At 37.9% G+C, this 116,853-nt stretch overlaps 1 protein-coding gene across 4 annotated transcripts; it reads left to right on the forward strand.

Moving 5' to 3' along the window:
* Positions 1-14,972: 14,972 nt before the first annotated feature.
* Positions 14,973-87,590, forward strand: AP4E1 (adaptor related protein complex 4 subunit epsilon 1). Of its 4 annotated transcripts, XM_060096835.1 has the most exons (21): positions 14,973-15,207; positions 16,971-17,042; positions 20,013-20,136; positions 23,832-23,905; positions 26,736-26,857; positions 29,451-29,610; positions 31,175-31,341; positions 34,764-34,837; positions 41,254-41,376; positions 41,479-41,588; positions 45,356-45,495; positions 46,540-46,652; positions 46,760-46,878; positions 53,051-53,353; positions 55,519-55,633; positions 64,920-65,043; positions 69,153-69,411; positions 79,645-80,202; positions 81,332-81,522; positions 83,291-83,448; positions 84,479-87,590. In XM_060096835.1, the coding sequence occupies exons 1-21, from the start codon at positions 15,058-15,060 to the stop codon at positions 84,637-84,639; spliced, it is 3,417 nt and encodes a 1,138-aa protein (XP_059952818.1). In that variant the 5' UTR covers positions 14,973-15,057; the 3' UTR covers positions 84,640-87,590. The 4 variants fall into 4 exon arrangements, with proteins under 4 accessions (XP_059952818.1, XP_059952821.1, XP_059952820.1 ...); XM_060096838.1 differs by lacking the exon at positions 79,645-80,202; XM_060096836.1 differs by lacking the exon at positions 14,973-15,207 and having other exon boundaries at positions 16,968-17,042; positions 19,997-20,136.
* The last annotated feature ends 29,263 nt before the right edge of the window (positions 87,591-116,853 follow it).

The raw sequence follows: 116,853 nt of genomic DNA on the forward strand, positions 1-116,853 counted from the left end.
GCAGTTTGATTCTAGCTGTGCCCTCCATAGAGAGATGCAGTCAACCCGAGGAGAAGCAGCAGGGAGGAGACCAGGGGAGTCTAATCCAAGCAGCTGAATAGCCCCCTCTCCAGTCTCTTCTGTTGCTCCTCATTGATGAAACTCAACCAGCAGCCAAAAGACAAGGGAACCCATTGATGCAATTCAGAAAGTTCAGCCTCTAGGATACAGATGAAAATGGAGAGTGGATCTGGAAGATCAAATGGAAAATACCAGCACTTCCACCCCAAAATATCTTCAAGTACCTTGTCCTCACTATTTTTTTCATGCTGCCTTATATTTCTAACATGCTTTCCAGGGTACATGAACATTCACATACACGACATAATGTATTTCTGAAAGTAACCCTACAGGGTAGGTGGGAATGATATTTATGCTCATTACAAATGTGGATACTGAGGCTCAAAATAGTAAAGGCTGCACATTTGATAAGAGCTGGGACTTCAACACAAGTTTTCTGGGTCCCAGTTCATGACTCTTGCCACCACTTCACACCTCAGACATGAGGGGATCGCAGTGACATCAGTCTCCCCTCTTCTGGCTCCTCGGAAGCTGTCTCTGCCTCCTCACTGTCCCATGTGCAAGTCCTTCATGCTGCATCCTCTTCTGGAAGAGGTGGCTCCCTTCCTGACTGAGAAGCTCAGCTCTTGCTCAAGGGCATATGGTGAATTTAGTCTCCTGCTAGTCATTTCTTTGGGTTATTCGCTGGTTTTTAAACTCTTCAGTGGCAGGGCTCCTTAAAGTCTTAATATGGGGGCTTTGAAGGGCCAATAAACTGCAGCTCTTAGCCCCTCTGCGTTCAGAACCTTATGAAAAACAGACATGGAGATAGAAGCATTAGCTTTGATAGGGTAAGGTCACAGTGCAAGAGCCCCACAGGTCAGGGCTTACAACCAGACTTCCTGACACTTGCCCCCTAGACCTTCTGGGGAGGCAGGGATGGATGCATGTGTGCGGGGGCTCAGGGCTGGAGGCACCTGTCTGGCGGGCAGGCTAGTCCCAGGAGAAGACGAAGAAGGGGCCGAGTGTGCTCAGTTCCTTCCCCAGTGGCCCAGTCAGCTGAGTCCCTGCTGCCCTGGGGAGAACTGAGAGGGAACTATCAGGAAGGCAAAAGTCTTTGACAATTTTGAAGAAGTGGAGATTCTATTTTATGGACCTGGGAGAGGGAGAGAATGACCTCCCTCCACAATAATGCCCTTTGAGGAATATCTTGCTCTTAGCAGTAGGAACAATTGATGTAATTAATTCTCTCATATGATCTAGGTACTGTATTTTTAAAGATTTGACTCTCATTAGTTTATTAGTATAGCCTCAGGCCTCTTTAGGTGATTAATACCACTTCAGGTGATAGTATATTATCACCTCTTTGGATTGCTACTTTTGTTTCCTTCACCTTGATTCATTTCTGATCTCTTGATCATTTTTTACAGTGCTTTGGATTAGAGCCTCCTTGAAGATTGAAGACGTTCCCATGGTTTCCTTCTGAGAAGATCCTGCTTATTGAATCTAGAGTCTATCTCTTTTTCTTGTCCAGGATCTGGTAGACTATTGGGAAAAGTTCTTACAAGGGTTTTCTGGGAACTCGATTTTTAAAACAAGTTATCTGTGGGAAAATACTCTCCAAGTACGAAGGGGCTCTGTTTTTGCCTCTACTTATTTCTCAAGCTCCTTGGGGAAAAGAAAGTACTACAGGTCAAATCTTTTACAAGTAAGCTCCATTGGACTGTCCAAATACATGGTATGGATTAGAATTTTGTTTCATTGACTGTGGCTTGAATTAGGTTAGGCATAAGCTGTGCTGTGGAGGACTCTTGGTTAAATAAAGATTTTCATTGCAAATTTATTTGTTTTAGAGGAATTTACCTGGTAAACACAGATCTCTTCCAGCTAATGTTTTCACCAGGCTGATTCAGACTGGGGAACAGGAGTGGGAAAACACTGTGGACACGGTCTGCTGGCTAGCAGTCAAGGCAGAGGAAAGAAAACATAGGCAAAGGTCTGTGTGAAATATGAATCTGAGTCACAGAGGGAGAGGAAGAAAATAGTATGTGTCATTCTGAAAAAGCTCCTCTAAGGGCAGTTTCTTTTGGCCATAACGGTTGCCTCTCTCCTGGAGAGAGTCACAGGGCCTCAGCTGGATCTTCCTGCCCCATTTTCAGACTTAAAAGGAAGCCACCTTCAGGCAAATTCCCCCTTCCTCCCAAGAAAGAAAATAAAAGGAAATTGAGAGTACTGGTCTCTGAAGAACCTGGGTGGGGTTTTGAATGAACCCAAGAGAGTGCCCTCCCTCAGCTGAGAATGTCTGCAGTCACAACTGGGACTTGCTCTTCTGGTGCCCCCTTGGGCATGAGGGTGTTCTTTAAAGTTGCCTAATCCCGACTATTGCAGTCACCAGAACTCTACCCATCATGTCTCCTTTTCTAGGCCTTGCCTCTCAGTGTGGAGCGTTTCCTGACTAACTTTTGGCCGTTCCCAAGGCTGCTCTCTTGAACTTTTTCTCTGGCCACTCCCTATAGGCCCTCCTCAATATATTCATTTTTCTAACAAATTCTTTCTTTTCATTTGACATGCATCTCTGGTCACTAAGTCCCAGAAAGATCCTGCAGCAAACTGTGAATCAATAATAAATGAGCATTTCTAAAATTCATTTAAATATTTTACACTTTTATTGGGATATAACTTACATACCATAAAATTCACCCATTATTCACTTATAATAGTGTACAGTCAATGATTTTTAGTAAATTTATAGTGCTGTGCAACCACTATTACAACCTAGATTTAGAACATTTCCAAAACCCCATAAAGCTCCCTCATGAGTATTTGCAGTCAATTTCACCTCCAGTTTCAGGCAACTGCTGATCTGATTTCTGTCTCTACAGATTTGCCTTTTCTGATCATATCATATAAATGGAATCATACAATATATAGTGTTTTGTAACTGGCTTCTTTTACTGAGCACAATATATTAGAGACTTATCCATACAGCATGTGCTTCATTTCTTCTTTCTTTTTAAAATATTATTTATTTATTTTAAAATATTTGTTTATTTATTTGTGCATTTATGGCTGCGCCAGGTCTTAGTTGTGGCACAAGGGATCTTCATTGCAGCATGTGGACTTCTTAGTTGTGGTATGTGGGCTTCTTTAGTTGCAGCATGTGAACTCTTGTTTCGGCATGTATGCAGGATCTAATTCCCTGACCAGGGATTGAACCTGGGCCCCCAGCATTGGGAGCGCGGAGTCTTACCCACTGGACCACCAGGGAAGTCCCTTCATTTCTTTTCATGGATGAAAAATGGTCCATTGTATAGATATATTACATTTTGTTTATCATCAGTTTATGGACATTTGGGTTGCTTCCAGCTTTTGGCTATTATGAATAATGCCGCTATGAACATTTATGTACAAGTCTTTGTGTGAACATATATTTTCATTTCTCTTGGGTAGATACCTAGTAGTAGAATTTCTGGGCAATTTGTTTAGGTTATTAAAAAAAAACTATTAATCTGTTTTACAATGTGGCTCTTCCATTTTACTTTCCTACCAACAAATACATGAAGATTTTCCCACATCTTGTCTACCACTTGGTATTGTCTGTCCTTTTGATTATAGCTCTAATGGGTATGTAATGCTATTGTATTGTGGTTTTAATTTGCATTTATCTAATGACTAATAGTGTTGAGCATCTTTTTTTTTTTTTTTTTTTTTTTGCGGTACGTGGGCCTCTCACTGCTGTGGCCTCTCCCGTTGTGGAGCACAGGCTCCGGACGCACAGGCTCAGCAGCCATGGCTCACAGGCCCAGCCGCTCCACGGCATGTGGGATCTTCCCAGACTGGGGCACGAACCTGTGTCCCCTGCATCGGCAGGCGGACTCTCAACCACTGCGCCACCAGGGAAGCCCTTGAGCATCTTTTTTTAAGTGCCTTTTACCCATTCATATATCCTCTTTGGTGAAATGTGCATTCTAATATTTCCCCTATTTTTAAATTGGATTGTTAGTCTTCTTATTACTAAGTTATAAGAGTTCTTTGTATATTTTAGATAAAAGTCCTTTATCAGATATACAATTTGTAATACTTTCTCTCAGCCTGTATCTTGTTTTTTCAACTTATTAATATTATCTTTTGAAGCACACAACTTTTCATTTTGGTAAGGTCCAATTTATCAAATTTTTCTTTTGTGAATTGTGCTTTTGATGTCATATTTAGGAACTCTGGGACTTCCCTGGTGGTGCAGTGGTTAAGAATCTGCGTGCCAATGCAGGGGCCATGGGTTCGAGCCCTGGTCCGGGAAGGTCCCACATGCCACAGAGCAACTAAGCCCGTACGCCACAACTACTGAGCCTGCGCTCTGGAGCCTGAAAGCCACAATTACTGGGCCTGCGCCCCTAGAGCCCGCGCTCTGCAACAAGAGAAGCCACTGCAATGAGAAGCCCGCGCACCGCAACAAAGAGTAGCCCCCACTTGCCCCAACTAGAGAAAGGCCGTGCGCAGCAACGAAGACCCAACACAGCCAAAAATAAATAAATTAACAAACAAACAAACAAACAAAAACTCTGCCTAGCCTAAGTTCATGAAGCTTTTATCTTATGTTTTCTTCTAGAACTTTTATAGTTTTACTTTTACATTTAGGTGTAAGATCCATTTTGAATTAATTTTTTTGTGTATAGTGTGAGATAAAGGTCTAAGTTAACTTTTTTTTCCATATGGATATCAAATTGTCCCAGCATCATTTGCTGAAAAGATTGTCCCTTCTCTATTGAACTGTTTTGGCAACTTCATTGAAAAATCAATTGAAGGGGACTTCCCTGGTGCAGCAGTGGTTAAGAAGCTGCCTGCCAATGCAGCGGACACAGCTTCGATCCCTGGTCTGGGAAGATACCACATGCCGTGGAGCAACTAAGCCCGTGTGCCACAACTACTGAGCCTGCGCTCTAGAGCCTGCGAGCCACAACTACTGAGCCAGTGTGCCAGAACTACTGAAGCCCGTGCACCTAGAGCCTGTGCTCTGCAACAAGAGAAGCCACTGCAATGAGAAGCCTGTGCAACACAATGAAAAGTAGCCCCCACTCGCTGCAACTAGTGAAAGCCTGAGCAGCAACAAAGACCAATGCAGCCAAAAATAAATAAATAAAGAAAATCAATTGACCACAAATGTAAGAATTTATTCCTGACTCTCAATACTGTTCCATTAATATATATGTCTATCTTTATGCCAATACCACACTGTCTTGATTGCTGTAGGTTTACAGTAAGTTTTGAAACTGGATATTGTAAGTCATCCAGCTTTGTTCTTCTTTTTCAAAATTGTTTTGGATATTCTATATAAAATTTAGGATCAGCTTGTCTGCTTGTGCCAGAAAGGCTGCTAAGGTTTTGCATACAGTCTATAGATCAATTTGGGGAGAATTGCAATTGTAACAATATTGATTCTTTCCAATCCATGAACATGGAATATCTATCCATTCATTTATATTTCCTACCTATCAACAGAAAGAAAAACTGACAAAATTGAAAAGAGAAATACAGTGCTACAATAATAGATGGAGACTCCAATATCCACTTTCAGTAGTACATAAAAAAACAGACAGAAGATTTATAATGAAATATAGGCCTTGAACAACCCTATATACCAATTAGAACTAATAGACATATATAGAACACTGTACCCAACAACAGCAGAATACACATTCTTCTCAAGTGCAGATGGACTAGTCTCTAGGATAAAGTATATGTTAGGTTACAACACAAATCTTAATACATTTTAAAAGACTGAAATCATAAATAAATGCAAGGTATCTTTTCTAACCACAGTGGAATGAAAGTATAAATCAAAAACAGAAGGAAAACTGGAAAAGTATGGAAATTAAACAACATACTCTTAACCAATAGGTCAAAGAAGAAAATACAAGGAAATTAAAAAATACCTTGAGATGAATGGAAACAAAAACACAACATACAAAACTTATGGGATGCAGAAAAATAGTGCTAAAAGGGAAACTGTAAACATATACATTAAAAAAGAAAAAGAATTTCAAGTCAATAACATAACTGTACACATTAAGTGACTAAAAAAGAAGAAATATCTAAACCCAAAGCTAATGGAAGGAAACAATAAAGATTTGAGCAGAGATAAATGCAATGGAGAACAGATAAACAACAGAAAAATCAATGAAACCAAATTTAGTCTTTCAAATGATCAACAAAACTGACAAATAACTAAAATCAGAAATGAAAGAGGGGACATTACAACTGATACCACAGAAATGGAAAGGCTTATAAGAGAATACTATGAACTGTTGTGAGCCGACAATTTGGATAACCCAGAAGAAATGAATAAATTCCTAGCAACACACAACCTACAAAGACTGAATCATGAAGAAACAAAAAATCTGAACACTCATAATTAGTAAGGAGATTGAATCAGTAATCAAAAACCTCCCAACAAAGAAAAGCCCAGGACCAGATGGTTTCATTGGTAAATCTACTAAACACTTAAAGAAGAATGAATACCAATCCTCTTCAAATTCCTCCCTGATACCTAAGTCAGAGAAAGACACTACAAGAAAAAAAAAGTATATATCAATATCCCTTATGAATACTGATGTAAACACCTTCAACAAAATACTAGCTAACAGAGTTCAATAGCACATTAAAAAGACTATACACTATGACCAAGAGGGATTTCTTTTTGGAATGTAAGAATGATTCAACATACAAAAATCAGTCAATGTACTATACCACATTAACAGAATGAGGAAGTAGCTCATTCAGATTCAATATAATTATGCATATGGCTGGATTCATGTCTTCCATTTTGCTATTTGTTCTCTATGTACCACATGTTTTTCTGTTCCTCTTTTATTGTCTTTTGTTACGTTTAATAAATATTTTTTGTGTCCCATTTTAATTCCTGTGTTAATTTTTTACTATATTTTTGGTGTTATATCAATGTACCATGAATATCTTTCCATGACGATAGATACAGATTCTGTTCTAGAACTGAGAATAATAAAAACTTGCTCTCTATCCCTGAGGGTTCAGTTCTAATAGGGGAGAGAGACATAAAAATAGATCATTTCAATTCAATTTTAGTAGAGGTTGCATAAGGTACAAACATGGGGCAGGGAAGGCTTCATAGAGGAAGTGATGCCTGAGTTCTGTTTTAAAGGATAAATAGCAATTTTCCAGTTAAGTAAAGAGTAGAAGGATATTCCAAACAGTCAGCATGTGCAAAAACATGAGGAGTTAAAAGTGCGGCATGTTCATGGAACTATCGACAGCTCAATATCCCTAAAACAACAACAAAAAATGCTAACCTAAGCCTTGCAGGAAAAGAGGCTAGAGAGGTGGGCAATGGGAAAGTTATCGAGGTTTAGATCCCCCGATAAGGAGTTTGCAATTTATCCATCAGACTAGTTTGAACTGAGAATAATATGATCAGATTCTGAAATAGAACGCTCTCTCTGAAGGATTAGCTGAAAAGAGAAGAAATTGGTGGTGGTGGGTGACTAATTAGAAGACTTTTATAATAATCCAGGACAAAGATGAGATAGTAAAGCAAGATGGCAGGGGAAGTGGAGCAATGCGGATGTTTTAAGCATGTTTTCAGGGGGTAAATGGAGGCAATTTAGCTTGAGTGGGAAATCAGAATTATTGGTGAGAGCTGACAAGGGCTTTGCAGGGAAAACACTGCCAAATGTTAAATGCAAAGAGCAAGGGGATGAAGAAAGCTAAATGGAGTTTAGAAGTTGAGGGGGTTGGGAATGGGATGGATGACTTAGAGCCTAGGTGAGAGTCTGGCCAAGGATAGAGGGTGAGAACTGGGGCCGTAGGTATGTGTGTGTCCTGTAATTCCTCTGTCAGGTGGTTCCCATGCACACTCCTGGGACAGCATGGAAACCTTTGAGTAAGAGAGCATGAACAACTGTTGTCTGTCTTCAACAGTCCCATCAACTGAGGGCAAGAATTTTTGGAAAAATGTTAGATGAAGGAATGATTCCCTAGAGATAAACTCTGAAAATAAGTGGGTTGAATTCTCTGTGGGCACAGGGGTGGAATCTAAGGCTTTCAAAGTGAAAGCTAATGTTTATGTATAAAATATTTCTGAAGAAATAGATCATAGCAGTTGTTTCTACTGAAGGGAAGTGGATGGCTGGGGAATGGGAAGGGAGGAAGACTTTTCTGAGGATAACTTTTTGTACATTTTGAATTTTGAATAAACTGAATTTAATATCTATTAAAAATAAAAGTTTGAAAAAAGGAAGCTGAGGAAATGTACTGGAGAAAAATACTTATCACCCCTTCACACATCTGTATGTACTTTCAGGTGAGACACCCCTGCTTAGACAGCCCTGTTTGTTCCTGTAGGGGAATAAACTAGTTTGCCCTCTACTGTCCTAGGACCACTGCACTTTCTTAAAATGTACTGAGTCACTTCTCTGCCCTATTTTCAGCTCAGTGAGAGCCACCTTCCTCCCTGACTGGAAGAAGAGACAGAAGAAATCCAGTTCTTGAGGGTTTAATTTAATAGGTTCAATCCCTGTGACAGTATGTCATTCTGAGTGAAATTACCTGGGACAGAGGTAGAGACAGGAAAAGGAGAAAGAAGAGCCCATATTTACAGAAAAAATATACAGTCTAAATTTACAAGCTTAAAAAAGAACATCCATATCCCCTACATTTTAGGGTAGGACTTGGAGCCAGAGTCTCAGAACAGGAAGCCACAGACAACCTCTTTACTGTCAATACTATGAAAGTACAGGTGAAATGTTCCAGGCTCAGAATCTAGATTTAGGGCTGTAATTTCAGTTCTACTCCTAAGGACCTTGATCAAGTGGCTTCCAAAATCTAAGTATCAGTATTCTTTTCTACAAAATTAGCTGATTGGATGTATAGATGAACTCCAAATATTCTTTCAGTTTCCACATCTTATAATTCTAAATCTTAGCAGGGCCTGCCATATAGTTCTGTAGCTTCTCCTAATAGCCATTTCACTTCTGGGCTTTCAACATTTGTTTCTTAGCTCTACTTTCAATTTTTAGTTTCGGGAGGTGAAAGCTAGAGGAGGAAGAGTAGGAATTGGTGGGTATTCAATCTTTGTGCCTGGGCCACAGGGTAGGAAGCTCTGGTTGTCGTTTCAGCAATTATTCCTTCATAACCTGGTCAACTGGAGATAATTTTGTCTTTTTTTCCCCCACAATTTCTTTTTCTGAGAACTCTTTTGTCTTCTTCCCTTGCAACCATCACCCTACCCCTAAACTCTTGCTGTTCACTGGCCTATACTCATATATTGATTGTTGTGACTGAATTATATATATAATGATTATTTCAACAAATAATTGAGCACCTACTATGTACTAGATAAGCAGTTTTCAAACATTTTGGTATCAGGACCCTTCTATATGCTTAAAAATTATTGAGGGCCGCCCCCAAAGCTTTTGTTTACATGGATTATATCTATAGATATTTACTGAATTAAAGTAAAACTGAGAAAAACCTAAGCTACTGATTTTAAAAGAGCAACAGTAAACCTATTACATGTTAACAACATAAAAAAATAAAACACAACTATATATTCAAAATGAAAAAAGTGAGAGAAGTAGCACTGTTTTACAAATCTGCAAATCTCTTTATGTTAGGCTTAATATAAGATAGCTGGAATCTTGCATGCTTGGTTCTGCATTTAATCTATCACTTTGGGGTTTGCAATAGTTTCCTGGGGCTGCTGTAACAAATTACCTTAGTGGCTCAAAACAACAGAAATGTAATCCCTTATAGTTTTGGAGGCCAGAAGTTCAACATCGGTCTCACTGAGCAGAAATCAAGGTGTGCTCAGGGAAGCACTCCCTCTGGAAGCTCGAGAGGAAAATTCATTCCTGCCTCTTCCAGCTTCTGGTGGCTGCTGGCATTATTTGTGACTACTTGTTCCAATCTCTGCCTCTGTCTTTACATCAATTTCTCCTCTTTTGTGTGTGGTGGCTAATCTCCCTCTACCTCTCTTTTTATCTTTTTCTATAAATTTATTTATTTATTTATTTTTGGGCTGCGTTGGGTCTTTGTTGCTGCACGCAGGCTTTCTCTAGTTGCGGTGAGTGGGGGATACTCTTTGTTGTGGTGCAGGGGCTTCTCATTGTGCTGGCTTCTCTCGTTGTGGAGCATGGACTCTAGGCGCACAGGCTTCAGTAGTTGTGACACGTGGGCTCAGTAGTTGCGGCTTGCGGGCTCTAGAGCTCAGGTTCAGCAGTTGTGGTGCATGGGCTTAGTTGCTCCGCGGCATGTGGGATCTTCCCGGGCCAGGGCTTGAACCCGTGTCCCTTGTGTTGGCAGGCAGACTCTCAACCACTGCGCCACCAGGGAAGCCCTGCCTCTTTCTTATAACAACATTTATCATGGCACTTAGGGCCCTCTGGGATAATCCAGGATAACTTCTTTATTGCAAGATCCTTAATTTAATCACATCTGTGCAAGTTTTACTATATAAGAAAACATTCACAAAGTCCAAAGATTAGGATATGACCATATCCTTGGGAGACAGTATCAGCCTACCACAGGTTGGTATGTTGTTTAAGTTTATGAAGAAAACCTGGTCTCACACAGATATGTAGTTCAGGAAAAAAGAGTATTTTAATAGCCTTTTCAAATAATTGTGGATATTCTTCATTGATACCATACCAAAACTCAACAAGCAGTAGTTTCTTAAAGGTTTGTTGCAATTTTAAAATATATCAGTGAACTTTTTGTATAGGGTTACATTAAAATCATTGGTCTATATTCATTTTAAATAGATCTTCAGTCCATGCATAATTTTATAACATCATGCATTGATCATTTGGGAAATATTGTTTCATTGAGTTATACAGATCTTCTGAATACTGACACTTTTAATTATACACTATCAAAAAATAACATTCATTAATATCACCACTGATCTTGTCAGAACAGTTCTTACATATTAAGATTACCAGACTCCTGGTAGCAGATACACATTTTTCAAAATTCCAATTTACTCTTGAAAGTTTGAATTTTATTAGTGGTAATGAATACTGTCAGTTATTTTTCTTGAGGCGACAGACTCACTGCTCATTTTCAAGAAAGCCATTGTTTGTTAATCATTATTTCAATTAAAATTGTATTCCATGAAGAAAAGTGGCTGGTTCAGCTTTCAAGTCAAACCGCACCAGTGCTTTTCCTTGAGAAACCTTGGTTACGTGTCAGAACTGCTTTAAGTGTACTCCCCATTTTGTCACACACAGTATTTAAAAGAAATGTACTCAAGGGTTGATATTTAATAAAATTAAAAATTCTTACTGCTTCATTAAAGATATTCTTTTGTGAAACTGGCTTTTTTTTTTTTTTTAATGTGAGTGTCAGTGGTGAAGAGTACAGTTGGGAGCCTCTGCCTTGATTTGTGCCAAGGTGCCAGCAGTTTTGCCCAGTATTGCTTTTATACAATTAGTGCAAATATCAGCACAGTTGTTCCAGAATAAACTATGAGATAAAAAAATTGTACAATGTTTTATTTCAGCATCACTTTAGTTTATTGCCAGGCATTTATATAGATCTTCAAGTATTAGCTGGTGCTGCCACCTGACAGATACAAGCAAAGCAACAAGACTAGCTACACCTATAATTATATAATTTTTGTCCATCTTAAAGACAGTATAATTCTGCAGATAGGATATTCACTCAGTCTTTATGTTTGCAACGGAATTTCTAATTGGGTGAGTTACTGCATCTTTGGAAAACAGCACTGCCATGATTTCTTTGACTGATTTTTCATCTAGCAGACATTCACTCAGTAATGTACAGGCTTTATTAGTCTTTCAGCTATCATATGTCCTTCTCCAGCCAGTGCAATACAATAATTTAACCTGTAAAATGCTTCAGTTGGTTTTTCATTTCTACTTTGAAAAGTGGTAAAAAAAAAAAAAAAGCTTTGGCTTTTAAAGAGGTTATAATTTTTATTATTTATTTATTATTTTTTTAGGTTATCATTTTTTAAATATTCAATTCCCTTTTCTTTAAACTCTGAATGATTGGTCTCAAAATGATGCCTCAACCTACCTGGCACCATAATAGTGCTTGAAAATATTCTGTTGAATAAGACAAAATAAGGTAAATCATTAACATCTCTAACGTCAGGGAAAAGAAATAAGCTTTTGTCACATTTTCCTTTCTTATTTACAGTTTCACCTAGATTATTCCCTTTACCTGAGTCAGAATCCTCTGATATTGATGTCAATATCATATTTTTCAGCATCTTTAGATATGGGAGATTGAGAAAGCAGGTCTTCTAATCTCCCTCTTGTGAATCAATGAAAGAATCTAAAATTTAAAAAAATTATAAAAATTTTATTTTAGAATAAAAGATTAAATTCTAAAAAATAACAGTTTTAGATAAAGTTGAAATATTTAGAAAAGTTTTCAATAAATTAAAAATATTCTTGCAAAACAAGTAAACAAAATGAACTTTTTTCTTGTGTTTCTACATAGGCACAAGGAGAATTTAGGGATTTCAAAATACCATTTATTAGATGATTAAATGAGGAGAGATAAGTATAAATGAATGTAGACAAAATTCTTTCTTAGGGAGAAATGGAAACTTTTATTCGAGCCAACTGAGGATTACAACCTGGGAGACAGTCTCTCAGAGAGCTCTGAGAACTGTTCTGAAGAGGTAGGGGGGAGGCCAGTAGTATATGTGACTTTGGTGTAGGGGTATGTGCAATCAAGCATTCATTCACCTTGGTAGAAGGTTACTGCTATTTGTGAGGAATAGATATATTAGTTAATGGTTTTAGTGCTTTTCTAAGTATAAGAAGATGCTGGGTTCATAAAATTTTCTCCTAAAAATATCTAACTATCTGAGGGCCAGTTCTGTCAGTTTTCCAGAGCACAAAGTGCCTCATGCTGAATTCTTTTCAGGGTATATTGTAGGTCAGCAACTACAGTGGCTAATGACTTGATTTTTGTGTAACTGAATGATAGGTAACATTCTTTATTTTACAATCCCTTCCCTTTTGGTCTTACTTTTGACTAAGGTTTAGGAGTCATTTCATGACCATTTGTCCCATGGTGCTAGGAATGCTCATTCCCAGGTCAGGCAAGGATTTCATTGATATGTCCCTCACTGTGCTATTACTGGACTAGACCCTGTTAACAGTAATCAAAAGCTTCTGTACTGCCTGTCTTACTAGTCTGTTACGGTCCAGGAAACGGTTCCCTCTTGTTGCTTCTTCCCATATTTGGAGTTACACTGTTAAGGTCATTGATCTTATAGGACTATATATTTGACCAATAGTTTCAAATCACCTAATCATCATTAATTTTATCTGAGGCTCAGCCACACATTTGGTGATGCAAAAAAACAATAATCTTATAAAATACGTGGAATACAAGTAATGTTCTAAGTAAATATTTAAGGTAAGAACTTCCACTAGGTGTGGCCCAGTATCTCCCCAGGTTATATGACCAGCCTGTTGTGTACCACCCGCTATCTTTAAGGGAAATGATATACTGGCATTGTACATAAAGTTCACCAAGGTTGTCTGCACATACAAGGTGAGTGGTGGAGCATCGTGACCCCTTAGAGGATTGAGAAAGGAATGTTATCTTCTAAGAGTTACATGGCTGGTGCCAGAAGAAGAAAAACTGATCTTTACGGCTGAGCAGATACTTCTGCCATGGGGGAAGTCTGGTTAATGCATGATGCAGATGCACAATGAACACTAGAGGGGAGACAGGAGGCCCAAATGGGCGGAGAAAAATTTTATGTCTAAATTTCTCATCTTGCCTTAAAATATGAATTTTTATTTCATCATGAAGATAGCTTGTAAGAACACACTAGAAGTACTGAGGACAAACTGAGTTAATCTCTGAAAACGCACTTACACCCTAAACCTTAGATGGATCTATAAAATACAAGAGTAGTACTCAAGCACACACTTCATCAGTCAGTTGAGAGGTTCTAAGTCCTCTATCCTCTTGAAAACTTCTCTATACGCTCTGGAGAGGATGAGAGTGAAAACAACAAATAACATTTAAGTAATATTATGAATATAATTTTGACTTCCTGGATCCTTTGTTAGGGTCTCCTTCAGAACTCACCAGACTACATTCTCAAAAGTACTACACTAGATTCTGTTCTAGATGGAAGCTGAGGTACAGCAATGAATAAGACAGGGAGATACATATTTATGTAGTGGCAACTGCCATCAGTTCTACAATGGAAAAGAACAGAGCGTTGTGAGAGGATAGGACTGCGACCTGCTGGGCAGGAGCAGGGGATCTGGGGGGCGCGGGGGTGGCCAACCGACCACTTCCCCTTGCTGGCTGCCTCCCCAAACCCCAGGAGAAGGGGGGCGGAGGGGAAGGGACAGTGGCCAAGAGTCCCCCGTACGCGGCGGGCGCTGAACCCAGAAGGATGAATCCACAGGACAGCCACGCCGTCATTCAACACCACCAGGGTCCCCGGCACCGCCAGGGCCAGGGCCGTGCGTGGCGCCGGGGCCCAGCATCGATTCTGCCCCTCCGAGTGCGGCCGAGGGAGGTGGGCGGATTGCCGGTGGTCCCCCAGTCAGTGAGAGGCCGCCGAGAGAGGGCCAGGAATGGCCACCTCCCGCGTGCGGTCTCGGGCAGCGCGTAGGCGGCCAAAGGGAAAGGGAGACTTTTGCGGCCGAAGTATAAGAGGGACGGACGGCAGCGGCTACCTCAGGAGGACCCAGAGAAGCTCGGAACGCAGGGGTTGCCATCGAAACCGGGAGCCTCCCGCCCTTCTGCTCCTCCACAGGAGGACCACGTCCACGCAGGCTTGGCGCGCGGTCTTTCGCTTGCGGACTCTCGCGCCCTCCCGCGGCGTCTCTCTAGAACGACACTGTGCTTGTCCGCGCAGAACGCGAATAAAGATTTCTTTTTCAGACAAACAGGAAGTGCCTACGGAGGCCGGGGAGGCGGCGGGGCAGGGCCTGGGCATGAGGCCGGGCGGCGACCGGAGCGCGGGTGGCGGCGGCGGCGATGAGCGACATCGTGGAGAAGACGCTGACGGCGCTGCCGGGACTATTCTTGCAGAACCAGTCGGCTAGCGGGCCCGCGGCCGCCAAGGCGTCCTTCTCCTCCCGACTGGGCGGCCTGGTCCGCGGCATCACCGCGCTCACCTCCAAGCACGTAGGTGTTCTCCGGACCGGGAGGTCAGGGGCGCCTCGGGGAGGCCCCCTCGCTGGGAGGCTCCGGTCCGGCGGCGAGCCTCCGGGGCTGGCCGTGAGGCGTGTGTGTCTGTCGGTCCTGGCGTCTGTCCGGAAGCGTCACTTTGCTGCCCGGACTGACAGCTGGGAGGCCGGGTTTCCACGGTTGGCCCTGACACTGACTCATTATCTGGGACAGATATCTTTAATATTTGAGCCTCCGTGTGTTTCTTGAACGTTGACATAACAGAGTACCAATACATATTTCATAGGTTGTTTCGAGAGTTAGGTGAGACATCGAGCGTGTGAAACTACCAGGTGCCATGGAAATGTCAGCATTATTCTTCTAAAGTTTCTTTCGCACTCGCGTTCTTTCTGGCTCCCGGTTCTTTCAACTGCTAGATGTCCTACACTAGAACAGACCCTGCCATTTGAACCTGTTGTTCAGTATGTTTGGGGAGCTTGAGGTTCTTAGGTTAGACCTACGGGTTGGGCAAAGAAAAAGCATAATTCTCCGCAAATGCAGTATTTGCTGAGTAAGTCTCTGCCTCAGATGGGCTTTGAAAACGAGCAGTTATAATGGAAGTTTTTAAGTTCCCACAGACTTTCAAAGCTTCAAGGGTTTTGTATCTTAAAAAAAGATCATGTGGTAGGTCAAAATCTGTTCAAAAGATATTTGTGGAAGAGACTGTGTGTTAGACCCTAAAGAAACAGTGTAAAACACATTTCCTTTTCCCAAGGAATTGGTCCTTCATCTTAGGCTTAAGACAGCTGTAAGCAGTATACAGTGAAATATGTGTCAGGAGAGAAGAAAAGACAAAGAGAGAAGGTTTTTCTTCAAAGTGCTCTGAGGGTTTAAAAAACTTCCTTTTTAAACTGAAATAAGATTATGTTGTACTGGGGAGGATCTGCTTCACATTCAAAAATCACAAAAAACAATTATTTGTAGACTTGATATCGCTTGTCTTAAAATTTTGTCCTTTGCTAGTTTTTATGAGGTGGCTGAATGAAATAAAATACTTTTGGTTTTAAACTGCAGTTTGAAACTGTACATAAGGTATCTAAATGTAGCAGTACTTCACTAGCATTGTTAGTTCTTGGTTAGTCACCTAATGGGCACCTGCTAATTCAATGTGTAATTTAAAGATAGCATGATATTCGTCAAAATTGGGGCCAATTTTCAAGTGCTTAAGGAGGTGAAATACAATACAGACAGTAGAAGTAACCATATCAGTGTATTTATTCTGTGTGTGAGAGAGAGAGATGGGAAGTGAGGGAAAGGATGCAAACAATAAGGAAAAAAGGATAGGGAAGAAGAATATAGTTTAAGGGAAAAAGAACAGTTTCTGTTTCTGCCTTCTTACCCTGTTTCTGTAGTCCATGAAGAAGGAGAAGGTGTGAGAACCTTATTCTGGGTCACTACATAAAGAATTGCTTTTCTACTTTCTCCCCACTGTTAACTTGTTAAAAAAACCATTTTCTGCTAACCCGTCCTTAAGGGGACAGTAACTGAGTGAAGAAAAGAGGAATGGTGAGTTAGCATGAAAATACTTATTCTTTCCAGGAATGATTCTGAGGGTTGGAGAAATGCCCGTAGGCAATCTTAGGTGCAAAATTTTTGTAACTCTCCTTTAAAATAATGTTTCTTTTTTATTGAAAATATTATGTTATATTTTTCCCTTTAAAAATACTGTTACAGTTTAAAAAGATGGTTATTCATGCATTCAAATATTTTCATTTTTTCAGGAGGAAGAGAAATTAATCCAGCAGGAACTGAATAATCTGAAAGCAACTGTTTCTGCTCCTGCTACAACTCTGGTAAGTTTGCATAGTCAGTGCCAGCACATTTTGAATTTGAAATCTGGTCCACTGTGGACTCAATAGGGGCATTAATTGATCAGTTGCTAAAATCTAATTTATCACAGTCGAGATCAGTTATGGATGGTAACAAGTCAGACATTAACTTTAGCCTTTTATTGTTGACTGGCTACACCAGAGCAAGACTTGCTTGACTGTTGTCAGTTCAGTGCCAACATGATGATAGTTACATAAATGTGGGACTCCTGGGACCCCAAGGCTGATCTTATTGTTTTAATGTTGTGCACTGGGAGAAGGTTAGGACACATCATTTAAAATAATATTTTCAGGGAACTTCACAGGTGGCTCAGTGGTTGGGAGTCCACCTGCTAACGCAGGGGACATGGGTTCCATCCCTGGTCCGGGAGGATCCCACATGCCATGGAGCAGCTAAGACCATGTGCCACAACTACTGAGCCTACGCTCTAGAGCCCGTGAGCCACAACTACTGAGCCCGTGCGCCTCAGCTACTGAGGCCCGCATGCCTTAGAGCCTGCACACTGCAACTACTGAGCCCACGTGCTCTAGGGCCCACGTGTTGCAACTACTGAGCCCGCGTGCTGCAGCTACTAAAGCCTGCGCACCTAGAGCCTGTGCTCTGCAACAAGAGAAGCCACTGCAATGAGAAGCCTGCGAACTGCAACGAAGAGTAGCCCCCGCTCACTGCAACTAGAGAAAGCCCACGCACAGCAACAAAGACCCAACGCAGCCAAAAAAAAAGAGTAAAAAATAAAATAGTATTTTCAGACCCGAATTGGTATATTGTAAATCTCTCATTTTACTGTTATATCTTGGAATATAGGTTGGCTGACAAGGTAGAAAAGTGATTTTCTTGCTGTAAAACTGAGTATATTGCACAATAGCTAAATCAGGATCTAGTTTTTTAAAAACTTGGTTCCATATAATTTGATTTTCAAACAGCATTCATTCAGCAACTATTTAAGCTGTGACCACCATATGCAGACCACTGTGGGACTGTGGGACTGTCCCTACAAAGTTAGATTAAGGCCTACTTTTTTTTTCTTTCAATTTTTATGTGGTTTCAGATAATGAGATTTTTCCAAGCAACGTTTTTTCAGCAGATATTTTGTGAGTGCCTTCTTTGTGTAAGTTGCTGTGGAATACACTTCTAATAAAAATATTGCGGTGATCATTTTGCATGAATACATGATTATGTATGTGAATAACACTTGTAAAGACTGAGAGGATATATATATTTCCTTTTATGGTCATAATAATATGTGGACAAATGAAACTCAAAACATAGTTAATGTGATCTATGTGTGTATGTGTGTATATGTATGTGTATGTATAGATATATATATGTTTTTATGTGTATGTATAAAATCATTGTGTGTTATGATACTTAATAGAAATGTTACAGAGAAATGGCTTCTCTCGTTTCATTTAGTTTGATTTCCATTTTCTATAATTGGCACCAGTAAATACAGTTTTCATGTTACCAGGCATAAACCTGGTGTTGACAGAATTTAGATAAGTAGGTAGAAGTTAGGGAGCCAGAGTTCGAAGGAAGATTTTATAATATTTATGGCCATCCAACTCTGGGCATACTTTACAGAATAGTCTGTCCCTGAGGTGGTCATGTAGAAGTTGGATTATAATTTGTTAAAGAAATTTTCTAGAGTGAATTCCTACATTGGGAAAAGCATTTTCTACTTCTCCAAAAATAAGAGAATAATAATGTATGCAGTAGGATTTTACTTAAACAAAGTCCATAATGACTTTTGAAAAACTATGAGATAAAATGTTACAAAATCAGGTTTGATACATAATGGCTTAAATGAACACTTTCACTCCTCATTGATGTAGAAGCCTTTGAAGAGGCTTCCAGTATACTTTAAGCTTGTTTTCTCAGTGTTTAATAGTTTTAATTAATGTGCTGATGGATTAACTTTTATTAAACACAAGTGACCTAAATTAAATCATTAAACATTATTCCTTAAGATTTTCCTATGGTTTATTTTTAAACTCTTCATATTTACATGTACGTGTGTGTGTGTATATATATATATAATCTACTCTCTGTATATAATATATATGAAATATTAAATGTTATTCTTTAAAACATTTTATTTTACTGTTTCTTAAGCATTTTTTGATTCAGTAATCCTGTAATATATTAACCCTAATTAATTTTTAGATATTAAAATAGTCTGAGCTTTTCTTATTTTGAAACACATTTATATTTTAAATTTTTGATTAAAATTTGCTATAAATATTGATGCAGATATTCTCATACTAAGAAAACAGACTTGTAGAATCTCTTAAAACAAGTTATTAGCTCGTGTTGTAAATATTGAAAGATCCAGTTAAGTTAAATATTGGAATGATTATACCATTAATGAAATCATAATAGTTGTGAGAATTGTTGAAAAAGTAATGCTTATAAAACAAACTATCGCCTATTATAATATATAGCGCAGTAATTCTGAAGAAACTCCAGGTGCAATTTAGTCTTTAAATGTGAAAAATATTTTCATTACAGAAATTATTACCAACTTGTGGGAGCTCTATGTATGCTTTCATTTGACAAAGTATATTAAAATGATGTGCTGCATTCTAGAAGCCACATTAGAGTACCATGAGTGAAATTTTGTCTGAGGACCATGTGTCTCACATTATAACCAAATTTTGTGCAAGGGACACCTAGAATTAGAAATAGCTACATTTGATTTATTTTGTATTGTTGCCAGTAACAAAATATTGAGATAATTTTACTAAAATTTGTACTGTTGGTAGTTAAATTTGGGAGAAACTCTTTATAAAGTCTGACTTTGGGTGATTAATTTATATATGTTATTTCTTCAGTGCCAGGATTAAAGAAGTCTCTTATTAAACGATTACAACATACTAAAAAAAAGTCAAAGCATTCTATTTATTTATACTGTTACTAGATATTTTGTTTTTCAGAAAATGATGAAGGAATGTATGGTGAGACTTATATATTGTGAAATGCTTGGATATGATGCTTCCTTTGGTTACATACATGCAATCAAGTTGGCACAACAAGGAAACCTTTTAGAAAAAAGAGTAGGTATGTATGTGTTTAAGACTTTTGCACTTAATGTTGTCCTTAAAGTTCTGGCTGTTATATAAAGTGAATGATGGCAGGTGTGTAGTATGTTTTTAGAATACTGCCTTGTGATTTCCAAAGCTTTAAAAGATAACACTTCAAAAACTCACAGCCTAAAATGGAATCAATTTTCCTGATTCATAGCATTTTGGAGTTATAGAAAAGATGAAAAATTGCCTGTTCTTGTGATGGTAGTTAGATGACTTTGTCAAAACTCATTGAACTATATACTTAAAAGGGTGAATTTTCTTACATGTAAATTATACCTCAGTAAAGCTGATTTTAAAAAGGCTGTCTTAACCTCATCAGTTTAATGATAAGGGATGATTTTTTTTATAGACAAAAACTGAAATTGACTTGAAAAATTTTCGGTATCCTGCTCCTAGTTTCACAATTGTTAACTGTGAGGATTTGAGGTATCTTTTAAAAAATTTTGTTTCTATAATCAACCTTTAAGTCTATTAGGAAAACAAGGACTTATATCTTGTATTCATATACGTACAGCTTTATATCAGAAACTTAAGAAGGAAGCACTTTGGAATAATATAGGAGTAGAACATGCTCTTATTCAAAGAAGTTGATAGTGTCATGTTGTCAGGGACCAACATTCTTCTCAAGTTATATTGACCTGTGCTGTCAGATGATGGGTACGGCATGGGAGATGTCTTGGTAAAGACTCTGAGACTATATGAACACAGTGTTCCACTTGTTGAATCTCACTCCACCGAAAATACTCTTTTGTGTTCTAGATTTGTTACATTCTTCCCTCCAAGTAGAGTGTCCTCTGGCATCCTGTCTCTCCCTTTCTGTATTCCAAACCAAGTTTTAACTCTTCTGTGATCTCTTAGGTGGCTCCTACCATCTGTTGTCTTACGGTGTTTGTCTTTTCATGTCGTTTCCAAACTAATTCTGAGATCCCTAACAACAGGAAATTTAGAAAACAATAGATAGTCTATACTTTGTACATCTGTTGCTATATTTTGCTTTTTAGACTTTCATGTAATTTTTCCATTTTCAATTACAATTTATGTTTATTTTTTTTATTTTATTGGTTTTTTTGGCCATGCCACGCGGCTTGCGGGATCTTAGTTCCCCGACCAGGGATTGAACCCAGGCCATGGCAGTGAAAGCACTGAGTCCTAACCACTGGATGGCCAGGGAATTCCCTAAATTTTATTTTTAAAATATGTAAAAATTACATATGTAATTTGTAATTTATACATGGTCCAAAAGTTAAGACCTGATAAAAAGGTATAGTCAGAGAAATTTCATTTTTATCTCTAACCCCTCTACCAGCTTTGACCCTTACCCCATGGGTAACTATTTTCATTAGTTTCTGATTAATCTTTCCATTGTTTCATTTTGAAAAAACAAGCAAATTCATGGGTACACACTCAAATACTCTCTCTTACGCAGAAGATAGCATGCTACAGAGATTACTCTGCACCTTGTTTTGACATCTTTATACTTTTATACAATTGCATAGTTTTCAGTGGGCAGATGGATGTACTGTAGTATTTTCAACTAGGTCCCTATTGGTGGATATATGGGTAATTTTTGTTTTTTGCTCTAATAAATAATGTTGCAGTGAAGGACCTTGTATGTGGGTTATTTCATAGTTATAGTGACTAAGGAAACCTCACAGTCATTTTTATTGAGATTCATGATCTTCCTTAGGAAAGTATTTTATTGACACCTAGAAAGATGTGTCTGTGGGTATCAGATATTCTTTTTGTGTGCTAATGAGTGGAAGTTTTTTTTAAGATAGCATTTAAGTTTTTATGCCTTTACTCCAGTACCATTGCCTCATCTACTCTCCTGAGATTTCTAAGGCTAGCTTTGGTGCTTTCTCTGATGGATAATGCATTCTTATTTTTCACATGAATACTGTTGGGTAAATAAATCTCAGTACCCACTAAGTCAGGAATTATGTTAGGTGCTTTATCTTGTGAGATGTTATTTCGTTTGACAGAGGAGAAAACTGAAGCTCAGAAAGGTCAAGTCAGTTTCCCAAGGTCATAGAGCTACTAAATGGTGAAGCCAGAATATAAACCCAAGTTTCTATGAGTCAAAGCCTGTATTCCTATCCTGTACCTCACTCTTAGTCATATCAAATGTATTCTATAATCATAGTTGTTATTCTTTGTTTTCCTGAAACCTTTTAAATTTTTGAATCACAGAATATCTTTTTCCCTGTTTCCTGATTATCAAAACAGTTTCCTTGTTTTCCCTGATTGTCAAAACAGGATATTCTTTTTAACAGGTAGAATTAAGATTGCATAAGATTCTGAGGTGGTCTTTGGATTAGTTTGTTGATCTTCTTATATCTTGATATTGGTGACTTGAAAGGGGGTGATATCTTAGCTGAACAGATGTAATCTGATAAGACCTAATTTCTGCTTTAAATGCTGTCTAGGGTTTTTCTGTTTCCTGGTCCTGGTTTGTTCTTTTTTGTCTCTCCTGATTGTGGGAGTGATAGCTCTGCTCCTCTGACCTTCAGTGAAGATGTTGCAGTGGGTCATGCTGCTACTCATTGGTTATGAGAACAGGAAATTTTTAACAGTTTTCCCATCTTCCCCAACAGACACAGTATGGATGCTGGGTAGTAATAGGGATAGTTAACACTAGAATTCCTAATAAAAAGGCTGGAAGAATTGAGAAGAATGAAAAACAATGGGGATGGGAGTCAGGGAATAAGGTCTCAAAGTAGACTGTGTGAGAGACAGAATAGCATAGGGGTTAAAAACATGAACTAACTCCAACTGGCTGGGTTGTAGTCTTGGCTCCACCATGTAGTAGCTGTAGACCTTGGGCAGTTATCCTTTTGGGGCCTCATTATTATATTGGGGATAATAATAATATCTACCTCATAGAGTTGTTGTGAGGATTAAATGAGGTGAGGCTTGTAATGTACCAAACCCATAGTAACTGTCTAACAAATGTTATCGATATTAAGGGTGACAGAAAAATGACATGGAGCATCTAGATTCCATGTACATGGTATTTGTCAGAGTATTAATGTACTTCCTCAATTTTAAGTTATATTTTTTAATGTTTTGATATTATTAAAATAAAAGTACTTAAGTAAATGAGTACGTTTAATGTGGTAGACATTGTTTCTTTCCTCAACAACTTCTATTCATTCAATAGTTTATCATCAAATTGAGAAAATAAGGTATTGTTTATGGCTAATAGATGATTTACATCATATGGATTGGTATCAGGTAGCTCATTCAGTAATACAAATAGCTAGTAACTCACTATTTATTAACTGTAGTAGCTATTAGTTTTTGAATAATTATATTTGGCTACAAGACAGAAAATGTTTTGATTGATTGTGTAGAGATTTGCACAGAAGATAGAAGGCATATATTCCTAATGTCATTTATAGGACTTTAAGTTGGTGCACATAGCCTCTTTTCCATTCAGTTATATCCTGTGAAATACCTAATTGTGAGAGTTCAGGATGAAGAACACCTGAAATCTTCCTTACTGAATTTTTTGAACCTTGTTATTTTACTATTTGTTTTTATATTTACCTGTAACTGGTATCTTTGACACTTAAATTTTGGAATATATTATTGCTTTGTTTAACTTATTGGGAAATGTTAATTTTTGGCAGGTAATTATGAGACTTTTCCTCTCAAATTTTATAGGTTATTTGGCTGTTTCTTTATTTCTACATGAAAGTCATGAACTGTTGCTTCTCCTTGTGAATACAGTTGTAAAGGTATTGTATTGTATGCTGGTTAATATGAAGTCTTAAATTATTCCTTCAGGCATCTGACATTTCTCATCAATCATATTAAATTAAGTATTTTTCAAAGAAGGTAGGCTTATAGAATGGGCTTAGAAAGATCTTTTATATCAGTTTCTGCATCTGTAAAATGAGGATAATAATAGAACTTAACCAAGTTGTTAGGGTTAAATGAAACGCTGTAGAGAATAATAGTTGCTACTGCTGCTGTTATTATTATTTCATTTAAAAAAGCAGAGTTGGGCTTCCCTGGTGGCGCAGTGGTTGAGAGTCCGCCTGCCGATGCAGGGGACACGGGTTCGTGCCCCGATCCCGGAAGATCCCACATGCTGCGGAGCAGCTGGGCCCGCGAGCCATGGCCGCGGACCCTGTGTGTCCGGAGCCTGTGCTCCGCAATGGGAGAGGCCACAGCAGTGAGAGGCCCGCGTACAGCAAAAAAAAAAAAAAAAAAAAAAAAAAGCAGAGTTAACGAAAATATACTCAAAATGGTCTAAAGACCTACATGTAAGACCTGAAACCATAAAACTCCTAGAAGAGAACATAGGTGGAACACTCTTTGACATAAATTGTAGCAATATTTTCTTGGATCAGTCTCCTAAGGCAGAAGAAATAAAAGCAAAAATAAACAAATGGGACCTAATTAAGCTTAGAAGCTTTTGCACAGCAAAGGAAATAATTGACAAAACGAAAAGACAACCTATGAAATGGGAGAAAATATTTGCAAATCATGGGACCGACAAGGGGTTAATATTCAAAATATACAAACAGCTCATGCAACTCAATATCAAAAAAAACCAAACAACCGTATGAAAAAATGGGCAGAAGACCTGAATAGACATTTTTCCAAAGAAGACATGTCGATAGCTAACAGAAAAGATGCTCAACATCACTAATTTGAGAAATGCAAATCAAAACCACAATGAGGTATCACCTCATTGAGAATGGCTATCACAAAAAAGTCTGTGAACAGCAAATGTTAGTGAGGATGTGGAGAAAAGGGAACCCTTGTACACAGTTGGTGGGAATGTAAATTGGTCAGCTACTGTGGAAAACAATATGGAGGTTCTTTAAAAAACTAAAAATAGAACTACCATATGATCCAGCAATTTCACTCCTGGGTATATATCTGGAAAAAATGAAGACACTAATTAAAAAAGATACATAATCCCAGTGTTGATAACAGCACTATTTACAGTAGCTGTAAAGACATGGAAGCAACCCAGGTGCCCATCAGCAGACAATTGGATTAAGAAAATGTGGTATATATACACAATGGAATATTATTCAACCACAAAAAAGAATGAGATACTGCCATTTGCAGCAATGTGGATGGACCTAGAGAATACTATTGAAGTTAAATATTAGTAAATAAGACAGAGAAGGACAAGTACTGTATGATATCACTTATGTATAGAATCTAAAGAATAATACAAATAAATGTATATGCAAAACAGAAACAAACTCACAGACATAGAAAAGAAACTTGTGGTTACCAAAGGGGAGAGAGGGAGGGACAAATTAAGAGTATGGGATTAATAGATAACAAACTACTATATTTAAAATAGATAAACAACAAGGACAGCATAGGGAATTATACCCATTTATCCTATAATAACCTATAGTGGAGTATAATCTGCAAAAATACTAAATCACTTTTCTGTACACCTGAAACTAATACAATATTATAAATAACTATATTTCTGTAAAAGAATACATTAAAGGGCTTCCCTGGTGGCGCAGTGGTTGAGGGTCCGCCTGCCGACGCAGGGGATACGGGTTCGTGCCCCGGTCTGGGAGGATCCCACATGCCGCCGAGCTGGGCCCGTGAGCCATGGCCGCTGAGCCTGCGCGTCCGGAGCCTGTGCTCCGCAACGGGAGAGGCCACAACAGTGAGAGGCCCCCATACCGGAAAAAAAAAAAAAAAAACATTAAAAAAAAGCAGAGGTGGAATTATAACTCAGATCTCCAGGCTCTTAGATGCATCTTCCATGCTGTTGTCTTTTTCTCTAGGATCTGTTTTAAAGGGATGTGATATAAACTGAATAATTGAAGTCTTTTAAATTCTGAAAGTCAGTTTAAAGAAGAACAGTTTAATTGGGTAACTGAAATGTACAGATAATAAAAACACAATTTAATCCATACACAGTATTGTTTCCTGTTAAACGTTTAAACAAAATTGGTAATGAAGTATAATTGAATTGTTGAGCTTTTTCATGTATATCTTGTTTCAGTCTTTTGACATGGGAGAGAGAGAGTGTGTGTGTGGGGGTGTGGTATCGATACTTTCTGAATTGTTAAGTTATATACTCTCTTAAGTTTACTAGTAGCTTAAACTTTTGCAAACTTTCAAAAACGTAGTTTTGGGTTCTATTAGAACGGTTTGTAAACTTTGTGCTTATGTAAGTATATATGAATGCATGCATTTTATCGTATATATTCAAGAATTGTTTCCTTTTAAACTTCCACTCATATTGTTGATTAACAAGAAGAATTCATAAAATTATTCTGTTACTAGTTTAGAAACGTTTTAAAGGCTGTAATAAGGAAGACTACTTTGGTCATTGTCAGGACAGAAATACAGTTTCCTTTAGATCAGTTGCCTTTTGGCTATCTTTATCTATTGACTCTATTAAGGCAAATGAAACAGGGATATTCCTATAAAATATGAGGTAAGCCTAAATGTACAAATTAATTTAAAAAGTTAGTAGAAAACTATTAAGTGTGTAGGACCATTGCAATGTTGAGCTCAATGTCCCTAGATTCAGAATTTGCACTGAATGTTTTCTTTGCTTAATAATGTTAGGACTTGCAGAGCACTAACCTAGTAGAAGTATGTATGGCACTTACTATCGTCAGCCAGATTTTCCCTCGAGAAATGATTCCAGCTGTTCTTCCATTAATAGAAGATAAACTTCAACATTCTAAGTAAGTAAATTCTTTTTGGATAGGTGTCTACACTATGTATTTCATAAGGAAAATTTATACTCAGAAGTTTATTCTAACTTTAACTTAATGCTACCAGGGTAGAGGATATTCTTTGACTGCCAGGTATAATGCAAAAATCCCTGATATTTGTCCTTTATTGTCCTTTATTTTTATGTGGGTTTAGAAAAATGTTAGGCAACTTTCTAAAGTTAAACTGAGAGTCAGTGAGGCTTAGCATCAGGAATCCTTGGCTTTCTTCCCACTTCTTCTGCTAACCATCAGGGGTCCTGTTTTTCTCTTGGCTATATGGGATTGGTTGAAGATCCTTCTCACAGAGTTCTTTTGAGGATACAGTGAAGTAATGGAAAACATATGGAAATGGTTCAAGTGCTGTGAACACAGACCTTCAATGTATTGGGGATGCTTTATATCAAAACTGCAGCTTTCAAATTCTGTTTTATAGAAGAATATATGCAAATGAACCTTAACTTGTAGTATTTTGCTAATCTTGTATGATTCCTTAACTCTCTCCATCTCAACTTGATTACTTTTTCACCACATTTGGAATTATTTTGTTTTTGACCAAGCCCCTTAACTTCATAATCTTTAGAGTTAGGGAAAAGTTTACAGTCACTTGCCATTTTTCCTTTGTGATTGCAGTATTTTAGTTATATATACATTTTTGATAAAGATTTCTTTTGTTACTCATAATATTTCATATGCTTAAGTCAGTATTTTTAGTGTTCTGAGATTTTAAAATGTCGTTTTATGGTTTGTGTTCTTTAAATCTTGGACCATGAATATTTCAGCTAAAAATGATAGCTTTTTCTAAGAATTATGGAATAACTTCAGAGATTTTTCAGACTTGTAATGTTTTGTTTATATCAAATCTGTGTTTAGAACAAATGATGGGTATGGAAAATTAATTACTGGAAATAAAATATTAGCCTTTCTTAGATAATTAGAGGTTGATATGATCATAGAGCATGTTTTTATGAAATTTTTCCATACCACCACTGTTTTGTGGTACCCATACTTATCCTTTGCATGAAATCTTTCAAAGAATTGAATTTTTTCCTTGTTGCTTCCTATTTACCCTTTCAATTTTTTCCTTATTGCTTCCCATCTACTGTCATTTCAAGTCCTGGCCTTTCCTGTCTTCTACCAGTTAGAGTTTAGACTTTCTGAAACTCTGCTTTTGCAATTATGGCCATACCTAACTCCATGCTATGGAGTAAAGACCTAAAGACAGAGCTGTGGGACAGAGCTACAGATAAGCCAGTAGATATCACAACGAAGCTATGAGACAGGGCTTGGACTCGACTTTTGAATCCCTGGTTATATTTCAGCACACCAAACTCACAGCCCGAATCCAGGTTTTTTGATATCTTGTGTTATTGCCACCACTTTGGGCCAGACCTAGGGCTTCCTGAGCCTGTTCAGAGTTTGTATTCTTTTTCCTCACGTCATTTACTTACTCTCTCCCGGAACTCATATTGGTTAATGCCCAATAGCAATACATTGGGATATAGTTTACAGTTACTGTAGTATTAATACTAATGGCAAATCTTTTGTTAATCTGCTTTCCTTTTTATGTGAAAAGAATTTTCCAGCATGACATAGTTTACCTAGGAAGATAGTAGGTTGCTTGTTAATGCAGAGGCTGGGTGACCATGTGTTAGGAATCTTATAAAAAGTATTCTTGAGTGGAACACAGAGGATTGCATTGAATAATCTCTATTTTGAGATTCTATGATTTTAGGTAACAGAAATACATATTAAGGAACCCTGAAAATAAATACTTCTGTACTGCTGTTGTGGGCACTGCCAGCATAGTCTGCAAATATGAACTTTGTGGAAGTAGGTATAAGAGACAAAAACAAAGAATATAATTCCTTGGAAACTACATTATGTTCATAGGATAGCAACTCTTTATTTTTGCTTCTTGTGTGCTAGACATTATCTGTTACAAATGAAGTGCAAGACTTGTGTATACTTTCCTCTTCATTGTATTGAGGTTTTTGAAACATGAGCTGGGCAAGGAGAGGAGTAACATCTTTTAATGTAAGTCCCCCTTATACTCCCCTGCCCCCCCCCAAGTATTTGGAGTATGTTTGCCCATGATATAAAAAAAGAAATATGAAAAGCTAGAATGTTAAGGAGACTTTTAATATTGATGAAGAGACTGTTTAATGTTATTGGCAGAAATTACCTCTCATTTAAACTTACTGTTGATTCTTTTCCCAATTTCTAGAGATATGGCTTTCAAAAATGGAATTAGGGAATTAAGGAATTTATCTTTCCTGGTTTGTTTTGGTTTCAAAAGTAATATATACTTGTTACCAAAAAATTTTATAACTAGAGAAATATATAACATGGACAGTTAAAGTCTCTTGAGGTCTTACCTCCTAGAGATAACCACTTTTTATAGTTTGGTAGATTAGAATAAAAAAGTAATAATAAATGTGTAATTCTTTCTTTTTAGCTTCAGGTAACAGCTGGTATTTTACAATCATCTGGTCCATGATCTTTTCAAACTAATAAATGCCTGATAATTCAGATGGTTTATTTAGATTTTAACTTTTATCTTTAGGGAGATTATACGAAGAAAAGCTGTCCTAGCATTATATAAATTCTATCTCATCGCTCCTAATCAAGTACAGCATATCCATATTAAGTTTCGGAAAGCACTTTGTGACAGAGATGTTGGGGTCATGGCTGCTTCCTTGCACATATACCTTAGGATGATTAAGGTAAGTTGGCATTTTGAGCAGGTACTGAGTAGCTACCATTAGAAAAATTGTAATTATGTAATTAAAAGAAAACTCATATTTTTCAGTAAAATGCTTGTCACATTTAAATTTGTATTATTGACACTTTAATAGTAATTTTTGCATGTTGTTGATCACATGAGTTGTAGACAAATTATAGATTTAGTCTTTTTTTATGCCTAAAATTTTTTCATGTTACGAAAGAAGCATGGAAAAATGGTAGCTCTGGAAAGTGGTTGAAATTTGCAGATTTGCGGTTTTTCAAGCAGTGTCTCCCTTTTATACAACTTCATGGGATACATATAATGGTTTATAGAAATGAGGAGAGCTGGTGCAGAACGTGCAAGGCATAGTCTACAGTGTTGACTCCATACGTTGATACTGCGTTGGAGGAGGAAGGGGGTTGAATAGTATGGTAAAAAATTTTTCTAAATGATGATACAGGTTTATACTAATTCAACCCCAGTGTATTGCCTGAAACCCTTTGTGTCTGAAAGTATGTATTTGTGAGAGATTGCATCATACCTCATAATGAAATGGGATATGCTGTTGAAATCAATTTAAAATTACAGAAACTGAAGGTTGTCTTTACTTTTATGCATTGTGTGCTCCAAAATAGTGTGGTATAAATAGATAACTGATATTAAATCTTATTTTTCCTCTAACATTTATTTAACTCTGAAAGAGCTATTATTTCCCTTCCAAAAATTTGTCCTTGATACATAGTAAAAATTACAATGAAGAGTCTAACATTCATTTTGAGGAATGTGTATTTAATTTCCCCAGTTCAGGCATATGGTTACTAGACCTATAGTGGTGATCAATTGGTAATATACATAAATGCTGAATCACTGTGTCGTACACCTGAAACTAATATAGTATTGTATGTTAACTACACTTCAGTTAAAAAAAATAAGATGAAAAAAAAATTTCCCCAGTCCAGGAGATTAGTCAGATAGATAATCAAGGCATACTCATTCAGAATCACAAATATGTTTAAATACTATAGAGTTAATTAATTTTTGGTAAGCAAGCTTACTGATTTTGGGGGTTTTAAATGCTTGAGTAATTTTAGCTATGCTCTTCCACCTGGAACATATTTAGGTCAATCACATGAGAAGTCTTTTGAAAACAAAATTCAGAGATTGGAAACAGACCTTGGTTTTCGTCAAAAGTAGAGGTGTTACTGCTTTTTTCAGTATGCCAGTTCTTTTCAATTTTTGCTTTAATTGCTGATACTAGCTTTTAAAGGTTCTAAGATGTAATTATAGAACTTTGGAAATGTGATTAAACTGTATAGGAAGTAGGAAGTGGTGGAAGCTTTTTGGGGCATGATTCAGCTCTGGATCTGGTAGCCAGAGGAGTTTCATGGTGGAAGAAATTACAGTTAGAGGACTGTTTCCTTAAATATGAACATGAAACTTCTTAAGTGAGCATGTATTAAGTTAGATTCTATATGGCATTTCAATCAGGTCTATTTTATTTTTAAGACATTATTATTAACAGAAAGTTTTTTGTTTTGTTTTACTTTGTTTTTTGAATGTAGGAGAATTCATCTGCATATAAAGACTTGACTGGGAGTTTTGTAACAATTTTGAAGCAAGTGGTTGGAGGAAAACTCCCTGTAGATTTCAATTACCACAGTGTACCAGCACCATGGTTACAAATTCAGCTGTTGAGAATACTAGGACTTCTAGGAAAAGATGATCAAAGGTAAACTATTCTAGGTAAATTTGATAGGCTTTAGTCATCTAGAGGTTTCATGATAAACCAGCTTCTCCCAATGCTTAATTGACTTAATAGTGATAAATAAGCCACTATAAGAAGTGTAAAAATTCAGGTTGCTGGGATAATCCTGGCTCTCTGCTTATCTCAGTCCTACTCACGGTGCAAGATACCTTTGAAGCTCCATATGTTCCGTGAAACTTTCTTAACCATTCTAGTTTGGGGCTTGGGAAACTTTTTTATAAAGGGCCAGATAAATATTTCAGGCTTTGTGGGCTATATGTTGTCTATTGCAACCGTTTAATTCTGCTGTTGTATACAGCTCAAAAGCAGCCATAGATAATATGTAAATAAATGAGCACAGCTATGTTCCAAAAAAACTCTTTAAGGACATAAAAACTTGAATTTCATATAATCTTTTTGTGTCATGAAATATTATTCTTTTGATTTTTTTTCAACCACTTAAAAATGTAAAAACCATTCTTAGCCTGTAGCCAATAAAAAAACAGGCATCTGGACAGATTAGACATGCAGACTATAGTTTGCTTACCCTGTTGCTCTAATTGGAACAATTCATTTGTTTGAATTACTCTTTTAGGCAATAATTTTATTAAACTTTTTATGGGTGCTTTTCCAGTTACATATATTTTTGTAACTTTTAATTTTGTTGTAGTTTTTCAAGCTTACAGAAAAATTCCAAGAATAGTACAGGGAGCTCTCTCTACCTCTGTTCATCAATTATTTGTATTTGCTTTATCATTCTTTCTCTCTCTGTGTGAGCATGTGTGCACACCTGTTATTTTTATTTAATATTTTTTTAAACTGTTCAAGAGCAACTAGATTTAGTCCCCTTGAGAGCAAGGACCATGGCTTGAGCCCCTGATGTGTTTCTGTCTTGAGAAAATATTATTAATCAGGTTCTGACTTTAGAGATGTGGTTTTGTTTTATACAGTAGGGTACATTTATATGCTAATCCTTTTTTAAAAATTTTATTTATTTTTGGCTGCATTGGGTCTTTGTTGCTGTGTGTGGGCTTTTCTCTAGCTGCCACGAGCCGGGGGCTACTCTTCGTTGCGGTGCACGGGCTTCTCATTGCAGTGGCTTCTCTTGTGGAGCACGGGCTCAGTAGTTGTGGCGCACGGGCTTAGTTGCTCTGCGGCATGTGGGATCTTCCCGGATCAGGGTTCGAACCGTGTCCCCAGCATTGGCAAGCGGATTCTTAACCATTGCGCCACCAGGGAACTCCTATATGCTAATTCTTTAGTCTCACTTTACTAAGGGATTGTCCTCTAGGCTATTATTGCTCCTAGTAATGTCTCCTCAGCGTCATGTCAGCATCCGTCTTTGGTGAGCTCCTGATGAGCGCTAACTGGGCTGTATCACTCTTGGTGTTGCTATTTTACTTTTTTCTATGTTTATGAATCTCAACCTTGATTGAAACCTAGGGTGAAAACCTGTAGTTGATGGAGCAGACACACACATTGGAAATGTTTGTCCTATTGTGGAGCTCTAGTTGGAATTCACTAGAATTCTGTTTCAAAACCATGAATTTCATAGTAATGCATTCAGACCTTACTGGTCCAAAAGGATTTAATGCCATAATATGTTGTCAGGAAGTAACTTTGGAGGCATTTAGTGAATTTACTAAATTCATTAACTCACTGTCTTCCTTCTTTCCTTCATGGATGAATTTGAAGAATATGTACAAAGATGAATATGTTGAATAGAGTTCAGAGAGCTCAGTTGAATAGAAATTAGGCTTAATTAAATGAATAAAGAGTAGAACTCTCATACAATGTTATGGAACATTAGAATGTTCGTTCCCTCCTTTGTTGTTCCAACTCTAATAAGATTTTATTTTAACATATATTTCTTAAGTTATGATTAGCTCAATGTGGCAAAGTAAAAATGTTAAGTTATTTTATAACAGGATTCTAATGTATTTAATTGAAAGAATTAACTTACTGGAAAAATCTCTTATATTTATGGTCTTTTATATCTATTGTTTGAATATTTTCTTGTGTTTTATAGCATTCTGCTTCTTAGGTTATTAACATTTAGCTCAATCATGTCTGCAAATGTTTCCACATTTCATGTGGTTAATTATGACTCTTATGCCAGACATTGGCTTTTAAAATTGGGCAACTGTACCATAATCTAAGTGTAGTATTACCAAATTTGGGGAGGGAAGGATTTGTAATGTCTACTATATGGTTGTTGTCTGTGGAAGAAATGCTTACATAATAAAATGAGGAATTTTAGGATATGGTTCTGGATTCTCACTGGATATTTTATACTTTAGTTAAGATGCAATAGAAGTACATGCATCTCATATTGAGTTTTACAGCTGTATATTTGGAAAAAAAGACATTTTATGAGAAAGTTGTAACATACATGATATGTAATTTTTATAGCCCCAGATTATTTTCATCTTTTTGTTTGTTTTATAGTGTAGTTTCTCTGCAAAAAACAACTGTGTATTCTATGGGTTGGGGTTTTTTTTGTTTGTTTGTTTGTTTACTTTTTTTTTTGCCTATGCCATGTGACCTATGGGGTCTTAGTTCCCCAACCAGGGATTGAAACCACGCCCCCTGCATTGGAAGCGTGGAGTCTTAACCACTGGACTGCCAGGGAAGTCCCTGGGTATTCTGTGTTGATGGTGCTTTTTTTTATTATTGCTTTTTGAGTTTACAAAACATACAAAAATATCAGCTGAGAAGCCATAGTTTTCACATTGGCCTCTTGGAGAGGACATTTCCTTGGAGAAAAGGCTTGGTGGCAGAGTGCTAGGGCTCTATAAAACACTGCATTTTTGTATAGTATCCACCTCAACCCAGTAACTATAACTGTAATCAGTGACCATAAAGATATAGGAATGGTATTAATCTGTTAATTCCATATAATATAATTTCTTTATATTTAACATAAATGAAAGTTAAAATTTTCTTTCTGATGAACCTGGTACTGCTCAAAGAAAGACTAGTATTTGAATATTTTTTAAAAACTAAGTGTTTGAAATACAGATAATATACTGTCTGGAGTAATCTGGTTATGTGAAGTATTAGTGTAGTAACTTTAAACAGGTAGAAATATTATATTACGAAGAAAATTATAAAAGATAGCATGTTCAACCAAACAAAAACTTTATTTGTAAAGTAGGTACAGATTGAGGAAAGAGTTGATTGACTTATCTCTTCATTGACTAGTCAGCTTTGATAAAGCAGGAAGTTAAACTCATGAAAAAGAACAAATGGAATCTTTAAGAAGTGAAATTCCCAATTCATAAAATGAATTTCTTTCACTTCTTTTCTGTAGATCCTCAGTTTTAAAGAGAGAGAAGTTTGAAAAACTATGTTTTATTGGGTTATAATACTATAATTCTGCTGCAAATAAAATATCTTTTAAACAGGACAAGTGAATTAATGTATGATGTTCTCGATGAATCCTTACGAAGAGCTGAGTTAAATCACAATGTCACATATGGTAGGTAACATATGTAAATGCTTCTCTAATGACTAATAATGTTTTCAGTATTATAGCTAAATCTGTGTTAGAATATTCTAAATTTCAATAGAATTTTAAATGTTAATTTTTAAGGTGGTTTTGGGATTATTATTTTTCACTGGAAGCATTGAATAACTAATAGAAATAATTTGAAATTACGCCATTGTTTAAATGTTGACCTAAATTGACTATTATAATTGTCTCTCTTTTTAAGTCTTTATTTTTAAAGAGAAATTGTCTCTGTATTGAAAATGTCCATCAAGCATCTAATTGACTGTGAAGATAACCTAGTAGGTCCATTCCATACTTAAGACAGTTCTTAAATGAAAGAATCAGTCAACTAGTCACCAAACATTTCTTAAGTTTTTGTTATTTATCGGACCCTGTGAAAGATGCTTGGAATACAGTCGTGAATAAAATAATATTATCATTGAGCTTACAGCCTAGATAGATAGATGGAAAGGTACTAGAAATGTTACAGAAATGAATTTACAAGGTACTCTGGAGAAAACAGCAGCTAGTCTTAGATTAGAGGGAGAACAAAGAAGCCTCTTCTGAAAAAGTGATATTTAAGAAGATAACTGACGGTTGAGTACGACATAGATAAGAATATATAGATGTGGAATAATGTACTTTTTAATGAAGAGACAATAGGTATTTATGTTAAATACAATTTTACAAAGTAATTTAGTGATAAGAGACAAGAGTAAAATGGGGGAGGAGGGAGAAGAACTGAGAAAAGTAACCAAAAAACCTTCCAGTCTTAATAGCCAGAGGGAAGAACTCTTAGTTCTTTATTGATCAGCCTGAAAAAGCTCGTTGAAGAAATTGGGATATTTGGAGATATTTAAAGGATAGAAGTAAAACAGTTTGAATCTCACCTGGTATGGAGAAGGGCAGTAGAAGAGGTATTGAGAGGTATAACTCAAATGAGAAGTCATTTCTTAATCTGGTAAAATACCGTGAAGTAGGGGATGGAGAGCGTTACTTGTTCTTTCAGACAATGGTAAACTGTGGAACTTTAAGAACAATGGTTGTAGAAGTGCAGAGTAGACTAGAGGGCAGAAATTGAACTAGTTTAATAAAAGTGCTTGACAAAAATGCAGTAGGAATGAAAAGAAAGGATTGCATGCATAAGACTAGTATGGAAAAAATAATGCATGTGGTAGTGAATTGGGATAGTAAATTTTGAAGGATAGATTTATGTTTTGCGTGTATAAATGGTAATTAAGGTAATAAGTGTGTATGCATTTGTTCAGCCAGTATTTATTGAATGCCTACAAAACAAAAATTTAATTTGTAAACTAGGTACAGATTGAGGAAAGAGTTGATTGACTTAATGTATTCCTCCATGCTAAGTGTGGGAGCTTAAGGGAAGAATAAGGTAGACACAGGCCCTGCCCTTATAAGTGTATAGTAAAATGAATAGTTGACAACATCTAGGATCCTGCTATATAATGAGAAGAATAAGGTGCCAGAGATAAGGATGATCATTATTGAGGCAGGTGGTTTGGCTAGGAGCTGTCAGTGTATCCAGAGTAGTGTCAGAATCTTTGGAGGCAGCTAAAGTAAATTAAAAAGTTTTGCTTGAGATATAATCATGCTCTAGGATAAGGGTTTGAAAGGCTCTCAAGGAATTCTGTTTAAAATCAATTGTCTGCTTTTTTTCCTTGCAGAAAGTTGTTTTTTTCTTTCAGTAACTGACATTTCAGCTTTAATTTTTAAATTTTTTTGAATAGGTAATATATGCACATCGTTCAAAATTCAAAAGGTACAAAAGAGTGTACAGTGAACATTAAGTGTCCCTTTGACCCTTATGACCCACCACCCAGTTCCCGCTCCTGGAGATAACCACTGTTACTACTTTCGATTTAGAGAATACTGTACACCTGAGGAAATATTTTTTAATGTTCTCCGTTAGGACATCCTTCTTTTATTAAGATTGCTGGGACCAATGCCAAAAAGTTATTTCTTTGTAGTCTGTCAGTCCAGTGTTTCACCTTGCCAGAGAAACTTATAGTTTCTGTTGTTTCCCTTTTTTCCTTTATTTATCTTCTGTTTGTTCTACATTTCCCCCCGTATTTGTACTGATACAGTTTATAGCTTACAGTGAGTTTATGAATGGTAGAGTGTTCTCTAGTAAACCTAATATAAATATCTTATTACTTAAAAATGTGAATTTTAAATTATAAACTTCATAAGGGCAGGGACTGTGTCTGTCTTATTGGCCAGCATATCCCAGTATCTGGCACTGGATTAATCAGTGAGTAATATGTTTTAATTGAATTAAAAGAAGAGAAAGTTATTTTACTTTTATCAGTTATCTTATTGGGTTTCAGTCTTAATATTTTTTAAACTGTATTCTTATGAAAGTTTCATTATTATAACTTACCTTAGTGTCAAATCAAGAAATAAATCACATCAGAGGCATTTACTGAGTATCTGCTATGTGCCAGACATTGCATAAAGTGATGTAGAGGATATGAAGAAGTATTAAATATAATCTTTGCCTTCAAAGAATTTACAGTATAATGGAGAAGATAACTTATTTATGAAAGCATAATATCAGTATAAGGCAGAATGCAAAGGGGAGATAAAGTCAATAAATATTACAGGAATCCAGAGGCGATAAAGATCACTCTGGGCTTCAGGGCACATAAAGATTTATCGATGTAATAGGACCTTGAAAGATAGGATTAAGATAGCCAGAAGGGAGGTTAAAAGTGGTTCTAAGGCAGAGGGAACATGAGAGAAGGTGCAGAAATGGGTGTGTTTAAAACAGTTTCAGAGAACAGTGACTTGCCAGCCTGTTTGGACAGTTCATAGTGGAAGCAGTGGGAAGCCCATACTGTGGAGGTCCTCCCATGGCAGCCAAAGGAACTTTATACTGTGTACATCTGGAGGTATGGAATAGTTTTGGGCAGGGTACTGATAAGATGAGAAAGACATTTTTAATAAAATATTTGGTAAATTGGGAGAATTCCATAAAATGGAGTATAAGGGATAGAACCATCAAAAGTAGATAGAAGTACTTTTCCCACTAAGTACACCTAAAAACTCTGGACATTATATGTAAAATAAACATATAAGACTCTGAAAGGTGGATAAATGAAGGTACACTGGTTAGGGACCTTTGCATTCAATGAACAACACCAAGGTGAGTACCCTGGGCTTTCTTTTTGCCTCATATACCCCAGACTGGGTACTGAAGAGCCAGCAGTCTGAAAATGCCAACAGGTGCAGACAAAAATGCCCTGAAAAAAGCCTGCTCTCTAGCCAAAGGACTAAGGGAAAAAGGGCAAACTAGCAAGACAGAAAACTTTTAGACAATAGCTCTTCTATTACCGTCAAGCATCACACAGAAAAAACTGGACCGCCCACAGCGGCAGAGGCTGAATGGAGAGTCAAGATTTCCACCCTCACCAGATACAATGAGGTGCCCCAACCCTCCCATGGGGCTAGTGGTGAAGACCAAGAGGGGCAGCTGCAGTTTCATCCCTGCCACGTATTAAGGGGTACCCTCCCTGGCATTGCCAGTGGAGATGATGTGGGAAGCCTGGATTTCACATTATCCAGGAGTAGGGAATAATGAGGTAGCCCTCCCATCTTTCCTGAAGTGGCATTAGAAGAAGCCTAGTGACGAGTTAGGGCTTTTAAACTGGTCACGTATACCAGGGCCACCCCCTTAATCTCAATGCAGGTCGTATAGGGAGCAGTAACGGGGTACCCCTCCCTCTTCCAGGCAGGGTACTTCCATCCCCCATCCAGAAGGAACCAGCATCCCCTGCCTCTCTAAGTGTTAAAGGAGGCAGAGCGGAGAATCTGGACTGCCACCCTCATTGCATGGTACCCGCATCTCCCTGCCAGAGTGGTGACAGTAGTTATTTAAAATGAAAGTAAAGTCTGAAGGATACAGTGTCAGTAGAACTTCTTCACATTTTGTGCATAATCCTACCCAAAATATCTATGATAAAATCACAGCGTCACAAATGTTAGAATGTTACTAATTTTTAATTTGTTAATTTTTTACTTGATGGTATTTTGATTAGGACCTGGCTTCCTCTGGAAGAGTAAACAAAGCTCCACGATGCATTTTACCTTTAGAAATCCTTAGAGGCTCTACAGCAAGTCCCCTACATACAAACAAGTTCCGTTCCCAGAGCACGTTTGTAAGTCCAATTTGTTCGTAAGTCCGACAAAGTTAACCTAGGTACTCAACCAACACAGTTGGCTATATAGTACTGTACTGTTAATAGGTTTATAACACTTTCACACAAATAATACATAAAAAACAAACACAAAAATAAATAAAGCATTTTTAATCTTACAGTACAGTACCTTGAAAAGTACAGTAGTACAGTACAACCGCTGGCATACAGGGACACATTCATATCTTTGAAAGTTTGCAACTTGAAGGTTCATATGTAGGGGACTTACTGTATTCTTTTAACCACTGCAGTGAGGAGACAGCAGAGTAATTGCTTTTTCATTTATGGACTTAGACTTTTGTAGAGTTGGAGAATAAAGGCTATTAGCCTCTACATTATTTAAAAATAATTTAAAAAACCTATTAAGTTCATTTCAGCTCCTTTATGCCTAGGCTGACTAATAAGTGCAATTTTTGAACTATTAATTTTACCTAAACTAGCTTTTCAGAAATCTTATGAGCATCTAAATATAAAAGTTTAGGTTTTAGATAGGTAATGAGAAGCTTTTGTTGTCAGTAAAACATCTTGATAGGAGAGCTCTAAATGGTAGAAATCCATAAAGGAAAATATGTCAGTTATGATAGAAAATGGAACATCATCATTTTTAATCTTACTTAGGACTAGCACATTTGTTCAGGGTTTGGCAAACTTTTTCTGAAAAGGGGGCTAGATAATAAATATTTTAGGTTTGGTGTCGGTCATAATAGGTTTTTGTCATATATTCTCCTTTGTTTATTTTAAACCTTTAAAAATGTAATTGTATACCTAAAAGTAATAATTTTATATGTCAGTTATATCTCAAAAAATGTAAAAATCATTTTTAGTTCACAGCTTACAAAGATAGGCTGAGGGCTGTGTTTAATTATGTGTTGCCTACTCCTGCCTTAGTTGATTAGTTAAGTTAGTTGACTAAGGCTCTCTCTGTTTATTTCGTGAAGTCATAAAATCAGCTTTTCTCATAGCACAGAGTAAAGACTTTTTACAGCATAACATCTGGATATATAAAGTATCTTTTTAGGTTCAATTGACTTACTTTCTAGGTTTTCCTTTAATTAAAGTCAGTTCCCTTCTTAAAGAGTTGTTTATTTCTTAAAAATCTTTCCTTCTGATTTCTTTTCTTTCTCCTTCTTTAGAAAGTATTTATTTATGTAAAGCTTTTTACCAGAAATTTATATGTGTATCAATTGATAGACAGCTTAGCAGTGTAAAACATAGTTAGTTGAATATTCAGGATCTATCTTATATCCTGTACACAAATGTTTGATTGTTACGTTTTAAGCTTTTGGAAAAAGAGCAGGAGTGATTCTATCAAAGACACAATATGCTTCAACTATATAGTAGAACTGTTTTTAAGTCTGCTGATTCTGTCTCACTTCTCATTCTGTGATTCCACAGGACATGCAGGACTTAGTGGTGCCTAAATGATTCTTCTTTACCATGGCGAAGCTCCAGCTCTTTGACTTATGCTCTTTAAGAGAGTTTGAAAAAATTTTTAGTATCCACTTTGATCATCTATTATAGTTATCAGATCTTTGATGAGACTAGAAAATCAAGTTTGAACACTATTAAGATGTTCAGTAGATTTTCTGTATCCTTGGAGGTTAATTGTTAAAAAGTGGTATGAAGATTTTTGAGTAGCGGCCCTATTTTGAAATAAATGCTAGAGCATCCTGAAATGATTATGTTGACATAAACCACACTGAAATAAACTACATAAACAGTTTCTGTGTAAAAGTGGTAGAAACTGCCTAAGAATAAATTATTTTGAAGCATTTAAGGAGTGTTGGAAGTATCTATTTATATAGGAACAATGAGTGTATTACTTATGTGTCCGTTAGAATGTGATTTCCTTGAGGGCAGGGGTTTTTGTCACCGCTGTATCCATACTAGTAGAACAATGTCTGGCTCATGGGAAGTTTCAGAAAATACTTGTTGCATGACTGAATATATCATTCTTATCTATTAATATATATCATTCTCTTTAAATTGTACTGTGGTAACGTAATCCTAACAACTGTATAAAGCCTGAAAACAGTAAAGTTCTTATCTTTGAAAAATGTCCATAAGTAAGATTTTTGACTAAAACTGACCTTCCAATTAGTTTGTTTTATTAGGAGTTCTACACAGATGTATTGTTTTATTATGCCTTAATATGATCCCTGACATTATAATATTTTATTTCTGTAGCTATTCTGTTTGAATGTGTACATACAGTCTATTCTATTTATCCTAAATCGGAATTACTTGAGAAGGCTGCCAAGTGCATTGGAAAATTTGTTTTGTCACCTAAAATAAATCTCAAATATTTAGGTAAGATGATTGGTTCTTTTGATGGAAATTACCAAGAGAGTTTTTGAAATTTGCTGGGTATTTGTTTTATGTCACTTTCTATAATGTAATCTTTGCTTCTAGGATTGAAGGCTCTTACCTATGTTATCCAACAGGATCCCACTCTGGCTCTTCAGCACCAGATGACAATAATTGAATGCTTAGACCATCCTGATCCCATTATTAAAAGAGAGGTAAACTGGTATTTTGAGTAATGTATATGAAGTGTTACAATTTTTAAACTTTTTGTTGGTATTATGGAGAGAGATTAAAATGGTGGGCAGTTTGTATGTGCACAGTGTGTATTTTAACTTTTGAGTGCATTTTATTCTTTCTATTGAAGTTTAAGGAACTTTTCTAAAAAGCACTTGTGTCAGTAATTACAAGAATGGTTTTATTTTTTTATTTTTTGAAAACATCTTTATTGGAGTATAATTGCTTTACAATGGTGTGTTAGTTTCTGCTTTATAACCAAATGAATCAGCTATACATATACATATATCCCCATTTCTCCTCCATCTTGCCTCTCCCTCCCACCCTCCCTATCCCACTCCTCTAGGTGGTCACAAAGCACTGAGCTGGCCTCCCTGTGCTATGCAGCTGCTTCCCACTAGCTATCTATTTCACATTTGGTAGTGTATATAAGTCCATGCCACTCTATCACTTCGTCCCAGCTTACCCTTCCCCCTCCCTGTGTCCTCAAGTCCATCCTCTATGTCTGTGACAAGAATGGTTTTAAATTATGAGTTGGGCTTCCCTGGTGACGCAGTGGTTAAGAATCCTCCTGCCAATGCAGGGGAGCCCTGGTCCGGGAAGATCCCACATGCTGCAGAGCAACTAAACCCATGCGTCACAACTACTGAGCCTGTGCTCTAGAGCCCACAAGCCACAGCTACTGAGCCCACGTGCTGCATCTACTGAAGCCCATGCACCTAGAGCCCATGCTCCACAACAGGAGAAGCCACCACAATGAGAAGCCTGCGCACCGCAACAAAGAGTGGCCCCTGCTCGCCGCAAGTAGAGAAAGCCCGCACGCAGCAACGAAGACCCAACACAGCCAAAAATAAAAATAAATAAATAAGTTTTAAAAATAAATAAAATAGAAAATGAAACAAAAGCTGTCAAGACAAGAACACTCTTAAAAAATAATAATAAAAAAAATAAATTAAGAGTTGGAGGAGTTAGGTCCAGTTACCTGTATAGGATTCATTAATATCTTTTTGGTCCAAGAATTGTATCAATCGGAGACCTGAATTTTATTCCCAGGTCTTCTTATTAGTACAGTTTTAAGAAGTAATTTATGATGATTAATTTTTTCCATTATTAACATCTATAAACTAGGCTAATGCAGTCCCTATTGAATATGTAGGAATGTTGAAAGAGTTAATAAAGATATCCCTAAAATGTTTTGAACTTTTTGGAAGGAAAGTTGTATAATTTACTTAATTTTTTTCAACTTTTTCCTTTTATAAAATTGCTTCAGTATCTACTTGGGTGTCCATGTAGATATATCTGTTAATTCTCATGTAGAGAATCACTCTATACCTTCATTTAAAATGGTATATGGGGGCTTCCCTGGTGGCACAGTGGTTGAGGGTCCGCCTGCTGATGCAGGGGACACGGGTTCGTGCCCCGGTCCGGGAAGATCCCACATGTCGCGGAGTGGCTGGGCCCGTGAGCCATGGCTGCTGAGCCTGCGCGTCTGGAGCACAGGCCCACGTACTGCAAAAAAAAAAAAAAAAAAAAAAAAATGGTATATGGGACCTAGGTAAGAAGAGCAGATAGTTTTATTTCTGATTTTAAAAATAATAAAGATAAAAAGAATCTACTGGGCCTCCCTGGTGGCGCAAGTGGTTGAGAGTCCGCCTGCCGATGCAGGGGATACGGGTTCGTGCCCCGGTCTGGGAGGATCCCATATGCCGCGGAGCGGCTGGGCCCGTGAGCCATGGCCGCTGAGCCTGCGCATCCGGAGCCTGCGCGTCCGGAGCCTGTGCTCCGCAACGGGGGAGGCCACAACAGTGAGAGGCCCGCATACCGCAAAAAAAAAAAAAAAAAAAAAAAAAAAGAATCTACTAAACATCTAAATTACTTAAAAGCAGTGCATTAAAAGTAGTTTATTGAGAGAACGCTGTATTACATTAAACAACTATAATTTTTAAAATATAAGATTACGAATTTTGAATTTTAGAACTATTTTTGAAATAATATTTTCAAGAAATTGCCATCTGCATATATATACATATGTATTTTTTGCATTCATATTTTTAATCTTCTGAAAATTGTTACCTGCGTTGAATGAATCCAGGAAGTTTACAGATGTGGTAATTTCTATGTGTGGACATTGTAGAAAAATGAGAAGATGCCAAGGGACAGTAACAAATAATTATATTGCTCTTCCACTTTGAATAGACATAGAGCATGCATTTTCTTTGTGTGGTTAAGTACTAAATTGAACACGGTTGACTTAGATACAGTTTTCTTATTGCTGTATTTATTTATTGGGATCTCATTTAAAAATGAGGGTCAAAGGGAAACTAGACAACTTTTAAAATTATGAAGTCTGATCTGTAGTGAGAAAAGTAGCTTGAATTTTTGGGGAAGTGTACTGAGTATCAGTGGTGCCCCAAGAAGGCACTGCAGTACTGTCTCCTCGATGCCACTGTCACTTCTAACCTCCATCAGTAACTATATGGCAAGAACTTTGGTCCTGGGGTATGGAGTGACCTGTTGCTTGGGGCTGGGATTCCCTTTTACCTGATTTTATCACTTTTCTTTCATAGCAGGGAAAAAGAAGGCAAGAAGGAGTTACCAGAAAAGACCTCTAGCCATGCAGTTCATAATACCAGTCCCCATTCAGTCCTGAAATGCTAAATTTCATGGTCTTAGAGTAGGAAGTAAATTTGGTGTAGATTATCTTAAAATACGTGACATATAGAGTCTACAGGAAGCATGTCTGAAGCAGCTTCATAGGTTGAAAGCTATAAATACATGGGGAACCTATGTATTTATAGATTTTAAATGGTGTTAAGGATTAACTGGAACAGTTAAAAAAAATTCAAAATCTGTTGTCCTTTGTACTTGAAGTCCTGGGTATAAGGACTGAAAAATTAGAAAGAACCCTAAAGTAGATGAACAAGTTTGATGAGAAGGATATGTGGAAATTCTCCTGCAGCTAATATTGTTGCTCCTGAAATGCCAGTAAATGATGCTTTCTCATTATTGCCGTTTGTCTCATACTGATTTCTGGGAACTATGATATTTTTAAAACCCTGATGTAGGGCCTCAGAAAGCCAGCCAAATGGGAGCTTACTCTGGTACTGGTCTTCCTTCGTCTTACTTCAGGCAGCAAGAGGTATATGCCTCATCACTGAGAAAGCTGTAAAATGGTTCTTCCTTGATACCGGAGATTCTGAACGTAGGCCTTGCTGGGGTTTGAAGTGCTTGCACTACCTTATCCATCCATTAGAGACCATTTGCCCTTAGCTGACAAATCCATTCAAGTGTGGTTTTCTGTTGTTCGGGTAGTGTGGAAAAAGCATTTTGCAAGACTGGGTTTTTATATGTGTATGCATGTATACACACACACGCGCACATGCATAGCACACAGGCATAAGTAATGTAGGTTTAAGAAGCTGTTACATTTTTAGAAAATAGATTATTAACCTTTTAACTTTTTAATCTTTACATGGCCTGTCATGTAGAGATGTCAGATGATTATTATCTATATCAATAGAAAGCTTTTAGACTTTGGAATTGATTATAATTCTTTTTTTTTTTTTGACAGTAGTCTTACCTGTCTTAAGTTCTGTTCAGTTAAAATGTGCATTTCTTGAGCACCTATTAACTGTCCAGTAGAGCTACATAAAAGTGGAAGAATCAACTGTTATACACCTATATGTTACAGTATTTATTTGTTATGCATAGTTTTATAATACTATTTTTATTTTTCTTTCTTAAATAGACTCTGGAACTTCTTTACAGAATTACTAATGCACAGAATATAACAGTGATTGTCCAGAAAATGCTTGAATATTTACATCAGAGCAAAGAAGAATATATTATTGTCAATTTGGTTGGCAAAATAGCTGAGCTGGCTGAGAAATATCCTTTGTTTGGACCATGAGTCATAAAATACCTTTAGTTACACAGTGACTTTAAAATAATTGGTCTAGACATGGTCACTTGCAGGTTGAGTTCAGAGGCCCAGCAGAATCTTCCATTCCTGATATTCAATCCTCTCTTGTTGTCAAAAGCAAGAATTTGTGTAGACTTTGTAGGGGATGACTTTTTTCCTGGTTCTTTTTATTCCATTGGTCAGTATTATCAGCAGGAGCATACAGGAATCTCTGTCTGATTCCTCTTAGAGTCCCTCCTTGTCGTTGACTTTACTTCCTACTCAGTTTCTTTCCTGAGTAAAAGTTCTTGTTGTTTTCAGTGGATTGTTGAGGGGATCAGGATGCTAAAATTTATCCTTTACACCACTGTTTATACTGGGAATTGTCACAGTAAAGTAGTTGGCAACTCCATTCACATGTTACTTTTCTTCACATTTGTTTTTTAAAAGTCAAAGGAACTTTGCAGGTCACGAGGTTACTCATCATTCTTTTTAAGATGTCTGTTGTTTAAATCTAAGATTGAATGAATGAATAGTGCTGATCAAAGTATCTTGGAAATTGCTTAAGTATAGTTTTGTCCTAACCAGTGCTATAGCTCTGGCCAGCAGAATGATAGAATTTTAGAACTGAAGAGGAACAGATTAGAAAAGAGGGTCAACAACTTGTTCAGATAGACATGTCACAACATTTAGCTTATGAAGTGCATATCATTTTCCATTATGTTTTTGTCCATAGTTAGCTGGAACATTTCTTTCAATTATTGCACAGTTATTTATTGGACACCTGTTATGTGCAATATATGGTGCTAGATAAAGCAACATGAACCGGTTTATTAAGTTTATTCAGTAAGCTTTTACTGAGCACCTATTTTACATAAAACTTGAGTATAGAACAATTTATTGGCAGAAGTTAAAGGTATAAATGCCAAACTAGGATGAATTGAGGGTTATTTTTTTTTAAGATTTATACAGAAAGGATAATTTTAATAAGTGGCATTTGGAAGTGTACTTGTTCTTAACACTGTGGACACATATGCTCCTGATAATGCATGGTTTATTCAGACAATGAATGCTGTATTTTCAGTGGGAGGAGATGTTATGCATCCTGATATTCTCAATAACTTTCTGAGACTGCTAGCAGAAGGTTAGTAAACTATTGCATTCTGCAAAGATTTTAAAATTAAATGTTTTTATTACAGAGTCCTTAGAGAATTTAGTAGAAATTAAAATGGTATATTAATTTCTTTGTAGGTTTTGATGATGAAACAGAAAATCAACAATTAAGGCTCTATGCAGTTCAGTCTTATTTCACTTTACTAGATGTGGAAAATGTGTTCTACCCACAGAGATTTCTTCAAGTTATGAGTTGGGTGAGCAAAGTACATTGAATCATAAATGTTTATAATATTATTTTTTATAAAGTCAAATACTAATAATATATTTCTTCAGAAATAATTCAGTTCTACTCAGTTAACTCCTTCAGCTGTCAATTTTCTTTCCCAGTGGCTACCTTCTATCACTTAACTATTTCCTTATCTATTCATTCTCTCTGCCATCTCACTTGACTAGTCTTTTAAATATGGGTATTTATTTAGATGCCTGTCTGTGTCTACAATGCATTTGTTGTGTTTTCTATGTGAATCTATTTTTGAATATGTGAATACTCATATATCTGTGCTGTGTTAGCTTTCTATTGCTGCATAATAACGTTACCACAAACTTAAAGCAACATACATTTGTTATCTCACAGTTTCTGTGGGTTAGGAGTCCAGGCATGGGTTCTCTGCTTAAGGTCTTTCAGGGTTGCAATCAATGTGTCACTTGGGGCTGCTGTTTCATCTGAAGCTTGATTAGTAAAGGATCTCTTTCCAAGCTCACATGTGGTTGTTGGCAGAAATCAGTTTTTTGCAGGTGTAAGACTGAGGGTTTGAGGTTCAGACTGTTGACTGTTGCCTGCCCTTAGCTCCAAGAGCTGCCCTCAGTTTCTTGCCAGGTGGGCCTCCCAACATGGCTGCTTGCTTCATCAGAGCCAGCAAGGAGATCATCTCTGCAAAACAAGGTCACAGTTTTATGTTATATAAACCTACGTAATCGTATACATCCTGTCACCTTTGTATATTCTTTCTTGTGCATATGAGTGAGCATTTCTTTAGGGGGAGATTTGGAGAAGTGCAGCTCTGGGTCATAGGATATTCACACTTGAATATTTTATGGTTTTGCCAAATGTTAGCATGTTAACCATAATTTTACCCAGACTTTTATTAAAGAATTCTTTTCTAATCTATAGGAAAGTTGAAAAAATGGCATAATAAATACCCCTATACTTTTCACCTAGATTCCCAGTTAATATTTTTAACCACCTTTGCTTTACTGTATCTATTTGGTTCCGTAAGATCCTATGGAAAAACCCGAACGAACTTTTTGGCCAACCCAATACATCTATATCTATAGCTAGGTCTACCTATATACAGTTTGTTTTGTTGAGCCATTTAAAATTGAGTTGCAGACCTCATGACACTTACCCTATAAAAAATTCAGTGTGAATCTTCCAAGAGTGATGTTCTAGATAACCATAAAACCATTATTGCACCTAAGAAATATGACCTTAATTCATTAATATCACCCAATATACAGTCCATATTCAGACTTATCCAGTTGTCCAAAAAATGTCTCTTATGACTATTTTTCTACTCCTCCCAATCCCATATCAGGTTAAGATTCACAAATTGCATTTAGTTATGCCTTTTAGCCTCTCTTATTTTACAGTGATGCTCAGTTTCTTTTTGTTTTCATGACATTGATTTTTTTGGATGAATACTGTTGACTTGCAGAATGTCCAGCATTCTGAAATGGACTATTTCTGATTCAGTTAAACATTTTTAGCAAGAATACTACATTGTCAATATGTATTTCTCACTGCATTGTATCAGGATGCATATAATGCCAGTTCCTCCAATTATTGGTGATAGTAAATTTCTTTGGTTAAGATGGTGACCTTTGTAAAGGTTCTCGCCATTGTAAAGGTGCTGTTTCTCCTTACTAATTTAGAACTATTAATCTGTGAGGTGATTCTGTGAGACTTTGTGAGCATCTGTTCTTCAACTCTCTTTCATCAATGGTTTTAGCATTGATAATCCTTGCCTAAATTGATTGTTGTATTTGGTGGCCATTTATATTTTCCTCCATGAACATGATATGTTCGTATATTTAGAGTGTTTCTCTTTCTACAGCATACAAATCCTGTACCTGTTTTGTTAGATTTATACTTAGGTACAGATGGTCCCTGATTTAAGATGGTTAAGCTTATGATTTTTCAACTTTATGGTGGTGCAAAGTGATACAAATTCAGGAGAAACTTCAAAATCTTTTTTTTTAATTGAAGTATAGCTGATTACAATATTATATTAGTTTCAGGTGTACAGCATGGTGATTCATTATTTTTGCTGATTATATTCCATTATTGATTATTACAAGATAATGGGTATAATTTCCTGTACTATACAGTATATCCTTGTTGCTTATCTATTTTATACATAGTAGTTTGTGTCTCTTAATCCCTTACCCCTGACTTGCCCCTTCCCCTTCCCTCTCTCCACTGGTAACCACTAGTTTGTTTTCTTCTTCTTTTGATTTTATTTTATTTTATTTTATTGAAGTATAGTTGATTTACAGCATGTGTTAGTTTCTGGTGTACAGCAAAGTGATTCAATTATACATATATGTACATACTCTTTTTCATGTTCTTTTCCATTATGGTGTAGTACAAGATTTTGAATATAGTTCCCTGTGCTACACAGTAGGACATTGTTGTTTATCCATTTTATATATAGTAGTTTGTATCTGCTAATCCCAAATTCCTAATTTATCCCTCCCCCAACCCCTTTCTCCTTTGGTAACCATAAGTTTGTTTTCTATGTCTGTGAGTCTGTTTCCCTTTTGTAGATAAGTTCATTTGTATCATATTTTAGATTCCACATATAAGTGATATCATATGGTGTTTGTCTTTCTCTTTGACTTCACTTAGTATGACATTTCTAGGTCCACCCATGTTGCTGCAAATGACATTATTTCATTCTTTTTTATAGGTGAGTAGTATTCTATTGTGTATATATACCACATCTTCTTTATCCATTCAATATGTTGACGGGCATTTTAGGTTGTTTCTTTGTCTTGGCTGTTGTAAATAATGCTGCTATGATCACTAGAGGCATGTACCTTTTCAAATTATAGTTTTCTCCAGGTATATGCTCAGGAGTGAGATTGCTGGATCATATGGCAACTCTACTTTTTATTTTTTTAAGAAACCTCCGTACTGTCTTCCATAGTGGCTACACCAATTTAAATTCCCACCAACCATATAGGAAGGTTCCCTTGTCTCCACACCCTCTCCAGCATTTGTTATTTGTAGACTTTTTGATCATAGTCATTCTCACAGGTGTGAGGTGGTATCTCATTGTGGTTTTGATTTGCTTTTCTCTAATAATCAGTGATGTTGAGCATCTTTTCATGTGCCTGTTAGCCATCTGTATGTCTTCTTTGGAAAAATGTCTGTTCAGGTCTTCTGCCTGTTTTTTCATTGGGCTGTTTGTTCTTTTGATATTGAGTCGTGTGAGCTGTTTGTATATTTTGGAAATTAAGCCCTTGTTGGTTGCATTATTTACAAATATTTTCTAGCATTATGAGGGTTATCTTTCATTTTGTTGATGGTTTCCTTTACTGTGCAAAAAGCTTTTAAGTTTAATTGCATACCATTTGTTTATTTTTGCCTTAGGAGACAGATCCAAGAAAATATTGCTACGATTTATGTCAAAGAGTGTTCTTTTCTAGGAGTTGTATGTCTCATGTCTTACATTTAGGTTGTTAATCCATTTTGAGTTTATTTTTGTATATGTTGTGAGGAAATGTTCTAATCTCATTGTTTTACATGTAGCTGTCCAGTTTTCCCAGCACCACTTATTGAAGAGACTGTTTTTTCTCTGTCCTATACTCTTGCTTCCTTTTTTTGTAGATTAGTGGACATTAGTGTATAGGTTTATTTCTGTATTTTTTCTTATACCCTGCAATCTTGCTGAACTCACTTATGAATCTAGAATTGTTTTTTGTAGATTTCTTGAGACCATGTTAATAATTTTTGCATCTCTGTGCATGAGGGATAGTGGTCTGTAGTTTTCTTGTTTTTTTCTACTCTGTTTGGTTTTGGTATCAAGGTAATACTGGCTTCATAAAATGCTTGGGAGTGTTCTTTCCTCTTTTGTTTCCTGGAAAGAGTGTGTGCAAGGGTGTTGCTTAGTTTTTAAGTGTTTTGAAAATTTCTTGTTATCTTTGCTGTTACTGATTTCTAGTTTGATTCCATTGTTGTCAGAGAAAGTACTCTATAATTTCAGTTCTTTTAAGTTTGTTGAGGTTTATTTTATGGCCTAAGATATGATCTGTCTTATATGTTCTGTGGGTGCTTGAAAAGAGTGGGTATTGTGCTTATTGTTGGGTGGTGTGTTCTATAGATGTGGATTAATTCTTTCAGTGATGGTGTTGAGATGGGGTGTAGATATCTCTAACTATGTGGCCTCCACTGAGCCCGAGTCTCTGCTAGGCTTCCCCTGACACCACTCCAGCAGAGAGGGGGAGGGCTACTTCTTTAAACTTGGGTGGAGGTGAAGTATAGGCTTCGTATGTAGTCTTCACAGACACTGCAAAAGGGTGGGCCTTTCTACAGCTTGGTGGGGATGAAGTTCCTGGTTTTCACTCAGTCTCTCTGTTACCACCCTTGCTGGGGAGTTGGGATGCTTTTTACAACCTGGTAGGGGTTGAAGTCTTGACTCTCCACTCCACCTTTGCTGGTATGGGTGGGGCTACAGTTTTTTCTATTTGGTGCTTGGCTGGAGTAGAAGGATTATTATCTGAAAGTTTTCTGTCTTCCTGGCCCTTTGGGTAGAGGGCAGGCTTTTCTTGGGGCTTTTTTGTCCTTTCCCACTGGCATTTCTAGGTTGCTGGCTCTCAAGTACCCAGTCTGAGGTATATGAGGCAACAGATAACCCACTGTATTGTTCCTTAGGTCCCAAGGTTCTTAGTGATCTGCCTTTTTTTCTCTACCTTTCAGTCTATGTATATGTGTTTTATGTATAACATCAAGGGTTTTTAGGTGTACTTAGCAGGAAGAATAGGGGAAAAATTCACCTACTCTATCTTCCCAGAAGCTTAAGTCCATTGATTTTTTTAAAATTAATTAATTTATTTATTTTTGGCTGCATTGGGTCTTCGTTGCTGCTCACGGGCTTTCTCTAGTTGCAGTGAGTGGGGGCTACTCTTTTTTTTTTTTTAACATCTTTATTGGAGTATAATTGCTTTACAATGATGTGTTAGTTTCTGCTTTATAACAAAGTGAATCAGCTATACATATACATATATCCCCATATCTCCTCCATCTTGCCTCTCCCTCCCACCCTCCCTATCCCACTCCTCTAGGTGGTCACAAAGCACCGAGCTGATCTCCCTGTGCTACGCAGCTGCTTCCCACTGGCTGTCTATTTTACATTTGGTAGTGTATATATGTCCATGCCACTCTCTCACTTCATCCCAGCTTACCCTTCCCCCTCCCTGTGTCCTCAAGTCCACTCTCTACATCTGACAGGCTGATTCTTAACCACTGTGCAACTAGGGAAGCTCAAGTCCATTGATTTTTGAACTGGGATTTAGGTTACCTGTTCTTCTAGAACTTCCTTCCATCTTTTACTAAACCAGTCAAAAAGTTATCTTACTATTTAAGGATTGAATTTATGTAGTCCTATTTCTTTTTTTTTCCTCTTCTTGTTACTAGCCATAAATCTTCCCTTGCCTATCACCTCACCTCACTGTTTTTTCTTGCTGGTCCCAGTATTATACATGAATATACTTCATAAATACTACTTAGGAAAGATCTCACACTCCATGAATTACAAGTTTATTAACGATCCTTAGACCGATAGGATTATATATCACCTGAATAAATTAGATGTAGGAAAGAGTATGTGTAAAATAGATCAGTGTTCGTCAGAGTCTCTTCTGTGGATCATCTACATCAGAATCAGCTGATGCTTTTTCAGAATGTGTATTGTAGTTCCCCACCACAGACATACTAAATCAGATTATCTGGGAGGACAGTATAGAAATGTGTATTTCTATGAAACACCTCAGGTGGCTCTTATGCGTACTAGTATGTGAGAACCACTTGTTTAAATGCTTATTGGAAAAAATAGTAACAGAATGTGAAAGTGCTTTTAAAAACCAACATCCAAACCTGGAAGTTCAGAAGAAAGCTAACTTGTAACGGTATGCTACTTTATATATAGTTAACGATAAAGATGTGGAAAACCTTTTTGTACTCACTTCCAATTCTTGGTGTAATTTTGAACCTAAAATATACAATTGTATCTTTAATAATTTCTTCACCATGAGAATATGTTTAGTATAAATTAAATTCACTCCGGCAGTAGGCACTTGGTTTAGATTTCTGAGTATAGTTGTTATATAACTTGATATTTGTATATATACATTTCTTTGTTTTAGGTTTTAGGGGAGTATTCCTACCTCTTAGATAAGGAAACACCAGAGGAAGTTATAACCAAGCTCTACAAGTTACTTAGGAGTGACTCCATTTCTTCAGAAACAAAAGCCTGGATAATTGCTGCTGTGACCAAGTTGACACCTCAAGCACACTCCTCTATTATAGTTGAGAGATTAATCCAGGAATTTACCACATCTTTGGATACTTGTTTGAGACAGCATGCATTTGAATTAAAACATTTGCATGAGAATGTGGAATTTATGAAGGGCTTGCTTCCAGTTGATAAGAGTTGTGAAGACATGGTGGTAAGATATCTGCATTCCATCTTTTACAAAATTGCATTGTCTTTAAACAGAATAATTCTTGCATTTGTGATATATCTGGAATATGCCAAAATGTAATTTCTGTAGCATTTTAGATGAAGGTTGGCATTTTTCTCACATTAGTGTGAGAGAGCATTTGAGAGCTTCTACTCAGTAGTGATCCTAAATAGTTAGGAAGACTAATCTGTTCTGGAGAACTTCAGTGCAGGGGTTTATAGTCTATGACAATCTCTTTTAACATACAATAATTTGAGAACTTAAAAATTTTATCTCCTTTGAACTTCTCTAATAATGTCATTTTATTATTGCTCTCTTTTCTTGGAGAATGTAAGAAAAAAACAGTTCTCCATTTTGTTTTGTCCATCTACTATCTAAATCTTTACTACTTTGGAACCTGATCAACCACCTTTTCTTCTTCCACCTACTTTCAGCCAGTGCTGCTTTTAATCCAAAGCACTTAGTTACTGCTCACCTCTGAGTGCTCTGTCAGATTGGTGTAAATCTGAAAACTTCCAAAAGGAAGTCAGATTTGTTCAGATTTTTATATTAGATGTCATATAGTTGAAGAAGTGGGGAGGATGGGCAGTATTCCCACTAATTATGACTCAGATGTTCATGGCTTTTATTCATTTTGAACCTTTGTTCATTAATTTTTTTCATTAGCTCCTCATGGGCAGAGGCCTTGGTTTAACATTTGGTAGGCATTCCAGAGACTATATGAATAAATATGCTATACATAGTATTAAACTAGTTAGTTACTCTACTGCCCTTTCTTCCAACAAAAGATGATGATGATGACATGGCTTCATCTCTTAAGAATCTTATCAAGGGACTTCCCTGGTGGTCCAGTGGTTAAGACTTTGCCTTCTAATGCAGGGGGTGTGGGTTCAATCCCTGGTTGGGGAGCTAAGATCCCACATGTCTTGTGGCCAAAAAACGGTAACATGAAACAGAAGCAATATTGTAACAAATTCAATAAAGACTTTAGAAGTGGTCCACATGGAAAAAAAAACTCAAAAAAAATCTTATCAAAACTAAACTTTGCCAAATGCACAGTGTGACATGCCACTTAAATTTTTTGAGAATTACCTGCTGTTCTATATCTGAGCTGTTTGTATACACTTGGCTAAATTAGGAGAGGCAAATCTGTGGTTTCTGAGGTCGTTACTGCTATGTTCTCTTGTGTATCTCATTTTTATTTCTCCCCTAACTGTTTCTTTTCTCCTTTTCCCCTTACTCTTTCTTCATCTCTTTATTTCTTTTCATTTAAGCATTCTCTTGTACCTTTCTATTCTTGTACTTTATTGAAATTAAGTAATTTTCCACAGGTTTGTAACAAAGCATTTTTAGGTAGAATGGAATAGGATAGTTAAATCAAAGGCACTGTGGGAGGCTGGATAATGGGCCTCCCCAAGATATTCACATCTTAATCCCTGGAATCTGTGCATAAGTTACTTTATATGGTAAAAGGGACTTTGTAGGTTTGATTAAGTTAAGGATTTTGTAATGGGAAGATTATCTTGGATTATCTGAGTAGGCATGATATAATCACAAGGGTCCTTATAAAAGTGAGGCAAGAGGTCAGAGAAGAGAAGGCCAAGTAACAATAGAACCAAGATTGGAGTGATATAGCCACAAGCCGAGGAATGCTGGCAGCCTCCAGGAGCTGGAAGAGACAAGAAACCTATTCTCTGCTGGAGCCTCCAGAAGGAACTAGCCTTTGATGGGGGCTTTGTTTTTAGCCCCCAGCAAGAGGAAACTAATGTAGACACTATAGCTCATAGTGTATGTGTCTTCTCCTCTGGTAGGTTACAAGTCTTATGAGGCAGGACTTGTGTCTTACTTTGTCTCAGTTATAGCATCTAACATGATGCCTTAACATGTTGGATGCTCAAAAATGTATTTGCAGTGCAGTGAAATGAATAATAAGTGCACATGACTTATATTGTTATATTCTTAGCTGAGTGTTTTGATTATAGATGTTTCAGAAAGATAGAGAGTTGAGTAGCAATTTTAGAGTTGAAGTTCTGTTTTTTACTTAAAAATTATTTTTAGGAAATATGGGCTGAAATCACTTCTGTGAATGTGCAGTCTACTGTTTAGAGTAAGTTTTTTTAATTCCTAATTTTTGCTTTACTTTAATATAGGTAGATGCTTCCTTATCTTTTCTGGATGGTTTTGTGGCTGAAGAACTAAGTCAGGGGGCAGCACCTTACAAACCTCACCACCAACGGCAGGAGGAAAAGCTTTCTCAGGAAAAAGGTAATTTTTCATGGGTTTATAATAAGCTAGATTGTAGGGACATCACTTTTTAATGCAGTTGATATTATAGTCATGTAAGTAAATAACTGAGGAGATTCATTATCTCTTGTTAAGTCTGCTTGTGACTTGTTCACCCTGACCTTGTTTGGGGTAAACAGGAAAAAAAAGTTAGCCTAGAGGTGTTCCCAAAGTCATAGGTTTCATGTACTTAAGTACCTAAGATATGGCAGCCATCCTGGAATTTTAAAAGAACTTGAAGGTAGAATTACCATGTTGGTCACTGTGCTAAAGGGCTGACATATCAGCGTGAGCATATCTGCAGAAGAGTTTCAGAAGAAAACTCTGGTTACTATGAACTAGTGAGTTTCATTTTATTCTGAACGATCTTGTATAGCTTAAGTGTGTTAAAATGCTTCCTCCAGCGAAATATCTGATCAGTGAATTTAGGAACAGCCTAGAAAGAAAAGAATAACTTTACATTTAAAAAATGTAGGCTGTCAGGGAAAGACTTCTGTCATTATTTTAGTAAAGAGGAGATCACTGAGATATTTGATGGTGGATGGGATATACATATATATATATATATATATATATATATATATGAATAAAGGGAGACCATTGAATATTATCTGTATAGGAATTCAGAATGTTAATACTGAAAAGTTCAATGCTGAAAGGTCTTTTTTTTTTCTCCTATTCATTATTTAATGATTTTGTAGAGTACTTACTATTTTTTAGGTTCTGTGCTAGGCATATGAGTACAACTAAATGGTTGATCCTACAATGAAACCAAAAAGTATAAACACTAATAATGGGCTTGATATTATTTTTTTTGCAGAAATATTTGCTCTTTTAAAGTTTTTGACATTATTTAGCACAATGATACCTAAAGCCCTAGAAAATACAATTTTCTTTCAAAGGGTAATCAGTTTCCTTCCCATTTAACTCCTCATATATTGATAGAATATGTGGGGGGAAATAAAGTTTTGAATTACAGTTGCCCAACCTCTGACTATAGTGCATATAGAGGCCTTATGACATCCAAGGCATGGAGTGAAAATCTGGAGTTCCAGAGTGGGAGACATGGTCCAGTTGTCATATTTCCTTATTTTCAAATGTCTGGGGGCCATCAGTTGCTCTTTTTTTTTTTTTTTTTTTTTTTTTGGCTGTGCTGTGTGGCATGTGGGATCTTAGTTCCCTGACCAGGGATCAAACCCATGCCCCCTGCAGTGAAAGCACAGAGCCCTAACCATTGGACCACCAGGGAATTCCCCATCAGTTGCTCTTATTACTGCAATTCAAGGCTAGGGTAGGCAAGAGGGGGTAGGACAAGGAGCCTAACTTCTGGCACTGCCTTTCTTCTTTCTTAAAATAAGTTAAGTGGCTGATGCAAATATAATAGACCTGGAACTCCCCAAGCTAGTATATTCATTTGCCAAGTACATTTTTGACCATGGAATCATCATTATAAATGGGGTTAAACTGTCAAATTAGGCTCTTCCCCTCTCCTCCCAAACCTATTTTTCAAAAGTTCTCTAAAGCAAAAGTGAAATTTCATGAGCCTAAACTGTCTTTTATATCATGGAAAAGGAAATCAGTTACGAGACAGAACATAGCAAGTGCTTATGCTATGTACTTGAAGAATAAGTTATAAAGTCATGTATCTTATAATTGTGGTTATTATAAGATAATAAAGTGAAGAGTTGGGGAAAAATAGGTATTTTCTGCCTAAAAAGTTGTTAATTCTGGAATCCTTCAATTGGCAATCGGTTCTGATACTGATCTTGTTTGAGATTTTTAAAAACCATTTGCAGAGTAGTAGTCAAATGTCACTTTTATGAAGGATACAGTACTTAGCTCTCTTGGGTAGAAAAATGCCAAGTTCATAACAATAAACTTCAGGAAAATATTGTAAGATAATGAGAATTAGCAAACATAGGTGGGATAGTGGGGAACAAACTTTTATTACCAGTTCCTACCCAAGAAAAGCATTGAGGAATCAGTGTGGATTATTCTGTTAAAATGGTATTTGAATATGTTGTAGCCCCAATGTTAGATAAAACCACAGATAATAAGGGAAAGTAGCAGGATAATCTCCTGTCTACCGAACTATGGATTTTTGAAAACCACATCAAGTTTAGACTGTTAGTCTCTCAAAAAATAAAATTAATAACAGCCGGGGATGGTCAGAGAGGTATAGCCAAATGATCAAGGTATAAAAGAACTGCAGAAAACTTCAAGATGGAGGAGGAGTAAGACATGGAGATCACCTTCCTCCCCACAACTACATCAGAAATACATCTACACGTGGAACAACTCCTACAGAACACCTACTGAATGCTGGCAGAAGTCCTCAGACTTCCCAAAAGATATATATACTTTTTTCCTTTTTCTCTTTTTGTGAGTATGTATGTGTATGCTTCTTTGTGTGATTTTGTCTGTATAGCTTTGCTTTTACCATTTGTCCTAGGGTTCTGTCCTTTTCTTTTCTATTTTTTTTTTTGTATAGTTTTTAGTGCTTGTTATCATTGGTGTATTTGTTTTTTTGGCTTGGTTGCTCTCTTCTTTCTTTCTGTCTTTTTTATTTTTAATTTTTAAAAAAAAATTTAATAATTTTTTTTAGTTTTTATTTTAATAACTTTATTTTATTTTATTATTGTTATTTGTTTCTTTCTTTCTCTTTTTCTCCCTTTTCTTCTGAGCCGTGTGGCTCATAGGGTCTTGATGCTCCAGCCGGGTATCAGGCCTATGCCTCTGAGGTATGAGAGCCGAGTTCAGGACATTGGTCCACCAGAGACCTCCTGGCTCCATGTAATATCAAACTGTGAAAGCTCTCCCAGAGATCTCCATCTCAACTCTAAGACCCAGCTCCACTCAGTGACCAGCAAGCTATAGTGCTGGACACCCTATGCCAAACAACTAGCAAGACATGAACACAACCCCACCCATTAGCAGAGAGGCTGCCTAAAATCATAATAAGGTCACACACATCCCAAAACATACCACTGAACACGGTCCTGCCCACCAGAAAGCCAACATCCAGCCTCATCCACCACAACACAGGCACCAGTCCCCTCCAACAGGAAGCCTACACAACCCACTGAACCAACCTTAGCCACTGGGGGCAGCCATCAATAACAACGGGAACTATGAACCTGCAGCCTGTTAAAAGGAGACCCCAACACAGTAAGATAAGCAAAATGAGAAGAAAGAAACACATAGCAGATGAAGGAGCAAGGTAAAAACCCACCAGACCAAACAAATGAAGAGGAAATAGGCAGTCTACCTGAAAAGAATTCAGAGTAATGATAGTAAAGATGATCCAAAATCTTGGAAATAGAATGGAGAAAATGAAAGAAATGTTTAACAAGGACGTAGAAGAACTAAATTACAAACAAGCAATGATGAACAACACAATAAATGAAATTTAAAACTCCCTAGAAGGGATCAATAGCAGAATAACTGAGGCAGAATAACGGAGAAGTGACCTGGAAGATAAAATAATGGAAATAACTACCACAGAGCAGAATAAAGAAAAAAGAATGAAAAGAAATGAGGACAGTCTCAGAGACCTCTGGGACAACGTAAAACACACCAACATTCGAATTATAGGGGTCCCAGAAGAAGAAGAGAAAAAGAAAGGGACTGAGAAAATATTTGAAGAGATTATAGTTGAAAACTTCCCTAATATGGGAGAGGAAATAGTCAGTCAAGCCCAAGAAGCGCAGAGAGTCCCATACAGGGTAAATCCAAGAACAAACACACCAAGACTCATATTTCAAGCTATCAAAAATTAAATACAAAGAAAGACTATCAAAAGCATCAAGGGAGGGCTTCCCTGGTGGCACAGTGGTTGAGAGTCCGCCTGCCGATGCAGGGGACACGGGTTCGTGCCCCTGTCTGGGAGGATCCCACATGCCGCGGAGCGGCTGGGCCTGTGAGCCATGGCGGCTGAGCGGGCGCGTCCGGAGCCTGTGCTCCACAGCGGGAGAGGCCACAACAGTGAGAGGCCCACATACCACAAAAAAAAAAAAAAAAAAAAAAAAGCGTCAAGGGAAAAACAACAAATAACATACAATGGAATCACCATAAGGTTGACAACTGATCTTTCAGCAGAAACTCTGCAAGCCAGAAAGGAGTGGCAGGACATATTTAAAGTGATGAAAGGGAAAAAGCTACACCCAAGATTACTGGACCAGCAAGGATCTCATTCAGATTTGACAGAGAAATTAAAACCTTTACAGACAAGCAGAAGCTAAGAGAATTCAGCACCAACAAACCAGCTTTACAACAAATGCTAAAGGAACTTCTGTAGGCAGGAAACACAAGAGAAGGAAAAGGCCTACAAAAACAAACGCAAAACAATTAAGAAAATGGTAATAGGAACATACATATAGATAACTACCTTAAATGTAAATGGATTAAATGCTCCAACCAAAAGACATAGACTGGCTGAATGGATACAGAAACAAGACCCGTATATATGCTGTCTACAAGAGACCCACTTCAGACCTAGGGGCACATACAGACTGAAAGTGAGGGGATGGAAAAAAGATATTCCATGCAAATGGAAATCAAAAGAAAGCTTTAGTAGCAATTCTCATATCAGACAAAATAGACTCTAAAATAAAGACTATTACAAGAGACAGAGAAGGACACTACATAATGATCAAGGGATCAACCCAAGAAGACGATATAACAATTGTAAATATTTATGCACCCAACATAGGAGCACCTCAATACATAGGCAAATGCTAAGAGCCATAAAAGGTGAAATTGACAGTAACACAATCATAGTAGGGAACTTTAACACCCCACTTTCACCAATGGATAGATCATCCAAAATGAAAATAAATAAGGAAACACAAGCTTTAAATGATACATTAAGCAAGATGGACTTAATTGATATTTATAAGACATTCCATCCAAAAACAACAGAATATACTTTCTTCTCAAATGCTCATGGAACATTCTCCAGGATAGATCATATCTTGGGTCACAATTCAAGCCTTGGTAAATTTAAGAAAATTGAAATCATATCAAGTATCTTTTCCGACCACAATACTATGAGACGATACCAATTACAGGAGAAAAAAATCTGTAAAAAATACAAATATGTGGAAGCTAAACAATACACTACTAAATAATGAAGTGATCACTGAAGAAATCAAAGAGGAAATCACAAAATACCTAGAAACAAATGACAATGAAAACATGATGACCCAAAACCTATGGGAGGCAGCAAAAGCAGTTTTAAGAGGGAAGTTTATAGAATGCAATCTTACCTCAAGAAACAAGAAACATCTCAAATAAACAATCTAGCCTTACACCTAAAGCAATTAGAGAAAGAAGAACAAACAAAACCCCTAAGTTAGCAGAAGGGAAGAAATCATAAAGATCAGATCAGAAATAAATGAAAAAGAAATGAAGGAAACAATAGGAAAGATCAATAAAACTAAAAGCTGGTTTTTTGAGAAGATAAACAAAATTGATAAAGCATTAGCCAGACTCATCAAGAAAAAAAGGGAGAAGACTCAAATCAATAGAATTAGAAATGAAAAAGAAGTAACAACTGACACTGCAGAAATACAAAAGATCATGAGAGATTACTACAAGCAACTCTATGCCAATAAAATGGACAACCTGGAAGAAATGGACAAATTCTTAGAAAAGCACAAACTTCCGAGACTGAACCAGGAAGAAGTAGAAAATATAAACAGACTAATCACAAGCACTGAAATTGAGACTGTGATTAAAAATCTTCCAACAAACAAAAGCCCAGGACCAGATGGCTTTACAGGCGAAATCTATCAGAACATTTAGAGAAGAGCTAACACCTATCCTTCTCAAACTCTTCCAAAATATAGCAGAGGAAGGAACACTCCCAAACTCATTCTACAAGGCCACCATCACCCTGATACCAAAACCAGACAAAGATGTCACAAAGAAAGAAAACTACAGGCCAATATCACTGATGAACATAGATGCAAAAATCCTCAACAAAATACTAGCAAACAGAATCCAACAGCACATTAAAAGGATCATACAGCATGATCAAGTGGGGTTTATCCCAGGAATGCAAGGATTCTTCAGTATATGCAAATCAACCAATGTGATAAAACATATTAACAAATTGAAGAATAAAAACCATATGATTATCTCAATAGATGCAGAAAAAGCTTTCGACAAATTTCAACACCAATTTATGATAGAAACCCTCCAGAAAGTAGGCCTAGAGGGAACTTACCTCCACATAATAAAGGCCATATATGACAAACCCACAGCCAACATCATCCTCAGTGGTGAAAAACTGAAACCATTTCCACTAAGGTCAGGAGCAAGATAAGGTTGCCCACTCTCACCACTATTATTCAACATAGTTTTGGAAGTTTTAGCCACAGCAATCAGAGAAGAAAAGGAAATAAAAGGAATCCAAATCGGAAAAGAAGTAAAGCTGTCACTGTTTGCAGATGAAATGCTACTATACATAGAGGATCCTAAAGATGCTACCAGAAAACTACTAGAGCTAATCAGTGAATTTGGTAAAGTAGCAGGATACAAAATTAATGCACAGAAATCTCTTGCATTCCTATACACTAATGATGAAAAATCTGAAAGTGAAATTAAGGAAACATTCCCATTGTTCCCATTGCAACAAAAAGAATAAAATAACTAGGAATCAACCTACTTAAGGAGACAAAAGACCTGTGTTCAGAAAACTATAAGACACTCATGAAAGAAATTAAAGATGGTACCAACAGATGGAGAGATATACCATGTTCTTGGATTGGAAGAATCAACATTGTGAAAATGACTATACCACCCAAAGCAATCTGCAGATTCAGTGCAATCCCTATCAGATTACCACTGGCATTTTTCACAGAACTAACACAAAAAAATTCACAATTTGTATGGATACACAAAAGACCCCAAATAGCCAAAGCAATCTTTAGAAAGAAAAACAGAGCTGGAGGAATCAGGGTCCTGGACTTCAGACTATACTACAGAGCTACAGTAATCAAGACAGTATGGTACTGGCACAAAAACAGAAATATAGATCGGTGGAACAGGAGAGAAAGCCCAGAGATAAACCCACACACATATGGTCACCTTATTTTTGATAAAGGAGGCAAGAATATACAATGGAGAAAAGACAACCTCTTCAGTAAGTGGTCTGGGAAAACAGGACAGCTACATGTAAAAAAATAAAATTAGAACATTCCCTAACACCGTACACAGAAATAAACTCAGAGTGGATTAAAGACCTAAATGTAAGGCCAGACACTATAAAACTCTTAGAGGAAAACATAGGCAGAACACTCTATGACATAAATCACAGGCAAGATCCTTTTTGACCCACCTCCTAGAGAAATAGAAATAAAAACAAAAATAAACAAATGGGACCTAATGAAACTTAAAACCTTTTGCACAGCAAAGGAAACCATGAGCAAGATGAAAAGACAACCCTCAGAATGGGAGAAAATATTTGCAAATGAAGCAACTGACAAAGGATTAACCTCAAAAAGATACAAGCATCTCATGCAGCTCAGTATCCAAAAAACAAACAACCCAATCCAAAAATGAACAGAAGACCTAAACTGACATTTCTCCAAAGAAGATATACAGATTGCCAACAAACACGTGAAAGAATTCTCAACATTCAGTGCAGAGGCTGGATGACTTACTGTCACAGATGCTATTTAAAAGAGGCCAATATGGGATAGAAGGTTAAACCAGATGATTGGAAAGCTTAAAATGAGAGGATATTCTATCTGAAAAGGACCTTAGATTTAGACAGGTGGTTTCCAAACATGATTCAGAATCAGAATCACATAGAGAGTTTTAAAAAAATGATACAGATTTTTGAGACCTACTCCTATACCTTCCGTAAGTATATCTCTGAAAGCCTGGTTGTGTGTATAAAAAGACACACGAGAGATTGTGTGAAGTCAGCTTGTTCCTGGTTATCAAATCAGCACTTGGAAACTACTGACCTAGTCTGAACCCTTCACCTGTTTATTAATTAGCCCGTTATTTTTTTATAGTGAACAGTCATTCCTCTTTTATATCATTCATTTAGCTAACAAACAAGCTAATTTATTTAGTTCTCTTTGGATTAGGTGCTGTTTCCTTTGAGGGAGACAGTGTAATATAAAGGTTGAGAGTGCAGTTCTGGAACCAGAGTATCTGATTTCTCATTTGCCTCTTTCATTTCTTGTCTTTGTACTCTTCGGTGACTTTTTGGCAAGCTCTTTGCCACAGATTCCTCATTTGGAAAATGAGGATAATAATTACAGAAGTTCACATTTTATTTTCTAAGATACTTTTTATGATTTAAGAAGGTCCTTTGTATTATAATCCAGACAGTCCAAAGAGATAATGTGCCAGTTAGGATTAAGTTTAACTAAATAGCATATTAGAAAACAGAGAAAGCAGGGCTTTATACAAGGCGGAGGGTTATTGCTCTTTTCCATTAAAGAAATCCGGAAATAGGCAGCCTAGTATTGATGATGGTTTTTTATGAACATAAAAGAGGAAGGGAGAGAGGAAGTTTTTTCTTCCAGGAGGATTCCTCCCAGAAGTTGTACACAAAATGTGTATATAATTTCATTGGTCAGAATTCAGTCACATGGCACAGGAGTCTGGCAATGTCATCTCTTTTCTGGGTGGCCATGTACCTAGCTAAGAATTGAAGGTTCTGTAGCTTAGAAAGAAGAGGAAAGTGGATATCGGTATCTGCTCTACCACAATAACAATATGAATTTTATGGCTCTGATTGAATTCATTTGGGTATACAGATGCAAAGGAATCTGAACCTGGGTAAACCTTGTTCTTTGTCAGTAAGGGGGATTTCACATTAAGGGCTCCATCAGTCCAGTTGGTACAGGAATGTGCCTAAGAGCATTTTGTTAAACAGAAACATGGTCAGCTCTTCATTCATAGTTCATTAAACATTTTTGCATTAGAGCAGCAACTTTTCAGTAGACCTGGCTTATCAGTTGTCTTTCCTAATCGAATTCTTTTTTAGCTTTTAAGGGTGGTAAAAAGAAAAATGAAAGACTGTCTTTGATTAACTAATTGTATGAAGACTGTAGTAGAGATTTTAATAAATCATAGCTGCTTTATTATTATTGCTATAAGTATTTGATTAGATCATTTCCAAAGTCCCTTCCAGTTTAAAAATTGTCACTGGATTCTAGTCTTCAATTATTTTATTTTTTGCTTTTTTTTCGTAATTTTTGCTTTGTTTTAAATATGAACCTCTGTTGTTGTTTTAAAATTCTAGTTCTCAGTTTTGAACCATATGGACTCTCCTTTTCTTCATCTGGCTTCTCTGGACGACAGTCTCCTGCTGGCATTTCTCTTGGTTCAGATATATCTGGGAATAGTACAGAGACCGGGCTAAAAGAGTAAGTTCCTTTCTTATTAAAATTGAGAACACGGGAGTGTTTAAATGTCTTTACATGTTGAAGGATTCCTGAAAGCTAAATTCTGCATGGGTTGTTGTTTCAGCTGTTTCTATTTATTGCTCTCAAGGTATTGATAGTGTATAGCCTGTCCTTGTACTTTAAGAGAGCTTGCTTACTTCCAAGACAGCATAGAATGTATACAAGCTTTACACATAGTAATGATGTGTGTGCTATTACTACATATCATGCATACACACACATATTTTTAAAGAAATGTATCAGAACTCATATACCCAGGTGAGGTGACTGTTCATATCATTCTGCATTCCTCATAATCTACTTCTTATAACCATCTCATTGGAAGATTGATGAATATATAGATGAACATAAAGATGATGGACTTCACTTGAGAAAGCTGTGTACTTTGCTCAGAATACTTTCAGAGCTTCTTTCCAGCCACCTTGAAAATTGGTGATACATCTGTCTAAATGTCTTAACATGGAGTCAAATCTTCATCCTTTTTAGGTAAATTTTGATTTTGGAAATATGAATAAATTACTAGAAATATGATTAAGTTAATAAAATGAGATAATGTATGTAAAGTGCCTCATACAACCCAGTACGTAATAAATGATCGATAAATGGTAGCTACTAAAATTAATAATTGTCATTGCTATCATTATTGTTATTATCCAAAAGCTGAATTTACTACATAAAATTAGTAGTCAAGCTGGATAACTTTGGTCAGTATACCAATGTGACATAAAGTAATGAAAATGGCTTTCTTGTTTGTGAAGGAGCTTCTTCTAAGAGTTCAAAAATGTTTTGAGAAATGACAACATTGTTAGAATAAATGATAAAATCTCAAAGATGGCAACTTTGAAAGATGACATTTGAACAGACGCAGTAACCTTATTTTATGTTCATCTTTGCATTTGTCAGTCTTCCAGTGATATGGTTATAAGAAGTATTTATCAGAAGAATGACACATAGATTATGAGCAATGTAGAATGATATGCTGACTGAAATGGCATAAGTTCAAAATCTCTTTCTTAGCGTTTTTTTCCTGCTCTGTTGACACCCTTTTCTTTCCCAGACATTTAATTTCAGTATTATAAGCATGGGGAGCAGATACGGTTTATGAGCATGTGATGGTGGTGGTGATAGCAATTAAGTGCCTCAAACGGGGAATAGGGGGGCGAGGGAAGGAGAGACAGAACCCCTCCAAACCCAGGGAGGAAACATAGTCCCTTTTGCCTGCACAACAGATGATGGCATCTGCTTTTTTAGTATTGAACTAGGATCTGGGGGACTTGTCAGGGCCTTGTAAATCCTGTATGTATACATGTACTACCCTCAGAGAAATGACATTTGGCAAAGCTGCTCAGGAATTATACATATGCTGTGTTATCATGAAATGCAACATGAGGGATGAATTTAAAATTTCTTTCCAAAGAGGACCTCAGCTCACACATTATTTCAGATTAGGAACCTAAGTGGTAATTGGCAAGGTGAATCAGCTTTAGAGAGGAGATGATCATTCTTCTGCAGTCCCTGGCAAGCTGAGAATAGAGTGGGGCAAGCCCAATTTAGCATTTCTTACCTTAAGCCTTATTACGGAGCAGCACCCTACCGCAAATGGGGATTTCTAGATTTCAAAGTACATTCCTAATCTTTTGAAGGTTGCTTGGCCATAATCTACATCTGTGTTTGAATGGTCTGATTAAAAACAACACAAAGGGGCTTCCCTGGTGGTGCTGTGGTTGAGAGTCTGCCTGCCAATGCAGGGGACGCGGGTTCGTGCCCCGGTCCAGGAAGATCCCACATGCCGTGGAGCGGCTGGGCCCGTGAGCCATGGCTGCTGAGCCTGCGCGTCCGGAGCCTGTGCTCCGCAATGGGAGAGGCCACAACAGTGAGAGGCCCGCATACCACAAAAAAATAAAAATAAATAAAAATTAAAAAAACAACACAAAGGTATACCATATAAAACCATGAATTATATTATTATTGTTGTCAAAATCCAGGCAAAGATGACTTATGTTTAAAAATTTTTTTATGATATGTTTCATATCATAAAGAGGCATATTTTGTGTATGAAATGGTTTTATGCTGCTCTCTTATTTATCTACCTCCTTTTTAGACTTTCTGTATGTAATGCATGACAGTGAAAATTTATGTTGATGATAGGAATGTATGCAGGCTCCTTTTTCTTCCCCTTCTCATTTTTGCCTGTTACTGTGGGTTGAATTCTCTGGGAAGTGCATTCCAAGATGGAATTTAGCATGCAGAATATTAAGGAGTGCCCTTGGCATCAACAACTGTGGAAGGAAAGGAAAAGAAGAGGGTTTGGGCAGAGGAAGAGGTGAAGAAGCAATGCAGTGCCAACAACAGTGTCTGCTGACCCCATAGGACGCTCTGAAGCTAGAATGGCCCATCTGAGCTGTCCTGAGTTAGGCTAAAATGGGTGGCCAGGACTCTGTACTTCTGTTCATCAGTTATTGGATATGGGCTGCCCTGGAAAAGGGCATGATCTACAATTGAGGTGCCTCTCTGCAACTGAGGCAAATCCCTAAGGGTGCTATGCTCCTAACAGCTGCGCCAACAAAGTCCTTCATTGAAGGGGGATCTGGATGGAACATCCCAAGGTCTACCACACCTATCTTTTTTTAGTTAAACTAATATTTAAATCATTTGGGGAGTTGCTCTTTTTTATCCCCCCCCTAATAATTAAAGGATATGTTTTGGTAAACAGGGTTACAAAAAGCACAGTAATCCTGCTGTGGGCATTCATGAATCCTTTTGAGTTGTTGCTGTTGAGCATCCTAGAAATGCTGGGGTCATTTTAGGGGTTCCCCTGGTGACTTTTTTGTCCGCTCACACAAGATCAACCGGTTTTCTTCTAAGAGGTTTGATAGATAACTAACAGTTTTGGTTTTTTTTAACTTTTTCGAAAACTCTTCGGTACCTGAAAGAAAGGGACAAATGAAGATATTTGTAAAGGAACATTCAGCAGTAAAATTCATTGAGTAGGAATGGACTAATTCCCTATAGGGTATTCTTTATTAACATTAGACTTTCTTTCAGCCAGTTGGTACTTAATAGCATTAGTTCTTCACTCAGTATGAAGTATAATGATCTGTTTTTGTTTCTGGCATACTACAGAAAATCAAACTGACCATGATTCCAACAAATTAAAATGGAATAATAGTTAGTACAGATATTTCTGAATCCTTCTTTTAGATTCATTTCACGATCTGCCTATCTTGTAGTACAAATTTTAAAAATTCAGTTTTGGATCATGAGAGGGATACTTAAATGAGCCAGTGCCAAGGACACATGGTTCTTATATGAAAACAATAGAGGCAGTCTTTGGCTGTTTCAGCCTGCACTTATGATTCACAGCTGTAGCTTTTGGGACAACAGTAGGTGAGTCCTAATTCTAATCACAACTTTATTCTTTTTCATCTCAGGTATAAAAAAACTTCTAACCTTCATGCTTTTTCCAAAAATACTACTGTTTTCTTCTACAGATCAAACCTCATTCATTTTTATAAATGTACATTTATAGTAGTTGAAAGTGTAGCTTGTGCTCACATTAAGAAAACCTTGTGGATTAAAGGTAAATTTACACATAGGAGTAGATTTGAATGATTTTTTTTTTTTGCTCTCAACAGGATTTTATGTAGTGAATTTATGTAGTGTTAATTCCTTCACTGAGTGATTATAGGTATGAAACTTACATCATTTCTGATCTTTAACCCATCAGAATTAAAGGTATTTTTGAAAAGTCAATAGGTGAAAGGAACTGATTTACAGTAGTTCTATTTTTGGACATCTTATTCAAGGAATTAAATGAAAATTAAATAATCTGAAATTTTTAACTAAGTCTAGAGTTCTGTTGCCTTAAATCTTTTGGCTGGAGAGTTAGGGGGGGTTGGCTATAACTAAAATAAAATCTAAAGATCTAGGTTTTATTTCTGGCACGTAGAATATAATATGAAAGCTATTTCTAAAAGGTCATGACAATGATGTGTTTTTAAAAACGCCTCAAGAAGGTAACTGTTTAGCAATTATTTAAATTGACTTGATTTCATTATCAATCTCCTTAGGACAAATAGCTTGAAGCTGGAAGGTATAAAGAAATTGTGGGGGAAAGAGGGCTATCTTCCCAAGAAGGAAAGCAAAACTGGTGATGAAACAGAAGCTCTGCCTGTCCCTCAAGAGAATATAATAATGGAGAATGTAGATCAAATTATAACAAAAAACGATCAATCTCAAGCCCTTACCCAATCTAAAGAAGAGAAAGAAAAGCAGCTGCTGGCATCATCATTATTTGTTGGACTAGGATCAGAAAGTACAATCAATTTGGTAAGTAGTCAGTTATATTCCTTTGAGAATCTGTATTCCCTGTTTTGAACAAAAAAACTGGCTCTACAAAAGCTCGTGACTGTTATCTATACACATGGTAGGAGTGGCTTCCCCAGCTCCAGAGCCACCAGTGACATACCTTTTATATTCCTGAAAGAGAAATCTAATTGGCTCAGCTTCAGTCAGGTATTCTCTTTAGTCCAGTCAGTTGGGGCAAGAGTCCGGGTCCAAATTAAGTTAAAAATAGGACCATGTGTATTCTCACCCCCATTGGTGGAGAGGACAGGTCTCAGTGGAAAGGGGACTTGATGGAAATATTACCAATAGTAATAGTTCAACAATATTGATATGTCTATGGAAAAAATACTTCTTAAAATGGTATTTTTAATAGTGAAAAAGAGGAATCAATTTTGATATCCTAACAGAATTGGTAGATAAATTATATTAGCTCTGAATATTACTTCGTCATTAAAAATGATAAATACTGCATTGTAAAATTAATACTTATATATTAAGCAAAAAAAGCAGAATATGAAGTTTTACTTATACCTTGCTTAAAACTGTTAAGATAAAAGTATATTGAGGTTGAAAGGAATAATACAAAAATGAAAATTACATTCAGACATTACGATTATTATTTTCAAAACTTTTTATGCCGATATATTATTCTCTTAGTAAAAAAATGAAAAAATGGAGTGAAGGACAAGTGCTATTTTTGAGTATCTGAGAATTCCACATGTAATTTTCTGTTTGGTGGGCAGATGATCCCACCTAGTGCAAAACTGTGATTAGAGCTATATTTTCTTCAGTTTTACATCATCACAGTTCTTTCATCCTCCATTTCCCTTGGTTGAATTTCCCTTCATCTCTGTCAACACTAGGCCAGTCTCTAGGCTACACTCTTTGCCTGTCATCTCTTTCTTTTCCAGACCCCACTTTTTTCAGACTTGATATTCCTTTCTAAGAAAAAGCAAATTCAGCCTAAAAGTATTAATAAGTATCTTAATGGTGTTTCAGTCAGCATTTGTAGTTCAGCAGCAGAGTGACTGATTTTGGGTCTTTGAGCTGTTCCAGCAGGCTGTGCTGAGGGTACCAGAGAATGACCTGGCACTGACAGGGCAAGTTCTCAGTGGTCAGAGTGCATCAAGTTCAGAGTGCATCCAGGCTTATGGAGCCCTGATTTGTGAACCTCATTGCTGATGTTGAAGGATTCCTGCCTTCTCAACGAAGTGCATAGCTTTCAGTTAGAGTCTTTCTCTGGAGAACATTCAGGGTGATAAATTAATTACCAGACTTTTTTGTGGTGGGCTTGAAATCAGAAATGTAATTAGGATGTTTTTCTATTTAAGTTAGGTTAAATCCTTTTTGGGTTACCCCTTAACATTTTTCTTTTCCCCTCAGCTATCACTAGAATAGTTGAAAAAAAAAAGAAAAGAGATATTTCCCTGTTTTATGGGGCCATGAATTCTGTGAGGAGCTATAACTCAGATGGCACCTTGCAGAAAGGAGGGGAAGCAAATAATTACATAAAATTAGCATGTATTCTCTTACCCCTCATCCCCAACTTTTCCTCTCTCACTCGGGCAAAGCAGGCAGGATTAGCACTGGATATGCTTCATCTGTATCATAAGTCCTTCTGCATGGCTGCTTTTCTCTAGCAATCCTATTCTCTTCTGATTTTTCTAGTGTTTAAGGTTCTCAGTTACATAGATCTAGGCTGTATTGAGTATTTCATTTTAATGAGCTTTTAGGTCTGTGGTCCATTCTGAGTTAATTTTTTTACATAGTTCACTGTAGGGGTTAAGGTGTTTTTTTTTTTTTCTTCCCATCTTTGCCTTTTATTTCACCTTCATTTAAAAAAGTATTTTCTGGGCTTCCCTGGTGGTGCAGTGGTTGAGAGTCTGCCTGTCGATGTAGGGATGTGGGTTCGTGCCCCAGTCCGGGAGGATCCCACATGCCGCGGAGCGGCTGGGCCCGTGAGCCATGGCCGCTGAGCCTGCACGTCTGGAGGCTGTGCTCCGCAACGGGAGAGGCCACAACAGCGAGAGGCCCGCGTACAGCAAAAAAAAAAAAAAGTATTTTCTCTGGGTTGTGAACCTGAGGTTGACTGTTTCTTTTTTTTTTTTTACATCTTTATTGGAGTATAATTGCTTTACAATGGTGTGTTAGTTTCTGCTTTATAACAAAGTGAATCAGTTATACATATACCTATGTTCCCATATCTCTTCCCTCTTGTGTCTCAATCCCTCCCACCCTCCCTATCCCACCCCTCTAGGTGGTCACAAAACACCAAGCTGATCTCCCTGTGCTGTGCGGCTGCTTCCCACTAGCTATCTATTTTACGTTTGGTACTGTATATATGACCATGCCACTCTCTCACTTTATCACAGCTTACCCTTCCCCCTCCCCATATCCTCAAGTCCATTCTCTAGTAGGTCTGTGTCTGTATTCCCGTCTTACCCCTAGGTTCTTCATGACATTTTTTTTTCTTAGATTCCATATATATGTGTTAGCATATAGTATTTATCTTTCTCTTTCTGACTTCACTCTGTATGACAGACTCTAGGTCCATCCACCTCACTACAAATAACGCAATTTTGTTTCCTTTTATGGCTGAGTAATATTCCATTGTATATATGTGCCACATCTTCTTTATCCATTCATCTGTTGATGGACACTTAGGTTGCTTCCATCTCCTGGCTATTGTAAATAGAGCTGCAATGAACATTTTGGTACATGACTCTTTTTGAATTATGGTTTTCTCAGGGTATATGCCCAGTAGTGGGATTGCTGAGTCATATGGTAGTTCTATTTGTAGTTTTATTTTATTTTTTTACATCTTTATTGGAGTATAATTGCTTTACAATGGTGTGCTAGTTTCTGCTTTATAACAAAGTGAATCAGTTGTACATATACATATGTTCCCATCTCTCTTCCCTCTTGTGTCTCCCTCCCTGCCACCCTCCCTATCCCACCCCTCTGGGTGGTCACAAAGCACCGGGCTGATCTCCCTGTGCTATGCTGCTGCTTCCCACTAGCTATCTATTTTACGTTTGGTAGTGTATATATGTCATGCCACTCTCTCGCTTTGTCACAGCTTACCCTTCCCCCTCCCCATATCCTCAAGTCCATCCTCTAATAGGTCTGTGTCTTCATTCCTGTCTTATCCCTAGTTTCTTCATGACATTTTTTTCCTTAAATTCCATATATATGTGTTAGCATATGGTATTTGTCTTTCTCTTTCTGACTTACTTCACTCTGTATGACAGACACTAGGTCTATCCACCTCATTACAAATAGCTCAGTTTCGTTTCTTTTTATGGCTGAGTAATATTCCATTGTATATATGTGCCACATCTTCTTTATCCATTCATCTGATGATGGACACTTAGGTTGTTTCCATCTCCTGGCTATTGTAAATAGAGCTGCAATGAACATTTTGGTACATGACTCTTTTTGAATTATGGTTTTCTTAGGGTATATGCCCAGTAGTGGGATTGCTGGGTCATATGGTAGTTCTATTTTTAGTTTTTTAAGGAACCTCCATACTGTTCTCCATAGTGGCTGTACCAATTAACATTCCCACCAGCAGTGCAAGAGTGTTCCCTTTTTTCCACACCCTCTCCAGCATTTATTGTTTCTAGATTTTTTGATGATGGCCATTCTGACCGGTGTGAGATGATACCTCATTGTAGTTTTGATTTGCATTTCTCTAATGATTAATGATGTTGAGCATTGTTTCATGCGTTTGTTGGCAATCTGTATATCTTCTTTGGAGAAATGTCTATTTAGGTCTTCTGCCCATTTTTGGATTGGCTTTTTTGGTTTTTTGATGTTGAGCTGCATGAGCTCCTTGTAGATTTTGGAGATTGATCCTTTGTAAGTTGCTTCATTTGCAAATATTTTCTGCCATTCTGAGGTTTGTCTTTTGGTCTTGTTTATGGTTTCCTTTGCTGTGCAGAACCTTTTAAGTTTCATTAGGTCCCATTTGTTTATTTTTGTTTTTATTTTCATTTCTCTAGGAGGTGGGTCAAAAAGGATCTTGCTGTGATTTATGTCATAGAGTGTTCTGCCTATGTTTTCCTCTAAGAGTTTGATAGTTTCTGGCCTTACATTTAGGTCTTTAATCCATTTTGAGCTTATTTTTGTGTATGGTGTTAGGGAGTGTTCTAATCTCATACTTTTACATGTACCTATCCAGTTTTCCCAGCACCACTTATTAAAGAGGCTGTCCTTTCTCCACTGCACCTTCCTGCCTCCTTATCAAAGATAAGGTGACCATATGTGTGTGGGTTTATCTCTGGGCTTTCTATCCTGTTCCTTTGATCTGTATTTCTGTTTTTGTGCCAGTACCATACAGTCTTGATTACTGTAGCTTTGTAGTATAGTCTGATGTCAGGGAGCCTGATTCCTCCAGCTCTGTTTTTCTTTCTCAAGATTGCTTTGGCTATTTGGGGTCTTGTGTGTATCCATACAAACTGTGAAATTTTTTGTTCTAGTTCTGTGAAAAATGCCAGTGATAGTTTGACAGGGATGGCATTGAATCTGTAGATTGCTTTGGGTAGTAGAGTCATTTTCACAATGTTAATTCTTCCAATCCAAGGACATGGTATATCTCTCCATCTATTTGTATCATCTTTAATTTCTTTCATCAGTGTCTTATAATTTTCTGCATACAGGTCTTTTGTCTCCTTAGGTAGGTTGATTCCTAGATATTTTATTCTTTTTGTTGCAATGGTAAATGGGAGTGTTTCCTTAATTTCACTTTCAGATTTTTCATCATTAGTGTATAGGAATGCCATAGATTTCTGTGCATTAATTTTGTATCCTGCTACTTTACCAAATTCATTGATTAGCTCTAGTAGTTTTCTGGTAGCATCTTTAGGATTCTCTATGTGTAGTATCATGTCATCTGCATACAGTGACAGCTTTACTTCTTCTTTTCCGATTTGTATTCCTTTTATTTCCTTTTCTGATTGCTGTAGCTAAAACTTCCAACTCTATGTTGAATAAGAGTGGTGAGAGTGGGCAACCTTGTCTTGTTCCTGATCTTAGTGGAAATGATTTTAGTTTCTCACCATTGAGGACAATGTTGGCTGTGGGTTTGTCATATATGGCCTTTAATATGTTGAGGAAAGTTCCCTCTATGCCTAGTTTCTGCAGGGTTTTTATCATAAATCGATGTTGAATTTTGTCGAAAGCTTTCTCTGCATCTATTGAGATGATCATATGGTTTTTCTCCTTCAGTTTGTTAATATGGTGTATCACGTTGATTGATTTGCGTATATTGAAGAATCCTTGCATTCCTGGAATAAACCCCACTTGATCATGCTGTATGATCCTTTTAATATGCTGTTGGATTCTGTTTGCTATTATTTTGTTGAGGATTTTTGCATCTATGTTCCTCAGTGATATTGGCCTGTAGTTTTCTTTCTTTGTGACATCGTTGTCTGGTTTTGGTATCAGGGTGATGGTGACCTCGTAGAATGAGTTTGGGAGTGTTCCTCCCTCTGCTATATTTTGGAAGAGTTTGAGAAGGATAGGTGTTAGCTCTTCTCTAAATGCTTGATAGAATTTGCCTGTGAAGCCATCTGGTCCTGGGCTTTTGTTTGTTGGAAGATTTTTAATCAGTTTCAGTTTCAGTGCTTGTGACTGGTCTGTTCATATTTTCTATTTCTTCCTGATTCAGTCTTGGCAGGTTGTGCATTTCTAAGAATTTGTCCATTTTTTCCAGGTTGTCCATTTTATTGGCTTAGAGTTGCTTGTAGTAATCTCTCGTGATCTTGTGTATTTCTGCAGTGTCAGTTGTTACTTCTCCTTTTTCATTTCTAATTCTATTGATTTGAGTCTTCTCCCTTTTTTTTGTGATAAGTCTGGCTAATGGTTTATCAATTTTGTTTATCTTCTCAAAGAACCAGCTTTTAGTTTTATTGATCTTTGCTATCGTTTCCTTCATTTCTTTTTCATTTATTTCTGATCTGATCTTTATGATTTCTTTCCTTCTGCTAACTTTGGGGGTTTTTTGTTCTTCTTTCTCTAATTGCTTTAGGTGCAAGTTTACGTTGTTTATTCGAGACGTTTCCTGTTTCTTAAGGTAGGATTGTATTGCTATAAACTTCCCTCTTAGAATTGCTTTTGCTGCATCCCATAGGTTTTGGGTCGTTGTGTCTCCATTGTCATTTGTTTCTAGGTATTTTTTTATTTCCTCTTTGATTTCTTCAGTGATCACTTCATTATTAAGTAGTGTATTGTTTAGCCTCCATGTGTTTGTATTTTTTACAGATCTTTTCCTGTAATTGATATCTAGTCTCATAGCATTGTGGTCGGAAAAGATACTTGATACAATTTCAATTTTCTTAAATTTACCAAGGCTTGATTTGTGACCCAGGATATGATCTATCCTGGAGAATGTTCCATGAACACTTGAGAAAAATATGCATTCTGTTGATTTTGGATGGAATGTCCTATAAATATCAATTAAGTCCATCTTGTTTAATGTCTCATTTAAAGTTTGTGTTTCCTTATTTATTTTCATTTTGGATGATATGTCCATTGGTGAAAGTGGGGGGTTAAAGTCCCCTACTATGAATGTGTTACTGTCGATTTCCCCTTTTATGGATGTTGGTATTTGCCTTATGTATTGAGGTGCTCCTATGTTGGGTGCATAAATATTTACAATTGTTATATCTTCTTCTTGGATCGATCCCTTGATCATTATGTAGTGTCCTTCTTTGTCTCTTCTAATAGTCTTTATTTTAAAGTCCATTTTGTCTGATATGAGAATTGCTACTCCAGCTTTCTTTTGGTTTCCATTTGCATGGAATATCTTTTCCCATGTCCTCGCTTTCAGTCTGTATGTGTCCCTAGGTCTGAAGTGGTTCTCTTGTAGACAGCATATATATGGTCTTGTTTTTTGTATCCATTCAGCCAGTCTGTGTCTTTTGGTGGGAGCATTTAGTCCATTTACATTTAAGGTAATTATTGATATGTATGTTCCTATTCCCATTTTCTTAATTGTTTTGGGTTTTTTATTGTAGGTCTTTTCTTTCTCTTGTGTTTCTTGCCTACAGAATTTCCTTTAGCATTTGTTGTAAAGCTGGTTTGGTGGTGCTGAACTCTCTCAGCTTTTGCTTGTCTGTGAAGGTTTTAATTTCTCCATCAAATCTGAATGAGGTCTTTGCTGGGTAGAGTAATCTTGGTTGTAGGCTTTTCTCCTTCATCACTTTAAATATGTCCCGCCAGTCCCTTCTGGCTTGCAGAGTTTCTGCTGAACGATCCGCTGTTAATCTTATGGAGATTCCCTTGTGTGTTATTTGTTGTTTTTCCCTTGCTGCTTTTAATATGGTTTCTTTGTATTTAATTTTTGAAAGTTTGATTAATATGTGTCTTGGCGTGTTTCTCATTGGATTTATCCTGTATGGGACTCTCTATGCTTCCTGGACTTGACTGACTATTTCCTTTCCCATATTAGGGAAGTTTTCAACTATAATCTTTTCAAATATTGTCTCAGTCCCTCTCTTTTTCTCTTCTTCTTCTGGAACCCCTATAATTCGAATGTTGGTGAGTATAATGTTGTCCCAGAGGTCTCTGAGACTGTCCTCATTTCTTTTCATTCTTTTTTCTTTATTCTGCTCTGCACTAGTTATTTCCACTATTTTATCTTCCAAGTCACTTATCCATTCTTCTGCCTCAGTTATTCCGCTATTGATCCCTTCTAGAGTATTTTTAATTTCATTTATTGTGTTGTTCATCATTGCTTGTTTCCTCTAGTTTTTCTAGGTCCTTGTTAAATGTTTCTTGCATTTTCTCTCTTCTATTTCCAAGATTTTGGATCATCTTTACTATCATTATTCTGAATTCTTTTTCTGGTAGACTGCCTATTTCCTCTTCATTTGTTAGTTCTGGTGGGTTTTTACCTTGTTCCTTCATCTGCTGTGTGTTTTTCTGTCTTCTCATTTTGCTTATCTTACTGTGTTTGGAGTCTCCTTTTTGCAGGCTGCAGGTTTGTTGTTCCCGTTGTTTTTGGTGTCTGTCCCCAGTGGCTAAAGTTGGTTCAGTGGGTTGTGTAGGCTTCCTGGTGGAGAGGACTAGTGCCTGTGTTCTGGTGGATGAGGCTGGATCTTGTCTTTCTGGTGGGCAGGTCCCCATCTGGTGGTGTGTTTTAGGGTGTCTGTGGCCTTATTATGATTTTAGGCAGCCTCACTGCTAATGGGTGGGGTTGTGTTCCTGTCTTGCTAGTTGTTTGGCATAGGGTGTCCAGCACTGTAGCTTGCTGGTCGTTGAGTGAAGCTGGGTGTTGGTGTTGAGATGGAGATCTCTGGGAAATTTTCGCTGTTTGATATTACGTGGAGCTGGGAGGTGTCTTGTGGACCAGTGTCGTGAAGTTGGCTCTCGCACCTCAGAGGCACAGCACTGACTCCTGGCTGCAGCACCAAGAGCCCTTCATCCACATGGCCAGCCCGCTGTCCCCATGACTGTTACGGCTTCGGCTGCCGGGGCCCCTCAAGAGCCGGCAGCCTCAGTGAGGCCGCCCTCCCCTCAGGCTCCGGGGCAGTTCCATGTCGGCGGAGGGAAGAGACCCTGAGCCAGGAGTTTCAGCTCTGCGGAAACCGACTGTTTCTTTTCTTTAAGTAATTTAACAAAGATGTCTCTCTGGTGTCTTCTGGCTTGTGTAACTTCTAACTAACAGCAGATTAGACAGTGCAGAAGAAAAGATCAGGGACTTCCCTGGTGGTCCAGTGATTAAAACTCCACACTCCCAATGCAGGGGCCCCAGGTTTGATCCCTGGTCAGGGAACTAGATCCTACATCCTACAACTAAAGATCCTGCATGCTGCAACTAAAAGATCCCACATGCTGCAACGAAGATCCCGCGTGCCACAGCTAACATGCAGCACATCCAAATACATAAATAAATAAATATTTTAAAAAGTAAAGATCATACACTTGAAGACAAAGTAATAGAAACTATCCAAAATGAAACACAGAGAGAACGAAAAGACAAAACAGAAAACAACCCAGAGCATCAGTGACCTGAGGAACAATATTGAGCAGTCTAATGTACATCTAATTCGAGTCCCATGGCTACTGGAAATGGAAGTCCTCCTCTCCCCCAAACCCTCAACTTTTTAAATTAATTAATTAATTAATTTTGGCTGCAGTGGGTCTTCTCTAGTTGTGGCGTGCGGGCTCTCTAGTTGCATTATACAGGCTCTAGAGCATGTGGGCTCAGTAGTTGTGGCACATGGGCTTAGTTGTGGTATGTGAGATCTTACTTCCCCAATCAGGGATCAAACCTGGAGCACGGAGTCTTAACCACTGGACCTCCAGGGAAGTCCCCCAACTTGTTTTCATTTTTGTGTTAATATAACGTTAGTTCTTGTTTGATGGCTTCTGAATTGAAAGGTAAGAGACAAACTTAGCTGCTGAGACTTGGAACAGAGCTAGAATTCTGGTTAACTAGAATCATGTGAAGGATGGCCACTCAGTGTTAAAGACCCCAGGAGGATGAACTTAAAGTAGACCCAGTCTACTGCACTGATTCTACATAGAACTTTGTGAGGCAAGGGGGCACTTGAGCCATCACTCTTCTTAGATGGATTCGCAGACATTTCCTTGGGAGGCTTAGCTCAAGAATGGCAAGTTTGCTGTTCCCATCTCCTGAGTCTGTACCAAACATCACTAGTTACTTTTAGAATTCTTTCTTGCTATGTGTTCCAGTCACCCACACTAGCTGTTTCTTGAGGTGAAGTCAGTTTTTCTTCCCTGCTTATCGACTCACAGGTCATGAAAACAGGATTATTATAGATTACTGAACCAAAGTTTGACCCATCCCTGTATTTGAGGGTATCTTAGCTTCTACAGCACAACTCTGGAAACTCAAAAAATGGCTAGCTTTCTCACTGTTTTTAATTTGTGCAGTTCTGTACTCTAGTTTTCTTAAGTCTAACAAGTTTTTAGAATTGTCCATTATTGACTTTTTGACCTTATTTCTGTTTCTTATTTTATGTGTTTTTAGTGAGAAATAGATATAGCTTACTAGTTCAAAGTTATGTAGCTGTCAGAATTTTAGGACTTAACATTTTATTCATCTCTGAATTTTTGTTAATCTATGCTTTATAGGTAGAACCTTAGCAAGTTAGTACATTGCTCATTTGAAATTATAAAAAAAATTTAAAACTCATGACTTAGTAGAATGGTTTCTTTTTCTATTATTATGTTTTATCTTTGCAGCTAGGAAAAGCAGATACCCTTTCTCACAAGTTCAGAAGGAAATCAAAAGTCAAGGAAACCAAAAGTGGGCAAACAACCACTGCTCAAAATATGACCCGTTCTTCCTTTAGTTCTTCATCAAATGTGACTTATGAAGAAGACTATTATTTGGATCATTTGCAGGATAGAGGAGACAAAGAAGTAAAGAAATTTTCTCTTAATTCAGAACTTTTAGATTCTGAGTCACTCACAGAACTGCCCTTGGTTGAGAAAATCTCAAATTGCAGGCTGTCTACACCCTCTTTGTTTGCTGATAACAACATGGAAGTTTTTCACCCTCCTCAGTCCACTGCAGCCTCAGTTGCCAATGAAATCTCTTTAGCTGCTTCTTTGTTGGAAGAAACTACTGAACACGTGCATTCAGATCTTATGGAGGTCTGTAATAATGAAACCATATCAGTGTCTTCTTACAAAATTTGGAAAGATGAGTGTTTGTTGATGGTCTGGTCAATTTTTAATAAGAGTGCTTCAGAACTGAAAAGTGCTAACTTAGAAATTGCTCCTGCAGAAAATTTCAAGGTAAGACAATGAATTACTTAATGTTTCTTAGTGTAAGAAACATTACTTAGTGTTTCTGCTGTTGACTCATCTGATAGCTTGTAAATTTCTCTCACATCCTTCTTTCCTCTTTAGCAAAAACAGTGAAAGGTGTGACAGATTGTTTTATTATTTTAAGTAGGAAAAATTTATTCAAAAGAGACAAGGAAGCATAATAAAGATGTTTTGGGGAAGACTGAGAAAACTGACCCAATTTCTTCCATGAGCTAGAATGTATTGAATGGGATACTACCTGGGCCTGACCTGGGCAGAAGTTCCTGACTGTAGATGTTCATTAGAATCACCTGTGGAACTTAAAAACACAAAACAAAACCCAATTCAGTTGTCTGAGCTTTAGCACCAGAGCTTGAGTAAGGGTGGAGAATGAGAGGGAAAGATTTTTTTTTTTTTTGCACTCTCCTAGCTTTAAAAATTTGGTGCTAGGGACTTCCCTGGTGGACAAATGGTAAAGAATCCACCTTCCAATGTAGGGACACAGGTTTGATCCCTGGTCAGGGAACTAAGATCCCACATGCCCCAGGGCAACTAAGCCTGCGCACCACAACTACTGAGCTCATGTGCCTCAACAAGAGCCCACGTGCAGCCAACTATAGAGCCCGCACACCCTGGAGCCTGTGCGCCACAGCTAGAGAGAAGCCCGTGCACCACAGCGAAGAGCCTGCATGCCGCAATGAAAGATCCCGCATACCTCAACAATCCCACATACCTCAATGAAGATCCTGCATGCTGCACCTAAGACCTGATGCAGCCAAAAAAAAATAAATTAATTAAAAAAAAAAACTGGTACTAGCTAGTATTGAGAGCCACATGACTAGAGTTTAATCTGTTTTTTGTTGTTGTTAAACCATACAGACATTTTCATTGTAATACCATTTGTTACATAATTCTGACCTATGTATTATTATTTCTTAATTATCTGTGCTAGTGAATTTTTCTCAAGTGAAGTTGTCAGTTATCTTCATGGTGTGGCTTGTTATTAACATCTCACAATTGTATGCTTTTGTAGCACTTCAATTAAATAGAAAATAGTTATTCATATGATAGCCTGTATTGAACCCTTCTTCAATACTTACATTACTTTTATTTACAGATCACTGAGCAACCTGGATGCTGCTTGCCTGTAATAGAAGCAGAAAGCACCAGAAACTTTGAATACAGTGTGCAGATGGAAAAACCTTTTACAGAAGGGAATCTTTCTGGTTTTATAAATTATCAAGTGATGGATACTCATTCTGTTCAGCTCGAATTTTCAGTAAACTTATCACTATTAGATTTCATTAGGTAAATATTTTTTAGAATATTAATTCAAGTTATTCCTTCATTCAGCAAATATTTATTAGGCCTCTTCTCTGGACAGAGCACTGTACTAGGTGCTAGAGAGTGTAACAACTCAAAACTACACATACCCCTATGTTTAGGGAGTGTTCAGTCTAGGGAGGAGACATCGAACAATCACATAAATGCATGTATAATTGTGAATTGTGCTATGAACAGGAAGTAAATGGTATGATGGGCCATTATAATGTGGGTCCTGATGTAGGTTCGAGTTGGCTAGTGATCTTGGAGAACTTCTGAGGGAAAGTAATATTAAAGTAATGTTTAAACTGAAATAATTTCAAAGATTCTGCCTGACTTTTTAAAAAGCTTTTAAAGTTTCTTTCATTTGTGTTTCATTTATTTGATTAATTCTTTCATAAAGTTTGTTCATTAAGTTTTAGATCTGCAAGAAAATGGCTTAACAAAGTTACTAAACTTTTATTAGACATACAGTATTTAGTATTTTACTAGCATTGTGCAGTTACCCAAATAATTGAAAACAACCTTTTAACCCTTCTGCTCTTGTTTAGTATTATGAATATATTATACTGTATTCAAACATTTTTAAAAATGAAGCCTGCCTGAACCAAGAATGCAGAATACCAATGAATATCTGTAAAAAAATTTTTTTAACCTTCACACATCTACCTGTGTTAGACTACTATAATTTTTGCCCATTCTTTAAAGCCTTTTAGTAAGAGCATGTTTATCAATCTGTCAGAGTATTTATTTATACCTGTGGTGCTGAAAAGATAGAATCTAGCCTTCAAAAAACTTACATTCTGTGACTACAAAGGTATGTCCCATGGTGAGCATTAGTAACCTGAAGAAGCACAACATATATGACACAGACGGTTCTTCTGTGCTTATTAATAAAATCCTCTGTATCTTAAAAAAATATTTTTCCTGGGCTTCCCTGGTGGCGCAGTGGTTGAGAGTCCGCCTGCCGATGCAGGGGACACGGGTTCGTGCCCCGGTCCAGGAAGATCCCACATGCCGCGGAGCGGCTGGGCCCGTGAGCCATGGCCACTGAGCCTGCGCGTCTGGAGCCTGTGCTCCGCAACGGGAGAGGCCACAACAGTGAGAGGCCCGCGTACCGCAAAAAAAAAAAAAAAATATATATATATATATATATATTTTTTTTTTTTCCTAATTATAAATTCAATACATAGTTATAAAGATTTAAATGCTGTAGAAAAATATAAGTAGAATATAAAAATTTCCTATAATTCCTCCCAGAGATACCCCATTGTAAACTATTTGATCTTCAGTCACCTGAACCATTTAAAAAATACATTTATTAAAATCCTTTCTCTTGGTCCAGTTTGCTTAAGGTGCTAAGTCTTTGTATTCTTACTCTTGTACATGACTTTGATAGAGTATCTCATCCCCAAATCTAAAGTATACATGAAAGAAAAGTTTTATATTTGAATGATTCATGAAATTACTTGGTGAAATTTTACTGTAATGACTAATACTCAGAAAAAGAGAGAACTGGGTGATTTATTGAAAAGACATTTGTTCTTTAATAACATTTGCTTTCAGCATTTTCTTCAGGTTGGAGGATAATGGTAAGTATCCTAATCATATTTGGTTTAAAAAACATAGATTTTGTGGGATTTAGATTTACAATGATTTTTTTTATTCCCACGAGTCATTTGAAATGTACTTATCTGTTTAGAATCATTTCATTCTTAATGGACATAAATCTAATTTTAAAAATTATTTTTAGGCCATTAAAAATCTCGACTGAAGACTTTGGTAAACTCTGGTTATCCTTCGCAAATGATGTGAAACAAAATGTGAAGATGTCAGAATCACAAGCTGCTCTGCCTTCTACCTTAAAGACCCTGCAACAGGAACTAAGACTTCATGTTGTTGACATTATAGGTTTGTAGTGTTCTAAAAAGGCAATCTTGTGTTTATAGGGGCTTTCTTACAATCAGAAAACAAATCAACTCTTATAAGTGTCAGATTTCTTAGAGCTGTATTTCATGTTATGAGTATCTTTCAGATAAGTGTGTTGTTCAGACTTCATTAAAGAATTTTTTTGTGTGGTAAAATATACATAACAAAATTTACCATTTTAACCATTTTTAAATGTACAGATTAGTGGCATTAAATACATTCATGTTGTGCAGCCATTGCCACCATCATCTCCAGAACTTTTTCCTCTTTCCTAACTAAAACTGTACCCATTAAACACTAACTCCCCATTGCCCCTCCCTCTCCAGCCCTTCGCAACCACCATTCTATTTTCTATCCCTATGAACTTTACTACTCTAGTTACCTCATCTAAGTAGAATCATACAATATTTGTCCTTTTGTGACTGGCTTATTTCACTTATCATAATGTCTTCAAGGTTCATCTATATTATGTGTCAAAATTTCCTTCCTTTTTAAGCCTGAATATTGTTCCATTTTACGAATGTACCACATTTGTTTATCCATTAATCTTTTGACGGACACTGGGGTTGCTTCCACCTTTTGGCTATTGTGAATAACGCTGCTTTGAACATGGGTGTACAAATAAATCTGTTTGAGTCCCTGCTTTCGGTTCTTTTGGTTATATACCCAGAAGTAGAATTGCTGAGTCATATGGTAATTCTATATTTAATTTTTGGAGAAACTGTCATGTTGTTTTTCACAGGAACTGCACCATTTACATTCAGCAATGCACGGGGGTTGCAGTTACTTCACATCCTCACCAACACTTATTTATTTATTTATTTATTTTGATAATCACCATCTCGATGGGTATGAACTAGTATCTCACTTTAGTTTTGATTTGCATTTCCTTAATGATCAGTGATGTTGAATATCTTTTCATGTGCTTATTGGCCATTTGTATATCTTCTTTGTAGAAATGTCTGTTGAAGTCTTTTTGTATTAAAGAATTTCTCACTTTGTTTTGCTGTAGGCAATGAAGGGCTGTTGGCCTGTCAGCTGCTCCCATCCATCCCCTGCTTGCTGCATTTCCGAGTTCATGGTGACATGTTAGCCCTGTGGTTCAGATCCTCCTGCTCTACTCTTCCTGATTATTTACTATATCAGTGTCAAAAGGTGATGGAAGGATCCTAGCAGAAGCTCTGCTTATATTTTACTCCATCAAAATAAATGGTTTACATAGATAAACTTATTTACCAAAGTAAAAAGGACTCATGGTACTTCTAATGAAAATGGGGATTATTATAAGTGTGGTTTTATGTGTTTTCTTTATGATTCCTGATCAAGAAAGATCCCCAAGAAACTGTACCCCTAACCTTTTACTCAGGATTGTACAGTATGTTTGGGTCCTAAAACAGTGACCTAAGCTAATGTTATAAACTGCTAATGATTTATATATCACTTAGTGTAGAGGGACTGAAAATATTTATTTTGTTATAAATAATTTTATAGCAGATTTACTCTAGTGCTAGCTGATTTATAGTAAAGCCAACTCTCAGTTCTCTGCATTAATGGAGGGGAGACATGGACTTAATAATCCCAAATCGAATTCAAATTTGGCTTTGGAATGCAATGTATGCTTTTTGGTAGGCAAGTCATTACTTTCAATAATGTTTTGCTTAGATCAGTATTGATCTAAGTTGGCACAGCACACACTAATAGTTCAGGAGATCCATGAGCATGTTGGATATTGGGGGGATCCAATCTGTGGTACAGTTTTTATTATAGGTAACTTGTTACACATAATTGCAGACAGTTAGGCTATAAAATTTGTTTTCCACTTGCGTTTATTTTTAAAATTCAAAGTGACTCAGTGTATTCTTGTTTTACAAACTCAGAGCCATTTACAAAATATTGTATAGAAACAAAACCTGAAAGAGCACACAGTACTAAAGTAAACAGGTATAAAAGGACTTTTTAGTTATGGCAAATATCTTAGTTTCCACTTGGGTTTTTTTTTTTGGCAAATTAAAATTTGTGATTAGAGTATAAACGGCAAAACCATCTTTCCTGGGCTTTGAATCCACTAGTATTCAATGGATACAACCAGAAGAGTGACTGTCTAAGTATACCATACAGGTTCTTCAGTAAAATATATGATTTTTATGTTACAGTTGTGCCTATATATATGGCCTTTGTCAGAAAAGAGGTTAAGCCTAATATGAATGATAGACCAGAATCTTGAGATTATACATTAATGTTAAAGACTGAAATAGTATTTTATAAAACCTTATGGTGCTGTGGAAAATATTTATTATTTCACTTTTTCTGATACTTCACCGTGGAAACTATTCAGGTAATATAGTTTTAAGTCATTGCAGTTAATACTCTGGTTAATTGGTACTGTTTATCACCCAGGTGTGGAATTGTGGTTTTAGGTTATCTCATTATTAATCATAGCTGATAAAGATGCTGAGGAGATTCCCCAAAGCTGATAGAGTTCATTAGTCATTTGTGTTTAGCATATCTCTCCCTAAAAACAAAAGCAGCATTAAAAAATTAATTTATAAGCTACTCATTAAAAAAAAATAACACCTTGTTAATTTCATGCTTTTAAAAAACATACAGTGAAACCTTGCTGCAAGAGCAATGAGAATTGGCTAGAATTTCCTGAGTAGGTTTCTTCTTTTGAATAGAAGATCAGATTCATCCTCAAGCTCCCAGCAGTGTCATGATGAAGGGAATGTGAATGATGGGGGAGTGGTGGACACTGGTGGCTAGACTCATCAGCTTTCTCTTTATTCCTGCGTCTGTCAGCAGCACCCTCCCACCCTACCTGGTTCTGCTGACACTCTGACAAAGAGATAGGAAGTGCCCTCTCACTTTGCAAAGGAATGTAGAGTGTGGCAAAAGAGGTGCTTCTGTTTTTTGTGTCCCTGCTTCCATGTGTTTGCATGGTAACCAAGGCTGGGTGTGGAGCAGTGGATGTAAGGTGCCCAGCAAGCAGATGGACAGCTAGCTGGGACAGATTACAGTGAGCTACTGTGCTGCTTTGTTACAGGGTGTTCATGGGTGACAGTGAGAGACATGCTTGGCCTACAGCTCTGTCTAATGGTGGGAAATGTGTAATGGTAGGTTAGGGCTGGGAGCATGATTTGGGGTCTGCCAAGGGGAACATGGTGTCACTTTTGTTCTTTCTAAACCCACTACATAGAAAGTAAGGTAACAGTTTCTACTGAAATGTTTAGTAGAATGTTTACATTTTTATATTTTTATGGTTTTTAAAACAAACAGTAATAGGAAAGAGTAGATCTTAGTGAACTTTAGAGCAGTATATATTCTACCTAAACTAATTAATCTTTTAAGTTCTAGATCAGGCATCACCAACCTTTTTTGCATTGTAGGAGATGTGACTATGAAGTAGGAAGAACAATTTTTGTGGGCAGATCGTCTCTTTACCTTCTAGTCATAATTTAGTCAAGTAAAGGGGCATCATCTGGAGTGAGAGCTATTGTAGGGGAGACTCAGCTGTGTGAGTTCTGTGCTGGGCATCTTTGCTGAGAATGCAGGTGGCAACAAGTGTGAATCTGGGGAGAATGAAGGGAAGACCAGAAAGCCTTAAGAGCAGGTGGAGCAAGAAGGATCAGGTTCCCACCAGAATAGTCCCTGTGGAGTCAGGCAGATTAGTCTCGGGAATGTGGGCCCCCGAATAAGGATCCTTCTGAAAAAACTGCAGATGGAAGCCGAGCGGTTACCAAGGGCTAATATGCCAAGCATGCCAAGCACCACAGACGCTCTGCAGAGGAGCATTATTCAAGACAATATTCTGTCGTCTACCAAAACAATTGTGGTGAAAATGCAGTATTTTATTTGTTCCTTTATTTTAGTTCATGTCATGAATATTTAAAAATATCGAGCTTTTTTTTTTTAATGGATAAATGTGGTCTTTGTCTCATGATTTTGAGTCACTAAAAGTGCACTGAACCTATTCACATGTCTTTTAAGGTGTTTGTTTTCAAAATTTAGGAGGGAAAAATGCAAGTGAATAACAACTTCCCAGACATTAATTAATTACCTTATTTTGGAGTTGAATTCTGTAATTTGAAAAAAATCATTTAAACATGTAATAAATACTAAGTGATCTATATTGTTCTTTGGTCTATATATATGCTTTATCATCTAAATAGCTGAATAAAAGTAATACTATTCAGTAATTAGATAGGCATTAGCTAAAAAGAGCAGAAGCAATTGGAATGGGATGAAAAGAGTAATATACTCATTACAGCCCCAAAGAATGTCATCTAATTGGTTAAAAGTAAAGATAACTGCTCTTTCTGTATGATGTTCAGAGAAAACTTTATGGGCTTCCGACAGGTTAGAGCATGGATCGATCCTCAGGTGCCTGTCCCTATCCCCTACTTTCATCCTGGCCTTACCAGAGCATTCAAAGCAGAGTGTTTTGTTTCTGTATTCCTCTCCTCAAGATGCAAGAAACACGGTAAGTCAGGTGGTGACTTAGTGTCCAAAGACTCTGAGTCTCCTGGCCATCTCTATATTGTGTATCCTAAAACACAAAGCTAGATCAGAAATGGTATTTAAATCTCACTGATGCCTCTTGTTGGCTATACTGTGTAGCAGAAAAAATGTTCTGAGACTTGAAACCCCATCTTTGGGCCACAGAAGGTAAGGAGGTTTAAATGCCTCACACCTACTGCAGTAACTAAAAAGAAGGGTGGCCTGCAGCCAAATGGACTGGGGTTAATGATTATATGAATGTTACTCGTTATGTGTGTGCATAATGAGAGACATGAGCTTTTTATGGTTAGGAAACAGGTGTGTATTTTTATGTCCCTTTTGCCTGGTACCTGACAGTCACTCAGTTTATTGAATGAATGCCAAAAGAGACCTGTTCCCTCAAAATAAGTAATCTGAGACCATGTAATATCAAGGGATTTTAGTGATCCTGTGGCTCTCCCAGAAATAAAGAAAAGTGATCTGATCTGGTTTATAGATATAAGTCAGCAGAAAAGCATTCTAGTGAAAATAGCTCGTGCCAGTTTGAACCAGGTAGGAGAGAGGAAATATGACCACTTGATGAGAACCTTACCAGTTTAAGGCTAAGTCCCATGAGAATTTGCCGTGTCGTTTAAGAGATCTCTGCAAATGCAGTGTGATTACAGCTAGAAATTATGACTTGGAGAATGGGGACTTTGATGTCCACAAAGTCTTACTGGTCTAGAAGAACTTGTTCTAGGACAGGAAGCAGTAGACATTTGGTCAGTGAAGTTAAAGATAGGGAGCTACTGAATATGATAAGGCAGATTTACCAGCTAAATTAGTATCACTTATTTCTTTATCAAAGTAAGAACTGATAATGGGAGAGACAACTATATTGACATTAATAAGGTCAATAGTGTCAGGAGGAGTTGGGAAAGAACTGACCCTCTGGGATAAAGCACAGGAAAAGGAGTTATTTAAAAGGAAATGTGTTTCATTTGCATCACATGGGAAACTTTATGGATCCAGGATAGGAGGATACCCACAAAAATGAGTCCCAGAAAACTGAAAACTTAAAGATTGTGGCCTGGATGCAGAGCAGATGGGCCTACGAGTGGGGAGAGTCAAACATGTTTACCTATAATGCTGAAAAAATAGTGGGTCCTCGTAAGTGGTTGCAGCTAGTTTATGGGCTTTTTTCCAAGAGAGAGAATCAATTTCCTTTACTTATTTTAAACTATTTTCCTAAGTGGATGCATATTTCCTTTCTTAAAACATTAAGTTGCCAATGTGACTAAATGGCTGACTTCAGGAAGTTTTTTCGCTGATGGGGTCTGACAGGACTTATGCCAAATTGTTAAGAGACTAGAGCCTAGAGATTATTTGTGCTTCAGTGAGAGAAAAGTAATTAGAAATTTGTTTGCACATCTTCTCCACCCTTTATATTATGTGACAAATAGAAACAGAGGCGAGGCTTATATATTCTTAGGGAGAGGCATTTGGTCTGATCTGCTACCACATAATTTAATAAAGGTAAGGGCAATATCAGTGACTAGAACAAACTGGTCCTCATTGATGATGGATATCAAGATGTAAGAATTTAGTTTTTTCATCTTAGTTGATGGTTGATGGGGTTAAATAGAAGAGTTTTTGTGAGCTATGGGAAAGATGAAATGATTTGAACCCAAATATTGGACCAGTCTTCACCTACAGAAGTGATAGGAGTGTCTTTTGTTACTCATAAGGAGCCTTTTTGAGCACACCTGAGTTAATGCTAATGAGGTGACTTTGGAGTGGGGCCCACACACAGCCTCAGAAAGGGGCTGGTCATCAGAAAGACCAAGTGATTAGACAGTTAAAACTTTCAGCCCTACCCACTGACCTCAAGGAAGGGGAAGGTTTGGGGGCTGGAGGTTAAGCTCTAAAAAAAACTATTGAACAAAGGGATTTGATGAGCTTCTGTGTTGGTGAGTGCATCACATCCTGGGAGGGGACACACCCCAGTTCCAATGAGGACAGAAATTCCTGTGCTTGGGACCCTTCTGTTTCTCAGTCTATGTACCTCTTCATCTGGCTGTTCATCTGAATCCTTTATATTAATATCCTTTATAATAACCTGATAAACGTAAGTAAGTGTTTCTCTGAATTCTGTGAGCCACTCTAGCAAATTAATTGAACCGCAGAAAGGTTGTGGGACCTTCCAGTTTATAGTCATTGGGTCATTAGCATAGATGACAACCTGGACTTGTGATTGGTGTCTGAAGTGGGGCAGTCCTGCGAAACAGCCTTTAATTTCTAAGATCTGGTGCCATCTCCAGGTAGATAGTGTCAGAATTGAGTTAATTTGTAGGACAGCCAGTGTGTGTCCACTTAGAATTGGAATTGCTTGGTGGTGTGGGGAAAAAAATGCATCAATTGACCAAAAAAAAAAAAGTACATATTTAGGTTGTGCAGTGTGATTTTTTCAAGTTGTCCAACATGATGATTTAATATATATTGTGAAATGATTACCACAATCAAGTTAATTAACACATCCATCACTTCACATAGTTACTTTTGTGTGTGTGTGGTGAGAACACTTAAGGTCTTAGCAAATTTCAAATATACAACATGAATACTACTAAGTATAATCACCATGCTATCCACTAGACTGGGGACCTTTTTAAAATCCCATACCCTAGACCATAATCAGATTCTCTGAGGTGTCAGACATAGGCTCCAGTTATTTTTTAACTCCACAGGTAATTACAACATGCAGCCAAGTTTGAGAACCTCAGTTTTAGATGCTATCTCACCCCATGCTTCCTCAGTGGGATTTTTTTTTTTGGTTGTGTTTTCCCCACACTCCTTCCTGCAATGGGGATTGATTAAAAGTAATTAGCTATTGAGTGGGAGGTAAGTAATGGCATTATTTGGAAAGATTGGGTAGGTACAGAGGAGGAATCTTGTGTGAATATATAAAAAGCTGTAGGTCCTATGGCAGTATCAGCTTAGTGTTTGAATTTAGCAAGCTTAGGTTTGCTCTTAAAATGATAGCATGGTAGGATTTGAGAGATGAGGGTCTCAAGTCCGAGTGGGAAAGTACGGTAGAAATCATTAGGTAACTTGCAAATTGAAGTTGGGTCGTCACATTTTAATTCTTGGCTTCACTAATTACTAATTTGTGCCTTTGGGCAAATTACTTAAACACTCTGTGCCCCAGTTCTCATCTGTATGATGGGGATAATAATAATACCTACTGTATAGGGTTACTGTGAAATGAGGTAATGCACATAGTGGTTCATGTGATCATAATCTTACCAGTTTCTTATATCAGCTTATTAACATCATTATGGAAAAAAAGAAAAAAGAGGGGACAGTAACAATGAAGGAAAGAGAGGGTCCAGATAAAAGTGAGGAAATTTAGCAGAGTAAGAAAACATCAGAAAGCAAGTTGCCATATTTTTAACATTATAGAAAAACAGAAAAAAGAAAGCTTTGTGAGGTTAGAAAAGCTATTTTCAAGTACGTCTCTAAATATTTAGGAAAATAATTTTATAAAAATATAAGCAACAGAAAGATACTATGGTCAACTCCCATATAAACTTATTATGAGAGAGAGAGGGAGAGAGAGATTAAGATGTGCGATAATATCCCTACAGAAAATAAAAGCACACTAGTATAACATGCTCACAAAATAGATCAAAACTGTTAACCTACTGTTTCAGAACAAGCTAGATGAAATTTTAAAAATGATTTAAGATGTGAAAGAACAGCATATATTAGTACTATATAAACTCGGAAATGTGACAGAAATTAGGGAAGAAATAAAAATTTCAGAACTGTAAACTAAACTAGAAGAAACACAAATGTGAATAAACACAAAAAATAATGCCTTAAAGGAAATAGAGGATGAAAATGAGGATTTAAAAAAAATTATTTTATTTATTTGTTTTTGGCTGCATTGGGTCTTCATTGCGTGCGGGCTTTCTCTAGTTGTGGTGAGCGGGGGCTACTCTTCTTTGCAGTGCATGGGCTTCTCATTGCGGTGGCCTCTCTTGTTGTGGAGCACAGGCCCTAGGTATGCAGGCTTCAGTAGTTGTAGCATGTAGACTCAGTAGTTGTGGCTCACAGGCTCTAGAGCACAGGCTCAGCAGTTGTGGTGCACGGGCTTAGTTGCTCCGCAGCATGTGGGATCTTCCCAGATCAGGGCTTGAACCTGTGTCCCCTGCATTGGCAGGTGGATTCTCAACCACTGCACCACCAGGGAAGCCTGAGGATATTTTTAAATTAAGTGAAGTAGAGGTAAATATTCAAGAGAAAGTATCAAATATTGAAGATAGGCAAAGAAAGTCCAACATATGGATTATAGGAGCTCCTGAAGAAGAAATCCAAAGCACAGGACCAAAACAAATCCTAAACAGGGTAACTCAAGGGGACATTCCTGAAAGTACAATTTAAAAAGAAAAATTGGGGGCTTCCCTGGTGGCGCAGTGGTTGAGAGTCCGCCTGCCAATGCAGGGGACATGGGTTCGTGCCCTGGTCTGGGAAGATCCCACATGCCGTGGAGCGGCTGGGCCCGTGAACCATGGCCGCTGAGCCTGCGCATCCGGAGCCTGTGCTTCGCAATGGGAGAGGCCACAACAGTGAGAGGCCCGCGTACCACACACACACACACACAAAAATTTGTAGCTAGAGGGAGTACACTGTATACCTGAGACTATCAACTGATAAACACCAAGACAAGACATTCTAGTAAGATTACTAAACTCTTTTAAAAATAGAAAAAATTCCTTAGTCATCTAAGAAAAAATAGCAAGAAACTTATAAAGAAGTCAGATTATTATCAGACTGACGCATGCTTATACCAGAAGAAAATAGGATAATATATTTTAGATACTCAAAGGAAGATGTGAACCAACGATTTTACACTCAGTAAAACTGATCTCCAAGTTTAAAGAGACCAAACTGCTATCAACATATAGGTAGACAGGGAGTATTGTTCCTATGAACCCTTCCGGGGGAAGCTACTAGAGAATGAGATTCATAAGGACTGGTTGTGAGCATTGAATGTATGATTATTTGTAGAACTAGGAATAAATGAGAATTAAAAGGGAGAAGGTATAATATATAATGGCTGTATGCACTAACAATGCAGATACAGTACAACTGAAAGAAAGGAGGGAAATATAAAAAGCATATGCACAATCAAAAAAGTTTTTTGTAATTGTAACAGTAGTGGTAGTATTATCTGAGACTCTGTGTAATGTGGGATAAAACAAATGAGTAATTATGGGGTATTTCAATTTTACAATAGTCTGTATCCTGGAGACCAGTATTCTCAGAGTGGAGGAAAGTAAATACAGATATAATATAGAAGATGGTGAATAAATTCTGTAGTTCTCGTTTTGTGTTGAGGGTACACACACACACACACACACACACGCGCCCTTACTGTCCAGATTATGGTCCTGAAGTATAACACTATTTCCCACTAAAAGAAACTAAGGCTTCTCAAAGAAATGATTGATTCCAGATCTGGGACAGAAAGTATGTGAGATGAGCCTGAAATATCTTTTATACCAGGTAACAAAGAATCTTATCAAAGACCAGTAAAGTCATAACATAGAACATAGTAGCTAACTTGAAGAGGCTCCCACTTGCCAAAAATGAGATAATTTTAGCTTCAATGTAGGTATGCATTGAAATCCAAATATGCTTAAATCCTTGAGTTCATAATGCTTACTGTTGGAGGATTGTAGGGAATAAATTCATTGTGTTGAAAACTAGCAAATGAAGAGATTAAACCATTGGATAACCAAATGGTAGATAAAGAGAAGCATCTCTTAATAAACTATTCCTGCTAATAAATGAAAAACAAATGATAGAATATATTTTGCAATCTTCGGTGAATTAATGGATCTAGGTATTGAACACTAAAGACTTAATACCACAGAGAAAGGCAACTAGCTGTTTTGTGCCTCCCAATGAAAGAATACAAATCACCTATAATCTTAACCAAAGTGGTAGAATAATATGAGTTTGTTAAGTCTCTGGATAAAGTTGCCAGCTTGTGGGCTTCCCTGGTGGCACAGTGGTTGAGAGTCCGCCTGCCCATGCAGGGGACACGGGTTCGTGCCCCGGTCCGGGAGGATCCCACATGCCGTGGAGTGGCTGGGCCCGTGAGCCATGGCCACCGAGCCTGCGCGTCCGGAGCCTGTGCTCTGCAACAGGAGAGGCCACAATGGTGAGAGTCCCGCGTACTGCAAAAAAAAAAAAGTTGCCAGCTTGCAACTCACAATACAGAGGAGACAGGAATAAGTTAAACTGCATCACAGGTTTGCAGTCAGCAAAATTCAGACTGTGGAAAACCCTAGAGACCTTCAACAGATAAGGAAAAGAAAGAGATGGAATGGAATCTTTGGATTAAAAGAGACATATCAAGTTTCTTAAAAATGGGCAAGACTAAACTATAGTGTCTAGGGATGCATAGTTGGTTATTAAAACTAAAAGAAATGCAAGGAATTGATTGTAATAAATGTTGGGTGATGTTACTTTGGGGCAGGGAGGAGATTGTGGTTGGAATTGGGCCCACTAAGTGGCTTTTTGGGTGGTTGGCAAAGTATTATTTCTTGACCTGGGTGGTGTTACAACAGTTTCCCCCTTATTAATCATTTATTAAGTTAAAAGCAAAAATAAACAAATGGGACCTAATCAGACTTATAAGCTTTTGCATAGCAAAGGAAACCATAAAAAAAATGAAAAGACAACCTATGAACTCAGAGAAAGTATTTTCAAATGATGCAACCAACAAGGGCTTAATTTCCAAAATACAAGAACAGCTCATACAATTCAGTAACAAAAAAAACCAAACAACCCAATTGAAAAAATGGGCAGAAGATCTAAATAGGCATTTCTCCAAAGAAGACATACAAATGGCTAATAGACACATGAAAAGATGTTCATATCACTAATTATTAGAGAAATGCAAATCAAAACTACAATGAGGTATCACCTCACACCAGTCAGAATGGCTGTCATTAAAAAGTTTACAATAACAAATGCTGGAGAAGGTGTGGAGAAAAGGGAACCCTCTTACACTGTTGGTGGGAATGTAAATTGGTGCAGCCACTATGGAAAACAGTACTGGAAGTTCCTCAAGAAACTAAAAATAGGGGCTTCCCTGGTGGCGCAGTGGTTGAAAGTCCGCCTGCCGATGGAGGCAACGCGGGTTTGTGCCCCGGTCCGGGAGGATCCCACATGCCGCGGAGTGGCTGGGCCCGTGAGCCTTGGCCGCTGAGCCTGTGCGTCCGGAGCCTGTGCTCCGCAACGGGAGAGGCCGCAACAGTGAGAGGCCCGCGTACTGCAAAAAAACAAACAAACAAACAAAAAAAAACTAAACTAAAAATAGAGTTGCCATACGATCTAGCAATCCCACTCCTGGGCATATACCCAGACAAAACTATAATTTGAAAAGATACATGCACCCCTGTGTTCATAGCAGCACTGTTCACGATAGCCAAGACATGGAAACAACCTAAATGTCCATCGACAGATGAATGGATAAAGAAGATGTGGTATATATGTACAATGGGATACTACTCAGCTATGAAAAACAATGAAGTAATGCCATTTGCAGCAACAGGGATAGACCTAGAAATTATCATACTAAATGAAGTAAGTCAGAAAGAAAGACAAATACCATATGATATCACTTATATGTGGTATCTAAACTATGACACAAATGAACTTATCTATGAAACAGAAACAGACCTACAGACAGAGAGAACAGACTTGTGGTTGCCAAGGGGAAGGGGTGGTTGGGAAGGGAAGGATTGGCAGTTTGGGATTAGCAGATGCAAACTGGATAAACAACAAGGTCCTATTGTATAGCACAGGGAACTATATCCAATATCCTGTGATAAACCATGATGGAAAAGAATATATATATATATATATATATATATATATATATATATATATATATATACACACACACAAATGATTCAGTTTGCTGTACAGGAGAAATTAACACAACATTGTAAATCAACTATACTTCAATAAAATTTGAAAAAATTATTAAGTTATCCATTTTTATAGTGTGGTTTTCTGTATCTATGTTTTATTTTACTGTTTAAAAAGGGGTTTCCAAAAAAAGATTGTAGGTCATTAAGATGCCCCTAGTAATGAAGTTTGAGCCACTTTCTATAATGATCAGTTTTTTCATATCATATTTTTGCTTATTATTAATCTATGCTCTGTCTTTCTTGGAGAATATGGGAGCAGCAAGGCTACCACTACCAGTGGAGAAGGAAACACACCAGTTGCTCAGCTTTAATTTCTCCTTTTCCAGAGACTTTTCAAATTGAACCATCCATGATGTGACGGTTCTTTGTTCAGCATATTTCATTCCCCTTCTCCTTTCTCCTTCCATTCTTGTTGGTATGGCCAATGGAATGTTAGTGAATGTAATACAAGCAGAGGTCTTCAGTGCGTATGTGGTTTGGCTGGGCTCTTGTATGATGGTGATTTGCTATGAAGAGAGTTTGTGCCCATAGCTGATGCTCCTTCAGTGGCATGCCCTACTCTTTGCTCATTAGGTGGCTGGATAAAGAGAATCTGGTGAAAGTCTCCAGAAAGGAGACAATGGAGCCACTGGCTAAAAGAAGCTTTAGTCCCTGAATGAGGCAGAGTTCTTTTCCCAATCAACCTCCTTGGACTGTAACCCGAATTTACAATAAGTCTTGGGTTGTGTTAAGCCACTATGACTTTTGGGTTTGTTGCAACACCTAGTATTACCCTGACTAATGCAACTGCATAGACTTATGTTGTCCAATATGTTAGCCACTAGCCACATGTGGTAACTGTGCCCTTGAAATGTGACTAGTCAGGACTGAGATATATTTTCAGTATAAAATAAGCATTGGATTTTAAAGACTTAGTACAAAAATGTAAAATATTAAAATTTTATATTAACAATATTGAAATTATAATATTCAAATATATTAGACTGAATAAAATATATTACTAAAATTTTACCTATTTTTATTTTTAATGTGGCTACTAGAAAATTTAAATTTAAATATGTGACTACATTATATTTCTATGGAAGAGTGTTATCTTGGAACTAACATTCAACCAAGATCTCAATTTATAGACCTATAAAAATCAAATCTAGAAAAAACAATCAGTGATTATTCCTTCCTTGCTGCTAATCCTAACATTAAATCCATTGTCCTTAAACTTTAATGGCAATTCCAAGAGAATTATGTCTTCTTAAAAGGAAGAATTTCAGGGACTTGCCTGGCAGTCCAGTGGTTAAGACTCCATGCTTCCAATGCAGGGGCGTGGGATCAATCCCTGGTCAGGGAACTAAGATCCCACATGCTGTGTGGCATGGCCAAAACATAAGTAGTAGTAGTAGTAGTAGTAATAATAATAATAATAATGAAGAATTTCCCTCAACTTCTGGAAGAATTTGATATCTATTTGTTCTTGTCTTTGTCTCCTTCCTATGTCTAACTTACCTTTGTCTAAACTGCTATTAATGTGTTTTTCAATTCAGACATAATATTTTTCATCCCTAGAGGTTCCATTTGGGTCCTTTTTATATCTTCATGTTCTTTCTTCATCATGCTCAGGTTTTCTCCTAGTTTCTTAAACATATGGAGTGTAATTTTATTTATTTATTTTTATTTTTTATTTATTTTTTTTAAGATTATTTTATTTTATTTGTGGCTGCGTTGGGTCTTAGTTGCAGCACACAGGATCTTCACTGAGGCATGTGGAATCCTTTGTAGTGGCATGCGGGCTTCTCTCTAGTTGTGGCATGTGGGTTTTCTCTTCTGTAGTTGTGGCGTGCAGGCTCCAGGGTGCGTGGGCTCTGTAGTTGTGGCGCGTGGGTTCCAGAGCACGTGGGCTCTCTAGTTGAGGCACGTGAGTTCAGTAGTTGTGGCGTGCGGGCTTAGTTGCCCCGTGGCATGTGGGATCTTAGTTCCCTGATCAGGGATCGAACCTGCATCTCCTGCATTGGAAAGCGGATTCTTTACCACTAGACAACCAGGGAAGTACCTGGAGTGTATTTTTGATAGCCGTTGTAATGTCTTTTTTGAATAATTCCGGCATCTCTTGTCATTTCTGTGTCTGTTTCAGGGTCCAGAGTGCTAACCATTATACGTGGGGACTGTGTCTGTTTCTATTGATTGTATTTTCTCCTGTTATTGGTCATATTTTCCTGCCTTTTTGCATGCCTAGTATTTTTTTTTTTTTACATGCCAGACATTGTGAATTTTAGCTTGTTGGGTGCTAGATTTTACTATATTCTTTTACATGGTGTTTGGGTTTGTTCTGGTGCTTGATTAAGGTACTTGGAATCGGATTGATCTTTTCAAGACCTGCCTCTAAGGTTTATTAGGCTTGGTCCAGAACAATCTTTAGTCTAGGGTTAGTTTATCCCCACTAAGGCAACACCTTTCTGAGGATTCTTCCTCTGTGTCATGAGGGCACTTTGGCTGGTGTAACATAAACTATTTCTATCCCCAAATATAGCCATCCTGGCCTCCCTGAACTCTTAGAACTTTTCCTCCCTATCCTGTGCCCTGGAAACTGCTTCCAGGTAGTAAGGTGGGACAATCACAGGGCTTGCCTTGCTTTTGTTCCCCTTCTTTCAGGGAAATTAGAGTCTTTTGCTGGTTGTTTCTCAAAGTCTAAATAAATCACGATTTCATATAATTTCTCCAGCTTCCTAGTTATTTAAGGCAAGAGGGTAAATTCAGTTCCTGTTACTCTTGGCCGAAAGAGGTAGTGCCCTAACCAGGTTTTGATTTCATAAAGGACACATTCCTACCCTATTCTAGGGATTCCTGAGGCACTTGATCAAATTCAGTATAAAATTTGGAAAGGAGAGGCATGTGTCCCTCTTTGTAGACACAGAACCCTCCTCTGTATGTTTTAGGTTTGGCCAGGTTATTAAAGATAATGAACCTATAATTAGGGAGTGCAGTTAGCATCAAAAGGGAGAGCCCCTTATTGTGGCAGCTAAGTGTTGATTAAGAAAACAGAGTGGAGTAGAAGAGGACTTCTTAAATCTTCCCATCAGAGTGAAGCCTCTGAAGACTTGCATCAACAGACATTGATTGCCAGGCAGGCCAGAAGGGCACAAGCAGAGGCCTTTGCTGGAACAACTCCAGGCTAAAAACTCCAGTATCAGCAGTGGTATTTGGGAATGTTCTTTGTGGGAGAATACTGTGGACTTTGAACTACTGATTTGTCTGTGAATAGTAGGTATTTTGGGGAGTGAGGGAGCAAGGGAGAGGGTTGTTGTTTCTCAAAGTTTCCTTCCAAGGACATGAAACTTATAAATGTTGAAAGTGTTGTCAGCTCCTGGGCTGTCCAACAGAGTATACCTGCCCAACCTCTCCCTCAAGTTTCAAGGGCAGAAGTCAGAAAAGTAGGATATTCATGAAGAGTTGTCCCTGTAGTGTCATAGATCTTACCAGTATTGGCATTTCTGTTAGTTTTTTTTTTTCTTTTTTGAAGTAAATTGTTTCTCAACTAAAATATTTCTTGGTTTAAGAAGTACTCTTACTTGTCTGAGTTTCTCTTATGAAGTTGGCTACCACAGTCATTGCAGGTTTGTCTTTTGTGCATAGAAGATAAGGAATGGCATGTGCCATCACTTCCTCTTCTGAGGTCGGGGTGGACATCGCAATCTATCACATCCCTCCTGCCCCTGGATTCAGGACTCAACTTCAGAATCCTTTCTGCCATAGCATTTCAGGCATCCACTACTAGTTAGTCTGAGTTGCCACTCAGAATGAAACTTATTTGTCCTCTCTGTTTTAAAGAGTACAAAGCTGGTTTAAAATATCAGCCTCCGGGACTTCCCTGGTGGTCCAGTGCCTAAGACTCCACGCTTCCACTGCATGGGTTCAGTCCCTGGTTCAGGGAACTAAGATCCTGCATGCTGCGTGGCACAGCTAAAATAAAATAAAATTAAAATGTCAACTTCCCTTACATTAGGGGGTTCCCAACTTGTATTCTGAAAGCTCCTCTATATAATTTATCTACTATCTATAATGACTTTCTACCCCTAATTAAATCCAAAAGGGCTCCAACGAAAAGTAATTTGTCATCAAAACAACCAGAAAACATTTATTGAATGCCACTGGGTCAGAGGTTTGTTCCAAACACTATCATGGGCTTAATCTCCCTAAAGCCCTGAAGACAGATATTATTTTCCTATTTTATTGTTGAGGAAACTGAGGCTCAGAGAGTTTAAGTGACTTGCCTAAGGTCACACAGATATCTAGCAGTAGAGTTAGGACTTAGATTGGGATTTTGTGATCGTCCTTGAATACCATCTGCCTATTTTCTTATTTCTGTTTTTTCTTTGACACCTCTTGGCTTTGGTGAGGAGCAGCTGTTCCTTTGGGTGTTCTGCCAATAAGAAGGTGCCATAACTTCTGTGAGCAGATTGACAAGCCTGTCACTGGGAGGGTTTTTCTTTTTCTACTGGAGAGAGACACATTTTGCTTTTTCTTGGTTACTTCCAGATTTGGAGCCATTCTGAATGATAAAAGTCCAGCTAGTCTAAAGAAAATTGAGAAATTACAGTAATTTATTTTTACTTTAGATTAATTTGGCAGGAAATTATATAATGCTGTGATTATTTTATTTAATTGCAACAGTTAATTGTGAAGTCAGAGGAAAACTATGTTTAACAAATTAATCATTGGTAATTGGTTATTCACTGGCATTTTTTTGGTTTTATTTTTTATTAGAAGAATAATCACCACCAAAAATGAGTGATAAGCAGATTAATCCAGCATACATCCACAGATACACACACACACAGGTACATATATAATTATTTAATGAAATAAAGAATTATTTCAGCCACATCAACTTGAGATCCTCTTAATATTAAGTTTCTTGGCCATTGTGCCCTGACTGCTCTCAAGAGGGCATGGTATAGAATTATCAGACCACCCAGGGCCTCAGGACCAGAGGTCAGGGGATGCGTATCTTTCTCTGGGGCAGGGCAGTCTGTCTGAGGCTGGATGTGAGGCTTTACTGCAGGTCCGGGGAGGTGCCGTTGCCAGTCCAAAAGCCCAGAGAGGAGAGGGAGCAAGTGCCAGTTGTCACACCAGGCTTCTCATGCTTCTTCCCAGACCTCATACTAGAGAACAGAGGGGGACACGACCTCTGGAGGATTGGGGCTGCAGGAATAGAGCAAGTGGGAGTAATCCTCCCTCCTTCTCTTCCTCCTCCCCTTATTTCTTCCCTTTCATCATTCGAGCACCTTTTATAGGTCAGTTGCGTGCTAGTTCCTGGGGAATGAGACCGGGTTCTTGCCCTTAGGGAGTTCTCGGTTTGGGGGAACTATCCAGTGGCAGAGAGCAGTGCTGGTAGGGACACAGGTAACTGCAAGAGCCCCACAGTGTGTTCAGAGGGGACCTTCTCCTCTGTAAGGGTGTGCAGTGTCCTGGTTCCTCAGGGTACAGAGGAGCTATTACCTGTTACTCTGGATTATTTCTTTCTAAGTAGGGTGATCATATAATCTGTGGTGGAAACTAAGACACTTAAAAGTGAATGATGGCTTAAATATAATTTGAATTATATAATTTTTGAAATATTCATTGATGAATAAATTGCTTTTGTTATATTGGTGGATTAATAAAATAAAAAACTATTTTCAACAAATTTTGGGGGAAAAAAACACAAATCCATGTACATCAAAGCAAAAGTTTATGTCTTTACACTGATTATCTGATCATTAAAAAAAAATAACATAAGCAGAATTATTTTTCTTGGAACATACTCATATTTCCTAGCCATTTCTGTCCCAAGACATGTCACTGGTGTTTTTTTGAAGAATGCATTGAAAGATATGTTATTAACTTTTTTCTCAAAGTTGCCTGTAATCTTCTTCAAAGTTGCATTTTACAGTTAATAAGTTTGAAATTGTTGATAATATTCTCTGAAGACTATATATGTTTGTTAAATTTTAGCATTTTTTGTTGAGATGTAATTCATGTAACATAATATCCATCATTTTAAAGTGTACAGTTCAGTGTTTTTTAGTATATTAACTATGTTGAACAGTCATCACCACTATCTAATTTGCACCAACCCCAAAAGAAACCCCGTGCCAATTAGCAGTTAGTACCAATTTTGCCATCTCCCCACCCTTTGACAGCCACTAATGTTATTTCGTACCTATGGATTTGCCTATCCTGGACATTTTATAAAAATGGAATCATTCCATACGTGGTCTTTTGTGTCTGTCTACTTTCACGTAGCATAAGGTTCATCCGTGTTGTAGCATTTAGCAATACTTATTGTTAATATTCTGTTGTATGGATATACCACATTTAGTTTATCCACTCCAGTTGATGTACATTTGGATTGTTTCTACATTTTGGCTATCATGAATAATGCTACTGTGAAGATTTGTGTATAAATTTTTACATGAGTATATGTTTGCAGTTCTCCTAGGTATACACCTAGGAGTATAATTGCTGGGTCATATGGTAACTCTATATTGAACTTTTTGAGGAACTGCCACATGGTTTCCCACAGTGGCTACACCATTTTACATCCCCACCAACAATGCATGAGGATTCAGATTTCTCCACATCCTCATCAGCACTTGTTATTGTCTGTTATTTTTGTTATATCTAGTGTGTGAAGTGGGTAAAGTGATATATCATTGTGGTTTTGATTTGCATTTCCCTAATTCTAATGATGTTCAGCATCTTTTCATGTGCTCAACATCACGTCTTTTCTGGAGAAATGTCTGTTAACCTTTTGCCAGTTTTGAAACTGGGTTATTTGTTGTTTTATTGTTTAGTTATGAGTCCTTTATATATTATGGATGCAAGACCCTTATCAGATGATTTGCAAATACTATCCGCGTTCTGTGGGTTGTCTTTTCACTTTCTTAATAGTGTCTTTTGAAAGCACAAAAGTTTTTAATTTTGAAGAATCCAGTTTATCTATTTTTTTGTTCGATTGCTTGTGCATTTGGTGTCATATCTAAGAAATCATTGCCTAATCTAAGGTCATGCAGATTTTTCACCTATATTTCCTTCTAAGAGTTTTATAGTTTTACCTCTTAATAATGCTTTATTAAAAGGTGAAAATTCCAGGACATATGCTAAAAAGATGTCATACCAGGACAAGCATATATTGAGGTTGTCCTTGGCAAACTAAGGATATATGGTCGCCCTACCTCTGATGGACTGGGGGAGAGAGGCAGCTGGGGCAAGGGTTGATCAAATTCATTTCTCTCCTTTACGTTTATTCAAAGACCTGAAAGGACTCAACATTTCTTTGATGCCAAATGGGATCTAGACTGAGTTCCATGGGGGTACAGTGGCTTTCTTTAATCTTTTATGTAATCTATAAAGAGGTCTTCTCTCCCAGGCTGGGAATCCTGAAAAAGGGGGTTACATGGAAATGGGAGCGAGAACATGCCTAAAATCTACTTCAAATTTTTATTCAAAAATGGATACCCTTGGGCTTCCCTGGTGGCACAGTGGTTGAAAGTCCGCCTGCCAATGCAGGGGATATAGGTTCGTGCCCCGGTCTGGGCAGATCCCACATGCCGTGGAGCGGCTAGGCCTGTGAGCCATGGCCGCTGAGCCTGCGCATCCGGAGCGTGTGCTCCACAATGGGAGGGGCCGCAACAGTGAGAGGCCCGCGTACTGCAAAAAAAAAAAAAAAAAAAAAAGGATACCCTAGCTCTTGAGAGTTAGTAACATTGCCTCTTTTCATGGTCCCTTCAGCCCTAGGGATTGGTGGCAGCTTGGGTTCATGTCATTGCCAATCTTTGTCAGCCTTCATCAACTTGATAATCAATTCCCTGTACCAAATTCTCTCATTTGAAATGTCTGGAGTGCTTTCTGTTTTCTTGACTGAACTTTGATTGATTCAGAGCTCCTCTCTATTTTCTTTTTGTCATAATCTTTAGGTGCTTAATGTTGCCCACTTCATTCCATTATGGGAATCTACTTAGGGTTACTGTGCTATGCCTTCCTGGGTTTTCTGTATTTTATGTACCCTGTCCTCTATCTTCTATCAAAACTTGCCACATCAATATTCCATTACATTGTTTTCCAAGAAAACAGCTAGCTATTTGACCTACAGCTGTGCCAAGGTGTTAGACATGATAATGGATTACTGTGTATCCTTCTCAGGAATATTTAAACTTTGCACAGAAATGTATGGCAATATGATGCTTTACTCAAAAGAAAGAGTCCCAATGTTAGAATTTTAGGCTTTTCCCTAGGAACTCCTAAAATTTCTCCAAGTGTGTGGTGCTTACATTAAGTCGGTCCTTTCTGCTGAGAGACTATCGTTTTCTCAAACGGACCAGAATTTGGGAAGCCAGAAGTGAAACAAGATGGGCTCAGAGAGACCATAGATTGAAAACAGCAGGAAATTTTCTGTTATTTGTTTTCCTGAAGTGGGCCTCCAAGCAAGGTCTGCTGATCAACAGAATAGCTAAGTCCTGTTCTCTAGGGGTAAAATTGTAGCATGGAGGAGGAATTTGGGTTAATGGCTCAGGAGAGGGCAGGGATGGTGAGATGGAGAAATGACAGGGCAGGCAATTGTGTTTGAGCTCCAAAGCAATCAGGTTCTAGTTCTTGTAGGGAACAAGGATAGAAACAGAGGAAGCAGAAGCAAATGCGCAGCTTTGTGAATCCTCGACTGCCTCAAGACAGCCTGAGATAGGACTTGCTACAACCTGAGAACAACAGAAACCACTGTTTACCTGGGCAGGTGACAATGACCACACCCCTTTATATGAAGCCTTGGCTGCCTCCCTCCAGGATCAGCCCTTAAACCGTCATCCAGAAATTCCCCAGGGAAAGGAGTAATGTCAAATAAAGTGACCTACAGTGAGGGATTCTTCCAAAACCTGAAAAACCATTACCCAAAACAGGCATCCAACATAGTCATTTATGACTTGCCATAAATACCAGCACTAGCAATATTATCTTCATATGAGGAGTTGACCTCATAGTGCTTTAGCAAGTTACATTATAAATATCTACGAATATGTTATTTCATCTGCTTCATAATTTGTCTGCTCCAACATAGTTCTGGCCAATTTTAGAAGTTTCCATGTAAATATTTGAATATAGTGGTAACAAGATAATGAAAACAGAACAAAATGAGGTCAAGTATCGCATTTCATCCACAAACATTATGATAGAATGAAATTGTTTAATGGGTGACTAAAGTAAATTGGGGGGGGAAGGGGGGGGGAATGATGTGTATTGTGTATAGCCACCAGGCTAAAAGAGAGAAAGGATGCCTAAATAGGAAATGTGAGGAGCAGACATCTTTAGAACCTCTTTTTCCCCCCCTCTGGTTAATGGTGTTCATCTTTAGAAATGATTTGGTGGTGACCTAACAGACTAGACTCAGCACATATATGTACATATAAATTTAAACTGGCACTTTAACAGTAACAAAAGATGTTACTTTATAACACTCAGTGCCCTGTGACACATCTGGAAGTGTGCCATTAAAGGAAATTAATTCTGAAATGGAGTTGGTTCCCATCTATTGTCACTAAAAGTCATTTAGGTGGAAATGAACAGTTTGGGGTTGACTCTGTGAAGGTGTTAATTAAGGGAGCAAATAAAGAAATGGGTTAACAATGATTGCTCATGCCAATTTTCTGAAAAAATATGCCTGGGGTCTGATCTGTGATTCTCTCTTCTCTCTTTGAGTTTGGAATCCTCTCCTGCTCCCAGTTACTTTTCCAGCTATTTGAGATTTTCTGGAGAACCTTATGATGGCTTTGGGTTCCCAGGTATGCTACAGGTTTGGAGCTGGCAGATTTCAGGTTGAGGAGGTTCAAGTTCAATACCCAGGAGACACATTGGAGGGTTCAGCTGCTGTTTGAATGTCCATGTTGTATAGGTAAATTGGTGACAGGGTAGATTAAAAAACCACTGCTTAGTGGTTTGCTGGCAACTGATTTCCTCCAGACTTCCTCTCAAAGGCTCAAAGTGAACTCAGTAATATTATTTCTAGGAAGAAGTGGAAGTAAAGGTGATACGAGTATTGATTTGAGATGAGGAGAGATGCCTAGGTCTGGAAAACTTGATTCTTCCTCCTCCTGAGACTTCTGTTTATAAGGGCAGGAGATGTGGCTTTAGAGAGTAGGTATCTGCCATATAATCTGCTTTGGAAGTAAGCGGCAACAAAGGGGGAATGAAAAAAAATCTAATTTACCATTTAGTCTAAAAGAAAACAAAGCTATACCTTATATCTCACCAATTCTTTAAGTTTATTTTTATTTTTTATTTTTTGTAATGTGGTAGCTCCAGGACCACTTTGGATAGTGAATACCAGTGACCAACACCTTTTAAGTGCCTCCTGCTTGAGTGTTTGTTCTTGTCCTGGTTTCAGTGGAAACTCAGCAACCTCTGGGCCCTCTTACAAAGCATAATTGGGGGCTTACAAAGAAAGAAGATGGAGTTACAAGCATTCACAAGTAAATTCACTCAACAACTGCTATAAGGGGTGTAGGTAAGCACACACCAGATATTCAGGAAGGTTTGAAGGCTGAAGTGAGATGCAGTGAGCTTATTATAGAACCTGGTGGAGCTCAAGGAACCATTTCTGAGATAAACATCCTTATTCAAATGCCACAGACACACTGTTTCCCTCAACAGAGAGACTTGAGGCCCAGCAGTTTTTATGCTAGAGCAGAAGATTTGGGTCAGAATCAAAGTTTTAAAGACTTTTTATTGAAGAAGTTAAAAGATTCATTGGCCAGCAGCCAAGCGTAGTCTGATTTGTTTGCATTTCCTCTGGGAACTTGCAGGCAAGCAAGGAATTGGCCAGCCACGACTGTGAGGGTTACTCACTCCCCTGTGGGACTTTTCTCCCTGGGCATTTACAGGGTGGGGGAGGAGAGCTGGGGGAACTCTTTCCTCACAAAGGCCTAGTTCAGCAGCCCAGTCAAGCTGCAGTTCTCTTCAGGGTAAAGAAGCCTGCAGTCTCCCCTCCCATCAACCCAGTGTTTATTAGTTCACAAGTGAGACCAACATCACTCAGAGGGTGAGAGGCAGTGAGGGGAGAGATGGGAGGCGACATGTCACCACTTCTTTCTATCAGACATGGTCGGAGGACCTGCTCCAGGCTCAGAGGCATCAAGCATGCATGCTCATGGGCTGGTTTTCCTTGTTCAACTTCTTGTAGATGTTAAGTTTTTCCAAGAATCTTTCAAACAACCCTACGGTCTGTAGTTAACTCAGAGAGCTTGGGGGAAATTTATTGACAGACTTTAACTTTAAAAAAATGAAAAAAAGGGCTTCCCTGGTGGCGCAGTGGTTGGGAGTCCACCTGCTGATGCAGGGAACACAAGTTCGTGCCCCGGTCTGGGAAGATCCCACATGCCGCGGAGCGGCTGGGCCCGTGAGCCATGGCCGCTGAGCCTGCGCGTCCAGAGCCTGTGCTCCGCAACAGGAGAGGCCACAGCAGTGAGAGGCCCGCATACCGCGCAAAAAAAAAAATAAAAAGAAAAACCAAACCCCAAACTTGGTATGGTTTTGTGATTTAGAAAAGAAGGTGCTGGTATATCCACACATGTGTACACACACACACACACACACACACACATACACAGAGCATGAAGATCCCTCTCTTTTTCTCAGGAATTTGATCACATTGGTAGAAAATTAGGCAAAAATGTAACAGGATATATGATTGCAAGAAGATGAGGAGGAGGAGTTGAGAGATTTAAAGAGGTGGGTCCCTGGTTCTCTGGGACCAATAAATCCTGACATGTGGCTGTGATGCCACTTGCTGAGGAATTCATGACCTCTTCAATAGTCTGAACACCCAGGTAGAGGGTGGAACAGGAAAACTGGAGGTCTTGCATGTATAGATGTGCTAGGGCACGGGGTGAACAGACAGGGGACCCAAGGGTGAATGTGCCAAGGAGGATTCTGGGAAGGTGGTGGAGTAAGAAGCAACAGGAAATGTGTTTCCCCACCTAGAATAACAATTGCACTGGCAGAATTTGTCTTACATAACTATTTTGGAACTCTGGAGTTTATTGAATAAGGCTTGTCACTTGCAGGGGAAGACTTGGAAGTTTAATTTTGGTCAATTTCAGCTCTTAGCATAGTAGTAGCTACCCATTCCCTATCCCCAGCCACGTGGCAGGCAGCTGTGTGCATGTCCCTGTAGCATCTTACGCACAGCTTGCAGGAACCAAGGTGGGCAAAAAGGACCCTGTCTTCCAAATATCGGGGATCTGTGCTCTGATCACTGATTGCTCCTTCTGATCACAGAGGTGTAGGTGATCATTGTCGTACCTCCCACCATTGCTGTAAGTCCCTCATCTTCCAGCTGATGTGACTCCTAGGGGATTTAGAGAACTGGCACCTTCCCCTCTTCATATTTCTCTTTTTTCTTTTTGGGAGCCAGGTATCAAAGACAAGGACATTCAAAATCACCTTCATATATGGGGAAAATTAGAAAGTCACTATGCATGCCCAGGGAAAAGTGCAAGCTCAGAAAGGACCTGAGAAGACCTTAGGTTTATACCTCAGGCTTGGCACAGAGACAGCCTATGACAATAAAACAACAACAACAGAAACAACAATATCTAGCAAACTCTGGGAAAGGGGAGAACCTGATTTCCAAAGTTAACACATTATTAGATTCAGATGTCCAGTTTTCAACAAAAAATCATCATCCAAGAATCCTATATCTGGCTAAACTGTCCTTCAGAAGTGAGGGAGAAATTAAGACGTTCCCAGAAAAACAAAAGCTAAGGGAGTTTGTTACCACTAGACCCACCCTGGAAGAAATGCTCAAGGGAGTCCTGCAGGGTGAAATTAAAAGACACTAGGCAGGGCTTCCCTGGTGGCACAGTGGTTAAGAATATGCCTGCCAATGCAGGGGACACGGGTTCGAGCCCTGGACTGGGAAGATCCCACATGCCGCGGAGCAACTAAGCCCGTGCGCCACAACTACTGAGCCTGTGCTCTAGAGCCTGCCAGCCACAATTACTGAAGCCCATGTGCCTAGAGCCCGTGTTCCGCAACAAGAGAAGCCACCGCAATGAGAAGCCCGCGCACCGCAATGAAGAGTAGCCCCCGCTCACTGCAACTAAAGAAAGCCTACACACAGCGACGAAGACCCAAAGCAGCCAAAAAAAAAAAAAAAAAAAAACAAACACTAGGCAGTAACTTGAAGCTGTATGAAGAAGTAAAGATCTCAATAGCAGTAAATACATGGGCAATTTAAAAAGCTAATATTAATGTAACAATAATTTGTAACTCTGCTTTTTGTTTTCTACATGATTTAAGGACTAGCACATTTAAAAGAATTATTTGTTTATGTTTTGAGGGACACAATGCATAAAGATGTCATTTTGTGATAGCAGCAACTGAAAGGGGTGGGGTCAGAGCTGTAAAGGAGCAGAGTTTTTGTATGTTATTGAAGTTAAACTGGTATAAATTCAAGTTAGAGTTTTATAACTTTAGGATGCCAAATGTAATCCCCAGGGTAACCACAAAGAAAATAGTTATACACAAAAGGAAATGAGAAAGAATTTTAACATTTCACTACAAAATATCAACTAAACACAAAAGAAGAAAGAAATGCAGGAAATGAGGGACAAAAAGCTATAAGGCATATAGAAAACAAATAGCAAAAGGACAGAAGTAAGTCCCTCCTTATCAGTAACTACTTTAAATGTAAATAGATTAAATTCTCCAATCAAAAGACAGAGATTGGCAGAATGGATAAAAACATATGATCCAACTATATGCTGTTTACAAAAGACTCACTTCAGATCCAAAGACACAAATATGTTGAAAGTGAAAGGATGGAAAAAGATACTTCATGCAAATAGAAACCAAAACAGGGCAGGAGTGGCTATACTAATATCAGACAAAATAGATTTTAAATCCAAAAATGTTACAAGAGACAAAGAAGGACATTGTATGTTGATAAAAGCTTCAATACAGCAAGAAGATATGACAATTATAAACATTTATGCATTTAATAGCAGACCATCAAAAGCCATGAAGCAAAACCTGATAGAATCAAAGAGAGAAATAGATGGTTCTACAATACTAGTTGGAGACTTCAGTACCCACTCTTCCTTACACTTAGCTGAATCCACCTCTCTTCCCCCCATGCAGAGGCTGATGAGGCTTGTCTTCAACACAGAGGATGCTTGAGGCTCAACCTGGTTCAGCATAATGAGTCTTAGTCATGGGTGTCATCAGGATTTTGTTTGCTCTGAATCTACAATCATAGGGCAATCCCAATATTGAGAAATTATTGTTTATGATATTTGGTGGGGGAGGGGCGAGCCACTTTTATATTGCTAGTAAGGTGAGGTGGGGTTGGGAGGTGATAGCTAAAGGGTACCAGGTTTCTTTTTGAGGTGATGAAAATGTTGTAAAATTGACTGTGGTATGGTTGCACAAAACTGTGAATATACCCAAAGCCACTGAATTCTACACTTTAAATAGGTGAATTGTATGTTACATGAATTATATTTCAATAAAGCTATTTTTAAAAAGGTGAGTTCACAGACTTAGAGAACAAACTTATGGTTACCAGTGGGGAAGGGTGGGAGGGAGGGATAGATTGGGAATTTGGGATTGACATTTACACACTGCTATATTTAAAATAAAATGCCTAAAAATAAAAAAATAAAAAGGTGAGTTCGCAACACCAAGCTGCATGGGATATACTGTGTAAAGATATGTATTAAAGATGATTCAAACAATGTGGGGGAAAGTTTTGAGAATTCCATAAAATGTCCCATTTATTGGGGGAATGGCTTTATTAATATATTTTAAAATAATTCTGATAGTTTCCCATGATATTTGACTCAAATCGGTAGTGACTTATTCATGACTTTGCATATTACCCTGTTATCTCTACAGAGATACATTACTGGAGTTGGACACGTTTCAGCTTAAAATGTATGTCTCAGTAAAGAGCAGTCCTAACATTGAATAGCAGTGGGCCCCTGCTAAGCTGGTGACTGGCTGACTACCTGGGCCCACGTTGTGCAGTTCACTGGTCTTTGTGGTTTTTACCTTGCATTTTCTGGCTTAAAGCTTTTCCCTTCTGAAATCACGAATTTAGATCTACAGTCAAAAATCTTTTTTTTAAATTGAAGTATAGTTGATTTACAGTATTGTGTTAGTTTCAGGTGTACAGCATAGTGATTCAGTTTTGTTTGTTTTCCAGATTATATTCCATTATAGGTTATTACAAGATATTGAATATAATTCCCTGTGGTATACAGTAAGTCCTTGTTGCTTATCTATTTTATGTATAGTAGTTTGTATCTGTTAAACCCATACCCCTAATTTGTCCCTCCCGCCCTCCCTCTCCCCTTTGGTAACCATAAATTTGTTTTCTATGTCTGTGAGTCTGTTTCTGTTTTGCATATACATCATTTGTATTATTTTTAATTTTTAAAATTTGTATTTATTTATTTGTATTTTTGGCTGCATTGGGTCTTTGTTGCTGCGTGCGGGCTTTCTTTAGTTGCAGAGAGTGGGGACTACTCTTCCTTGTGGTGTTGTGCAGCCTCCTCATTGTGGTGACTTCTCTTGTTGCGGAGCACGGGCTCTAGGCGTGCAGGCTTCAGTAGTTGTGGCTTGCGGGCTCTAGAGCGCTGACTCAGTAGTTGTGGTGCATGGGCTTAGTTGCTCCGCGGCATGTGGGATCTTCCCGGACCAGGGCTCGAACCCATGTCCCCTACATTGGCAGGCGGATCCTTAACCACTGTGCCACCAGAGAAGCCCTGTATTATTTTTTAGCTTCCACATATGAGTGGTATCATATAGTATGTCTTTCTCTTTCTGACTTATTTCACTAAGCATAATATTCTCTAGGTCCATTAACCCCTAGTTGGCCTCATCATTTGCAAATATTTTCTCCTATTCTGTAGGTTGTCTTTTCATTTTGTTGAAGGTTTCCTTTGCTGTGCAAAAGCTTGTAAGTTTAATTATGTCCCACTTGTTTATTTTTGCTTTTATTTCTTTTGCCTTGGGAGACTGATCTAAGAAAATATTGCTACAATTTATGTCAAAGAACGTTTTGCCTATGTTCTCTTCTAGGAGTTTTATGGTGTCATGTCTTATATTTAAGTCTTTAAACCATTTTGAGTTTATTTTTGTATATAGCTTGAGGGAGTGTTCTAATTTCATTGATTTAGACGTAGCTGTCCAGTTTTCCCAACACCACTTGTTGAAGAGACTGTCTTTTCTCCATTGTGTATTCTTCTCTCCTTTGTCATAGATTAATTGACCGTAGGTATGTGGGTTTATTTCTGGGTTCTCTATTTTATTCCATTGAACTCTATGTCTGTTTTTGTGCCAGTACCACACTGTTTTGATTACTGTAGCTTTGTAGTATAGTCTGATGTCTAGAAGGGGTAGGCCTCCAGCTTTGTTCTTTTTCCTCAGGATTGCTTTGGCAATTCTGGGCCTTTGTGGTTCTATATAAATTTCAGGATTATTTATTCTAGTTCTGTGAAAAATGTTATGGGTATTTTGATAGGGATTGCATTAACTCTGTAGCTTGCTTTTGGTAGTATGGCCATTTAAACAATATTAATTCTTCCAATCCAAGAGCATGGAATATCTTTCCATTTCTTTGAATTGTCTTCAATTTTCTTTTTTTAAAATTAATTAATTTTTTTAATTTCTTGGTTTTCTTTTTTTTACAAATTTATTTATTTTATTTATTTATTTTTGGCTGTGTTGGGTCTTCATTGCTGCGCGCAGGCTTTCTCTAGTTGTGGCGAGTGGGGACTACCCTTCGTTGCGGTGTGTGGGCTTTTCATTGCAGTGGCTTCTCTTGTTGTGGAGCATGGGCTCTAGGCATGTGGCCTTCAGTAGTTGCAGCACACAGGCTCTAGAGCACAGGCTCAGTAGTTGTGGCTCACGGGCTTAGTTGCTCCGTGGCATGTGGGATCTTCCTGGACCAGGGATGGAACCCATGTCCCCTGAATTGGCAGGTGGATTCTCAACCACCGTGCCACCAGGGAAGACCCTCTTTCTTTTTCAAATTTTTATTGGAGTATAGTTGATTTACAATATTGTGTTAGTTGTCTTGAATTTTCTTTATCAGTGTTTTATAGTTTTCAGCATATAGGTCTTTTGCCTCCTTGGTTAGGTTTATTCCTAGGTTTTTTGTTTGTCTGTTTTTGTTTTCATTTTTACTTTCTATGCTTAAAGATCTTGAAGGGAATCATTGAGGTGTCATTTCTCAGTCCATTTGGAAGTATTGCTTCATTTAAATAGTGAACAGCTTCACTTCTAAGAAACATACAGTATAGAAATGCGCAGAGCTTCTTCCCTCTTATGATACTCGGAATGTGAAATTCTGGAACTGGAAGGATTCTTAGAGACCTTGTGCAACTCTCTGTTTTTACAGCTGAGGAAACTGAGGCCCAGAGAAGTGAAGTATTGATATAAGGAAATCACCAGGTATTGGGCAAGCTGAGACTAAACCTCCTGACTCATGGCTTGTTTCATATTCTATACCTTCTGGTGCCTATGAAAGCTGAAAAGAAAATAAAACCAAAAATACTCATCTCCCTGGTCTCCCCAAACCCAAACTCAACAACCTGTTTCTAAAATCAAGTTGTAACAGTTTCTGAATCACAGAGCAGGGGTAGCCCCATCCTATCACTGAGGAAGTATGACCCTCTCAGCAGGGAAGCTGCTGCTCTGACAGGTGGAAGGACCCCAATTACCCACCAGGGACCAGCCCACAAGCTCTTCCTTCACAAGTGACAGAGGCTGGAAGAGTGCTCTCTCCCTCCATAAAGTAGGCTAATTGCGGCTTCCTTGCTAGCCTCCACACTCGCTCTGTGCCAAGCTCTGGCTCCCACCCAGCTCCTCCTTAAGGTGGAGCCAAACCCCAGACTCCCTTGTCCCAGGAGTCCCAGAAAGGACTTAGAGTCAGCAAGAGGAGCTCTATACCACAGCCTGGGGGACCCTGGCTGCCCAAGCTCCAGCTTCCTGGGTGAGTGGCCAGACCTCTCCTCTGTAGAGACCTGCCCCAGCTCAGCATAGAAAGGACAAGGTAGGGAAAGGACAGGTTAGTAGTGTCACTGAGGAATATATAAATATACCACTATACCAATATAATGAGAATATACTAGTGCTGGAGGTAAGGTGTGAAAGAGAGCTTGCTCTGGCTGACCACTCCTTCTTCTGACACTGGGAGGAATTCTGAGTGTCACGTGCCTTAAGTTCAGACAAGAAATAAGCTCCTGGGATCCTGGGACCACACAACTGACGCCTGGGCCTCTGCACTCCAACAGGTGCTGCTGGATTGGGAGAGTATGAGCAGGTGCAGGTGACTTTTCTTCACAGGGAGGTTTTGCAAGGTTTCTCCACTCTTCCCTTCCTTGGGAGGAGCAGTGCCTGGTGTGTCCAGCGATGGCCTCTCTTGTGCTTTGAGATTTATTATCAGAATTGCCAGGATGGGTTGGTCAATTCTTTGATTACTTATGGTAGCTTTTTCTGGCCAGTTTTCAAAGGGAAGGCAGGACATGTGGGATCCCACCTCTTTCTGTAGAAGGCCTATGTGTACCCCAGACACAGGTTCACCCCTCAACCTTTGAGCCCCCCAAAATGAGTCACCGTCAAGGGCAGGGTGACACTCATTCATTCCCTGCAAGCCTATACTTTCATATGTTGTAGCAACATTTCTCAAAATGAAGAACTCATGGATGCCCAAGCTATGCCTGCAGACCCCTAGGGGATGCCCAGGCCTAGTTAGAGAAATGCATTAAGTTAAATTCTTTTCTTTCACTTGATCAATTAGCATGAACAACACTGTAAACACAGAGAGAAACTCAGACCCTGAAGACAGATGGCACCACGTGACTATAGGTAGTCATCCCTATGTGACTCAGAAGGTACTGAGGCTGATTTTGATTTTTTAAAAATTATTTATTTATTTGGTTGCGCTGGGTCTTAGTTGCGGCACGTGGGATCCTCTTTGCTGAATGCAGGATCTTTGTTGCAGTGTGTGGGATCTTTAGTAGTGGCATGCAGGGTCTAGTTCCCTGACCAGGGATCAAAACCGGGCCCCCTGCACTGGGAGTGCAGAGTCTTAACTGCTGGACTACCAGGGAAGTCCCTGATTTTGATTTTTTTTTTTTTTAAGTTGTCAGAATGAAACAAAAATTTAAAAACTCCTTTTAGAACTCATGGACTTTAACCCACTCCAGCTCCCCCCTGCTCCCCCAGAACTTTCAGGGATTTCCAGATGCCATTTTGAGGAACAGGATTGTAGAAGAGTCTTTCCCCTATCAAGCAAGGCCTCCCTCTAAGGAAAGAGCAAGAGGTGGCCTGGTTTGAGCTGTGGCCCTATAGCAGGATCACACTAAACAAAGGAAACCCACTGACCACACAGTTCTGAGTTGGGAGGGCCTTGGAAACCCGTTCTTCAAAGGCCATCTGATTCATGACTCTATTGTCAACATCCCATTCCATTCCTGGACAGTTCCTGCTAATGCAATGTTTTTGCAGCCAGAGTTGGCTGATCTAGAATTTTCACTGATTGGTTTTGCTCTTGACATCTGGGACCATGTTGAATTTTTTTAAAAAGCCCCCAAAATATTGGGGCAGAGGGTGCGTAGGCCTGATTTGAGCTCCTTTCTTTTTTTATATAAATGGATACAAGAAGTTCATTGGAGCAGCCAATGAATGTACTGATTTGCTTCTGAAAAATGTACAGATGGGTGAGATGGGAGTTTGGAGGAGAAGTACAGATGGTGAAGTCTTTTCATTTGGATTTGTCACTGAGCAGAGACCTGGAGTTGCTGAGGGTGTCGAGACTCACAAATGCAAACACAGGGAAGAAGAGTGATAACAGACACATGGCAGGCACAGCCAGCAGGGAATGTGTTTCTGTAGGGTTCAGACACACAAAGAAGGACACAACCAGGGGTGGGGTAGAAACTTCAGCACAAGTCCCTGGTGTCCTCCCCTGGGGACAGAGCTGAGTGCTCAGGGATGGTGGAAGACTCAGTGATGTTGCCAGATGAAACTGCTCCTGCCGCCCCCACAACCCTTAAAGAATGGGTCCTGTCTCTGCCCTTGGGTTGCTGAGCCAGGCTTTGCTCTCTGAAGTTTGCGTGGGGCTTGAGCAAGTGAGTGTTTCAGTACTGTTGCTTCTTTTGAAATCAGTTTTCTTTAAGGTGCCACCTACATGTAGATATTGTAACTTTGCTTTCTGGGTTCTCACTATCGAAAATTTAGTACAGAATTCTAAGCACAAACGTACGTCTACAGAGTCTTATTTTTATAAGCATCTGCTGGCCTCTGTCACATTGTTTTCAACCAAAACAGCTTTTTAGGGCCGCTAAGTGATGTGGTTAGAGTCTTCAGGATAAGCCAATAATGAGATTGCTTGGCCACTAGATTGTTATGTAAAATATTTGAAATTTGTAAGCTTTTCTGTTGGCCCATGAAACTCAATCATCACATGAATTTACATGCCAGCGGTATATTTGAAAGGCATACACGGGATAGGTGTTGACTTTTTAGAGGCGTGGTGGGTTACTTGTGCCTGGGTAACCCAGGTTCCCTTGGCTACTGTTGATGAGATGGAGACACACCTGGCTGGCCTCGTGGTAGAGCACCCTTTGGCTGCCTCAGTGGGGAAGCCTAAGGTGGTAGAACGTTTTGGTCCACACCATCATTGCACCCCATTCCCTCAGCGGCTTGAGGCTCAGAACCTCCCACTGTGCTATGACCTGTGGAGAGGGGAGAACCCACAATCTTCTTTGGCTGGGGATCCTGCCTTCTTCCCTGCTGTGTCTCAGATGGACAGGAGACAGTTCCACCCATTCCTTTGGCAGGGCTGAGTTCTGTGGGTAGGTCCACCTACTTAGTG

This window comes from Mesoplodon densirostris, chromosome 4 (assembly GCF_025265405.1).
Source record: "Mesoplodon densirostris isolate mMesDen1 chromosome 4, mMesDen1 primary haplotype, whole genome shotgun sequence".
NCBI classification, from domain to species: Eukaryota; Metazoa; Chordata; class Mammalia; order Artiodactyla; family Ziphiidae; genus Mesoplodon; species Mesoplodon densirostris.

Bases quoted from the DNA above. Each gene is read 5' to 3' on its own strand.
- AP4E1 (XM_060096835.1), top strand. From the start codon at position 15,058: ATGAGCGACATCGTGGAGAAGACGCTGACGGCGCTGCCGGGACTATTC. The intron at 17,043-20,012 runs GTAAGTTTGCAT...TTTGTTTTTCAG, and splicing joins CTGCTCCTGCTACAACTCTG to AAAATGATGAAGGAATGTAT. The intron at 45,496-46,539 runs ATATCCTTTGTT...CACTGTGGACAC, and splicing joins ATAGCTGAGCTGGCTGAGAA to ATATGCTCCTGATAATGCAT.